The 119,046-nt window shown below is 34.8% G+C and overlaps 1 protein-coding gene across 1 annotated transcript; it reads left to right on the forward strand.

Annotated features, from left to right (window-relative positions):
* The first annotated feature begins 33,182 nt into the window (after positions 1-33,182).
* Positions 33,183-117,057, forward strand: Ypel (Yippee-like). The gene is made up of 6 exons (XM_068777003.1): positions 33,183-33,374; positions 105,747-105,860; positions 107,008-107,240; positions 109,728-109,771; positions 114,681-114,789; positions 116,019-117,057. The coding sequence occupies exons 3-6, from the start codon at positions 107,076-107,078 to the stop codon at positions 116,106-116,108; spliced, it is 408 nt and encodes a 135-aa protein (XP_068633104.1). The 5' UTR covers positions 33,183-33,374; positions 105,747-105,860; positions 107,008-107,075; the 3' UTR covers positions 116,109-117,057.
* Positions 117,058-119,046: the final 1,989 nt, after the last annotated feature.

The raw sequence follows: 119,046 nt of genomic DNA on the forward strand, positions 1-119,046 counted from the left end.
CTATGGTTTTCTTTGCGTGTCACTTTGCACTCATCTTTCTTATCTCAAATGGCGGAGTCCTGTGTCGCTGAGAGCAAAAATAGATCAACAGAATAAACAATGTAACAAAAACGTGAGCAAAAAAAACTTTGGAAAATATTAAAAGTGAATGTAATAACAAAGGAATGGACGCTAATGTCTGTGGAATATACAGCCATAAAAAAAATATCAAGATGGTTCTAAACCATAATAAGTTGATGAGTAATCAAATTTCACCCCGATACACGGAGATGTAATCAAAGTTTTTACTGGAAGTGGCCGCGTGCTTTCGAAATAGATAGCCGAGCAAAAACGGACATCGATCAACTCGGATGCCGTCTTGATTGATCTACACGCGTTACAACCTATTCGAGTTTTATTTTGATCACAAATATACGACATATCTAATATATAAAATTCTCGTGTCACGGTGTTCGAACTTGAACAGCTCTGAAACGGCTTGACTGATTTTTACCAAATTTAATATGCGTATTCAGTAGGTCTGAGAATCGGCTACTATCTATTTTCTATACCCCTGAGTGATAAATGTTGTTCACACTTAAAAAAAAAAAAAATTTTTTTTACGAAATTTTTTGTTTTTATTTTTTTATGATACAGCACACAAGAATACATACAACCATAAATTTTCACCCCTCTACGATCAACCCTTATTTTTTATTTGTAAATTAAAATATCAATTTTTTTTTGCAAAACAACGTTTGCGGGATCAGCTAGTATTATATATTATAAATTAAATGTAGCTAAAAATTAACTAAATATACGAGAAAAGATTAAAATAAATCGTAGAGTATAAAAAATATTTGACTCTACTCTGCAGATATTATAAAGTCGTAACCTGTCTTATATTGCCCGCATACAGAGAGTTTACTCGACCTTATGTCTTCGGTACACTTAGTTTTAGTTTTCTTTAAGGACCTCCTGTTCACCCACTATCTCAAAATAACAAGGACTCTGGTAATAATTATATCAAAATATATTCTATTGACACTCTTCTCTCATTCTTCGCAATTTATATATATCTCTATCTTCTTTCGTAATTGACTTTATCTTGCTTTATCTTTTCGTTCCTATAGCTTACTTCGATTTTTAAAATATAACCTCCTTAAATATTCAATGGAATCAGGCGTTACTTCGCGGAAGTCCATCCTAAGTAAGAAAAGGACCAATATTTAGCCACTTCCGCACATGCAGTGGTAGTCGTGCAATAAAATGCACCGCCCGCCAGCCCGCTGATAAATGCGTATGCGGCAAACAATGCGAATCACATAACCGCCACCGCCAAATTACTCAACACGTGTTTCACCTCTCCACGGGGCATATTCAGGAGTTATGTTACACCGATTAGTGCCAAACACAGAGACTACCACTGCATGTGCGGAAGTGGCTAAATATTGGTCCTTTTCTTACTTAATATAACCTCCCTTAAGTGTTTGTAACAATATTTCAAAAATACATAGCGGCATTCTATATCTACTTTGACGAAGGGGATGGTGAAATCAAAGTCGTCTCCACTCTTCTGTCCTACTCTAATTCATTCCGACCTTTCTTTTGCGAAAACGGGACAGCTAGTTATTGCGTGGACCATGAATAGGTCTACCGCAGGGTAACAGATGCAAGAGGGATTCCCCTTGAGTTTAATCCAATGCAGGAACTTGCAAGTCCTTCGTGTCCCATGAACATTTGGACCGGAAATGTGTCGAGCTCGATTTTCCAGCACCTCTTCCAGGATCCTGGATGGGAGCCTGCGTCCCATCATAGTCTTCTGCTTTTTTTTTTCTTTTACCTAAGCTTTAGGTGGAGCAATCATGGGAGTCATTATACAGGCCTTTCCCACACTCTTTCATCACCTTTACATCACGGAGATAGTTCGCACATTCATTGTACCCTGGAAAACAAGTCTTATACAACTCATACAATAAACAAGTTGTAAGATCAGAAAATTTATCTTATGTACAATATTCAAATTTAATACCTAATAAATAATATACGTTAATTTTAGCAAAGGACAGAAAAATAACGAATATAGATCAAATTTAACTATAAACTATCTATATGAGATAAAACATATATATAAAACAATCCCATTGAGAAATAAGGCATCGTACGCACTAGCGACTTGGAACGTTGGGCACGCTCGATGACCTCGGTGCGTCGACCCTCGTCGCCCTGACACGAATATAGAATAACACTCTTTTGTATCGACCACCAGCGCAGGCACGACAAAACATTACCGCTATTTGTTGGCCTAAGTATAATTCAATTGTGAGTAACCTCTTTCATGTATCAATAGCCTTATACTGAAAGCTGTCTGTATATATAAACCCTTAATCCTGTCACTTGTCAATTGAACGACAATTTTCTCAACAAACACCTCAGATATTAGGGGCTCCACTGAGATTGAGAAGACTGGAAGTATGCGTAGCTTAAGCTTCCCAAATGCATCAGAATCTAAGCAATATACACTAGTCCAGTAAATAAGGGGGATTTGTCTTTAGTAAGAAAAGGACCAATATATAGCTACACCAATGCAGCAGTAGTAGTCGTGCAATAAAGTGCTTTGCCCGCCAGACCGCTAATAAATGCGCGTGCGGCAAAAAATGCGAATTACACCACTACCACCGTTAAATCACTCGACGTGTTTCACCCCTCCTAGGGGCATCCTCAGGAGTAGTGTTACACCGATTAGTGCCAAACAAAGAGTCGTGTGCGACTGTCTTTGACACTAATTCTAGATTAGGAAAGAAAATGGTCAGACCTGAGCTAAGTAAGATTTGCGAAGATCTAATCCTGGTAGTCCAGACAGTCGTTCGACGAGGTGGTTGTCTGTTTTTACTCAGATACAAACCTACAGGTCGACACATAAGACACAGGACAAGCATCTTCATAACTCAAGTTATCCATTCCATGATTGATAGAAGAAATATTGTCAGAAGAAAAGTCTGCTGGAGTGTCCAGTGATAGAATATTGTGGAATTTTGTATTTCTTTCAAAACTCCTATAAAATATATATTTGATATTTCTCAGAGATATTTCAATGTTACTAACCGTTCCAAATATTCTTCTGTCCTTGTATAACAAGGGAGAAATATTAATTTTAAACTGGAGTACCTTATGATTATAATTCGCGAAGCTTTCCCGATGAAAGTCTAGAACGAAATGTTCTAAAAATAACTCGCAGTCGCTACGGAGTGGAACATCGCCTCAATTAGCGCAAAAAAAAAAGTCAATTGAACGAACCGCTGCCGTCTGCATCGACTAATTTTAATTTAACTCTTTCGCTTTCGAGTAAGGAATATAAACTATTATTATATTATTAGAACACGAACCTCTTGATCAGGTTTTTAATTAAAATCCTTTTTAATTAAGAAACTTTATTTTGCAACGAAGATACTAGAACTTAATTAATGGTATTTATTATTGTGAATGAACGCTCGGAAATAACAAATAAACTTAGAATTTTCTTCAACCCTGAAAACAACTCTTGCTTGGACTCTTATGATGGACAAGCATGAGAAACAGTATAAAATCCCTGAGCATTTGTTGGTGAAGACGTCTAGACTGAATATTTAATGGAATGGAAACACTAATCGGTGCAGCATAGCTCCTGAATATATGTACATTTCTTTTATAACTCTTATTTTATTCTTCATTTTGATTTTTGTTTCCGGTTGTATATCAGTTGTATGATGTTTGTTATGTAATGCTAATAAATATATATTGGTTTGGTTTTGGTTTCAACATGAGAATATTTAATGGAATCAGGCGTTACCTCGCGGAAGTCCATCCTAAGTAAGAAAAGGACCAATATTTAGCCACTTCCGCACATGCAGTGTGTTTCACTCTGTGTTTGGCACTAATCGGTGTAACATAACTCCTGAAGATGCCCCGTGGAGTGGTGAAACACGTGTTGAGTAATTTGGCGGTGGCGGTTGTGTGATTTGCATTGTTTGCCGCATACGCATTTATCAGCGGGCTGGCGGGCGGTGCACTTTGTTGCACGACTACCGTTGCATGTGCGAAAGTGGCTACATATTGGTCCTTTTCTTACTTAGTCGAGACTGAACTTAAACATATTTTCAAAAAATTTGAAACGTGTAGTGTTAATATATATTATTGTCCTTTAAGAAATAAAACTACCGATAGATCATACAACTAAGGTGAACAAGTACAGTACCCGGCTATAAATATTGCACATAGACCTTTAGAAAGAGACAATAAGTTAATTTCGGCTTCGTAGAGCACTATCTCTGTCCCACACTATGAACGTTTTGTCAGTCGTTGTATTTCGTGCGACAGAGATAACTCTATATTGCACATCGTATTTCGACTTCGTAGATTGTTATCTCTGTCGCCCGACTGACAAAACGTCACATAGGTAATGTGGGACAGAGATAATGCTCTACGAAGCCGAATTTAGCCGATTGTCACTTTCCAAAGGTTGATGTGCAATATTTATAGCCGGGTACTGTAATACGAGCTAGTGGAAATACAGCATATTAAGATATAGAGGAATAGGGACAAGGAAGTGGTGGTCGCACGAAACGTAGTCTTACTGGACATAGTTATGGCGTCGTTAAAATAGATAGAGACTTACTTTTTTACTTAACACGTTCACTGCGGCTTGAGGTCGATTCAGCCTCATGGTAAACTTTGCACTGGTGCGGCGCGTAAAACTCGTGTTTTCTCTCTAGTGCGGCGGCTGTTTACACTCAACCGTATGAGGTATGACAAAGACAAATATAGCTTTCTTTATGACTGCGAAGCATTGACTCAATATTGTAAAAAAATATTGATGAACATGAGGCAGAAAAGGCCTCAACCGCACTACTAGGAAGTTCAGCTTGAGGCTGATTCGACCTCAGCCGCACCAGCTGAAAGTTCTTCAAAATTGGGCCAGCAGTGAACGTGTTAAACACTAATATACAAAAAGGAAACAGAAAAATTTCGCAAATATTAAACGTAAATATAAAATAAAGGCATGGATGCTAATGTCTGTAGAACATAGAACTCTAATAATAATAAAGAGAGAAAAGAGGTAGAGACGAGAGGTGTAACAGCGAAATCTTTCCATACCTCCTTAACCCTTAACTCGGCAGATTTTTTTTTAAATATTACATTAATATTCATACCACTTGACTTTTAAGACCCAAGGATGCCAACAGAAAAGAACTGAACAAGCGTTCGAAAATTAAGAAATTACCTAAACATTCACATATGCTTACTTTGCGTTCAAAATTGATGTCACTATTTTCTTTTAATTCTGATGTATCTCTACAGATAAATTATCAAGAAAAGGGTTAAACATTTACGAATGGTTAGATCGAAGCTCATTTATTTCAGAATAAATTGATCACTTAACACTCTACTAAACCAACTACTCTAGTCGTCAGCTACATGCTCTCTACCTGGTCCCTTTCACTACAACGCAATGAATGAAGATCCATGGAATGCTAAGACATATGCTTCTAAACTTCTCTCTTTTGTTATAGAAATTGAATGGAAGATTTAGCTGTGCGATATGGACAAAACCATGACCATTATATATCAAGTATTTTGCATTGCTGTGTCATTGTCTATCAGGGTATAGACCTTTTCCGAACTTGTACTGCGGTCTTATTCAACGCGTTGATACTCTAGATATTAACTTAATTTAAGATACCACTAAACTAATACCTTTCTCAATACCTTCCACACTTTACCATCTTCTTTATCTGTCCCCTTTTCTCTTTCATCTACAGTCTCCGAAGCAGCAAAAAGACGTCAGCCTACAGTGTGCGATGTTGTACGTCTAAATCAGAGTTCCCCAAACTTTTTGTGTCGTAGACCCCTTGCCATGTTTTTCCGTGTTGGTTAGACCCCCTACTTACCTGATATTGATTGTCTATAAATTTCTAACTGTAGTGAAGTTTAGTGTTAAGAACTTAAAGTAAAATACATGTTAATTTATACATTTATTAATTGAATAAAAATCAAAACTACTCAAAATAAAATTTTGTGTCTGTTATGTAAAATATACGTAACATTAAATAAACATAAAATAAACTATAATTAAAATAAAATAAGCAATATTTTTTTTACTTCATAGGTACTTTTATAAATAATGTAAATGTTTTGATATTATAAGATATTATGATGTAAGTTAATAGGTACTATCAGTGTATGTGCTGAGATCCACTATCGTAGACCCCCATTTTCATTTCATGGACCCGCAAATTTTTTTTCGCTGACGTAGACCCCTCGCAGGTTGTCATCGACCCCTGGGGGTCGATATAGACAACTTTGGGAATCACTGAACTAGATATTAACTTAAATTAAGATACAACTAGACTGACACCTTTCTCAATACCTTTCACACTTTACCATCTCCTTTATCTGTCCTCTTTTCTCTTTCATCTATCATCTATGAAATAGCAAATGAATTTCAGCCCTCAGTGTGTGATGTTGTACGTCTAAATGATAAGCCAAGTGATCAAATATAATATTTATTCGTAAGTACAAGACGACTGTGGGTCGTGGGGGAAATGTAGCCTGTCTCTTTATGTTCCGGCGTGGTACTCCTACAATCCCAGGTCCAATATTGTGGTGGTACACTGATAAAGCCTGAAGATGGTTCTAAGAGAGTATGTGGTGCCAAGAGGCACGAAGAAGTAGATCCTGGAGGTTGTACTTTAGACTCCAATGCTGTTTTAGCAATGACACTAAAAATGTTGACGACAGCTACACTTATTAAAGATTGATCAGGAATTAAAAGTTTATAAGTATGTGATGATTGAACGGAAGGCAGCAAGTGGCACTAGTGTATCACGGAAAGGTTCTGGGCGGAATCTTCATTGACTGCGCGTGCGCATGCAAAATGCTCGCGTGTACCTCAGCTGTTTTCATAGTACAGTCAACGTCATATACACCTACTTTAACAATTTTTTTTTCGTTATTGTATTACATTATAAGTCGGACCAGTTTCTAAATGAATTTAATTATTTTGGTTAAGAATACATGCAGAAATATCTGGTGCAACTAAACCTGTTAAAAAATTTCATTTTAATTTAAACGTAATTGAAAATGTTGTCAATAAAAAAGTAGTAAGTGTTTTATATCTATTGAGACCTATACAAGCCTCTATTGAAAAGACAGTTGTAGTAACAGATCTTAGATTACATTAAAATTAAAACATTTGGAGAGTATATTTTTATCCATTGCTCGTTCCCATTCGTTGATGGTGTTTCTATGATTAAAAGTTAATGAGATTTTAATGGTAAATTTCATATCGTTGGTCGCTAGTGTGTTCCAGCCCTAAGGCGTTGAAAGTGAAATTGAATACTCGCCCTTCACTGCCACAGACAAAGGTCCCAGCGTGAGGCCGCGGCTGAAAACGATACGTTCTGTGATGTTCCGCCCTGTGACCTGTTATTCGATCTTTGAATTCTCATTATTTATTCCACTCTTTTGTCTATTATATTCTTTATGTAATTTTAGTATGTTTTATTACTAGTACAAGCCATTTACAGCTTAGGGCCACGAATATCCTTGTGAAAGCGGTTTAAACAGGTTCTTACAGTGGGTTCATAAAATATTTATTTTATTTAGATTATATCTTCTAAATTTACAATAATTATAATGATTTCAAAAATATTCGACGTCCATAGTGTATTTACAAGACACTGAGAAAATCAAGCTGTACCAAAGTATCTATTGCAAAAATATTAATGCATTTGTAATAAACGGAATCGAATTTTTAAATAAAATCTCGCAAAACTTTTTTGGACTATCATATGCAAAATACAAAAAGCGTAATAAAAGTACATTGACTAGAAAAGCGATGTCGCTTGATAATATTGATTTCGTTTAGGATATATTAGATATAGTGTATGTGTATCTGTGTTGTTAAACTTTATTAAAAGGTGTGTTGTTGTGGAGTTTCTTTCTGCTTTTTCTTCGCAATTATAACACCTTGCGAAGCATAGTAGAAAATAGATAAAAGAGATAAATAGATAATAAGTTTCGATCAATAAGTCCTGTTAAAAGTTTTAATGTTGAATAAATTAATTTTATATTTTATCCATTTATATTTCGTTGTTTATTGTATTGTGTGATGTGTCTTTTCAAAAAGTCGCTTAATACTATTTGTTAAGAACAATCTTACTATAGCATAGAAAAATTTTAATGATGAGAGAGAGGGAGAGAAGGTAAAATAGTAAGGTTTATATCCCTGTCCCAAAAATAAGATAGGATGACGAGTGTCTCCAATAACAGGGGCCGTAAAAATATCTAGAATTTCAAAGGTCCATCCGCCGAATTTTAAACTTGTTAGAAATGACACCATATTAGTCAGTACCAGATAGCTTTTAAGGTCCAGATCTTGAAATACAAATAAATGAATTTTACCCTCGTTCGGAATTATCACAGTGAGGACAGTTGAGTCACAGTAATCAAATTATTATCTTGCAACTCTGTTTCCTCCACCATTTAACGTGGATCGTTGAACTTGACTGAAATTGGATTATTCATACTTCATCTGGTAAAAACTGCATTCGCATCAGTTATAACGCGAGTAACTATTACAGTATATACTGGTTCAGCTATTCACGCTTCTAAGACAGGCCTCGATTCATCGTTTTTAATATATGTATGTATATTTGGTATGGACTCTGTTTTTGAGAATATCTCGTTCACACTTACATGTGGAATAGGGACTTGCTTTAAAGAGTATTAATATTTTTTAACATTTTCTTCTATATCTTTTTATATTGACAGAAGGTAATAGTTTACCTGATTAGCATTAACAAGGTGCTCAGGGCAAATCTACACTAATTCAAACCCAGTGCTTAAAGATAAAGGTACCAATGAATGTTATCTGAGATGGCTTTGGGAATAGAGATGGTCTCTCAATAGAGCCATGGAGAGCTATTGCGGATTGGCTAGTTTCTTTTTCATTTCAATGCACTTCTTTAAGGCTCGCTAATTCCCGCCATCCTAATGTTGGGACAACGAAAGTATTGCAAATCATTTTTCATCATTCTTTTTATACATATTTTTCTTAACTAGTCCTTCACAATGTCTATTACTTTATCAGTAAGAAAAGGACAAATATATAGCTACTTCTGCCATGCAGCAGTAGTCGTGCAATAAAGTGCACCGCCCGCCAGCCCGCTGATAAATGCGCATGCGAATTACACAACTACCACCGTTAAATCACTCAATACGTGTTTCACCCCTCCACGGGGCATCGTCAGGAGTAATGTTACACCGATTAATGCCGAACACAGAGTGACACATGTTGAGTGATAGTTGAGCGGATTGGCGAGCGGTGCACTTTATTGCACGAATACTGCTGCATGGCGGAAGTAGCTATATATTGGTCCTTTTCTTACTTAGGATGGATTTCCGCAAAATAACGCCTGAATATATTAGATACTACTTTATCATCTTTCAATCTCTACAATTTCTTACATTCTCTTTGTTTCATTCAGCCTTTATACACGTCGCTTCTCTTTCTTCAACACATTGACATCACTGTTGGTTACAATTTGTTTCTATATCTATTTCTATTTTTGCTCATTTTTGATTTTTTTTAATTTCATTTCTTAGCGTTTCGTTTTACGAAAATTATTATTAACTTATATTAGTCACCATCACAAGTTGAAGAGGCGATAGGCAGGCTACATAGCGCATAAGAGAGATAGCTGCTGGAGTCATAAGGTTTTGGAATGGAGACCATAACAGCTACAGCAAAACCTTTAAGGTTCGGGCCTTTCATACGATCTTTTTAGAAGGGTCTATGTCCAGTTATGGAACTCATGCTACAGTGACGTAAAACAGTGGACCCAATAGGTAGTCCCAGAGAGGCTGTTCGAAAGGAAATTTTATATCTATTTCTCCACTATTCTTTCGTCTAATAGTCATACAGTCTCAGTGAAATCTTGCACTTTGGTTGGACACCAAGTGTGTTCTAGACCTGGAGCGTTCTCTTCTGTATATCAGACAGTTTCGAAGTTTGAGTCAGTAGGAGGTCCCGCAGAGGGAGTTCAATGTCCTGCCGTGTTAATATTACCACCCCATGTCGAGACGTCTGGTATAGTGCACCCAGGAGCGGAAGTTCAATACCGCCGTGAGAACTGGACGCAGGGGGTGAATTTATATTTCACCCTCACCCCCTCGTCTAGTAATCAGACAGTCTCGAGGTGAATTCGAGTCTGCACCAGGCCAGACGTCTCGTACAGTGCACCCGGAGCGAGTGCGGCTCGCGGGTCGGATGCGGCAAGCGGCTGCAATCGATGCGCGGCTGAGGTGCAGCGTGCAGCGGCCAGTCTGCCGCCAGCCGCCGGCGCGGTCGCTCGGCTGCCTGCTCCTCCGCGGGTGTCGCTCCGCACGTGTGTTCGCGCGGAAGGTTCGTACTCATCTCACATCTCGCTGTTCTGTTACGTTCGAATTTCAAATTTTACTTTTATCTCTCTGACTATACTTTATTTATTGCCAGTATTTCAAATTGATCTTTCTTATAATGTTGTTTACATTAAAAATATAATCCAGCAATAAATTTCGGAACGGATAATATAATGATTCATAATGTATTTAAACGTGAAAGTTCTTACATATCTGAAACTACAGTCTTCATGTTTCGTTCGATTTTCAAATTTTACATTTCTAATTACACTTTATTTACTGCCAGTGTCTATAATGTTTTTTTTTAAATATTGTTAAAGTTAGAAATATATTCCCGCAATAAACTTCCGAACGGTTAAAGTAATTACGATTGTTCATGATGTATTTAAACGCGAAAGGTTCTTAGATATTTGAACTTTGCTGTCTCTTTTCGTTCGAATTTCGAATTATACTTTTACAAAGTTTTATTTTTTGTTGTTATAGTAAGTTTACAGCCAGTATTAGTATTCCAATTCAAGCTTATTATATCGTTTATGGTTAAAACAGATGTTGTTTAATTCGAAACTGTCATTCCAAAATCAAATTTACAAACGGTTAATGCAATCGAGGTGTCCATGCGTAAATACGTTACGCGATTTTCGAGCTTGCTGGCGGAAGTTAAGCTAATTTTGAAAAGTGATTTTAAAATAGTTCGCGGCTATGTCTAGGATATAGTGGAATATGTTGTTTATAACTACGTTAAGAATGAATAACAAATAAATTTCTTAGCATTATTCAATTTAAATATATAAATAAAATATTTACTTTAAACTTTTTTATCTGCTTTTTGTTAAAGTTCTGTATATCAAGCCTCCTCAATCTCATCAGACGTTACTGTTTAAAATCGTAAATGATAATATTCTTTCCAAATTTAAATAATGTTTCCATATTTATTACACAACCTCAAATAATTCCAACTTAAAACATGACAATTTATAAATGGCCAGTTGTTTTTATTTTGAATAATTAAAAATATAAAATAGTAAACAAGTTATTTTAAGCGGAATTTTTTACACAATTTTTTCGTGTTAGTGCTGTTAGCACTGAAGGCTTTTACGGCTTCATCGGAACACTATTCACGGAACGGAAGGGTCCGTGAACTATTTGGAATTTTTAGAGCTACATGGAAATATTTATATCCACTTCTATGACGTCACTAGCCAGGTATTTTCACTTGAATTAAAATTTAAATTCAAGTGAGATGTGTTAGAAATAGAATTCAGACGACTTGCAAGCTAGATTTACATATCATTATCATTTTAGCTATATGACTTCCACTACTGGACATACTTAGAGCAATGGTAGTCCAGCGGTAGAGGACTTGCAATCCTAATTCCCGGGTTTGATTTCCGGTATACAATCTCATATTATTCACACTTTGTAATTAATGTAATTATATGGGATTTCCACTGCTCATAAACTAATTTCTGGGCAGCAGCATCATGGTATACCCCCCATAGTCTACGAGGGACACCTATGCCTTGCAGGTGTCTGTGGCCTGGAACGACGATGACTGAACATATGCTTCCCGGAGAGATTTCCTATGGGACCTTCCGGAAACGACCTGGATCCATCGTCTTCCGGCGAATTTTAGACAATCTCGCGCTGCTTTTGCCTGTACGTGGTCTCCAATTTAGAGATTTAAAGACCCTGGTGTCATATATACTGCTATATGAACTGCCTACTGTACCAATCCGCTAATTAATTTTTTTTATTTTGTTTGCATCTTTCGCTGAGTCCTAGGAGTATAAGCATATATGTTAAGCGCAGTTTCAGGATTAGATGTCTCATTTATCTTTATTGACTGTCATCTATTCATCATTCATCAGCTGTCAAGCTAGAATGTTTGGTTGGACCCTATAGTTTTTCATTGTACTTTTTTCATAGTTAGCCGTGCCTCTTAGGAATAATATGGTGATGTATTTCATCATTCGTGATATACCAAACACCGGGTATGAGTGGGAGAACTTTATTCCGTTGTCTTTGGACAGCATTGACATTTGAATCACTTACGATTTCTTAAAGCATGTCACGTACATACAGATTGGTTTATGAACCACTTCGTATAGCATGAGTTTATTATGAAGAGTTTGAAGTGAAGGGGTGAATGGTGAACGTATAGTCACCTAATTTATCACAATCCTATCACACGGACGAGATTCAAGATGCGATCGCAGGGTTCATCAATGTGTCGAATAGGGCAACCGCCGCACAGATGGTGCAAAACCTGATGATGGCAATACGGAGTAAGGGTGAGGAAGTGGTCAAGGGAAACGTAGTTTTAACAAGAGCGTGTTAAAAAAAATAGTTTAAAAAGTAACTAAAATAATTTCGCTTTATAAACATTGACATGCAGAAATGTAAGCAAAAAATTTTTTTTCGTAAATATTAAAGGTAATTGTAAAAACGAAGGCACGAATGCTAATGTCTTTGGAATATAGAATCTGATAATAATAAAGTCACCCTATCCAAAAATCTATTTTTTTTTGTCAGAAATAATAACAATGATAATAATAAAATAGGAGAGAAAGCGTTTTCAGAATTCAAAATATTTATACGCATATGTCATATTACTAATGACAATTTCTTTCTTTATATACATGATATAATAATAAAGTACACGCATTATGTGGTGTTTGTTCGTTTATATCACCTGATATTGAGTGAACACCACAACCCAAAGTCATACACCGACGACTATTATAATAGGTCGACGATATTTGAACCCTTCATTGACCGCAACTAAACTTCTTTGTTTGACAGAACAATAGATGTAATTGAGTTGTTGTTATACCTAAAAAAATATTTTAATTTTAACCTTTGTAAAATATTATTAAAGTACGTAAAAGAGTACACGACGACATTATTACAGTACCCGGCAATAAATATTGCACATCGACCCTTGGAAAGATATAATCGGCTTCGTAGAGCGTTATCTCAATCGCACGAAATACGACTGACAAAACGTCACATATGTAGTGTGGGATAGAGATAGTGCTCTACGAAGCCGAAATTAGACGATTTTCTTTTTCCAAAGGTCGATGTGCAATATTTATCGCCGGGTACCATAGTAACTTATTGTTTTAAGTATATCTAACTTCAAGAAAGCTTGTATGTTTGTAAAACTTATCATAGAAAACAAATCCCTTCGAGTCTATGAACTCTATAGATCAAGACGCGTTTGGAACTCACGTAGCTTAAATTTAAGTTACTATAGTATAGAAGGTTGCTATAGAGGTTCTTATGACCACACAATGTAAATCGTATTAAGTTGAATAATACGAATAAATAAAAATAGATCATTAGTTGAATTCAGCAAACATTGTCCTGACAACTAATACCAAAATTTGTAGTCACCATTTTTAATACGCAGTTTAATATTTATTGCAATAGATAAAAAATACAAACAGAGAGTTTGTACAAATACATAGCAAAAGCTTTAAACTGGTGAATGTATAGTTCATTTGCTATCAACTAACGTATGGTACACGATATCCAAAAACCAATGGTTTCAGATATAAAAAATAACGTAATGATTATACCGCAGTATTCGAAGACTAAGGTCTTTGACCAACGTGTGTTGCCGGTGATGACATACGGATCCAAGATGTGGTCACTTACGACAACCCTTACAAGAAAGTTCAATATTTAATGGAATCAGGCGTTACCTCGCGGAAGTCCATCCTAAGTAAGAAAAGGACCAATATTTAGCCACTTCCGCACATGCAGTGGTAGTCGTGCAATGAAATGCACCGCCCGCCAGCCCGCTGATAAATGCGTATGCGGAAAACAATGCGAATCACACAACCGCCACCGCCAAATCGCTCAACACGTGTTTCACCCCTCCACGGGGCATCTTCAGGAGTTATGCTAGGAATTTCGCTGCGAGATCGAATTATAAATGAGGGTATCCGCAGAAGAACCAAGATCACCATAGCTCGAAGAATCCCACGTTTGAAGTGGCAGTGGACGAGGCAAATCGCTCGTGCAACCGATGGCCATTAGCAGAAAGGTTCTCGAGTGGCAACGACAAGTTGGTAGACGCGGCCCTTTATTGACGACATAGTTCACGAGATTTCGCTGGATGCGAGAATCCCAAGACCTGTCATAGTGGCAATCTTTGAGGGAGGCTTATATCTTGCAGTGACCATTTATCCGCTGAAAAGAAGAAGAATGATAGAGCAGTAAGAAAAAACGTTTCCAAAACTCCCTGCTAACTTTGTACTGTCAAAAGTTTTTGATCTTTCGCGTTCTAATAGAGTTTCAAAGTAATAACTTTATAAAGTGTGATTTTAAATATATATAACATTTTTAAATGTATAAATAAGTTCATGCACCTCGAATATAATTACAAAGACTTTTGAGGTTAAAAGGGGAATAACGAAAGTAATTTATTCATTTTGTAAAATGCATGAGCCACTCCATGCAGTTCGATGTTCAGGTGCATTCAACTTTGCATCGATTCAAGCAGGATACAGCTGTTAAGAAATGCGCTGTTAGAGCCGATTGCGCGCAGGGAACTTTTGTTATTGTAACCTCGCAAATGATTAACAACAAATTCTTTAACTTAGATAATTCTGTTTCGTCTGGTTTGACAGACTATGAGATCGTTTTTACCTTCTCCATGTTCTTATATTCATGTTATTATCCATATAAGATAATTCACAAATGACTACTCCTGTACATCATGAGAAGAATACCACAAGAGTTCAATTTGGTAAAAACTTCAATCAAATTAATATCTCTTTTTTCTCGTGGTAAATCCTGTATGGGGTATCCTTCCGTTGCGGTGGCAACGATAGGGTTACTGGACTCCTACCGGCAAAAACCCCAAGGTCTTCTTGAACGCCTTTTGTTAAAACAACGAGAATGCTTTCGCATACAACCGCAGTTTCAACGGCAGTGGTTTAATGCCTCAACTCCTACTTGCGGCAAATCACCCCGAATCCTTCGCCAAGGCTATGTTAAGTTTATTGGAGAAAGGCGCGGTATAACACCCTACGACGTCCAGGTCTCCGACTGCGGATGGGGACCATAGATGTTCTTTCTCTCTCTTTCTCTCTCTCTCTACAAAAATTAAACTCCTCTGCAACGACGACATAGTTCGCAGGAAGCCGCTGGATTCGGGCAGCGCAGGGCCAGACAACGTAGGTATCTTTGGGGAGGCCTACGCCTTGCAGTAGACTGTCAGCAGAAAAGAAGAGAAGATAATTATTATGTAAACAAAGACCCTGTCTCCCGATGATAAAGTTTGAACGAGAGGCACCAAGAACAAGGCCATAATAAATAGCAATATCCGTACTTAATTTGTTTAAATATGGACGTCTGGAAGTCTAAAGCCATCAACTATACATTCCACAAATCCTGTCAACTGCGCTTTATACGATAAGTTTTTACATAGTAATCTTTAACTTCATTCCGTCCATCGGAAAACTAGGCAAGTTCAAGTTCTAATCCTTCACGGTTTACTCTATAATAAGTATCAGGATTGAATGAACTTCTTTTAGCATAAGTGGAAAACACCACCGTAATTGCTTGAGCAACATTTTTCTCCAGCACCATATTTTTTTTTATGGTTCCCGCTGTTGGGGACCTCTCGTTCCCCTATCTCGTGTGGGACAGGGACATTTTTTAATTCTAGTAATTTATTCATTTTTTTTTTATTATTATCATTTTTCTCTTTCATATATCATCTTATCTGTCGTACTGTTTCTTTCATTCTACAATTTTCCCAGTCTTTCTCTTTCATTCCATACATTCATCCTCAACCACTACATTCTAGGTTTCCTTACTATTTTATTTTGCAACATTATTTATTGTTCAAATATTTAACACGTATTTTCTCTGTAATTATCACCACATTTACCAACCAATTAGTACCACATTTCTAAAACCCCCATCAGGGGTGGCTTAACCTATAATGAAGGGTGTGCAATGCACACGGGCGCTGCCGTCTCAGGTGGTGCGGCGCTCCCTGAGACAGCTAAGAGCATCGTCTTGGACCATCATGGTACAACAATGATATGACAGAACCTGCCAGCCAACGCGGTGACGGCAGCTATCAAACACGAGCGCCCTATGAGCGGCTTCGTTTTCGAACATCTTGTTTCAACTCGAAATAAACCTTATTTCATGTATTTAAAGTTTACAAGGTGCCAGTATGGTATACCTACTTATAAAATAGCTGGTCGGAATATGATAAAACTTTAAACTTACGACGGCAAAATTAATAGTTATAGCCGGAGGGGGGGGGTCAGGGCTATCGGGCGCCAAAGTTTCATTGCACACGGGCGCTACACGAGCTAAAGCCGCCCTTGATATCAACGTGTGTTGCAGCGCCTTTTACCATTAACAAGGCAATATGTTTTTTTTATCTGTACTATCAACTGTCAAAAGTGCTTGAGTTTTTTTTTTATTAATTTTTCTATTTTAGGCATAAATAACTGAGCATGTGTCATTTATTTTAAATCATTTTTTTTTAATTATAATACATTCTGATAGCTGAAAATAATGAGCTTGCGTTATACTCGTTCGTATGGTAAAAAAGGCGAAACTAGCAAAATAAAAATATATATTTAGAATAAGAAGGTAGCGGGTAGAAGGCCTGCTCTGATTTTCCACCGCAGATCTCCTGCTGGTGGTGGAAGGCAGCTGCAAGTTCAGGCGGCAGTAGGTCGGTACTAAGAGCGCCAGAAGTAGGCAGAATGTGTTCGTGTTAATACGAGACACGAAGAGATTCGACCTCAATGACCGAAGGCTATTTTGAATTATAAAATACGAGACGATAAAAACACTGTAGCATTTAATGATGTACTAATAGTTAAAGGATCAAAAGGAGAATATATAACGCAGACGAGAAACGATACATAGCTTGTGAACGCGACAACAAATGAATCTACTCCCGCGGCTAGCGCGCGGGTGCATAAAATCTAATATATAAAATTCTCGTGTCACGGTGTTCGAACTTGAACTCCTCCGAAACGGCTTGACCGATTTTTACCAAATTTTACATGCGTATTCAGTATGTCTGAGAATCGGCTACTATCTATTTTCCATACCCCTGAGTGATAAGGGTGGTCCACCCCTAAATTTTATTTTTAATTTTTTAGACAACTTTTTTGGTTTTTATTTTATTATGATACAGCATACAAAAATACATACAAACCTAAATTTTCACCCCTCTACGATCAACCCTTATCTTACATTTGTTAATTAAAAACTTTAATTTTTTTTTTGCAAAATAACGTTTGCGGGATCAGCTAGTGTCTTATAAACGTCAGCTAGGTCTATAGCTTCCACAAACTCACGCTATTTGAGATATGTAACTTATATAGTCAATTTTTAAAATATTTTCACTGTATTACAGATTTTTTTTTATTAATTCTAATTTGTATCGCTGGTGTTTTTTTTTACAGTATTTATCTTTCGCTTTAACTAAACGCAGACAGTTGGGAGAGGGTTGCCGCTATTTGATACGGATCTTTCTTCTCCCAGCTGCGAGGCACGACAGCGTTTTATAATTATTTTTTTTACAATTTTTTTTTTACACAATTTTCACTTACAGGTAAATATAGCTAAAATTTATACATATTAACAATACAATTTGGAATACACAATTATATATTAGTTGCTACATTATTTTAAGTCGCTGCCCAAACGCTACAGACCGTTGTATTACAGATTATATAATGTTTTTTTGCACTTATGGAACACACGTGCAAGTTTCAGCACCGTGAAACTATAAAATTGCGTATTATAAGGATTTCAAAGTAACCAACCACGTCGTAAATAAACTCGGCAAGTATTTCATCTTATTGAATAGAACCATTTCTGAGCAAATGCCATCCCGAGATTGGATTCCGGAAAATACTTTCGAATGTCGACCCGGATGGCCATTCCTTCTCTTAAATCTTAAAATATACCTTGCAGAGTTCGCCGATTTCAACTCTCCTGGAAATATATGTAAAATTTATACGACAAAAATTAACTTTGCAGTGAGATCGTTCATTTAAAAGCAGTATCTGTTTGTTAAAATAAAACTATTACTACTAAAATGTAACATAGATTTGAATTATATGATTTTAAGTCCGTTTATTGTATTTACACTTTTGTACGCAAGTAAAAGGGATTTACTTCTACTTCTTTTTAGCAGATAGACGCCTACTGGAAGGTATAATACCTCCCCAAAGTTGACAGGTTCTGCGCTGCCCATATCTAGTGACTTGTCGCAACCTTAACTTGTCGGTCTACCTTCTCACGGACCCTCCGCTCGTCATGTCTACCTACTCGTGGTCACCACTCGAAAGCCTTTCGGCTCCAACTGCCATCGATTGGACGAGCGAAGTGCTCCGCTCACTGCCAATTCAGACGAGTAATTCGAGCTATGTCATTGATCTTCAGTAAGAAAAGGACTAATATATAGCTACTTCCGCTATGTAGCAGTAGTCGTGCAATAAACACCGAGTGCACTAATCGGCGTTACAATAGTCCTGAGGATGCCCTGTGAAGAGGTGAAACACGGGTTGAGTGATTTAACGGTGGTAATTGTGTTTCGCATTGTTTGCCGCACGCGCATTTATCAGCGGGCTGGCGGGCGGTTCACTTTATTGCACGACTACTGCTACACAGCGGAAGTAGCTATATATTAGTCCTTTTCTTATTTAGGATGGACTTCTGCAAAGTAACGCCAGAATCCTTTAGATATTTTACTTTTCTGCGTATTCCTTTAATTTCCTACCCGACCTGTACTATTCTTACCTTTATTCCTATTAATAACGTCCTCGATTATTGAAACATTTGAGGAACGCGGGCCTGTCTTCGTCACAGTTTAACAGTGAGACGATGCTGTCCTGTGCTATGTTCTTTCCTGTAAGGAGTTCGGAATCGTATCGGAGTCTTCCAAATGCGGGACAGTTGGCCACCAGGTGCACAACCGTCTGATCTACCCCCAGGTCACAGAAGCAGGAGGGACTCTCTTTTAGTATAAACCTGTGAAGGCACTCTGAGAATCCGTGCCTCCTCAGCATCTGGATCAATACCGTGTCCAGCTCGATGCTACTTCCAAATGTATTCAACCATCGTTGATTACGAAACACATCAAGCTACAAATTAAACAGGAATCAATTCAAGAATACAATACATCTGGAATTAAATAGAGACTAAGCAAAAATATCAAGTTGTAAATAGATACAATAAACTTAAGAACAAGAGAATGTGCAAAACAGTAACATACATGTAGACATTATCTTAGCTGTTTATCATTTCTTTCTTTTCTCAAAATTAAAATATTCTTTATTCGAATAGGCTACATACAAGCACTTTCGAGTCAACATAAAATGTCGGCATTGTTGTCCCTTCAGGAAGCTATCAGCTCGGAAGGCAGTTCTAAAAGCCGATGAGAAACTCAACAGTTGCTCTTTACAAATATAGTTTTATAAAGATATCTAGTAGTACCCGGCATTAAGTAAGAGAAGAGAGAGAGTCAAGAACTCATGCGTGTGTACACGGACGAGACTCGAGATGCGATCGCTAGATTCATCGATGTGAATACGACAACCGCTGCACAGATACTGGCGCACAACCTGAGGATGCCAATATGGAATAGGCATGAGAAAGTGGTTGCACGAAACGTAATTTTAAAAACTGCACATTGTTAAGGTGACGTTAAATAAATTAAGAGACACTTAACACTGTAATATGCAAAAACGTGAGCAAATAACATAGAAAAAACAAAGGCACGGACGATAATGTTTGTCTAATACAGTTCTGTGTTGATATAAGATTTTTAAATACACCAATACCTCGCTTTGCGTCGTTTCGTTTTGCGTTGTTTTCGAAGTTGCGTCGCTGCTTAATTAGTACTAATTTTCACTGTGCGTCGTTAGATTTTGGAAGTTGCGTAGTTTTGGGTTCGAGTCGAATTTTTTTTGGAAATTTTCCTTTTTTCCACAAAGATGGTAACACTCGTGTCTAATTGCGCCATGCCATCAAAACTCGGGGATTTACTTTCTAACTAAAAATCAACGCAATTTTAATACAGTTTTATTTTCACTTTGTTTTGCTAATTTTTTGAGTTCAGTTTTAATTACGTAGTGTGTTGTGCTTTTTAAAAGAGAATAACAAATTTATATTAGTTTTTACGTGTTGTTTCTGGTTACAAAAAAGTTAAATATTATTCCAAATTTATTTTTTGGCAGAATTATATTATTTTTTTTTTTTAAATTTTTACTTTGTTCAATTTTTTTTTTTTAAAGTAGTATTTTCGTAACGGCACCTATCTTCGATCTTTACATTGTTTACTATAGAAAAATTTATTGGAACGTAACCACGACGCAAAGTGAGGTATTGGTGTATAATCATACTTAAAAAATCTTATATCAACACAGAGCTCTTCAGAATATGTTCAATTGGTGCCATAAGCCAGCTGTGCAGTGTAGATAAAGAATACTTGAATGTAATCGCATGCGATATCTGATCACTTGACAATACTGCACTCAATGGGCCGGCATGCCTGTGACAACGCAGGCGGCGTTAAGCCTTTAAATGTAAATACAGACGGACAATCTTTTCATATCGATACTTTAAATCGATTCATATCTCGATATACCTTCGAAATAGATGAAAAGATTTCTAAATCTACGTTTATAAATCAGTTTTAAATAGATTAAAAAAAAACATTATTTAATGGAATCAGGCGTTACCTCGCGGAAGTCCACGCTAAGTAAGAAAAGGACCAATATTTAGCCACTTCCGCACATGCAGTGGTAGTCGTGCAATAAAGTGCACCGCCCGCCAGCCCGCTGATAAATGCGTATGCGGCAAACAATGCGAATTACACAACTGCCACCGTCAAATTACTCAACACGTGTTTCACCCCTCCACGGGGCATCTTCAGGAGTTATGTTACAACGATTAGTGCATGAAAAAAAAACATTGTTCGAATCTGAACGAAATATGGGACATTTCAGACTAGAAAAGAAATCTACATACTTGGAAACGTATAGGAAATGATCAGTGGTAGCTCAGTGGTAGAGGACTGGATATTTCGATCATAGGTTACGGGTTTGACTCCCAAGATACAACCTTGTGTAATTCACACATTATGCTACAATTACATATTTTTTGACCCCTGTTTTTGGAGAGTTCGTGTTCTCTCATCTCATCTCATAAATATAATATTATATTAAAAGGTAAATAAATTATATATTCTTCCTACTGCTAATCGTATAGTTTATAATAAAAATATACTTTTTAATACAATATAATCCTCGTCATATAAGTAATAATTATTAATTATTAAATAAAATAATAAACAATTTATATAAAATATAGTTAAACCTGTAGAAAAATAACGTTAAAAAACATACAAAATTTTTATTGTTACTTTAACACTTTCAAACTATTATTTGTGGTCCAGTAAGGTTAGGATCAGAGATACCACCAGGGATTGTGTGGAGGCAGGGATCCGTTGGCGGCTCAACCTTCTAGACCACTGTTTACCAACTTGAACTTTTTTTTCGAAATGTATTCAGAAATCATGTGGAGTTTCTTCCTGCTTTTTCTTTACAGCTGTAACACCTTGAGTCAAAAATAAAATAGATTAAAAATATACATCAATAAGTTGAAGAACTACATGCATTGTGTTAAAGTTCCAATGTTAGATAAACTAATTTTATTTTTTATCTTATGTGGGTTTTTAACAATATTATCAGGTGTGTCCAACCGAAAACATTGGAACTGGTATGTGTATATATGTATATATATATAATTATGCATGTGCGTTAAATCATACGTGTTTGTATTGCAGGTACAGTCAGCAGACGCGTAGTGCGCAAGCGCAAGACCACCGCTCACCGTTGTGACCACCGGACGAGGTAAACGACCACCGCGGACCTCAATTATACAAGATTTTTAGATTTTTTTTCCTACCCTACACCTGTAAAATCTGCGACATAAACTGCACAAACTCAAGACATCTTTACATCTCACACAACTGCAAAGCAGGCACGGGTACTGCAAGCAATACCTGCACCGTTTTATAATAATTGACTACAATACTTGCTCATGTGACGGCTCCAGAGTACAAACTTTTCAATACTTACTCAGACACTGCTCCCGATTCGAATCCAAAAGACGTAACCACGTGACCTTATGTGAAAACCTTAATATACCTCCGTTCAACTTACCGGACCTCAAGAAAAAAATCTACAGCAGAATCTTTTGATGAGTTGACCCGTCACATTGTCTTAGACCTCAAGGCATTTAACGGTCTGTAGCGTTTGGTTTGCAACTTGGAATATAAAAAATATCATTGTTTATATAAAAAAATTTTAGCTATATTTACCTATGAGAAAAATTGTAAATAATAAAACGCTGTCATGATTCGTGGAAAGGAAAGATTCGTATCAAATAGCGGCAAACTTCTCCCAACTTTCTGTGCTCAGTAAACGTTGAAAAAAAATATTGTAAACAAAACACCAGTGCGACGGAAATTAAAATAAATAAAAGAACTCGACACTTGTCAAATGTACCATGTATAGTCATTGAGTCAATGCAAAAGTAGATTTATAAAATATCATGTTATCATCATCCTTTAAGCAGTATGTCCACAGCTGAAGGTGGGCCTTTTTTAATAAATTTTCAGGTAGTTGTATATCTTAGTAGCCATCTGTCAACTATTGTCTCCACTACAAAATCTTAAAGTGCCTGCAGCAATCTGTTATTGAGTCTATGACTGTATTATTTCGTTCCTTGTGTTACAGTAAATTGTATAATACACCTATCCCCCGATTTACATGGTACTCGTTTTACACGTTTTCGCTTTTACACGATTTTCGAAATGAGTGTTTTGTGTATATCTAAATCAGTGTCTTCCAACGTGGGGCCATATCCCACAAGTGGACAATTTGATTGTTAATGAGCACTATTCGAATGTGGACTTTACCCGAGTTTAATCCTATCGCTTTATTAAAAATATTTGTTAAATAGGGGGGGCGCAAAATTTTAGAAAGACTAAGGAAGGGCATGACATATAAAAGGTTGAAAAACATTGGTCTGTACGGTGTTGTAAAAGTAACAAATGTAAACTGATTAGTGAAAGTTAAACTAACGAAATAGTTCTCTTATTTTTACTGCGAATATAATTTGAAATATACACGGTGATTGACTATTGCTGTCAAAGCTCTAAAATGACGAAAGCATAACTCATTTGCTGTCATTATAAATCTAATAAACTATATAAAATTCTCGTGTCACGGTATTCGAACTTGAACTCCTCCGAAACGGCTTGACCGATTTTTACCAAATTTTACATGCGTATTCAGTATGTCTGAGAATCGGCTACTATCTATTTTCCATACCCCTAAGTGATAAAGGTCCATCCCTAAATTTTATTTTTAATTTTTTAGACAATTTTTTTGGTTTTTATTTTATTATGATACAGCATACAAAAATACATACAACCCTAAATTTCCACCCCTCTACGATCAACCCTTATCTTACAATTGGTAATTAAAAACTTTAATTTTTTTTGCAAAACAACGTTTGCGGGATCAGCTAGTAAAATATATTTCGGTATAAACCAATTGTATATACTTTTATAAATTATCCTGTAATGCTTCGACGAAATTTAGTTCGATGTTGGTTTTGCTATCGGTTTTTAGGAAGTTGGGTGGTGTTCGAAAGATTCCAAGTACAAAGCCCACGTGTTTGAATGTTTACAACGTGAAACTATATCGTGCCAGTGAAGAAATTAAATTCTCGGAATCGTACTGTGTGGTTGAGGTTTTTTTTTATAGAAAGGTCATTTACTAAGTAATTGGCCATTTTGTAAACGCAATGTCATATTAAAGACCGTTATAAGAATGCTCCAGGTCAGGAATTTGAAATGAGGAGATTCGCAAATGAACTAAGATCAATGACATTGCTAGCAGATTTGTTCGTGCGAAGTGGCAATGGGTGAGCCACATTGTTCGTGCAACCGATGGTCGTTGGGGCCGAATGGTTCTCAAGTGACGACCACGAGACGGTAGACGAGTTGGTATGCCTTTCCCGAGGTAGACCAACGACATAGATATTTAATGTAATCAGGCGTTACTTCGCGGAAGTCCATCCTAAGTAAAAAAAAGGACCAATATTTAGCCACTTGCGAGCACATGCGAGCAGAGTCAGACTGTGTTTGGCACTAATCGGTGTAACATAACTCCTGAAGATGCCCCGTGGAGGGGTGAAACACGTGTTGAGTGATTTGGTGGTGGCGGTTGTGTGATTCGCATTGTTTGCCGCATACGCATTTATCAGCGGGCTGGCGGGCGGTGCATTTCATTGCACGACTACCACTGCATGTGCGGAAGTGGCTAAATATTGGTCCTTTTCTTACAACGACAGAGTCGCTGGATACGGACAGCATAAGGCAGGTAGTCGTGGCGATCTTTCAGGGAGACATATATCATTCAATCGTCGTCTATCGACTGTAAAAGAAGAAGAATTACGTGTCGCTGTATTCGTTTTCTCTTTCAGTCCAGAACGATACATATTATTTCAGGCTATATTTAAGGACCTCTGAGCTTTGTTAGTTCGCTTGGGTGAAAGCTTCGCAGTGACCTGGCTGTGCCCACATTCAGCGACTTCCCACGATCTTAACCATGTCGGTCCACTTGTGGGGGTTCTACCCACGCCGGATCTACCTGTTTGTGGCCGCTACTCAACTACCATTCGCCCACTACTAAAAATTACCAATCCGCTAGTCACTATTGTACCAAAAAAGGACACTCGATTCTGAGTAACGTATAAGGATAAATATAATAAGTCAATAACGAGGTCAAGCAGGTCATTGGCACTTAAAGCCATTATGGCTCACTCCACGGTTGGTTATCGAATATAAAGGAATCGAGAAAAACTACCTGTAGTGAATGTATTGTCGGTTTTTTATTTGCATTTGTAAACAAGGAAACCGGGCCAAGAAAACATGTAAGGCTACAACTAATAATAATAATAGAGCTTTATTTGATTCCATACAAATGACTTTAAAATTTAGTATTTTTAAATAATAGTTTGATGATTTTGTATAGAGTGGGCCAAAAATTTTTGCAAATAGCAACACTTGATTTCTCCAAAACCGTGAGAGTAAGGGGCCAACGGAGCACATCTCGACGATGTGATTTTTAAAAAATAAATTTTAATAAATGATAATTACGGTAAATAAATCATAAACGAAATAGCATTTGTACTTTTATTTCTACACATGTTTCAAAAGTGCAAAAATTTATGGCCCACCCTATATTAAATTTATATGGACCCCCTCAGTTCAAAAGCCTCGTTCAAAGCTTTCCATTTTACTCTATCTTTGGCAACTTGGTACCACCCATCTGGCATTAAGTCTGCCTCTTGCTCTGGTACCTCGTGATCCTGACAAAAAACCCTTTGTGTCCACCTGTTATCAGCGAACCTCGCCACTTGACACTGCCTAGCTTCACTTTCTTTAGTGAGAATAGATAAGTGCATCTGTTATACACGTTTTTAAACGGTTTTATTTAGTTCGACCCGTACGGAATTTATTTGGATCAAAATTAGAAATTTAAATTTAAGCACCTTCCCGTCGTCAGATTGATCTGAAATTTAGTACACACATTTAATTTAGATGACAATACAATATAATAAAATCAATAACATTATAAATCTAAGATGGCCGCCGATACAAAATGGCGGATTACGTATTTTTCCTTAACCCCTCAATATGGGTATCAAATGAAAGGGCTACACTAGTAAAACACGATGATTATGTCAAAATTTAAAATTCAAGATGGACGCCGTTCCAATATGGCGGACTAGGTACATATTTTTCCACAACCACCACAATATGGGTATCAAAAAACCGTTTAATTTAAAAGTTTTTTAAATGTATTTATTTTGTGTATGGCTGTGTTCCTGATTTTGTCTTTTAATTTGATATCCAAGTGGCTTCTCTCCATTCTTCTCTGATTGGTCTGAGTGGTAGAGTTTAATTCTAAAATCTATACATAGTCATACTATTTACGTTTCAAAAGCATATACAGGATGATTGAATATAAGCATTAAAGGAGTGAATGCTACAGCTCATTTACTGTCAATTACACTTTATAAATAAATCAATAACGTGATGGTAATATAATAACAAAAATCGTTTTGATAATCCTCGTTACTAAAAATTAAATCAAAGTTTCTCAACGTGGGGTCCACGCCCCACTGTGGGGCGATTCGAAAGTGAATTTGACACGAGTTTAAACCTTTCGCTTTAATATACAAAATTAATGTTAAATGGCGGAACGTAAGGATTTTAGAAAGGCTTATGTGGACACATAAAATGTTCTAAAATGCAGAACTAAATTAATTATTATTTATTTGTCCCAGCAGACTTTGTTGTAATAGAGTTTCGAGTGATGAGTGATGGGTATAGCTATACATTCACTTTAAATCTTTTACAACTATAATCGAACATCCTGTATTTTATTCTAATATAAAGTTTATTTATATCATAATTGGAGGCGTTGTTGGAAAAAAAAATCAGAATACGCCATTATTAAAACAAACATCGATTATGGAATGTCATATCGATAATTATACTATTTTTAATCCGTAATTAAATCGTGGAGGTTTACGAATTTAAATCTTCTCTCCTTAATATATGGTAGATTATCGCTTGTTTGTAATACTTCGACAAAACATATGACGTACATAAAGTTTCTTAAATAATTGAAGATTCAGGCGATGATAAGCTTCGATAATTTACTGATAAGGATAGTTATTAACAGTATTGTCGTATATGTCTGTTAAAATATTTACCAAAAGTTCAATTGAAAAAAAAAACATGGCGACCACGTGACAAATTGCGTGTAAATTAAAATACTTATTTTTTTAAGATGCCATCAGTTTTAATTTATAATAAAGTTTTGTAATAAAATATATTTATCGAATAAATAGCCCCATCGTCATTCCAATCCTAGGATGTCCACTTCTGGACATACTTCTTCATATATTTCCAATAATACCTTTTGAAAGCGGCTTAAACCTTTTCCTTTGACTACCACTGCATGTGCGGAAGTGGCTAAATATTGGTCCTTCTCTTATTCAGGAACTCTTTCACTAAGTTTTGTATAGATCTATATATTTCTCTTATATCGTCCATCACAATATTTAGCATTCTATCTTCTTCCTTTCTTCACATTTTCTTTCATTCTTATTGCTTTTATTTACATACCTTCTATATGTCGCCTTCCATTCTTCGCCATATTATATTTCAGATCCATCTTTACATTTTCTTTACAATTCTTATTTGATTCGTCCTTTATATTATTTTGATGGTTTTTAGAGAACCTTCTGAACAAACAGATGCACAAATCACAGATTATTGTAAATAAAATGTATCTCATAGCGTTCAAAATTACATTGAAACCAACTATTTAACAAAATACACTAGGCATTTCCAATCTCGTTGAAATAACATTTTGGAATGGCGTTCAACGTAAAGACAGAACTGAAAGATAAAACGGGAGAATGAATCATTGCAGTTACCACATCTAAAGCTTTTTTAAAAAGCTTTTTTAAAATATTTGTGAGATGAGCTAAGAAATGTGAGCATGCCTAGGTTGTAGCGAAGCAAAAATGTAAGCCATTAATTATAAAAGTAATAAGTACCTGTAGATATAATAGTTGAGGAACGAGGTGATAGAAGTGAGGCGCATGAAAGGAAAATTAGTTTGGTGTGGAATGCTAGAAAAGTTGTAGAACGTAAGACGAAGAAAGATGACCAAAGAAGGAAAAGATTATGTGAAAGAATTGATAAGATTGTAATGTGTTCTCTTTCTACCCCCTAATCGTATTTATGGTGTAGAAAGAGAGGTCCCAATAGCAACGGCAATTAAAAAAAATGCTTAGGAGACTGTCTCTAGGAGTTAAAAGTGAAAGTAAGAATCGAGTACAGAGAATAGAGAATATTATGTGCCGAAACACTGTCGAGAAAATTAAAAAAAAACTGTTTATTTTTTTTTATTTAGGAATTTTAAAGTTGCTCATTAGATCGACTATATGCCAGTATAAGTCCCGTCAAAATCGGTTCAGCCATTGCAAAAATTTACCGGAACAAAGAGACAAACGAAATTTTTAAATAATGTAACTATGGTATTTGTTACGTATATACACCATATATACACCAATACCTTGCTTTGCGTCGTTTCGTTTTGCGTTTTTCCGAAGTTGCGTCGCTGCTTAATTAGTACTTATTTTCACTGTGCGTCGTAAGATTTTCGAGGTTGCGTTGTTTTGGGTTCGGGTCTTAATTTTTTTTTTTGAAATTTTCTTTTTTTTTCTAAAAGATAGCAACACTTTTGTTTCTAATTGCGCCATGACATCAAAACTCGGGGATTCCCTTTCTAACTAAAAACAACGCAATTTGAATTTTCACTTTGCGGCGTATCAATTTGCGTCGTGTTTTTTTGGAACGTAACAACGACGCAAAGAGAAGTATTGGTGTATGTATTCATATGCATGTAGTAAAATACGGTTGTTTTAATATTACAAATAGATATGCTAATTTTATTTATTTGTATGGATTTCGTAAAAAAAACCACTAAAAAAACGTGTCTGTACTTGTTGTTGGCCTATCTCAGATTAAGTCGCGTTTGGAACTTTCTTGTTTTATGTTAAACGATATTGGTTCTTCTTCCATTCTTCCCATGACGTCCACAAGGTGTGATCCCTCGTATGATCCTATGATAAGAATCAAACTCAACATAACTATGGTAAGTAAATTAGTGTCATCGGCTGATATTGATAAATAATTGTTTATACATATGCCTTATCTATTTTTAATTACACGTTTCGTAGCTCGTTGTTAATTTCAAATTAAGAATGTTATTTACCATTTTTAAAAATAACATGTTTATATACATTACTCAAACTTGACTTTACATATAAATACAAATGAATATATACATTTTGTCATACACGCGGTTTTCGAGTGGAGATTTATAATTGATATCAAGTTTTTTGATCTCATCTACGTTGATGTCGCTTGATGTAATGCTTTGTTCGACATAAAACGCCGAACCGCGCCACGCTGTCCGCCGTTACAAACAGATAAGATTTAGATAAGGTTATGATAACACCGGCTTCATAACTTATTGTTCGCAAACACGTTCCATACTTCCTTATTATCGCAATAAAACCTTTTCAGCGGATTTTGAAGTGCCATAATGACTGTCATCATTATTCCAGCAGCAGAATGTCCAATGATAGACATAGGTCTCTCTATCCAGAGCAGAGTTCCCCAAACTTTTTTGTGTCGTAGACCCCTTGCCATGTTTTTCCGTGTTGGGTAGACCCACTACTTACCTGATATTGATTTCCTGTAAATTTCTGTGTCAAGTTTAGTGATAAAAAATTAAAGTAACAACACATGTTAATTTATACATTTATTAATTGAATTTAAATTAAAACTACTCAAAATAAAATTTTGTATCTGTTATGTAAAATATACGTAACATTAAATAAACATAAAATAAACTAGAAATAAAATAACATAAACAATAGCTCAATATTTTTAGTGAGAAGGATGAACCTGATGCTTTAATAATAAATTATCAACATTTGGCTTCAATAAGACAAAAGTCAATGGCGACATTTATAATAATTTTTTTACTTCATAGGTACTTTTATAAATAATGTAAATGTTTTGATATTATAAGATTTCCCCCTACTTACCTGATATTGATTTCCCGTAAATTTCTAACTGTGTAGTGAAGTTTAGTGTTAAAAACTTAAAGTAAAAACACATGTTAATTTATACATTTATTAATTGAATAAAATATCAAATTTAATATAAATTAAAACTACTCAAAAAAAATTATCTACTATACCAACTAAACCAATCTATTATACCAACATCCTACAGCTTATACAATTTTATAAACATATATAATATTTTTTTTACTTTATAGGTACTTTTATAAATAATGTAAATGTTTTGATATTATAAGATAGTATGATGTAAGTAAATAGGTACTATCAGTGTATGTGTTGAGATCCACTATCTTGGACCCCATTTTCATTTCATGGACCCCCAAATTTTTTTTCGATGACGTAGATCCCTTGCAGGTTGACATAGACCTCTAGGGGTCGATATAGACCACTTTGGGAATCACTGATCCAGTGTCTTCTGACTAGGCCATCTCTCCACAGTGTTTTAAAATAATAATACGTGAACATACTAGGTAAATACATAAGTACAACGTAGATATAAATCAACGTATACGGCATACTCTAAGACGCCATTATTAACGCACGAGCCTTCCATTGCTGCGCATGAGTCGATTACACATGCCTCATCCAACTAGTATGTTCACGGTTTCATGTATAGTACTGAAAAACACAAGTGTGTGTGATGGTCGCGTGTGTTAGTTGTGCATATCTCGATCTTGACACACCGCATCCAACCTACACTTCACATTGGTGTGTGTGCGCCGTAGATCTTGAAATGACGTATCCAACTTTTTTGTCTACATTATTGGATCAATGTACTGCGCGTCTTCTATACGCACATTAACACACGCATGTCGTATATAAGATGTAGTTAAGACGCATCCAATTTTTATGTTTATATTCATGAATCCATGTAATGTTCATTTTGTACGTGCTCTTTTACATGGCTATTGGCTCAACAAGCTGTATCCACCATTTACATTAAGTCACATCTAACTTTTTCATCAACCTTCGTGGATTCAAATACAGAGCTCTTCGTTCGTGTACATCGACACAGATGTGTCTAAAACTTGCACATTGACAAAGATGTGTAAAATGTGCACATTGACATAGATTTGCATAGATCGTGGATAAGTCGATCAAGCAAAGCCGCATCCAACTTTTGCGTCAACCTTCGTGGATTCACGCACAGCGCTCTTTGTTCGTGCACATTGACACAGATGTGTGTAAAACGTGCACATTGACAAAGATATGTAAAATCTGCACATTGACATACATTTGCATAGATCGTGTATAAGTCGATCAAGTAAAGCCGCATCCAACTTTTGCGTCAACCTTCGTGGATTCACGCACAGCGCTCTTTGTTCGTGCACATTGACACAGATGTGTGTAAAACGTGCACATTGACAAAGATATGTAAAATCTGCACATTGACATACATTTGCATAGATCGTGTATAAGTCGATCAAGTAAAGCCGCATCCAACTTTTGCGTCAACCTTCGTGGATTCACGCACAGCGCTCTTTGTTCGTGCACATTGACACAGATGTGTGTAAAACGTGCACATTGACAAAGATATGTAAAATCTGCACATTGACATACATTTGCATAGATCGTGTATAAGTCGATCAAGTAAAACCGCATCCAACTTTTACGTCAACCTTCGTGTATTCACGTACAGCGTTCTTTGTTCGTGCACATTGACACGGATGTGTGTAGAACGCGCACAAGTCTATCAAAATAAGCCACATCCAACTTTTCCATCAATCTTCGTGATTCCATGTACTGCGCTCTTTGTTCGTGCATTGACACAGATGTGTGTAAAACGTGCACATTGACACAGATTTGCATAGATCGTGCATAAGTCGATTATTTAATGGAATCAGGCGTTACCTCGCGGAAATCCATCCTAAGTAAAAAAAGGACCAATATTTAGCCCCTTCCGCACATGCAGTGGTAGTCGTGCAATGAAATGCACCGCCAGCCAGCCCGCTGATAAATGCGTATGCGGCAAACAATGCGAATCACACAACCGCCACCACCAAATTACTCAACACGTGTTTCACCCCTCCACGGGGCATCTTCAGGAGTTATGTTACACCGATTAGTGTTTTGGTAGTGCATAATTCAATCTAGCGGACGCATCCGATTTTTGTTTGTGTCAACATTCCTGAATCCATTTACTGCGAGTTTTGTACGTACACATTAGCATGTATGTGTGTGCGTCGTGTATAAGTCGGTTTTGACAAACCACGTACAAACCGTACATTCGTCTATCCACGTATTCCGCATTTTGTACATACAAATTGACATTGTGTGTGTGTCGTGTATAAGTCGTTTTTTACAAACCACATATAACATTTACATACGAGAATCCATATATTTCAGCCAAAATAACTTAGGACTCAAGACAATGGTCAATTGATTTCTTCACTGCTTGTAGCATCGTAAACATTGTTATCGCTTAACATCAGGCGAAACAGAGGTTAAATGCTACGCCTATAAAGAATAAATAAATTACGTTTTATACCTGCACATTGAATGTCGTATATGTTTTGTGAATGCACTCTGTTTCATAAGTACACCTTGACGCTTATATAGGGTGGGCCAAAAATTTTTGCAAATAGCAACACTTGATTTCTCCATAGTCGATTACAGTAGTGCCAACGGCGAGACGGAGCACATCTCGACGATGTAATTTTTAAAAAATAAATGATAATTACGGTAAATAAATCATAAACAAAATAGCGTTTGTAGTTTTATTTCTACACATTTTACAAAAGTGCATAAATTTATAACCCATTATCCGTAAGTCGATTAAGCCATGCCGCATCCAAACTGCGTTTATATTCGTGCATCCGCGTACTGCTTGTAGTTTACGTGCCCATTGGCGCGAGCGTGTGCGTGCGGCGCGCGTGTGTGGGTGCTGCGCTCTCTTTGTTTGTTGACAAGCCGAGAGCTCGCGGGCGTGTTTTTGTTAGTCAGCGGCCGGACGCGGTGCGATACGGACGTATATATACGTAGCTATCGTGATTACCGTGTAAACTTTTACAAATTCAGTGCATTCGATCGTCGTAAACATTGTTTTTCTTTTGCAACTAACTGCGCAATAAAGCTAGTGCTGTTACAAACGGATAGCTGTGGAGTTGTACAAGTCTAAAATTACTTCTCATTTCTGGCAGAGGGTAAGCATTATACGTATATATAAAGATGTATTTGTTTTTTTTTTGTGTTAATAGATCGATTTAAAATATATTCGAGTTTGTTGTTTGGTGAAAGTTTATGGTGGATTAGTAATTGACATCTCTAAGTTTGTTTTAAGTTGAGCGACGAGGTCGCAGAACATACAGTTAGCATTCGGGCGGTCACCGTACAAGGCGCCTTACGGTACCGTTCGTTGAGACGGTAACTAACGGTATGAGTGCACCACGGATGGTGATTTGTATCATTACAGTCTTAACCCAGTTCTCGCAGTTACTGTTTACCAGTATAATACAATATAATATACAAACGTAGTAAAAGAAAACTTTCAAATGTATTTAGGCTTCAGACGTCATACACAAATGTTTATTTTGAAGGAAAAATCAGGCTTAATGTATCTATCGTACACGGTAGAAGATAGATTGTTCGACACTAATATAAAGCACTTATTTTCAAGTGAAATCAATATCTGAAATAAGGACTAAAAAATTTCAAATATGATTAATGATTATTTGAAGTGATAATGCAATTAATATTAGTATAGTGACCACAAAAAACACATCTGTGTTTGTCGTACCTTTTCAAGGCCCATTTGAAACCCACATATATATTGAACGATGTCATTATAGTGTATTTCAATCTGAACCTATTGTCTAATTAAAATGTCATCAACTTACAAATGCCATATCAAATTTTAATCGACGGTTTCATAGATCGATGTTAATTTATATTAAGAATGTGAATTATTTTTGAAAACGGCGAAACAGTTTTTATTTATTACATTCACCTAAGTCCTTCATATACAAGTATGAATATGTTTATAAAAGAATGTGAAAAATTTTATAAATGTAACTATTATTTATACTATTAAAACATATCTTTTACAAATGAAACAATAAATTAATAAAACTGTAATAATAAATAAAAATAAATAAAATATGAAAACCACACTTTTGCAATGTTTACACATTTTTATTGTTTATAAATCATAGTATTTCGTATACTACAAGTAAATATGTACATAGCTGTGTATATATATATATACTTCGATAGTACGTAGTATATATATATATATATATATATATATATATATATACATACAGTATAATATGTAGTTACTTTCATGGTAAATATATTATAATTATTCTTTATGTTTATACATATGTACATCGAATTTCCAACCCTTCTCTATCTTAGAATAAGTAATAAGAATTAAAAATTAACATTTTATTGCTTAATGAATAAGAATGTATATTTGGAATCCATGAGAGAAGACGATGTATATATAGAGAAGAATGAAATAGATCCCTGCACATTGCAGATGGCCTCAAAAACTCTTCTATGGTTAAATAAATATTTTGCATTATTAATGAAGTTTATAAAATGGTTGTATGAAATTATAGATAGTACTATCTATTGCCTATTTCTAATAATTTTCTTTGTTGATAAATAATAATAACAAGTCCAACCATAAGATAGAAAGACGGAAGATCGGAACACACTGGACTCTCTCTTCCAACTTATTGTAAATATTGTATATATATATACATATAAATATATATATATATATCTGTGAACATGCTGAAATAAAGATAATGAAATAAATAATAATCGAATAACTTTATGAATATTTAGTGTTTCATCTGTTCACCCCGTTCGTATAAGACGGCTCAATATATATCGTAACAGAGGTGCGTGACCTTATTGTTTGTTTTGTTCGGTGCAAGAACGCAATACCACTGACACGTTTAATGAACCGCAGATAACTTATCTGTATATATATATACATATAATATACACTAATAGAACACGAAAGATACTAAGATATATACTATTCTTTGTGGGAACACAAGGTACCGTAGTCTAAATGACTTGTTTCTTTCATTGTAATTGAAGTATATATAATCTGTGGGCAACTGGCCTCTTTGGTTTTTTGACATGACATTTGTTAAGTCAGTTGGTTTTATTTGTCAAAGCAAATTTATGTTTTATAATAATTTTTTTTTTCTTAAATATAAAAATAGATTCCTAATATCTGTATTACAATAAGGAATCCACAAATGGTTCAAAAACTAATTGTCACACTTAAATGCGCCGCTTCGAAGCCAATGTGATTAAGTATGTTTTTTGATTTTTGGAAATTTTGATGAAATAAATAATAATCTTCTTTGTTATTAAAGGATTTATTCGTTGGTTACTTTTCTCTAGGTTAGACAGCCCTTTTTACTTAATAGTTTCTGAATATATTGTATAATTTTTAATCAATATTTTTTACATGAATTTCTTATCTTATTCAGTTGCCTAAAGGTATAAGTACTAAAATTTTTAAATTGCTGTCATTATTTCAATAAATACTTACGTTTTATTTACACATCCTGTACATATCTTGTTTATTTGCAGAGTTTACAACTCCAAAAAAGACTTTATACACTTTTATAAATAAATTGATAAACCAAGAATTTAAAAAAACTAATGTATGAAAAAATATAAATTTTCTCATTTTTTGTGTTTTTGATTCAACTGCATTGACTTCTGAGCGGTTTAAATAAAAAAAATATTGAGTTTGTTGTACGTACAGATGAAGTAAAAATGACCTGAATGAAAGTTTTAAAATATATAAATCTTATTATTTCTTACAATAAAACAGGTTTAACTATGTACCTCATAAGGGAACCGGAAAGTAATGTCGTTTCTGTCGATATATTTCACAGAAAAAAATCGATTGATTTTTACCACTCCGTCATTGATTTATATACTAGTTGGAAAAAGGTTGTTGATAACGAAAGCGAATATATTGTTGATTAGAAATAAAAACTTGTTAGAAATGTACTCGCGTGAATTTAACTTAAGAAAGCGACATTACTTTATAATACTCCTAATATAATAATGTTAAATTTTATTACAAACTATATGAAATGTAAACAAGTAGAATTAACCCAGTGGTAGAGTATTGATACTTGCTATATGATCTCTTTCGATAATCGAGATACAATTTTATATAATTCACACTTTATATATTAATTATACAAGATTGCCTCTGCTCAGAAATAAGTTTTCAGAATATACAGCAGCGTCTTCTGTTTTTCATAATACACTTGCCAACCTGCCTTCAAAGCGTGGCAATTGTGGTATATATACATATTTATCTTTGAGGACTATGCCCTACTATATCTATAGTTGAAACATCGACCATCTGTCATTTACTTTTATTTAAAAATGTCTAATTTGTATGTATATACACCCTAACCTGCTCTCTCCTTCATGTCTCTCATCTCCATCCAAAGGTTGTCTGGTAGAGATCGCCTCGAGCGATAAGACCACCTGAAATTGTTTCATTTCTTTGTTATTTTGTTACATTTCCTTTTAGATATGTAACGTTAGTGTGTAAATAAATCTAATATATAAAATTCTCGTGTCACGGTGTTCGAACTTGAACTCCTCCGAAACGGCTTGACCGATTTTTACCAAATTTTATATGCGTATTTAGTAGGTCTGAGAATCGGCTACTATCTATTTTTCATACCCCTAAGTGATAAGGGTGGTCCACCCCTAAATTTTATAGACAATATTTTGGTTTTTATTTTATTATGATACCACAACATACATACATACATACAACCCTAAATTTTCACACCTCTACGATCAACCCTTATTTTTAAATTGAAAATTAAAAATATTTTTTTTGCAAAACAACGTTTGCGGGATCAGCTAGTAATAAATAAATTTGTTATTTCTACTCTTATGTCTTGCTTCCAAGATATGAGTTTTTTATATATCAGTCAAAACAGTCTTCCGAATTTATTATACGCATTTTGTCACAGGGCAAGAATTTGATGACAAAAAAAAATAGATAAAGAACCCAGACGGAGCCACGTGCGCAGTTTAGTTAATGCAATATAACGGCTGACCTAGTTTTCATATCAACTCGCGACCTGACGTTAGAAGCATAATTAAATACATTACGATAATTCGGTTTATATTCGTTTATTGGACAGTGTTTTTGTTTTTAATTGCGCAGTTTGTTTTTGTACGCCTTTTTAGCTTTGTTTCTGTAATATTTCTTTCATCTTTCATTCGAAAGTGAAAAAAGTATACTACTTTATTGGTTATATATCGCAAATACATTAACCTTCTTTTTGTGTTAAAATTACAATTTGATGCAGTTTAAACTTTGAAACTCACAGTAAGGAAAAGAGAGACAAAGAAAAAATGTCATAGAAGATATTCTATAAATATCAAATCACATATATCTTTGTCAAAATTCTTTATTTAAAATAATTTATCTTTCTTGCATGTCAAATATACAGAAAGTTTTGACACTAGTGGCTCCATGGACTTGCGATCCTTTGTCTGTTTAAAAAAAATGCTTCTGGCACCTGATAAACAATTAGTGTTATAAAAAAAAGTAACGAAGGCGTTCGTTTGAAAAAAGAACGATATCTTAAAGCGCATTGGTTCATTTGGTGCGGGCGACTTTTGTTGTGCAGTCTTCTGCGAAACTCCTTTGTTCTTTAGATTGTGTTCTTTGAGTCTTTGTGCGATGGTTTCAACTATCTATTTTAGAACGTTCACTTAAATATATGAACGTAGAATATACAGAATGATTGGTTATTATAAAGACTTTTTTTAGTGAATAAATAGTTCTTTTATAAGATTATCTTATGATATTAAAATGTATAGCATAATGATATAACAATAATTATAATATAGTAAGAAACATCTTTTTATAATTATGATTACTACATATTAAAATTAATTATTGTTTGCTATATGTCCCTGAAGGCTTTATACTGCAAGTGTAAGGCATAGCATGTGTTTGTCATATGTCAATGATTTTAATATTAATATCTCGCGCATATAGCGCTGTTTCATTCGCACATTTGTAAACAAGTGAAACGGACTATGATTGTAGCTGACAAGAGCGTAAAGATGCGTTCATATGAATATTTTTTTTATAAAAAATCCTTGTTACTGCCTGAGCCGATATTCCCGAAGCAAACTTTGATCTTAATTATTAAATAGAAAGTTTTGGAGGTTTACAAACCGCTCTACGAAATGGTGAAAATACGAAGTTTTTTTTTATTTTTTCTTTGGGTTACCAGTGGTATTTAAAAACCATGTATTTAGGTAAATAAAAACTCTTTTATATGTTATTACGTATCCAAATATTTCAGATTCTATTTTTATTAGTTCGACAAAGACGATATGATGTATAAAAGGGACCGTATCCCCGGCAACGGAGGTAACTACGCCACATCGCGAGCGTTTTAAAGGATTATTTTCATTCCTCCTTATATGTATTTGAGTAATACGGATTAAAATTGCACGCAAGTGGTTTTCGAGCGTGCTGTAATTTGTCTAATCCATCGCGCTGGCTCGCTCACCTCGTCCCCCGCTACCCTCTCACCCCCCCGAGTGAAAGTCGATCGGTTATGCAACGTGAAATGGAACGTGTTGCTAAGCGACTTCTTAACCAAGATGGCGACTGGTCTAATGGCGGGAATTTGATGTGTTTGATTTTGTTTTTGTTTTGATGTCACTACACTGTTCACTTAATATTGAGTGATTTGTCGTCATTACTTGACCAATTACCCCCTTCATTGCCTTTACAATTTAATATTATATATAGGTCTATGTTTATAAATCTAAAAGTTTAATTGAGGTGAAAATAATTGATCTGCTGTCAATAAATTTATGGTACTTCGTATCTCAAAATCGATGGTTTCAGTAGTAATAATACAGAAAAAAAATCCTTTTCAAAATTCGAATTGCTACATAATAAATTTAATTATTGTTTACTATCTGTGCCTATAGACTGTACTGCCAGATGTTATAGTCTGTGGCGATCGAATAAAAAAAAACATTTAATACAATATTAATGTAGTTTTATACGATGATTGGAATAGATAAAATCATTAAAGCTTTCACATCTATATCCTAATCATCCTGTATCGGTTACCTTTTTTATATACCGATTTTTATAAATACAATAGATCACGTTGATAGTAGAATTATATTGTTGAAATGTTGTTAATAATTTAAAAATTGAAATATTTTTTTTAGGGTTACTGTATCTATTTTTTTTAATTTTGCATGAAGACTGCCTCGAGTTGGCAACACTGAAAATCTTAAAACAACGCTTGATTTCGTCCCGTATACATTCGTATCCCTAGCGGTATGAATTTTTTATTTACTTTTTAGATACATACACCTTGCTAAGAGAACGATAAAATTCTCGGAGATTTTTCAATTTCTAAATCCTTATAATGGTGTATTCTATTTATATGTAATAGAATATATTTAAGTTTAAAATAAAACTAAATCGTATTAAAATTATTGCTAGTCGGGCACAAATATATATATATATATATATATATATATATATATATATATATATATATTATAAGTAGGAAGATTGAGATATAAAAACAATATATAATACACTTTCTCACCCTTGGAAACCACCTTTGGAAAGAGACAATTGGCTAATTTCGGCTTCGTAGAGCACAATTTCTGTCTCACATTACCTACGTGACTCTACGAAGCCGAAGTTAGCCGAATCTCTTTCTAATGATCGATGTGCAACAATTATCGCCGGGTACTGTATCTGTTAGATATTTATTTAAATACTCCTTGACAATGTTGTCGCTTAATTATTTTGTTTTTATTTAGGCTATGTCAAACAGAAAATGTATGTACGTAAATCAAATATTGTTGTAATTTTTTTTAAAGATTTGTTCCGGATTTTCTTACTGTATTCTTCACAACTATGACACGTGCTTTAGAGGGGGGAATGTATAATATATCTAACGTAATGATAACGTAGAAAAAGCGTTTTTTAAATTAATTATTGTGCTTGCAGACATTGAACTGCTAAAAAAATATAGCCCGTCGCAAACCTATAGAAAAAAATACTTATTTTAATGTGATCTATTGATATACAAGATGATCGGAAATAGATGTAAAATCCTTAAAGATATATACTCGTAACCAATCAACCTGTATATTTGTTTGAACGTCAACATATTAAGTATATTCAAACGTCATCGGATACCGTCATGAATATACGTTCCAATTCCATCGTACCCAAAGTGTTGCACCATACCAACGTAACGGTACCGGTTTATGTACCCGTTACAGTGCCGTACCGGATCTTTGTATTTTGCCCGAATTGTATTTAAAGACATCGGCTTGGCTTGTATCCAAATAGCAGGCCGCGGAAGCCCTTTGTCCGGATTCTCTGCCTACCCTACACAGAGCAACGAAATTTAATTACATCGACTCATTGTCGCTCATACGGATATGTTTCAATTATATTTTTATATTGACTCGGATGTTATATACACTCGGTGTTTGGTACTAATCAGTGTAACATTACTCCTGGGGATGCCCCGTGGAGGGGTGAAACACGTCGAGTGATTTAACGGCGGTAGTTGTGTTTCGCATTGTTTACCGCACGCGCATTTATCAGCGGTCTGGCGGCGTACTTCATTGCACGACTCCTGCTGCTATATATTAGTCCTGGACTTCCGCAATGTAACGCCTGAATCTATTAGACATTTTATATTCTTATATAGTTTATTTATAAGAATTGTAAATATATTTGAAACTCATTCCAAAGTAAACGAGTAACATTTTTTGAACGCGATTATAATTACCGATGGATTACTTTTAAATTATTTTATGATTATTATTTCAACTGTGTTATGTCCACTGGATTGTTGAAGGCTGCGTTAAGGCTGCTATGTGACTTACCCATTGTCTCTTCCACTCGCCCAACCGGTGGTTTATGTCAGTTCCTTTTATTCGACTACGGATCTCTTATTTCTGAAATTCTACATACGACAAACATTTAAATAGACAATAAGAAAAAATGTGATAAAATGTAACTCAAAATGTGATATAAAATGTGATAAAAATGAGGGAGGAATGAAAGGTCACAGAGTAAAAGGGAAAGATAGCAGAAATGTGGCATGAAAGAATAGATTGAAAGAATATGTGAAGAACGAAAGGAGAGAATGGAAATAATAAATAACTATGTGAAAAAATAAATTGCCCGTAAAGTCTCTGTACGACCAAAGATAGGGGTACGAGAGGCCCCCAATAGCGGGGGGCATTAAAATAAAAAAAAGAATTAAATTAAAAAAATTACATACGACAGACATTCTAAGACGTGGAAAGACGCCGAAATGATCGCTACTAACCGGTGTTATTTTTTTTATGACCCTCCTTTTTGGGGGCCCCTTTATTCACCGCTATTGTGTGAGGGAGAGTCTTTTACAGTCTTTAATACCTTTTTATCCTTACAATCTTTTTTCTCCTTCCCTTCGCTTTCTAAAAAAACCGGTCTTATTGAAAATCTATGGTAGAGAATTATCTCAGTAGTGGAAGTCAAGATTAATTGACTGGAATCTTATCATTCCTTTTGGCTGTGTATTTATTATTCAAGAATTTCATGCTTCAGAAGGTAGTTCAGTCGCTGAAGATAATTTAGCCGCGACAATAAATCCCCCTGCAGACGGTCGTCTAGACGTGCGTGCAACGAATGTCATACTGCACCTTTTTACCGTCTTCGATCGGACTTTTACTGGGGATTCTCCTTCAAGACTCGAATATTTCAGAATAAATTTTATTCATACTACCCACGTTATGGTGAATCAAGTAAATCTAAACTTGACAGTAACCTGTATCAAATTAAGTTCCATTATAATAATAACTTAACCGCTAAGTAATTCTTGCAAGAAGGCTCCAAAACTTTGGAACATATTTTGACTTGATATAAAATAAAATACAGACAGACAAATATAAATCAATTTAATTGATTCTTGACGTACGATTTTCTATTATGACAGTTTACGCAGTAATGTGGTAATACTAAATTAAAATATTGTTTGCCGCATACGCATTTATCAGCGGGCTGGCGGGCGGTGCTTTTCATTGCACGACTACCACTGCATGTGCGGAAGTGGCTAAATATTGGTCCTTTTCTTACTTAATATGGTAATGCACGGAGTAATTGTTCTACGTAATGAGACGAATAGACCACACAATGAGAATTTGTTGGATATTCGAATGAAAAAAGTATAACTTATTGTATAGGAACACAAGAATGAAAAAAAATTCACACATTAGCATCTGACGTTAACTTGTCAAGAGTCCATTATTATGAATACTCGTAGAGAAATAACATTAGACTCCGTTCTATGTAAACAGACGTTAAAGGAATTTATCAACACGTTGATTTAGATGTACTTGTCGACTGCATACGTATTTAATTACGTCTTATTACTTTAATAAAAAGTAAATTGAATCTGTTTATGTAATGCAGATTCTTTATTTATTCATCTAAATATATTTGCGTTCAAAGTAATCCCGTCTGATATAACAAACTTTTGCCAACGCCTTTTCCAGTCATCGAAACAGTCGGAATAGTTTTATTCTGGTATAAACTCCCCGACCTCCTTCAGTTCAGCTTTTATAGATTTACTGAATAGCCATAAGTCGCACGGATCTAAATCAGGTAAATACGATACTTGTAGAATGATATCAGTCGAGATTTTGACAAAAAAACGTCGCAAAGAACCAATGCAGTATGACATCGATCAATCGATACTTGACGCGTTTAAGACACAAAACATCTTTCAAAATGGACTGAGACATATGACATTACAACTTTTGACAAACATACGCTTGGCAAATGTTTTAGACAGTTCTACCAACCTAAAAAAATATACCTGCCTTCCTAATACTCGGGAGTTTAAAATGACAATTTCACCTTGATTTTTTAACCCTTAATAGCCTGATTTACGAAAGTGATTTTTTTTAATATTACTATATTTGCTTGAGGGTCTAGATGAAGGGAAAAATAGATTTTTTTTTAATTTTGTTGGAAAGAATATTATACAACAGTAAAATTCGTACAGCCAACCTATAAAAAAATCTAATAGTAATGTGAACATTCAGTTTAAAAGATTGGTATCAAAAATTGAAACTCTAGGCTATTAAGGGTTAACATGAAAATATATATAATTGTTACGCATACATTTATAAGTTAGTAAATGGATATATACATGTTATAATAATACACAGTAAGTAATGTTATAGCTGCAGGTGAGCCCCTTGGGATATCCCTCGGGTTCGGATTCAGTAAAGTGCTTTAGTTTCAGCGCTCCACACGGTCGGTTATCTCAAATTCAGTGAATCTATTAAAGTTTGTTAATATATTACACTGGCAAACAATTTTCAATCCATTTTAACTGTAAATGTAAAGAGTCTAGCATTAAAATAAATCTTGACAATCTGTGTTTGGCACTAATCGGTGTAACATAACTCCTGAAGATGCCCCTTGGAGGGGTGATACACATGTTGAGTAATTTGGCGGTGGCGGTTGTGTGATTCGCATTGTTTGCCGCATACGCATTAATCAGTGGGCTGGCGGGCGGTGCATTTTATTGCACGACTACCACTGCATGTGCGGAAGTGGCTAAATATTGGTCCTTTTAACACTTAGGATGGATTTCCGCGAAGTAACGCCTGATTCCATAAAATATTTTAATAAATGTTTATTCTATTAGATATAAATGTACAAAATACGAGGAATAGAATTCGTTGTTAGATCACACAAGACAAAAGTTTAGAAGTGATGGATACGGTAAAGCAAACTTTAGCTAAGGTTTAACAGGAAAAAGAAAAGCATTATTAGGAATACCTTTTAGTTGAGTAACAATGAGAAAGGTAGAGTCTCAGAATAAGATTCCTATACTTTTGTGAATCTCCCGTAAAACCGATTGCGCCTTATCACCAACCATCGAGAAGAATTAGAAGAAGAAAAAATAATATTTGACGATGATATCGACCTATTCGATTGTAGTGATGTTTAGCAAAGAACTATAGCGCGTTTATGTTAATATATTAGTGACTCCTGGTAATCACTCGGCTAACACTTGGATTAGAACTATTTACTAGATCAGAGTGCTCCAAACTTTTTTGTGTCGTAGACCCCATGCCATGTTCTTCCGTGTTGGGTAGACCCCCTACTTACCTGATATTGATTTCCTGTAAATTTCTAACTGTAGTGAAGTTTAGTGTTAAAAACTTAAAGTAAAAACACATGTTAATTTATACATTTATTAATTGAATTTAATTTAAAACCACTTAAAATAAAATTTTGTATCTGTTAAGTAAATAGGTACTATCAGAGTATGTGTTGAGATCCACTATCGTAGGCCCCCATTTTAATTTCATGGACCCCCAAAAATTTTTTTTCGCTGACGTAGACCCCTAGCAGGTTGTCATAGACCCCAAGGGGTCGATATAAACCACTTTGGGAATCACTGTACTAGACCTATGATTATTTATCTGTTTATTCATTTCTTTTTCTTCTCCTGTTTGTTTATTCTTTCTAAGGCAAGTGCTATCCAATTCAGTTTGATGGTTTAAGTATCATTGTATTATATTTATAATACGTATTATACCTCATTTATTATAAATATATATGTTACATACATTTGTATGTATGTTTATATACATTATTACTACATTATACTATTATTTATACTTCTTCATTTTCCATACTATGGTTGTCTCTAAGGCATTGCCTTGTGTGATAAGACCGCCTATACTCCGCTCCTGCTCTTATGTATATTATTGTGAAACAATTTAAATGTATCCTTGCGTGTACAATAAATAATATTAAATAAATTAATTAGAAAAGGAAGGAACATTAAAAATACTTTTCTTACTCACTCTTACACCCATCAAGAAGGTAACAGGTATATGTAAGTGAATTGGTTACTTGTTGTAATGGGCAGACCGTATATAGCAGAAGACAGCCACTAGGACATTTGGATTCGGTAGTGTTAGAAAGAGTCGATGCAAGACGTTTCTAAACGTGTCTAATCACTTGATGCAATTCGTTCGAAAATTACGAAATCATTCTATTCCAATTTTAAAAATAGTCAATATTTTTAAACCGAATAACCTATGGATGTCATTGGTATCTTCTTGTTACTGCTATCCTGGTTTTTTTATGACTACCCACAATTTTTACCTTATCCAACATATTAATAATCCGTCTACCCGCAAACAAAGGAACGTACTGACTAAGACGCGAAGTCATATAGCGTACATATGTCTTTGTTTAATACAATTTAGTTTAACTTCCTGTTGACAGCCGCTTATATTACTTACCCACCATATTTGCAAACAAACGCAATAGATTATTATAATAATAATTGCATATTTTTATTTAAATATGGTTACGTGAAGCATAATATTAATATAGTGTATCGATATAGACTTGAGATTTATGTGGGAGTGTAAGAAGCTGCGTAACTTCTTATTCAACCATTCCCGTTTCTTTATAGCACGAGTGAGAAGTGAATCCACTACCAACCTTTATAATAAGCAGTTTATTTAATAGAATCAGGCTACCTTGCGAAAGTCAATCCTAAGTTCCTAAGAAACATCCTAAGATTCAGGAGTCCTGAAGATGCCATTAAAGTTTGTTAATAGATTACACTGGCAAACAATCTTGAATCCATTTAAACTGTAAATGTAAAGAGTCTAGCATTTAAAGAAATGTTTATTCTATTAGATATAAATGTACAACTCTGAGACTCTGTGTTTGGCACTAATCGGTGTAACATAACTCCTGAAGATGCCCCGTGGAGGGGTGAAACACGTGTTGAGTGATTTGACGGTGGCAGTTGTGTAATTCGCATTGTTTGCCGCATGCGTATTTATCAGCGAGCAGGCAGGCGGTGCACTTTGTTGCACGACTACCGCTGCATGTGCGGAAGTGGCTAAATATTGGTCCTTTTCTTACTTAATAAGCTGTTTCCTTGGAGGCGTTCCAAGAGTTTCGACTTGATGCTTTTGACCCTCACAATCTGAGTATAGAACGCTCTGCTTTCTTATTTCCCGAGAGTTATAGTCCAGGTCTCTTCAGGGTCAGAGTGAAGGTACCTTCTGAATATCAGTGCTTCATCTTTGACCACATTATCGCTTTCCATCAGGAGAATTTTCTGTTAAACACAGACAAGAAAGCCTTTCTAAAAATGTCATTTGGTGGTCTTTTGCTACCTTCTGGGGCACCGAAGACATACAGACCGTCTCTCAAACGTTAAGTTTTTTAAATTGCAAATTTTCATTGTTCTCTACCTGAGATGACCACATAAATTGTCCATAAAACGAAAAAAAATTCCGTATGAACTTTTGTCTCGGTAGAAAACCCACGCGAATGTATATACATAGGTGTATAAGTGTGTTTGTGGAAAGATACCTTTGTTTTTGCGCTTTTAATGGCCACGGAAATTATTCACAAAGCCTACTTGCTTCTGGATTGATGTGTCATGTGTTAACGATCTCTTGTGAATGCGTGTGCGTGCTTGTATATATGAGCCGTCGATTTTGAAAGTGACATAAATCATTTTTTTTTTAATTTTCAATCAATAGCAACACTGAATACGATTGAACGGTATATTTTAATTTTTTTTAAAAAATATTTCGACTTAAAAACAAAGTAACTTATGTCATTTTCAAAATAAACCGCTTATATTTGTGTGTGCATATTTTTTTGTTTTCATGCTAGAAATGGACAGTGTCTTTTGAAAGTGGCATAAGACATTTTTTTTTAAATATCCAATTAATGGCAACACTGAATACGATTGAACGGTATCTTTTCGTTTTTCAAAAAAATATTTTGACTTAAAAACAGAGTAACTTATGTCATTTTCAAAATAAACTGCTTATATATGTGTGTGGGTATTCCTTTGTTTTCATGCTAGAAATGGACAGTGTCTTTTGAAAGTGGGATAAATCATTTTTTTTTAATATCCAAATAATGGCAGCACTGAATACGATTGAACGCTTTCTATTCATTTAAAAAAATATTTCGATTTAAAAACAAAGTACCTAATGTCATTTTCAAAATAAACCGCTTATATATGTGTGTGGGTATTCCCTTGTTTTCATGCTAGAAATGGACAGTGTCTTTTGAAAGTGACTTAAGACACTTTTTTAAAAAAATATCCAATTAATGGCAACACTGAATACGATTGAACGGTATCTTTTCATTTTTAAAAAATATTTCGACTTAAAAACAGAGTAACTTGTGTCATTTTCAAAATAAACCTCTTATATATGTGTGTGGGTATTCCTTTGTTTTCATGCTAGAAATGGACAGTGTCTTTTGAAAGTGGCATAAGTCAATTTTTTTAAAAAATATCCAATTAATGGCAACACTGAATACGATTGAACTTGAAATTGGTATCTATTCATTTTAAAAAAAAGTATTTCGATTTAAAAACAAATCATTTATGTCATTTTCAAAATAAACCGCTTATATATGTGTGTGGATATTTCTTTGTTTTAATGCTAGAAATGGACAGTGTCTCTTGGGTCGGCATAGAACCTTTGTGAACATATGTCAGTTATATATTTGTGTGTGTTGTAGTTTCATTCTTTTGATACTTGAAACGACCACAGAAGTTATCTGTAAAGCCTCAAGAATGAGAAAACCTTAAAAATATACGTGTGTGGCTTTGCATGTATGTGTTAATACGTGTTGAATGTACGTGCAATTTTGTTTGTGTGCGTATTTGTTTTTTTTTTCATTCTAGAAATGTCCACAGAAGTGTAGTGAAAAGTCTAATATTGCATATGTATGTAGGGTATTCCTATGTGTGTTAGTTTCATTCTTTTCAAGCTTGAAATGGCTTCATAAATTACCCATAAAGCCTTAATAATGGCGTCTGGACACAACAGTGTCGGTAGAGAATCGTTGCGTGGGTGGGTTTAAACTTGTGTGACATTGAATATATGTATTAATACGTACATTTTTGTTAGTGTACGTGTGAACTTTTGTTTTCGTGCCCACTATTGGGAAGTGTTCATAAAGCGTTAAGAATCACGTGTGGATTGACGCGTCAGCAGCGGCGTCGGGTGCAACAACCCCGTAAAGTTACGTGAACGATCGCTTTACGAGACAGAGGGGGGGTTTAAGACCCCCCTTAACCCACCGAACCTGTTTACACCTAAACTTTGTTAGACTTTGAGTCAATTACCCGAGTGCATTTCACAGGAGTAATAACTGAATTTCAATACATTGTTATTAGATGTTAAAAATTTAACCTGGTGAATTCATAGCACATTTGAATTAAAAAAATGGTTTCAGAAATAATAAATTACGTAATGATAATAAAGTAAGAAATAGTTTTTTTTTTTCAAAATTCGTATTTCAACATATATAAATTAATTATATGTTTTCTATCCGTACCTGTAAACGTTGTACTGCTAAAGGTAACAGGCCAGTCGCATTAAAATAGAAAAAAAAATAATATAACATATATCAAAGTGATCACTTAATACAGGGTGTTTAGCCAATCATCAATATATAAAGGATGTAATAATCAATGAAAAACAGAGTAACTGCCAATGACTCGGAGAACGAACCGCGCCAATAAACCATCCGAGCAGGCAATTGAACTATACATTGACTCCTTTTAACACACCCCAATATATTACAAGTAGTAAGTGCGCAATGTATACAGACGTTTTAATGACTGTAATAAAAACGTTTAGAAACTACATACATTGTTACGGGCTATGAAAATCATATGGAATACGATCTTTTCATCAAAAATTACAATCCCTTTGATATAGACAAACCGCTTGTATTGAAATATAAAATGTAAACTTTAGTCTTTTGACGTCGCTTGACGAATATTATTAGAAAGCCGTGGTCACAGTGACGAATTAAAGACGTTCGTAAAGTTTGAACACTTTTATGACCTGCACCACCCGACCATGGATCTGGCTTGCTTAGCTCCCGAGGAATATAACCCGGGTCTCTCCAGGGTCAGAGTAAATAGGTACCCAATTAGTCTTCATGCTTTATTTCGGACCACATCGTCGCTTTCTATCAGAGGAGTTGGTGGTCAAATATAGAGAAGCAAGTGTTTAAAAAAAACCTTATATGTGGACTCCAGAACTTCCGTAATATAAATAAAAGGTAGAAAAGAAGACCATGGGGCGTTAGTAAGAGGCAATAGAAGAGTGTAGTTCTTGCAAGAGATGTACTAGAAGTTGAATAAAGAATAAACTTCAAGCGCAGACAGTTTAAATTTCTAAGAGTCAGTGATCAGATGAACTCCAACGCGATGGGTCATCGTCCGAGACTCGGCGTGTGTGGGTCAACGGTTCCAAACGCAACTGACTTAATCTAGATGCGTCAGGCGAAATAATTTAGGACCTGACCCGTTGAATAACCGAAAGGATTTTGTCTCGACCGGATTTTGATGGCATGCGAATAAATTCTTTGAATCGATGATTTAAAACGTTACGTTATTTATTTATTTATTTATTTATTTAAAATACTTATACATTTTATATATAATAATGAACTTAATGCCGAAGTCATACTCTACCAGATTATCGTTAGGCGGTGCAAATATAGATTAATGAAGGTGAAAGGTGTAACAAGTTAATATCATAAAAACAACTTATATAAATCTAATATATAAAATTCTCGTGTCACGGTGTTCGAACTTGAACTCCTCTGAAACGGCTTGACTGATTTTTACCAAATTTTATATGCGTATTTAGTAGGTCTGAGAATCGGCTACTATCTATTTTCCATACCCCTAAGTGATAAATGTTGTTCACACTTCAAAAAATTTTTTTATATTTTTAACGAAATTTTTTGTTTTTATTTTTTTATGATACAGCATACAAGAATACATACAACCATAAATTTTCACCCCTCTACGATCAACACTTATTTTTTATTTGTAAATTAAAATATCAATTTTTTGCAAAACAACGTTTGCGGGATCAGCTAGTATACCATAATATGTGTATTTAAATATTTACATACATTACCCGGCGATAAATATTGCACATCGACTTATAGAAAGAGACAATCGGATAATTTCGGCTTCGTAGAGCGATATCTCTGTCGTACGAAATACAAATTGACAAAACGTCACATAGGTAGTGTGGACAGAGATAGTGTACTCTAAATTATCGGATTATATATAGCATACAGAACAGATGGTTGCCGATTGTCTCTTTCCAAAGGTATATTAAATAATAAAATTCAACTATCATTATGGTTCCGTCAGCTAGTCAAGCAACAGCTTTTGAACCTGATCATCCTGATATTGAGGAGGAGCGCGTTCCATATAAGAATAGATTTTTTTATATGGCCCCCACTATCGGGGATCTCTCGTTCCACCCCCTATTTTGTTGGGATCAGGGCTTTACTTCCTTTTCACTTCCTTTTCATTATTTTCATACATTTCTTCCATTCCTCACAATCTCTATCATTCTGTTCTTCATTCCATAATTCAGTCAATTTTTCTCTTCTGCTCTAATATCCTTTCGTCCATTCTCAATTACTGCAGTTTAGTTTATTTATACAATTTATATATATCACGGCTTTTTTTAGTTAATTTTCCATCTTTTATATCACAGTACTCTGGTGTGTCTTATTTTTAATATTAGTATTTACATATTTAATTTATTTCTTTTATAATTAGTTTAGTGAGGCTGAATAAAGTATTATGGGAGGATATCTAAGTAGACGATTGCTAAAGGAGCAGTGTTTAGATGTGTACTGGCTAATTTGAATTGAGATATTAAGTAAGCAAGTGAAATGGGAGAATAGTAAAGAGAAAAGTGTAGTTGGCGCACGCAAAGAACGGCGCTGTTGGATAGGCAGCCATTTTATATATAAACGGTAAGAAGATACATCCAATTTATTATATGAACAATTAAATTCAACTTTGTTGATCCTTTATGTAACCTGCGTATCGATGTGAAAGATATATAAACAATTTTACACTGTTGAGACTAACTTATTCTCTGTTGATGTAAGTTCTGTTACCCCGAAGGCTTTTTCAGATTCATCTGTGCTGAGTTCGGAGCGGAGAGGTCCGTGAACTTAAGTGTTGAGAACAGCTAAGTTACAACTTTAGGTTTAACAGAATGATATGTTGAAACTTTGTGCGCGCTACGATCGATATATTTCTAAAGCTCTGTACAATATAAGTGATATAGTCCTTGAAGTTGCGATCAATAATCTTTATTATGAAACGAACTACAACCACGACGGTTGTGGCTTTAAATAGAGACCGTTTTTAGTTTATATAGCTTTAACCCTTACGTCCAGAATGGTACATATGTGTACCACAAATGTGTGAAAACCCCTGGAACATAAAATGATCGCTCGTTTTCAGTAGAAATTGTACCAGGCCGTTGTTTATGCGTTTGGCTTTGAGGTTATGTAGAAAAATCGCACGCCGTCTGAATGACTCTAGCTAGTCTAGCGCTAATTTCCATTGCACGTGGTTTTGGTGTATAAATTTTTTGATAAATTTTATGTTTTATTATTCTGGGACGAAAGGGTTAAATATGTATCAAGTAATAGTTTTGTATTATTTTATTCTGATAAGAAATCGTATCAAGAATGAGGAGAAGGGAGCGGACTAGCTGATAGAAGTGACAGCTAGTGGCCACATTTTGCACGGAACAGATGTCCAGTGTCTAATGAGTCTACAACGTGGATATAAGACCTCGTTAACGTACTTCGAAGTCCAGCTGTGGGCTTTCAATTACTGAAATGACATTTCTATATATTCCTATGGCATATGCCACCACTAAAGATATATATGAGGAGATGTATGATTCTCTCCACGTTTGGTTGGTTCGCGATCGCAGTACGGTATTATAGAACGCTGCTAGCAGACTAGAATCATGTTTGTGAACAGTGGTAATCCTATATAATTAATGCACAAAGTGAGAATTATATAAGATTATATCAAGGTATCGAACCTGAGATCCATGATCACAATTCGCAATCGTCTTTCACTGGGCTAGTACTAATCATTTATTGCTAAATACACATTTTTATTTAAAAAATTCTTTTAATAATGACCAATTACTCAAGCTATAACTTTCTCTTTCTCTCGAAAATCCTTCGGCGCTATTGGAAAATCTTTCTTCCAATCGAAATAATTCAGAACACTTCGCATGTATCACATATGAATCCTAATTTAAATTTATATTCAAATTAATCCCTATTTCACTCGGTGACGCCATGACTTGAAAGACTATGGATTTCACTATACACGAAACTATAAGCCTGTTTTATAAACTGTTTCTGTTAGAAACTTTATGCTTTCGTTGCAATAAACTGCACTAAAGTTCGTTTTTAAACCGCCAAGCTCTATGGTCCTAAACTGTCGGCCATATTGGCGACCTTATTGTAATCAAAACGGTCGTATAATAGTGCGTTTGTAAATCGAAGTGTGAAAATATTACACAACTTATTTCAAGTTGCGGCCTAAACTAGCTCACAGCTGCGTACACATTACACTTTGCCAGCATTATAGCTAGACGGCACATGTAAAAGATTTAATTAAAAAATATAAATCGCAATAAAGAAACAAAAGTGACATTTTGTAACCGGACAGTATACTCGTCCCTTGGTCACAGATCACTCGCGCCTTGTCATCGGGAATGACAGCGCAACGAAATCCGGCGGGAAAACGTCTGACAGATGACAGATATAAAAAACAAAGCCAATAACTTCGGAAAGGATTGACGTAAAAAGGTCTTATATGTTTATTGTAAATACACAATATATTATTATTAACACTTTTTTTTTATTGTAAAATATTGTAGTTATGGTAGAGTACAAAGTCACATTAAACGGATTTGTTTTTCAATCGTCCGACGAAAATCCTCATAGACTATAAATAATAAATATACATAAATTATTAACAAATAGATTTGTATGAGGCGCTTTAATAATTATAATTTTAAAAAATGATTTCACATTGTTGAAAAAAATTAGTACCCAAAAATTATATACGAAAAAGGAAGGCTGAAAAAAATAAAAAAAAAATATATCTACATATATATGTACAAACATTACATGTATTCTTTGATATTATGGTTTAACAATATAGTATATAGCTAATGAACTAAATATGTTTTTAGAAGAATCTAAAAAGAGCGTATTTATATTTTTTATTCTCTATCTGTGGCAACATTAGCATAATTTAATGCAATAATGTGATTAATAAACAGCAATATTATTAATAATCTGTAAACATGAGAACGTCAGCCGTCGATTGCCAGGCCTTGAAATTTAATTGTGCGATTATATTCATCGATCGCAGATAATTTGCATGCTCTGGCAACAGTAAAAAGACACTGGCCGCTTACAATGACTTCGTTCTATAATGGCGGGAAGTTGACATTTGGGCGCATCTTGTTTCCCCGCCAAAATGAGTTTTTGGAATTTTATTTTGTAAACCGGTAAATATTTTAATGCTCATTAATAAATAATTTATAAATAAATGCTTAAATTATGTTTTTCTATTAATATACAGGCTGTGATATATCATTGGGTTAAAAATAGAACCATTATATTACAGAGTTCTTCGATCTCTAAAATGTGGACAAAAAATTATCATATAATTTTAAATTCGTTGCTCAATTGGTGTATGTAATAGTTTTCAATGCGTTTTTTTTGTGTATCGCTTTTTGTTAAGTATTTGAAATTGAATTTATTTGGACGCGTTCATTAAAATTAGTTTATTAAACTTGGTATTCATAAAGTAAATGATCATGTAATTCAAACGTAAGCGGAAATATGGAATGAAAGTAAACATGCTTAAGACGATTATAATTTAAAAAAAAAACATTCATAGCTGCAATTTATGACATTTGTCGCACCAAAATCTTATCTTTAAATTAACAAAAATTACTGTGTTTTTTAATTTAGTGAAACAAAATATGCAGAGAAAAAATATATTATAACTGAATTGTTTAACTTTTTTCTTTGATTGCTATTATAAAATGTCGTTAACTGTTTTTTATCTGTACTTAGACATGTAGTACAATTCATTTTGGTTTCATTTAGTGGTACTTTCTATCCAGAGGATGGGCAGGAGCATTTTGTGTACCATAATACCACACTGCGATCGCCAACCCGCCTGCCAAGCGTGGCGATTATAGGATACCCGCCATAGATACCTGTGGGGGAGGCATATGAGTTGCATTAAGTATCTGTCCAAAATTCATCTTTTTTAGAAATAAAAACTAACGTATTGAAACATAGTAAGAAAAGGAATTTTAAAAAAATGTCGTTTATTGCGTATTAAAATTAATATGTCCCTTTAGATAGAAGTAATATTTTTATGGCTTTCGTTATTGGGGATCTCTGCTTCCACCCTTACCTAGTTTGGGACAAGATTGTTAGGCAAAAGTAATTGGCCTATCGCATTCGAAAAGATAAAATAATGTGACATATTTCAAAGAGATCACATCATACGGGAATGATCGCACATAAAAAAAAGCTAGGCATCCTTTTAAATCTTTCAGTTTTTAAATTACGTAAGTGGTTTTTATTTATAAATTCGCAGATATACAAAAAAAGCTATGTTGTACTAGTTGTATGACTATTAAAGTTACTGTGTGTATATGATATCGGGAATTCGATGTAAATAAACATCCTGTATGTCGAAGGAATATAAATTCGCGTGCATATATCCTCAGCTGTCGTTCAAGCTTGTCATACGACAGTTCGAAACGGACGCGGCTGAAAAGTCAGCTGTCGCTCGCGGTGATGACTCAACGTAAAGACCGTCACTAACTACGCAGCGAAATTACTTTGTAATGTTATTGTTTATGTCTGTTACTTCGTTCGAACACGATTTTCTTTACGTTCAATTCACGTGAAAAGTAAACGTACATTGTTACAATTATTAACCTCAATTGATAAGCATATTTAACTATGTTCCAAGTATATCTTAGCTTGCTATTTAATGGTATCAGGCGTTACCTCGCAGAAGTCCATCCTAAGCAAGAAAAGGACGAATATTTAGCCACTTCCGCACATGCAGTGGTAGTCATGCAATAAAATGCACCGCCCGCCAGAACGCTAAAAAATGCGCATGCGGCAAACAATGCGAATCACACAACCGCCACCGCCAAATCACTCAACACGTGTTTCACCCCTCCACGGGGCATCTTCAAGAGTTATGTTACACCGATTAGTGCCAAAGAGTCCACTCTCAGAGTCACTCTGATCTGAGATACCTACCACTGCATGTGCGGAAGTGGCTAAATATTGGTCTTTTTCTTAGCTTGCTTACTCGGCCTTTTACATCGAAGTAATCAATAAATCGAATTAGAAATAAGGAGATCAGGAAAAGAACAAAGATCACCGACGTAGCTCGATGGATTGCGCGTCTAGAGTGGCAGTGGGCGTGGCATATAGTTCGTTGAACCGACATATGATCTTCACTAAATGTACCAATGAAATGGCTAAGGAAATAAAGAAGAAAAATCAATAGATACCATTAAGTCCTTCAACTTTAAGCCAAAGAGACTTGAAGTAAGTACTACTAAAAGTATGTACAATTGAAGGCATTTGATTTGGCACATACACAGAAGGATAAGAATAACTGAAATTATCGGTAGAGTTCGGTTATGTAGAGCGTTGTCTTTATCACACAGCGCTCCGACACCTTTATATGTTGTATGGCGGTTGTGTGATTCGCATTGTTTGCCGCATACGCATTTATCAGCGGGCTGGCGGGCAGTGCATTTTATTGCACGACTACCACTGCATGTGCGGAAGTTGCTAAATATTGGTCTTTTTCTTACTTAAATGTACAAAATACGAGGAATAGATTCTTTGTTAAATAACACAAGACAAAAGGTTTGAAGTGATGGATACGGTAAAGCAACCTTTAGCCAAGGTTTAAATTAAAAGGAAAAAGAAAAGCATTATTAGGAATACCTCTTTATTGAGCAACGATGAGAAAGGTAGAGTCTCAGAATAAAATTCCTGTTCTTTTGTGAATCTCCCATAAAACGGATTGCCTTATCACTAACCATCGAGAAGAATTAGAAGAATAATAAAGAATATTTGACGATGATATCGATCTATTGGATTGTACTGATGTTGAGCAAAGAACTATAGCGCGTTTATGTTAATATATTAGTGACTCCTGGTAATCACTCTAGCCGACACTTGAATTAGAACTATTTACTAGACCAGAGTTAGTTCCCCAAACTTTTTTGTGTCGTAGACCCCTTGCCATGTTTTTTCGTGTTGGGTAGACCCCCTACTTACCTGATATTGATTTCCTATAAATTTCTAATTGTAGTGAAGTTTAGTGTTAAAAACTTAAAGTAAAAACACACGTTAATTTATACACTTAATAATTGAATTTAAATTAAAACTAATCAAAATAAAATTTTGTATCTGTTAAGTAAATAGGTACTATCAGTGTATGTGTCAACACTATCGTGGGCCCCCATTTTCATTTCATGGACCCCCAAATTTTTTTCGCAGACGTAGACCCCTAGCAGGTTGTCATAGGGGTCGATACAAACCACTTTGGGAATCACTGTACTAGACCTATGATTATTTATCTGTTTATTCATTTTTTTTCTTCTCCTGTTTGTTTATTCTTTCTGAGGCAAGTGCTATCGAAATTAGTTTAACGTTTTTATGTATCATTGTATTATATTTATAATATGTATTATACCTTATTTATTATAAATATATATGTTATATATTAATTTGTATGTATGTTTATGTACACATCAACTACCTATTATTTATACTTCTATATTTTCCGTACTATGGTTGTCGCTCGTGCTATTTTGTATATTATTGTGAAACTATTTAAATGTATCCTATCGTGTAAAATAAATAATATTAAATAAATTAATTAGAAAAGGAAGGAACGTTAAAAATAATTTTCTTACTCACTCTTACCCCCATCAAGAAGGTAACAGGTATATGTAAGTGAATTGGTTACTTGTTGTAATGGGCAGACCGTATATAACGCAGAAGATATAGCCACTAGGACATTTGGATTCAGTAGTGGTAGAAAGAGTCGATGCAAAACGTTTCTAAACGTGTCTAATCACTTGATGCAATTCGTTCGAAAATTATGAAATAATTCTATTCCAATTTTAAAAATGAGTTAATATTTTTAAACCAAATAACCTATTGATATCATTTGTATCTTCTTGTTACTGCTATCCTAGTTTTTTATGACTACCCACAATTTTTACCTTCACTAACGTATTAATAATCCGTCTACCCGCAAACAAAGAAACTAACTGACTAAGACGCGCAGTCATATAGCGTACATATGTCTTTGTTTAATACAATTTAGTTTAACTTCCTGTTGACAGCCGCTTATATTACTTACCCACCATATTTGCAAACAAACGCAACATATTATTATAATAATAATTGCATATTTTTATTTAAATATGGTTACGTGAAGCATTACATTAATATAGTGTATCGATATAGACTTGAGATTTATGTGGGAGTGTAAGAAGCTGCGTAACTACTTGTTCAACCATTCCCGTTTCTTTATAGCATGAGTGGGAAGTCGATTCAATACCAACCTTTATAATAAGCAGTTTATTTAATGGAATCAGGCGTTACCTTGCGAAAATCCATCCTAAGTTCCTAAGAAGCATCCTAAGATTCAGGAGTCCTGAAGATGCCATTAAAGTTTGTTAATAGATTACACTGGCAAACAATCTTGAATCCATTTAAACTGTAAATGTAAAGAGTCTAGCATTTAAAGAAATGTTTATTCTATTAGATATAAATGTACAACTCTGAGACTCTGTGTTTGGCACTAATCGGTGTAACATAACTCCTGAAGATGCCCCGTGGAGGGGTGAAACACGTGTTGAGTGATTTGACGGTGGTAGTTGTGTAATTCGCATTGTTTGCCGCATGCGCATTTATCAGCGAGCAGGCAGGCGGTGTGCTTTGTTGCACGACTACCGCTGCATGTGCGGAAGTGGCTAAATATTGGTCCTTTTCTTACTTAATAAGGTGTGTCCTTGGAGGCGTTCCAAGAGTTTCGACTTAATGTTTCTGACCCTCACAATCTGAGTATAGAACGCTCTGCTTCCTTATTTCCCGAGAATTATAGTCCAGGTCTCTTCAGGGTCAGAGTGAAGGTACCTTCTGAATATCAGTGCTTCATCTTTGACCACATCATTGCTTTCCATCTGAAGAATTTTTTGTTAAACACAGACAAGAAAGCCTTTATTAAAAATGTCATTTGGTGGTTGTCTTTTGCTCCCTTCTGGGGCACCGAAGACATATATACCGTCTCTCAAACGCTAAGTTTTTTAAATTGCAAATTTTCTATGTTCCCGTACCTGAGATGACCACATAAATTGTTTATGGAACGAAAAAAATTCCGTATGAACTTTTGTCTCGGTAGAAAACCCACGCGAATGTATATACATAGGTGTATAAGTGTGTTTGTGGAAAGATACCTTTGTTTTTGCGCTTTTAATGGCCACGGAAATTATTCACAAAGCCTACTTGCTTCTGGATTGATGTGTCATGTGTTAACGATCTCTTGTGAGTGCGTGTGCGTGATTGTATAAATGAGTGACATTTTCAAAGTGACATAAGTTAATTTTTAAAAAAAATATCCAATTAATGGCAACACTGAATACCATTGAACACTATCTTTTCGTTCTTAAAAAAATATTTCGATTTAAAAACAAAGTAACTTATGGTCATTTTCAAAATAAACCGCTTATATATGTGTGTGGGTATTTCTTTGTTTCCATGCTAGAAATGGACAGTGTCTTTTGAAAGTGACATAAGACACTTTTTTTTAAAATATCCAATTAATGGCAACACTGAATACGATTGAACGCTATCTTTCCATTTTTAAAAAAAATGTTTCGACTTAAATACAAAGTTACTTATGTCATTTTCAAAATAAGCTGCTTTTATATGTGTGTAGATATTTCTTTGTTTTCATGCTAGAAATGGACAGTGTCTTTTGACAGTGACATAAGACACTTTTTTAAAATATCCAATTAATGGCAACACTGAATACAATTGAACGGTATATTTTAATTTTTTTTAAAAAATATTTCGACTTATAAACAAAGTAACTAATGTTATTCAAAATAAACCGCTTATTTATGTGTGTGGGTATTTCTTTGTTTTCATGCTAGAAATGGACAGTGTCTTTTGAAAGTGGCATAAGTCAATTTTTTAAAAAAATATCCAATTTAAAGAAGCACTGAATACAATTGAACGCTATCTTTCCATTTTTAAAAAAAATCGATTTAAAAACAAAGTAACTTATGTAATTTTCAAAATAAACCGCTTATATATGTGTGTGGGTATTCCTTTGTTTTCATGCTAGAAATGGACAGTGTCTTTTGAAAGTGACATAAGACACTTTTTTTAAAATATCCAATTAATGGCAACACTGAATACAATTGAACGGTATCTATTCATTTAAAAAAATTATTTCGATTTAAAAACAAAGTAACTTATGTCATTTTCAAAATAAACCGCTTATATATGTGTGTGGATATTTTTTTGTTTTAATGCTAGAAATGGACAGTGTCTTTTGGTTTGGTAGAGAAACCTTTGTGAACGTATGTCAGTTATATAATTGTGTGTGTTGTAGTTTCATTCTTTTGATACTTGAAATGACCACAGAAGTTATCTGTAAAGTTTCAAGAATGAGAAAACCTTAAAAATATACGTGTGTGGCTTTGCATGTATGTTTTATACGTGTTGAATGTACGTGCAATTTTGTTTGTGTGCGTGCTTGTTTTTTTTTATTCTAGAAATGTCCACAGTCGGGAAGTGTACAGAAAACTCTAATATTGCATATGTATGTAGGGTATTCCTATGTGTGTGTTGGTTTCATTCTTTTCAAGCTTGAAATGGCTTCATAAATTACCCATAAAGCCTTAATAATGGCGTCTGGACACAACAGTGTCGGTAGAGAATCGTGCGTGGGTGTAAATGTGTGTGTGACATTGCATGTATGTATTAATACGTACAGTTATGTTAGTGTGCGTGTGAACTTTTATTTTCGTGCCCACTATTGGGAAGTGTTCATAAAGCGTCGCCCGGGGCAGCGGCGTCGGGTGCAACAACCCCGTAAAGTTACGTGAACGATCGCTTTACGAGACAGAGGGGGGGTTTAAGACCCCCCTTAACCCACCGAACCTGTTTACACCTAAACTTTGTTAGACTTTGAGTCAATTACCCGAGTGCATTTCACAGGAGTAATAACTGAATGTCAATACATTGTTATTAGATGTTAAAATTTAACCTGGTGAATTCATAGCACATTTGAATTAAAAAGAAATGATAATTAAAAAGATTCAGAAATAATAAATTACGTAATGATAATATATTAGGAAATTGCTTTTTCAAAATTCCTATTTCAACATACATAAATTAACTAGCTGATCCCGCAAACGTTGTTTTGCAAAAAAAAAAAAAGTTTTTAATTAACAAATAAAAAATAAGTGATATATATAATAAGTGATAATCGTAGAGGGGTGAAAATTTAGGGTTGTATGCATTTTTGTATGCTGTATCATAATAAAAGAAAAAAAACTACAAAAAATTGTCTAAAAAATAAAAAAAAAATTAGGGGTGGACCACCCTTACCACTTAGGGGTATGGAAAATAGATAGTAGCCGATTCTCAGACTTACTGAATACGCATATAAAATTTGGTAAAAATCGGTCAAGCCGTTTCGGAGGAGTTCAAGTTCGAACACCGTGACACGAGAATTTTATATATTAGATTATATGTTTTCCATCCGTACCTGTAGACGTTGTACAGCCAAAAGTTACAGGCCAGTCACATTAAAAAAAAAATAATGTAACATGAATCAAAGTGATCACTTAATACAGTGTGTTTAGCTAATCATCCTGTATATATAAAGGATATAATAATCAATGAAAAACAGAGTAACTGCCAATGACTCGGAGAACGAACCGCGCCAATAAAATATGCGAGCAGGCAATTGAACTATACATTGACTCCTTTTAACATACCCCAATATATTACAAGTAGTAAGTGCGCAATGTATACAGACGTTTTAATGACTGTAATAAAAACGTTTAGAAACTATATACATTGTTACGGGCTATAAAAATCATATGTAATACAATCTTTTCATCAAAAATTACAATCCCTTTGATATACACAAACCGCCCGAATTGAAATATAAAATATAAACTTTAATAATTTAGTCTTTTGACGTCACTTGACCAATTTTATTAGAAAGCCGTGGTCACAGTGACGAATTAAAGGTTTTCTGCCCTGCACCACCCGACCACGGTACGTTCTGGCTTGCTTAGTTCCCGAGGATTATAACCAGGGTCTCTCCAGGGTGAGAGTAAATAGGTACCCAATAAGTCTGCATGCTTTATTTTGGACCACATCGTCGCTTTCCTTCAGAGGAGTTGGTGGTCAAATGTGGAGAAGGAAGTGTTTAAAAAAAACCTTATATATGGACTCCAGAACTTCCGTAATATAAATAAAAGGTATAAAAGAAGACCGTGGGGTGTTAGTAAGAGGCAATAGAAGAGTGTTGTTCTTACAAGAGATATAATAGAAGTTGACATAATAATAAATTCAAGCGCAGACAGTTTGAATTGCTAAGAGTCAGTGATCAGATGAACTCCAACGCGATGGGTCATCGCCCGAGACTCGGCGTGTGTGGGTCAACGGATCCAAACGCAACTGACTTAATCTAGATGCGTCAGGCGAAATAATTTAGGACCTGACCCGTTGAATAACCGAAAGGATTTTGTCTCGACCGGATTTTGATGGCATGCGAATAAATTCTTTGAATCGATGATTTAAAACGTTACGTTTTTTATTTATTTATTTAAAATACTTAAACATTTTATGTATAATAATGAACTTAATGCCGAAGTCATACTCTACCAGATAACAGTTAGGCGGTGAAAAGATAACTTAATGAAGGTAAAGGTATAACAAGTTAATATCATAAAAACAACTTATATAAATATACTATCTAATATATAAAATTCTCGTGGCACGGTGTTCGAACTTGAACTCCTCTGAAACGGCTTGACTGATTTTTACCAAATTTAATATGCGTATTCAGTAGGTCTGAGAATCGGCTACTATCTATTTTCTATACCCCTAAATGATAAAGGTTGTTCACACTTAAAAAAAAATATTTTTTTAACGAAATTTTTTGTTTTTATTTTTTTATGATACAGCATACAAGAATACATACAACCATAAATTTTCACCCCTCTACGATCAACACTTATTTTTTATTTGTAAATTAAAATATCAATTTTTTTTTTGCAAAACAACGTTTGCGGGATCAGCTAGTATACTATAATATGTATATTTAAATATTTACATACATTACCCGGCGATAAATATTGCACATCGACTTACAGAAAGAGACAACTGGCTAATTTCGGCTTCGTAGAGCGATATCTCTGTCGTACGAAATACAAATTGACAAAACGTCACATAGGTAGTGTGGGACAGAGATAGTGTACTGTAAATTATTGGATTACATATAGCATACAGAACAGATGGTTGCCGATTGTCTCTTTCCAAAGGTATAATAAACAATGAAATTCAACTATCATTATGATTCCGTCAGATAGTTAAACAACAGCTTTTGAACCTTCGCTTTGAATGCGCAACGATACCTGATCATCCTGATATCGAGGGGGCGCGTTCCAGATAAGAATAGATTTTTTTATATGGCCCCAACTATTTGGGATCTCTCGTTCCACCCCCTATTTTGTTGGGATCAGGGCTTTAGTTTCTTTATTAAATTTTTCACTTCCTTTTTATTATTTTTATACACTTCTTCCATTCCTCACAATCTCTATCATTCTGTTCTTCATTTCATAATTCAGTCAATTTTTCTCTTCTGCTCTAATATCCTTTCATCCATCCTAAATTACAGCAGTTTAGTTTATTTATGCAATTTATATATATCACGGCTTTTTCAGTTAATTTTATATCTTATATATATCACAGTTCTCTTGTTTGTCTTATTTTTAATATTAGTAATTACACATTTAATTTATTTCTTTTATAACTGGTTCAGTGAGAGTGAAAAAGTCAGTACTATGGGGGTACATCTAAGTAGACGATTGCTAAAGGAGTAGTGTTTAGATGTGTACTAGCTAACTTAAATTAAGATATTAAGTAAGCAAAAGAAGTGGGAGAATATTAAATAGAAAAGTGTACTTAGTGCACGCAAGAAACGGCGCTGTTGGATAGGCAGCCATTTTATATATAAACGGTAGGAAGATATATCCAATTTATTATATGAACAATTAAATTCAGGTTTGATGATCCTTTTTGTAACCTGCGTATCGACTTGAAAGATATATACAACATTTTACACTGTTGAGACATACTTATTCTCTGTTGATGTAAGTTCTGTTACCCCGAAGGCTTTTACAGATTCATCTGTGCTGAGTTCGGAGAGGAGAGGTCCGTGAACTTAAAAGTGTTGAGAACAGCTAAGTTACAACTTTAGGTTTAACAAAATATGTTGAAACTTTATGTAGCGCGCTACGATCGATTTATTTCTAAAGCTATGTACAATATAAGTGATATAGTCCTTGAAGTTGCGATCAATAATCTTTATTATGAAACGAACTACAACCACGACGGTTGTGGCTTTAAATAGAGACCGTTTTATTTTTGTTTATATAGCTTTAACCCTTTCGTCCCGGATGGTACATGTGTACCACAAATATGTGAAAACCCCTGGAATCTAAAATGATCGCTCGTTTTCAGTAAAAATTGTACCAGGCCGTTGTTTATGCGTTTGGCTTTGAGGGTATGTACAAACATGACTCTAGCTAGTCTAGCGCTAATTTCCATGCAGACAGCACGTGGTTTAAGTGAATAATTTTTTTGATAAATTTTATAAATAAGATAGGACCAATATCTAGCCACCTCCGCCCATGCAGTGGTTGTCGTGCATGAAAGTGCTAAACACCGAGTAGTAGCACTAATCTGTGTAACAACTCCTGAAGATGCCCCGTGGAGGGGTGAAACACGTGTTGAGTGAATTTACGGTGGCGGTTGTGTAGTTGTCTGTCGCATGCGCATTTACGAGCGGGTTGACGGGCGGTGCACTTTCATGCACGACAACCACTGCATGTGCGGAGGTGGCTAGATATTGGTCCTTTCTTATTTAGGATGGACTTCCGCAATGTAACGCCTGAATCCATTAAATGATAAATTTTATGTTTTAGTATTCTAGGACGAAAGGGTTAAATATGTATCAAGTAATAGTTTTGTATTATTTTATTCTTATACAAAATCATATCAAGAATGAGGAGAAGGGAGCGGACTAGCTGGTTGAAGTGACAGCGTAGTGGCCACATTTTGCACGGAACAGATTTCCAGTGTCGAATGAGTCTACAACGTGGATATAAGACCTCGTTAAGATACTTCGAAGTTCAACTGTGGGCTTTCAATTACTGAAATGACATTTCTATATATTCCTATGGCATATGCCTTCACTAAAGATATATATGAGGAGATGTACGATTCTCTCCACGTTTGGTTGGTTCGCGATCGCAGTACGGTATTATGGAACTCTGCTAGCAGACTAGAATCTTGTTTGTGAACAGTGGTAATCCTATATAATTAATGCACAGAGTGAGAATTATATAAGATTATATCAAGGTATCGAACCTGAGATCCATGATCACAAGTCTCAGTCGTCTTCCACTGGGCTAGTACTCATCATTTATTGCTAAATACACATTTTTATTTGAATTTTTTTTTAATAATGACTAATTACTCAAGCTATAACTTTCTCTTTCTCTAGCACATCCTTCGGCGCTATTGGGAAAACTCTCTTCCAATCGAAATAATTCAGAACACTTCGCACGTATCACATATGATTCCTAATTTAAATATGTTCTTTTTGTTTTTAATCCATATCTGTTATATTCAAATTTATCCCTATTTCCCTTGGTGACGCTGTGTCTTGGACGACTTTATGGATTTCACTGTACACGAAACTATAAGCCTGTTTTATAAACTGTTTCTGTCAGAAACTTTTGGCTTTCGTTGCATTAAACTGCACTAAAGTCCGTTTTTAAACCACCAAGCTCTTTGGTCTTAGACTGTCGGCCATATTGGCGACCTTATTGTAATCAAAACGGTCGTATAATGCGTTTGTAAACCGAGGTGTGAAAATATTACACAACTTATTTCAAGCTGCGGCCTAAACTAGCTCACACCTGCGTACACATTACACTTTGCCAGCATTATAGCTAGACGGCACATGTAAAAGATTTAATTAAAAAATATAAATCGCAATAAAGAAACAAAAATGACATTTTGTAACCGGACAGTGTACTCGTCCCTTGGTCACAGATCACTCGCGCCTTGTCATCGGGAATGACAGCGCAACGAAATCCGGCGGGAAAGACGTCTGACAGATATAAAAAACAAAGCCAATAACTTCGGAAAGGATTGACGTAAAAAGGTCTTATATGTTTATTGTAAATACACAATATATTTTTAGTAACTTTTTTTTTTAAATTGTAAAATATTGTAGTTATGGTACAATACAAAGTCACATTGAACGGATTTGTTTTTCAATCGTCCCCGACGAAACTCCTCACAGACAGTAAATAATAAATATACATAAATTATTAACAAATAGATTTATATGAGGCGCTTATATAATTATAATTTTTAAAAATGATAGTGAGATCACATTGTTGAAAAAAAATTAGTAGTCAAAAATTATATACGAAAAAGGAAGGCTGAAAAAATTTAATAAAATACATATAGTGCCCTGTATGCTTTGTACAAATATTACATGTATTATTTGGTATTATGGTTCGATAATATATAGCTATAATATATAGCTAATAAACTAAATATGTTTTTAGAAGAATCTAAAAAAAGCGTATTTATATTTATTATTCTCTATCTCTGGCAACATTGACATAATTTAATGCAATAAAGTGATTAATAAACAGCAATATTATTAATAATCTGTAAACATGAGAACGTCAGCCGTCGATTGCCAGGCCTTGAAATTTAATTGTGCGATTATATTCATCGATCGCAGATAATTTGCATGCGCTGGCAACAGTAAAAAGACACTGGCCGCTTACAATGACTTCGTTCTATAATGGCGGGAAGTTGACATTTGGGCGCATCTTGTTTCCCCGCCAAAATGAGTTTTTGGAATTTTATTTTGTAAACCGGTAAATATTTTAATGCTCATTAATAAATAATTTATAAATAAATACTTAAATTATGTTTTTCTATTAATATACAGGCTGTGATATATCATTGGGTTAAAAATAGAACCATTATATTACAGAGTTCTTCGATCTCTAAAATGTGAACAAAAAATTATCAAATAATTTAAAATTCGTTGTTCAATTGTTGTATGTAATAGTTTTTAATGCGTTTTTTGTGTATCGCTTTTTGTTAAGTATTTGAAATTGAATTTATTTGGACGCGTTCATTAAAATTAGTTTAAAAAACTTGGTATTCATAAAATGAATGATCATGTAATTTAAACGTAAACGGAAATATGGAATGAAAGTAAACATGCTTAAGACGATTATAATTAAAAAAAAAAACATTCATAGCTGCAATTTATGACATTTGTCGCACCATAATCTTATCTTTAAATTAACAAAAATTACTATGTTTTTTTTTTAAATCAGTGTAACAAAATATTCAGAGAAAAAATATATTATAACTGAATTGTTTAACTTTTTTCTTTGATTGCTGTTATAAAATGTCGTTAACTGTTTTTTATCTGTACATAGATATGTAGTATAGTTCATTTTGGTTTCATTTAGTGGTACTCTCTATCCAGATGATGGACAGTAGCGTTCTCCGAGTACCATAATACCACACTGCGATCGCCAACCCGCCTGCCAAGCGTGGCGATTATAGAATACCCACCATAGATACCTGTGGGGGAGGCATATGGCTTGCAATAAACATCTGTCCAAAATTCATCTGTTTTGGAAATATAAACTGACGTTATAAAACATAGTAAATTTGCGTATTAAAATTCTATATGTCCCTTTAGATAGAAGTAATTTTTTTATGGCTATCGTTATTGGGGACCTCTGCTTCCACCCTTACCTGGTTTAGTACAGGATTGTTAGGCAGAAGTAATTGGCCTGTTCCATTCGAAAAGATAAAATAATGTGACATATTTCAAAGAGATCACTTCATTCTTCAAGCTAAGCATCCTTTTAAATCTTTTAGTTTTTAAATTACGTAAGTATTTTTATTTATAAATTCGCAGATATACATAAAAAAAGCTATGTTGTACTAGTTGTATGACTATTAAAGTTACTGTGTATATATGATATCGGGAATTCGATGTAAATAAACATCCTGTATGTCGAAGGAATATAAATTCGCGTGCATATATCCTCAGCTGTCGTTCAAGCTTGTCATACGACAGTTCGAAACGGACGCGGCTGAAAAGTCAGCTGTCGCTCGCGGTGATGACTCAACGTACAGACCGTCTAACTACGCAGCGAAATTACTTTGTAATGTTATTGTTTATGTCTGTTACTTCGCTCGAACACGATTTTCTTTACGTTCACTTCACGTGAAAAGTAAATGTAAATTACAATTATTAACCTCAATTGATAAGCATATTTAACTATGTTCCAAGTATATCTTAGCTTGCTATTTAATGAAATCAGGCGTTACCTCGCGGAAGTCCATCCTAAGCAAGAAGAGGACCAATATTTAGCCACTTCCGCACATGCAGTGGTAGTCATGCAATAAAATGCACCGCCCGCCAGAACGCTGATAAATGCGTATGCGGCAAACAATGCGAATCACAACTGCCACTGTCAAATCACTCAACACGTGTTTTACCCCTCCACGGGACATCTTCAGGAGTTATGTTACACCGATTAGTGCCAAACAGACAGAGTCCACTCTCAGAGTCACTCTGATCTGAGATACCTACCACTGCATGTGCGGAAGTGGCTAAATATTGGTCTTTTTCTTAGCTTGCTTACTCGGCCTTTTACATCGAAGTAATCAATAAATCGAATTAGAAATAAGGAGATCAGGAAAAGAACAAAGATCACCGACGTAGCTCGATGGATTGCGCGTCTAGAGTGGCAGTGGGCGTGGCATATAGTTCGTTGAACCGACATATGATCTTCACTAAATGTACCAATGAAATGGCTAAGGAAATAAAGAAGAAAAATCAATAGATACCATTAAGTCCTTCAACTTTAAGCCAAAGAGACTTGAAGTAAGTACTACTAAAAGTATGTACAATTGAAGGCATTTGATTTGGCACATACACAGAAGGATAAGAATAACTGAAATTATCGGTAGAGTTCGGTTATGTAGAGCGTTGTCTTTATCACACAGCGCTCCGACACCTTTATATGTTGTATGGCGGTTGTGTGATTCGCATTGTTTGCCGCATACGCATTTATCAGCGGGCTGGCGGGCAGTGCATTTTATTGCACGACTACCACTGCATGTGCGGAAGTTGCTAAATATTGGTCTTTTTCTTACTTAAATGTACAAAATACGAGGAATAGATTCTTTGTTAAATAACACAAGACAAAAGGTTTGAAGTGATGGATACGGTAAAGCAACCTTTAGCCAAGGTTTAAATTAAAAGGAAAAAGAAAAGCATTATTAGGAATACCTCTTTATTGAGCAACGATGAGAAAGGTAGAGTCTCAGAATAAAATTCCTGTTCTTTTGTGAATCTCCCATAAAACGGATTGCCTTATCACTAACCATCGAGAAGAATTAGAAGAATAATAAAGAATATTTGACGATGATATCGATCTATTGGATTGTACTGATGTTGAGCAAAGAACTATAGCGCGTTTATGTTAATATATTAGTGACTCCTGGTAATCACTCTAGCCGACACTTGAATTAGAACTATTTACTAGACCAGAGTTAGTTCCCCAAACTTTTTTGTGTCGTAGACCCCTTGCCATGTTTTTTCGTGTTGGGTAGACCCCCTACTTACCTGATATTGATTTCCTATAAATTTCTAATTGTAGTGAAGTTTAGTGTTAAAAACTTAAAGTAAAAACACACGTTAATTTATACACTTAATAATTGAATTTAAATTAAAACTAATCAAAATAAAATTTTGTATCTGTTAAGTAAATAGGTACTATCAGTGTATGTGTCAACACTATCGTGGGCCCCCATTTTCATTTCATGGACCCCCAAATTTTTTTCGCAGACGTAGACCCCTAGCAGGTTGTCATAGGGGTCGATACAAACCACTTTGGGAATCACTGTACTAGACCTATGATTATTTATCTGTTTATTCATTTTTTTTCTTCTCCTGTTTGTTTATTCTTTCTGAGGCAAGTGCTATCGAAATTAGTTTAACGTTTTTATGTATCATTGTATTATATTTATAATATGTATTATACCTTATTTATTATAAATATATATGTTATATATTAATTTGTATGTATGTTTATGTACACATCAACTACCTATTATTTATACTTCTATATTTTCCGTACTATGGTTGTCGCTCGTGCTATTTTGTATATTATTGTGAAACTATTTAAATGTATCCTATCGTGTAAAATAAATAATATTAAATAAATTAATTAGAAAAGGAAGGAACGTTAAAAATAATTTTCTTACTCACTCTTACCCCCATCAAGAAGGTAACAGGTATATGTAAGTGAATTGGTTACTTGTTGTAATGGGCAGACCGTATATAACGCAGAAGATATAGCCACTAGGACATTTGGATTCAGTAGTGGTAGAAAGAGTCGATGCAAAACGTTTCTAAACGTGTCTAATCACTTGATGCAATTCGTTCGAAAATTATGAAATAATTCTATTCCAATTTTAAAAATGAGTTAATATTTTTAAACCAAATAACCTATTGATATCATTTGTATCTTCTTGTTACTGCTATCCTAGTTTTTTATGACTACCCACAATTTTTACCTTCACTAACGTATTAATAATCCGTCTACCCGCAAACAAAGAAACTAACTGACTAAGACGCGCAGTCATATAGCGTACATATGTCTTTGTTTAATACAATTTAGTTTAACTTCCTGTTGACAGCCGCTTATATTACTTACCCACCATATTTGCAAACAAACGCAACATATTATTATAATAATAATTGCATATTTTTATTTAAATATGGTTACGTGAAGCATTACATTAATATAGTGTATCGATATAGACTTGAGATTTATGTGGGAGTGTAAGAAGCTGCGTAACTACTTGTTCAACCATTCCCGTTTCTTTATAGCATGAGTGGGAAGTCGATTCAATACCAACCTTTATAATAAGCAGTTTATTTAATGGAATCAGGCGTTACCTTGCGAAAATCCATCCTAAGTTCCTAAGAAGCATCCTAAGATTCAGGAGTCCTGAAGATGCCATTAAAGTTTGTTAATAGATTACACTGGCAAACAATCTTGAATCCATTTAAACTGTAAATGTAAAGAGTCTAGCATTTAAAGAAATGTTTATTCTATTAGATATAAATGTACAACTCTGAGACTCTGTGTTTGGCACTAATCGGTGTAACATAACTCCTGAAGATGCCCCGTGGAGGGGTGAAACACGTGTTGAGTGATTTGACGGTGGTAGTTGTGTAATTCGCATTGTTTGCCGCATGCGCATTTATCAGCGAGCAGGCAGGCGGTGTGCTTTGTTGCACGACTACCGCTGCATGTGCGGAAGTGGCTAAATATTGGTCCTTTTCTTACTTAATAAGGTGTGTCCTTGGAGGCGTTCCAAGAGTTTCGACTTAATGTTTCTGACCCTCACAATCTGAGTATAGAACGCTCTGCTTCCTTATTTCCCGAGAATTATAGTCCAGGTCTCTTCAGGGTCAGAGTGAAGGTACCTTCTGAATATCAGTGCTTCATCTTTGACCACATCATTGCTTTCCATCTGAAGAATTTTTTGTTAAACACAGACAAGAAAGCCTTTATTAAAAATGTCATTTGGTGGTTGTCTTTTGCTCCCTTCTGGGGCACCGAAGACATATATACCGTCTCTCAAACGCTAAGTTTTTTAAATTGCAAATTTTCTATGTTCCCGTACCTGAGATGACCACATAAATTGTTTATGGAACGAAAAAAATTCCGTATGAACTTTTGTCTCGGTAGAAAACCCACGCGAATGTATATACATAGGTGTATAAGTGTGTTTGTGGAAAGATACCTTTGTTTTTGCGCTTTTAATGGCCACGGAAATTATTCACAAAGCCTACTTGCTTCTGGATTGATGTGTCATGTGTTAACGATCTCTTGTGAGTGCGTGTGCGTGATTGTATAAATGAGTGACATTTTCAAAGTGACATAAGTTAATTTTTAAAAAAAATATCCAATTAATGGCAACACTGAATACCATTGAACACTATCTTTTCGTTCTTAAAAAAATATTTCGATTTAAAAACAAAGTAACTTATGGTCATTTTCAAAATAAACCGCTTATATATGTGTGTGGGTATTTCTTTGTTTCCATGCTAGAAATGGACAGTGTCTTTTGAAAGTGACATAAGACACTTTTTTTTAAAATATCCAATTAATGGCAACACTGAATACGATTGAACGCTATCTTTCCATTTTTAAAAAAAATGTTTCGACTTAAATACAAAGTTACTTATGTCATTTTCAAAATAAGCTGCTTTTATATGTGTGTAGATATTTCTTTGTTTTCATGCTAGAAATGGACAGTGTCTTTTGACAGTGACATAAGACACTTTTTTAAAATATCCAATTAATGGCAACACTGAATACAATTGAACGGTATATTTTAATTTTTTTTAAAAAATATTTCGACTTATAAACAAAGTAACTAATGTTATTCAAAATAAACCGCTTATTTATGTGTGTGGGTATTTCTTTGTTTTCATGCTAGAAATGGACAGTGTCTTTTGAAAGTGGCATAAGTCAATTTTTTAAAAAAATATCCAATTTAAAGAAGCACTGAATACAATTGAACGCTATCTTTCCATTTTTAAAAAAAATCGATTTAAAAACAAAGTAACTTATGTAATTTTCAAAATAAACCGCTTATATATGTGTGTGGGTATTCCTTTGTTTTCATGCTAGAAATGGACAGTGTCTTTTGAAAGTGACATAAGACACTTTTTTTAAAATATCCAATTAATGGCAACACTGAATACAATTGAACGGTATCTATTCATTTAAAAAAATTATTTCGATTTAAAAACAAAGTAACTTATGTCATTTTCAAAATAAACCGCTTATATATGTGTGTGGATATTTTTTTGTTTTAATGCTAGAAATGGACAGTGTCTTTTGGTTTGGTAGAGAAACCTTTGTGAACGTATGTCAGTTATATAATTGTGTGTGTTGTAGTTTCATTCTTTTGATACTTGAAATGACCACAGAAGTTATCTGTAAAGTTTCAAGAATGAGAAAACCTTAAAAATATACGTGTGTGGCTTTGCATGTATGTTTTATACGTGTTGAATGTACGTGCAATTTTGTTTGTGTGCGTGCTTGTTTTTTTTTATTCTAGAAATGTCCACAGTCGGGAAGTGTACAGAAAACTCTAATATTGCATATGTATGTAGGGTATTCCTATGTGTGTGTTGGTTTCATTCTTTTCAAGCTTGAAATGGCTTCATAAATTACCCATAAAGCCTTAATAATGGCGTCTGGACACAACAGTGTCGGTAGAGAATCGTGCGTGGGTGTAAATGTGTGTGTGACATTGCATGTATGTATTAATACGTACAGTTATGTTAGTGTGCGTGTGAACTTTTATTTTCGTGCCCACTATTGGGAAGTGTTCATAAAGCGTCGCCCGGGGCAGCGGCGTCGGGTGCAACAACCCCGTAAAGTTACGTGAACGATCGCTTTACGAGACAGAGGGGGGGTTTAAGACCCCCCTTAACCCACCGAACCTGTTTACACCTAAACTTTGTTAGACTTTGAGTCAATTACCCGAGTGCATTTCACAGGAGTAATAACTGAATGTCAATACATTGTTATTAGATGTTAAAATTTAACCTGGTGAATTCATAGCACATTTGAATTAAAAAGAAATGATAATTAAAAAGATTCAGAAATAATAAATTACGTAATGATAATATATTAGGAAATTGCTTTTTCAAAATTCCTATTTCAACATACATAAATTAACTAGCTGATCCCGCAAACGTTGTTTTGCAAAAAAAAAAAAAGTTTTTAATTAACAAATAAAAAATAAGTGATATATATAATAAGTGATAATCGTAGAGGGGTGAAAATTTAGGGTTGTATGCATTTTTGTATGCTGTATCATAATAAAAGAAAAAAAACTACAAAAAATTGTCTAAAAAATAAAAAATAAATTAGGGGTGGACCACCCTTACCACTTAGGGGTATGGAAAATAGATAGTAGCCGATTCTCAGACTTACTGAATACGCATATAAAATTTGGTAAAAATCGGTCAAGCCGTTTCGGAGGAGTTCAAGTTCGAACACCGTGACACGAGAATTTTATATATTAGATTATATGTTTTCCATCCGTACCTGTAGACGTTGTACAGCCAAAAGTTACAGGCCAGTCACATTAAAAAAAAAATAATGTAACATGAATCAAAGTGATCACTTAATACAGTGTGTTTAGCTAATCATCCTGTATATATAAAGGATATAATAATCAATGAAAAACAGAGTAACTGCCAATGACTCGGAGAACGAACCGCGCCAATAAAATATGCGAGCAGGCAATTGAACTATACATTGACTCCTTTTAACATACCCCAATATATTACAAGTAGTAAGTGCGCAATGTATACAGACGTTTTAATGACTGTAATAAAAACGTTTAGAAACTATATACATTGTTACGGGCTATAAAAATCATATGTAATACAATCTTTTCATCAAAAATTACAATCCCTTTGATATACACAAACCGCCCGAATTGAAATATAAAATATAAACTTTAATAATTTAGTCTTTTGACGTCACTTGACCAATTTTATTAGAAAGCCGTGGTCACAGTGACGAATTAAAGGTTTTCTGCCCTGCACCACCCGACCACGGTACGTTCTGGCTTGCTTAGTTCCCGAGGATTATAACCAGGGTCTCTCCAGGGTGAGAGTAAATAGGTACCCAATAAGTCTGCATGCTTTATTTTGGACCACATCGTCGCTTTCCTTCAGAGGAGTTGGTGGTCAAATGTGGAGAAGGAAGTGTTTAAAAAAAACCTTATATATGGACTCCAGAACTTCCGTAATATAAATAAAAGGTATAAAAGAAGACCGTGGGGTGTTAGTAAGAGGCAATAGAAGAGTGTTGTTCTTACAAGAGATATAATAGAAGTTGACATAATAATAAATTCAAGCGCAGACAGTTTGAATTGCTAAGAGTCAGTGATCAGATGAACTCCAACGCGATGGGTCATCGCCCGAGACTCGGCGTGTGTGGGTCAACGGATCCAAACGCAACTGACTTAATCTAGATGCGTCAGGCGAAATAATTTAGGACCTGACCCGTTGAATAACCGAAAGGATTTTGTCTCGACCGGATTTTGATGGCATGCGAATAAATTCTTTGAATCGATGATTTAAAACGTTACGTTTTTTATTTATTTATTTAAAATACTTAAACATTTTATGTATAATAATGAACTTAATGCCGAAGTCATACTCTACCAGATAACAGTTAGGCGGTGAAAAGATAACTTAATGAAGGTAAAGGTATAACAAGTTAATATCATAAAAACAACTTATATAAATATACTATCTAATATATAAAATTCTCGTGGCACGGTGTTCGAACTTGAACTCCTCTGAAACGGCTTGACTGATTTTTACCAAATTTAATATGCGTATTCAGTAGGTCTGAGAATCGGCTACTATCTATTTTCTATACCCCTAAATGATAAAGGTTGTTCACACTTAAAAAAAAATATTTTTTTAACGAAATTTTTTGTTTTTATTTTTTTATGATACAGCATACAAGAATACATACAACCATAAATTTTCACCCCTCTACGATCAACACTTATTTTTTATTTGTAAATTAAAATATCAATTTTTTTTTTGCAAAACAACGTTTGCGGGATCAGCTAGTATACTATAATATGTATATTTAAATATTTACATACATTACCCGGCGATAAATATTGCACATCGACTTACAGAAAGAGACAACTGGCTAATTTCGGCTTCGTAGAGCGATATCTCTGTCGTACGAAATACAAATTGACAAAACGTCACATAGGTAGTGTGGGACAGAGATAGTGTACTGTAAATTATTGGATTACATATAGCATACAGAACAGATGGTTGCCGATTGTCTCTTTCCAAAGGTATAATAAACAATGAAATTCAACTATCATTATGATTCCGTCAGATAGTTAAACAACAGCTTTTGAACCTTCGCTTTGAATGCGCAACGATACCTGATCATCCTGATATCGAGGGGGCGCGTTCCAGATAAGAATAGATTTTTTTATATGGCCCCAACTATTTGGGATCTCTCGTTCCACCCCCTATTTTGTTGGGATCAGGGCTTTAGTTTCTTTATTAAATTTTTCACTTCCTTTTTATTATTTTTATACACTTCTTCCATTCCTCACAATCTCTATCATTCTGTTCTTCATTTCATAATTCAGTCAATTTTTCTCTTCTGCTCTAATATCCTTTCATCCATCCTAAATTACAGCAGTTTAGTTTATTTATGCAATTTATATATATCACGGCTTTTTCAGTTAATTTTATATCTTATATATATCACAGTTCTCTTGTTTGTCTTATTTTTAATATTAGTAATTACACATTTAATTTATTTCTTTTATAACTGGTTCAGTGAGAGTGAAAAAGTCAGTACTATGGGGGTACATCTAAGTAGACGATTGCTAAAGGAGTAGTGTTTAGATGTGTACTAGCTAACTTAAATTAAGATATTAAGTAAGCAAAAGAAGTGGGAGAATATTAAATAGAAAAGTGTACTTAGTGCACGCAAGAAACGGCGCTGTTGGATAGGCAGCCATTTTATATATAAACGGTAGGAAGATATATCCAATTTATTATATGAACAATTAAATTCAGGTTTGATGATCCTTTTTGTAACCTGCGTATCGACTTGAAAGATATATACAACATTTTACACTGTTGAGACATACTTATTCTCTGTTGATGTAAGTTCTGTTACCCCGAAGGCTTTTACAGATTCATCTGTGCTGAGTTCGGAGAGGAGAGGTCCGTGAACTTAAAAGTGTTGAGAACAGCTAAGTTACAACTTTAGGTTTAACAAAATATGTTGAAACTTTATGTAGCGCGCTACGATCGATTTATTTCTAAAGCTATGTACAATATAAGTGATATAGTCCTTGAAGTTGCGATCAATAATCTTTATTATGAAACGAACTACAACCACGACGGTTGTGGCTTTAAATAGAGACCGTTTTATTTTTGTTTATATAGCTTTAACCCTTTCGTCCCGGATGGTACATGTGTACCACAAATATGTGAAAACCCCTGGAATCTAAAATGATCGCTCGTTTTCAGTAAAAATTGTACCAGGCCGTTGTTTATGCGTTTGGCTTTGAGGGTATGTACAAACATGACTCTAGCTAGTCTAGCGCTAATTTCCATGCAGACAGCACGTGGTTTAAGTGAATAATTTTTTTGATAAATTTTATAAATAAGATAGGACCAATATCTAGCCACCTCCGCCCATGCAGTGGTTGTCGTGCATGAAAGTGCTAAACACCGAGTAGTAGCACTAATCTGTGTAACAACTCCTGAAGATGCCCCGTGGAGGGGTGAAACACGTGTTGAGTGAATTTACGGTGGCGGTTGTGTAGTTGTCTGTCGCATGCGCATTTACGAGCGGGTTGACGGGCGGTGCACTTTCATGCACGACAACCACTGCATGTGCGGAGGTGGCTAGATATTGGTCCTTTCTTATTTAGGATGGACTTCCGCAATGTAACGCCTGAATCCATTAAATGATAAATTTTATGTTTTAGTATTCTAGGACGAAAGGGTTAAATATGTATCAAGTAATAGTTTTGTATTATTTTATTCTTATACAAAATCATATCAAGAATGAGGAGAAGGGAGCGGACTAGCTGGTTGAAGTGACAGCGTAGTGGCCACATTTTGCACGGAACAGATTTCCAGTGTCGAATGAGTCTACAACGTGGATATAAGACCTCGTTAAGATACTTCGAAGTTCAACTGTGGGCTTTCAATTACTGAAATGACATTTCTATATATTCCTATGGCATATGCCTTCACTAAAGATATATATGAGGAGATGTACGATTCTCTCCACGTTTGGTTGGTTCGCGATCGCAGTACGGTATTATGGAACTCTGCTAGCAGACTAGAATCTTGTTTGTGAACAGTGGTAATCCTATATAATTAATGCACAGAGTGAGAATTATATAAGATTATATCAAGGTATCGAACCTGAGATCCATGATCACAAGTCTCAGTCGTCTTCCACTGGGCTAGTACTCATCATTTATTGCTAAATACACATTTTTATTTGAATTTTTTTTTAATAATGACTAATTACTCAAGCTATAACTTTCTCTTTCTCTAGCACATCCTTCGGCGCTATTGGGAAAACTCTCTTCCAATCGAAATAATTCAGAACACTTCGCACGTATCACATATGATTCCTAATTTAAATATGTTCTTTTTGTTTTTAATCCATATCTGTTATATTCAAATTTATCCCTATTTCCCTTGGTGACGCTGTGTCTTGGACGACTTTATGGATTTCACTGTACACGAAACTATAAGCCTGTTTTATAAACTGTTTCTGTCAGAAACTTTTGGCTTTCGTTGCATTAAACTGCACTAAAGTCCGTTTTTAAACCACCAAGCTCTTTGGTCTTAGACTGTCGGCCATATTGGCGACCTTATTGTAATCAAAACGGTCGTATAATGCGTTTGTAAACCGAGGTGTGAAAATATTACACAACTTATTTCAAGCTGCGGCCTAAACTAGCTCACACCTGCGTACACATTACACTTTGCCAGCATTATAGCTAGACGGCACATGTAAAAGATTTAATTAAAAAATATAAATCGCAATAAAGAAACAAAAATGACATTTTGTAACCGGACAGTGTACTCGTCCCTTGGTCACAGATCACTCGCGCCTTGTCATCGGGAATGACAGCGCAACGAAATCCGGCGGGAAAGACGTCTGACAGATATAAAAAACAAAGCCAATAACTTCGGAAAGGATTGACGTAAAAAGGTCTTATATGTTTATTGTAAATACACAATATATTTTTAGTAACTTTTTTTTTTAAATTGTAAAATATTGTAGTTATGGTACAATACAAAGTCACATTGAACGGATTTGTTTTTCAATCGTCCCCGACGAAACTCCTCACAGACAGTAAATAATAAATATACATAAATTATTAACAAATAGATTTGTATGAGGCGCTTTAATAATTATAATTTTAAAAAATGATTTCACATTGTTGAAAAAAATTAGTACCCAAAAATTATATACGAAAAAGGAAGGCTGAAAAAAATAAAAAAAAAATATATCTACATATATATGTACAAACATTACATGTATTCTTTGATATTATGGTTTAACAATATAGTATATAGCTAATGAACTAAATATGTTTTTAGAAGAATCTAAAAAGAGCGTATTTATATTTTTTATTCTCTATCTGTGGCAACATTAGCATAATTTAATGCAATAATGTGATTAATAAACAGCAATATTATTAATAATCTGTAAACATGAGAACGTCAGCCGTCGATTGCCAGGCCTTGAAATTTAATTGTGCGATTATATTCATCGATCGCAGATAATTTGCATGCTCTGGCAACAGTAAAAAGACACTGGCCGCTTACAATGACTTCGTTCTATAATGGCGGGAAGTTGACATTTGGGCGCATCTTGTTTCCCCGCCAAAATGAGTTTTTGGAATTTTATTTTGTAAACCGGTAAATATTTTAATGCTCATTAATAAATAATTTATAAATAAATGCTTAAATTATGTTTTTCTATTAATATACAGGCTGTGATATATCATTGGGTTAAAAATAGAACCATTATATTACAGAGTTCTTCGATCTCTAAAATGTGGACAAAAAATTATCATATAATTTTAAATTCGTTGCTCAATTGGTGTATGTAATAGTTTTCAATGCGTTTTTTTTGTGTATCGCTTTTTGTTAAGTATTTGAAATTGAATTTATTTGGACGCGTTCATTAAAATTAGTTTATTAAACTTGGTATTCATAAAGTAAATGATCATGTAATTCAAACGTAAGCGGAAATATGGAATGAAAGTAAACATGCTTAAGACGATTATAATTTAAAAAAAAAACATTCATAGCTGCAATTTATGACATTTGTCGCACCAAAATCTTATCTTTAAATTAACAAAAATTACTGTGTTTTTTAATTTAGTGAAACAAAATATGCAGAGAAAAAATATATTATAACTGAATTGTTTAACTTTTTTCTTTGATTGCTATTATAAAATGTCGTTAACTGTTTTTTATCTGTACTTAGACATGTAGTACAATTCATTTTGGTTTCATTTAGTGGTACTTTCTATCCAGAGGATGGGCAGGAGCATTTTGTGTACCATAATACCACACTGCGATCGCCAACCCGCCTGCCAAGCGTGGCGATTATAGGATACCCGCCATAGATACCTGTGGGGGAGGCATATGAGTTGCATTAAGTATCTGTCCAAAATTCATCTTTTTTAGAAATAAAAACTAACGTATTGAAACATAGTAAGAAAAGGAATTTTAAAAAAATGTCGTTTATTGCGTATTAAAATTAATATGTCCCTTTAGATAGAAGTAATATTTTTATGGCTTTCGTTATTGGGGATCTCTGCTTCCACCCTTACCTAGTTTGGGACAAGATTGTTAGGCAAAAGTAATTGGCCTATCGCATTCGAAAAGATAAAATAATGTGACATATTTCAAAGAGATCACATCATACGGGAATGATCGCACATAAAAAAAAGCTAGGCATCCTTTTAAATCTTTCAGTTTTTAAATTACGTAAGTGGTTTTTATTTATAAATTCGCAGATATACAAAAAAAGCTATGTTGTACTAGTTGTATGACTATTAAAGTTACTGTGTGTATATGATATCGGGAATTCGATGTAAATAAACATCCTGTATGTCGAAGGAATATAAATTCGCGTGCATATATCCTCAGCTGTCGTTCAAGCTTGTCATACGACAGTTCGAAACGGACGCGGCTGAAAAGTCAGCTGTCGCTCGCGGTGATGACTCAACGTAAAGACCGTCACTAACTACGCAGCGAAATTACTTTGTAATGTTATTGTTTATGTCTGTTACTTCGTTCGAACACGATTTTCTTTACGTTCAATTCACGTGAAAAGTAAACGTACATTGTTACAATTATTAACCTCAATTGATAAGCATATTTAACTATGTTCCAAGTATATCTTAGCTTGCTATTTAATGGAATCAGGCGTTACCTCGCGGAAGTCCATCCTAAGCAAGAAAAGGACCAATATTTAACCACTTCCGCACATGCAGTGGTAGTCATGCAACAAAGTGCACCGCCCGCCAGCCCGCTGACCAACGCTTTGAAGATTATCGCTTACCAAATCATTATGAATGAACCTCTTGGCTCGTATTTAGTGGAATCAGGCGTTAACTTGCGGAAGTCCATCCTAAGTAAGAAAAGGACCAATATTTAGCCACTTCCGCACATGCAGTGGTAGTCATGCAATAAAATGCACCGCCCGCCAGAACGCTGATAAATGCGTGTGCGGCAAACAATGCGAATCACAACTGCCACCGCCAAATCACTCAACACGTGTTTCACACCTCCACGGGGCATCTTCAGGAGTTATGTTACACCGATTAGTGCCAAACACAGAGTCCACTCTCAGAGTCAATCTGATCTGAGATACCTACCACTGCATGTGCGGAAGTGGCTAAATATTGGTCCTCTTCTTAGCTTGCTTACTTGACCTTTTACATCAAAGTGATCAATAAATCGAATTAGAAATAAGGAGATCAGGAAAAGAACAAAGATCACCGACGTAGCTCGATGGATTACTTGTCTAAAGTGGCAGTGGGCGTGGCATATAGTTCGTTGAACCGACATATGATCCTCACTAAATGTACCAATGACATGGCTAAGGAAATAAAGAAGAAAAATCCATCATCATCCAGATACCATTGAGTCCTTCAACTATAAGCCAAAGAGACTTAAAGTAAGTACTACTAAAAATAAGTACAATTGAAGGCATTTGATTTGGCACATACACAGAAGGATAAGAATAACTGAAACTACCGGTAGAGTTCGGTTATATAGAGCGTTGTCTCTATCACACAGTGCTACGACACCTTTATATGTTATATATCCGACGACAAATATTTACGACGCGCGAAATCATGTCATGAATTATAAACACGGTTCTTTACAAAATTTAGTATCTTTATCCTACCAACAGATGGCGTTACCCGTCTCGTTACGATATACAATACAATGAATTTAAAAATTTAAAAAACAATCTACGCGATACTTTATTGCATACTTACTATTGCATGCATCGCACACGTCATTAAAACAATAGCGTAGAGCTTCAGTTGCCGGCGGTCTACTACGCTATTTATAACACTGCTATATATATAGCAGAGCTATAAAGCTAGTGATCGATGCATATAGAACCAGAATAGGTTAAGTGGATTTAAGAGTGTAGAAAAAAGAACTCTAAATGTCGAACTACCTTCACAATTCATTGTATCATATTCATAGACTGGGAAATCCCAAATTGTTGCATTTATGCAATAAATCGATTGTTACGGAATACTCGTATATTATTAAAAGTCTATTTCTCTAAACGTTCTTTATTAAGTAATTAAAATTATTTGCTGAAAAGTGAAAGAAGTAGAAGTATCAATAGGAGAAATAAAATGTGATGTCACCTGTATCCTCGAAACAGCAAAAGGAGTAAGATTAGGCAGAGTAGAAGATGGGAGAATGACATTAGGAAAATGGGTATAGGTAAAACTAAATGGAAAACTTCAGATGAGGCTTTTGGAAAACTAGTCGAAACAAACTAATGACCTAATGTTAATGACGATAAAGGCTATATTAATTTATATATTTTTAATATTATTCGCCTGATTGCATTTACAGTCCACCTGTTTTAATGTGACAGAAACTTGAAGTCACTGTGCCTAAATATTGTTTCTAATAACACGGGGGTTCCCACGAGAATGTCATAGGATATTTAATCAGATTAGAAAATATCAAACAATTAGTTGGGTAGATGTTCCATTAATTGGTACAAAAGCTTCGAATGGCTCTCGGCGTGGACTCTTAACACACGTTAAGAATTTCTTGTCGAGTTAAACCTGGAATTGATTACTGTCATGCCATCAGTCAGTCGTTTGGATGGTGACATTGGGCAGGGTTTCCTGGTGGTGACCAGGAGCCGGTAGACACAACGTATTCCCACCACTAGGTGAACTACAGTGGTCAAGGTTGCGAGAAGTCAATTCTGGCGGCAACAGGAGGCCTATCTTGCAGTGGACCTCCATATTTTTTATCTCAACTCCCAACTAGATCTTTTACTACATTTAAAATGCATTCGAATAATTCGACGTTCCATATTTAAACCTAACTGAAAGTAGTGCCTCATTTTTTTTAATAAGTTTATAACTGGACAGTTCCATTCACTGTTTCAACTTAACAGTTTTTATATTTACAGTTATGAGCGGTTTATAATGTGAATCATAATGTAATTACGCTGCCGAATCGTTTCAAAACAATTGAATGGAGTCGCTATTTTTTTTTACATCGTTCCGTATGTCGGTCAGAGAATGTGCGGTGTTTGACTTTATAATTAAACTTTTTGCTTAAGATTCTTTAACTTATTTAAGGATTCTCTTGATGAAATTAGATTGATATACTCACCTGTTTTAGTGCGATAGTTAAAAACCGTATTAAAATTGTCTCACGTATGGTACCCGGCGATAAATATTGCACATCGAACTTTGGAAAGAGACAATCGGCTAATTTCGGCTTTATAGAACACTATCTCTGTCCCACACTACCTATGTGTCGTTTTGTCAGTCGTTGTATTTCGTGCGACAGAGATAACGCTCTACGAATTTCTAGGATTTGTAAAATATATAGTATTCTTTCTTTATTCAAGGTGGCATTTACATGCGCTTTTGTATCGTCGATTATTTTAACATTATAAGCAGCCAGCTACCATAGGTTACGCTGATCTGTTATGAGCAAACCAGAAATTCAACAGTTGCTCTTTAAAAATTTAACAATTTTTTCATTTCTAGATTATAAAATCAACCATGAAATTGGGTCAACATGTATACTATCTTGCGTATTGATATATCCTCTAGAGGTTTTTGATATTACTATGTTCAAATTTAGAAAGAGAATTCGTAATGGAGATACTTGTTCGAAAGAAATACGAGAAAAAGGATAGGTTCAGTGGATATCTCCTTTCAGGCCCTCTTGAATTATCTACATTTTTTGTTTTAAAATCGAATATATAAAATTCTCGTGTCACGGTGTTCGAACTCGAACTCCTCTGAAACGGCTTGACCGATTTTTACCAAATTTTATATGCGTAGTCAGTATGTCTGAGAATCGGCTACTATCTATTTTCCATACTCCTAAGTGATAATGATGGTCCACCCCTAATTTTTTTTTAAACAAATTTTTTGGTTTTTATTTGATTATGATACAGCATACCAAAATACATACAACCCTAAATTTTCACCCCTCTACGATTAACCCTTATTTTTTATTTGTTAATTAAAAACTTTAATTTTTTTTGCAAAACAACGTTTGCGGGATCAGCTAGTTATATATATAATTGACTAGAGCGACACTTAAATGCACTATTGTTGACAAAGCCTTAAAAAATCTTTCCATTCTTTTATTACTTCGCAATAATTAATTTGAAACTAGTTATCTAATTAAAATTGCTATGATTCAATTATAGGTAATTAATCATGGCCGCCTGCTATTCTGGGACGTTTTAATTTGGTCGTGTTACACCTGCCAACCGTTTTCGCGTTCCGATCATTTGTTGCGTGGCCGTCATGTTTGTTTATTGTTTCTCTACCAAATAATTGTCTATTAGTCGATTAAAAAGTTTTACGTTGCATTTAAAAAGTACAGCAACCGGCGATATATATTGCAAATCGATCTTTGGAAAGAGACAATCGGCTAATTTGTACTTCGTAGAGCACTATCTCTGTCCCACACTACCAATGTGACGTTTTGTCAGTCGTTGTATTACGTGCGACAGAGATAACGCTCTACGAAGCCGAAATTAGCCGATTGTCTCTTTTCATAGATCGATGTGCAATATCTATCGCCGGGTACTGTGTTGGTGGGGAAAAGTGAAATATATGTCACATTCACGAATCACGTATGTGTTTAATTCACACGTAATTAATATTTTTCGTATTGTTTAGATAATACATACAAATAAAATTGTCGATCTATCAATATTCATAAACATATTTTATTATAATAAAAAATATCTCTGGGTCTAGACAAAATTAGTAAGAGTCATAGATGAATATAATTTTTCTTTAAATCTCTATGAAATTTATAATTAAATCAGGTAATTTCGTTTTTTAAGTATTACAATGTAATAAAGTCATAATTATAACATATAATGTACATGTGTATGTGATATTAATTCGACGACATATTGCAGAGATTCAAATAAAAAAAAAATAAATGCAAATATAGTGAACCGTTACAACAATAATTTAAAAATACGGTAGCATTAAAAACTTATATTTCCTGTTCCTATTTGGCGGGAAAGTTTTTTTTTTAATTCTCTAGGCAAACGAAATCGAAAACGTTTAAGGCGGAAATTTCGCGTTTACTTTCAAAAGCTGGTTTAACCTGTATCCTTTATCGAGCATAGTTGCCTTATACGCGCAAACGAGTTTATTTTAGTCGGAAATAAAATAGTAAATTTTATTTTTAAAAATTTACATATAACCTCTTTTCTAGTTTTGACAGATATAATTACAAAATTTCTTTTGACTTTCATTTTGTGAATAGATTACATTAATATTTTATAATCATTTTTATTAATAATTGCAATGTTCTATATATATTTGATTGAATAAAAGTTATCCTATATTTTTGATTAACGAAAATTTTTGTCGTATGTTACATTGATTATCTGTATTCTATTTTTAAATAATAAAGGGGGTATTTAAGTAGCTATAACAATATTACACATACATAAAATATCAAAGCCTGCCACATATTTCAAATAAGACAGATTGGAAGCGCCCATTCAATAATATACGAAAATGTAATTATCTTTTACAATTTTCTAAGAAAAGAACATAACTCTCGTCAACGTGGCAGGACGGTTACACCATATCCATTGTTAATGTTTCCGAATAAAAATGAACATTGTTGTCTATGGCGCAAGGGCAAAAACCTCTTCCACGCCGCCATGTTCGTGAGCGAGATGTGTGTCGCTTGCCAGGAATAATACAATACTTGTACACATAAACTACACGATAAATCTTAGTTTGTGATACGAGCACATTTTAATATATTTATTATTTTTTACACAACTTTCGTAAACGATTCGAAAGGCATAACGCTCTTCGGACAGCTGTCATATAAATTAAAAAAAAAGGTTACGTTTGACATTTGTGCAGAAAAAAATATAGTGTATATTTGGAGTTGTTAAAAAATACTGTTATTTAAAAAAAGAACTCGGCGCTCTATGTCAACGGAATAACGTATTTTTTATACGTTTGCACGTGGAATAAATTTGTTTGAGTTACATCTCGTACATTTGAAGGCCCTGGAATAAATCGTATTCATTTAAAAGCACAGAGCAATGATTTACGCTTCAACCTTAGTCTGTAGTTGTTTATTTATTTTATTATTTAGAAACACCATAGTATACGCCAGACAAAGCCGAAGTTTTGCCATGATTGCCAGTTAGTATCAACAAAAAATAAATCTCGTTTTTTTAGGTCTCACAGTGTGTAGAAACATAAACTCCACAACAACACATCTTTTAATAAAGTTTAACAATACAGATTTATACATATACACTTTGACAGATATAACCTAAATGAAATCATAATAAAAGGCGCCATTATTTCCAAAGATTGCATTGTCATTTAAAAATTCGTTTGATTAGGTAAGGATGCGTTTACATTGTTTGCAAAAAAAGTTCTACATCTATTGTGGAAGAAACTACAAATGTGTAGTCTCGCTTGGCTTGGTTTTGGTTGAAGTTGATGCTGTTAGCACGAGGGCTTTTACAGTTTCGTCGGAACTGAGTTCACGTAGCGGAAGGGTCCGTGAACTTGAAAATAAAACAGAAGCTGTACAGACGCATTACAGTTGTACGATGACGTTCGCACGTAGTAAACTGCTCTACCCGAGTAGAGCTGTGTAGTGTTGATGTTATGTATGCGGCTTGGGTCGACAGCGTGGACCACAGGCAAGCCTAGGATGGATCCGGATCCAACATCGGTTGGCCCACGCTGTTCGTGGTCAGAGAGCTGGCGGCCGCCGTTTTAGAACGGGTGTTGTAAATGTGTAGTGTCAAAATAAATTGAGCTATGGTAGTCCATCGGTAGAGTACCGAAACTTTCGATCATAGGACGCGGGTTCGATAAATAAAAAAAGATGGCGGCCTCCAAGATATGAATGTCGAAGCGTCTTCGTTATCAGCAATTTTAAATAAGAAAAGGACCAATATTTAGCCACTTCCGCACATGCAGTGGTAGTCGTGTAACAAAGTGCACCGCCCGCCAGCCCGCTGATAAATGCGTATGCGACAAACCATGCGAATCACACAACTGCCACCGTCAAATAACTCAACACGTGTTTCACCCCTCCACGGGGCATCTTCAGGAGCTATATTACACCGATTAGTGTCACTGCTACTCTACTTAGGATGGACTTTTTCAAGGTAACGCCTGATTCCATAAAATATATAGGAATTTTGAAAACAAACAGAGCCGAAAAGATTCTAAATTTAAAATGTAAGTTGTTTATACTGGGTCACTCTGAAATCCTGCGCAGTTGATATATTTTATCAGTCGGCGTCACGATTCGGAATATGTGTTTTGATATATCGTATTGCGACTTAACAATGGATACATACATGTTTGTTTACATGTATCATTTACATATGTATTTATATATGAACAAAGATAAGTTGTGATACATTGAGAGCTGATCAAATATTATGGTGCATATGTAAACCGAGCTGTGTGATCTCCAACTTTATAATCACGTGTATATATACGTCATTCGTTTTATGCTAATGTAAACCTTATTACAATGTAATAAGGTGCAAGGGTGAGGATACACGTGTGTAGGTCGGAAGTCTTACGTGCTGTTTCACGTTATCCGGTGAATACTTACTGGAGGTTGTAAATGAAGCTCTAACATTAAGATATAAGGTTTGTTTTCAATCGCATAGCACCTTGTTAGATTAAGTAAACGTTCACAGCTGTGGTCTCGACGTATGCAGGAATGTGTTGAGTTATTTTTAACTCTATGGCTATAGTGGTAGAGTACATAATTGCTTGTAGTTTATAAATGCGACACAGCTGTTATCGTTGCATAAGGGACCAGGGGTATTGTCGTTATCAATCAGTTGTTGTGGTTTGTTTTTCTGACGCAACCAACGTATGCCCGTGATGCTACGATCATTTTAAAGTTAGAAATCTATATGTACTTGAATTAATACTGTAAGAAATAAGAAGATTCGTAGAGGAAAGTCACAAGAATAGCCTTAAGGATTAGCACGTTAAAATGCCAGGCTATGTCGCCGCTAGATCCTTAAAGAGTAGACCAACAACCGCAGCGCAATATGTCCATCAAGTGGACAGACAAACTTGTTAACACTTAGTATGCAAGCCATGTATATTTACCTACTTTTCAGTCTGTCCTTGAAGCGTGTTTTTTTTTAAAATAATCATACAGAATATAAATAAGTGTAACATAAAGTGTCGTTCGTAAAAACGAAGTAGTTTTCGTATTTACTGTGATATTTCTAAATATGAAAACGCGCGGAGCTTTATACGAATGGTATCAAGGGAGAGAAATCTTCCGAATGTTCAAGATATCCTCCCTCTGGGGAGAGACTAGGGTTATATGGGATTTCTAACCACTGACACGCCTCCGATGTTTCGATGCTTCAGAAAAAATCCGCAGATAAATCAAGATTACAGAAGAAGAATTGCGTTGATGTCAAGGTCGTTGAATGCAGGCAATGCAGAACTGGTCATGGTAGAAATCTTTCGGGTAGATCTATACCTTGCAGTGGGCTTCTATCAGCTGAAATGATGAAGAAATATAAGTGGTTTTCAGGCTAACATTACCGTCTTTTTAAACGGTTTTATTCAGTTCGACCCGTAAGGAATTTATTTGGGTCAAAATTAGAAATTGAAATTTAATCACCTTCCCGTTGTCAGATTGGTCCGAAATTTGGTATTTAATTTAGATGACAATACAATATAATAAAATCAATAACATTATAAATCTAAGATGGCCGCTGATATAAAATGGCGTATTACATATTTTTCCTTAACCCCCTCAATATGAGTATCAAATGAAAGGGCTACACTAGTAAAACACGATGATTATGTCAAAATTTAAAATTCAAGATGGACGCCGTTCCAATATGGCGGATTACATATTTTTCCACAACCACCACAATATGGGTATCAAAAAACCGTTTAATTTAAAAGTTTTTTAAATGTATTTATGTATAATATATTTGTATTATTTTAATGTCTTATATGAAATGTCTCGGTGCATATAAAGTCTACAATCTTTATCAACTTATCGAACTGTGTAGTTAATCCGAAACCGGTAACAGGCCACCCGTGTCGAAAGCATGGCTGCCAGCTGTTTTCTATGCAAGTGGGTAGAGTCAACTCATTTGTGCGCGTGGATCATTGTGTGCATGCAATAATTCAACACGGAACTTTGTATGAACAACTACTATCTAAACTGGTACCCAATAGTTTAATAAACACTCTTCTTCTTCTTTGTTCCCTTTTCTCTTTATTTGGGGTCGGGTCTCCTTATCAATTTGCGCCAGGCCACTCTATCCTGGGTACCCAATAGTTTAATAAACACTAGTGAACATATAAGCCGGTAGACGCGTGGGAAAGTCCTCCACTAAGTGGACCAACGACATTGTGAAGGTTCGGGGAGCCCTATATCTTGCAGTGAGCGTCCATCAGCTGAAGAGAAAAAAAAAGAACTAGTGGTGGTGGTGGTGGTGAATATAATATTTCCCAAATCAATTAAAAAGAGTTCCAATCGTGATCTTATCCCAGAAGAACCCACGACAAATGCAGCTGGAGTTTTTTTTTACGTGACCTTATTTCCAAATATTCGTTATACAGTAAATCGAACAATTACTATTAAATAAATGTGTAAATAAAGATAAAATAAATGTAAGATAAAATTAAAGAATAAAAATAAATAAAATGTACCTAGCCACCATAGAGTAAGAAGATGATGGAAGAAAGGCGAGGAAAGAAAGAAGGTATAAAAGAGCAAAACGAAAGATATTGTGAAGGACAAAAGTAAAGAATGAAAGATATCGTGACGCGTGAGAGTGATAAATAAAGAAAAGACTGAAAAAAAATTATTGAACAATAAAGTCCCTAATCCCAAAAAGTTAGGGGTACGAGGGGCCCCCAATAGCAGGGGCCAATTAAAAAAAAAACAGATATTTTTGAAAAGTTATATTTATCACTAAAACCTTTTAAAAACGATTCTATTTAAGCTTGAATATAGTCTTATTAAATCATTAATTATTTACAAGTTATCTACTGAAATACATTAATCCAGACATTAGGGCATTATTTTGACATTATGGCCAATGTATTCCCTGTATGTTGCATATGTTGACTTACTAAAAGGGACCTTTAGTTCACGGGGGTTGAGAAGAGACCAAAGTGGTTTTACATTGCAATCGTCTAATGAGGATACTTGTTTTAATGTATTCTAGGATATTGCTGTACAGGTCTTCGTTATCGATGATCTGGATTGGTGATAGCAAGAGAAGTCAGAACAGAAATAGAAGGTATACCTAAAGTGGATTTACCCATAGAACTTGCATATTCCTTAACATAAGAGCACCAATAAAAAGTTTAGATTAAGAGAACTAGGTATGTCCGGCTTCAGAATCGAGGATTAGGATGTGCCTAAAGACAGCTAACTCCAGCTAGAGAAGTTATAAGAAGAGGATAACATAATTGCCAGACACGTACTCGAGCAAAGTAGATTTTGTAATGTTGACCCCATCCTAGGTCATGTTTGATGTCGTAGTAATAGTTCTGTCTCCATAAAGCATCATCACAAGTACAGAAAACTTCTTAGTTAAACCAAAGAAAGTTATTTTAGTCATTCCAGAATCGAGAGATTTAAGCACAGGTTGTATATATAAAGTCTAAAACAAGAGAGAAATAACACAGGTAAGGGATATAGTTTGTTTTGAAGCAAGAATCGATCTTTTTCTCATTGCTATGGCTTCTGTAAAATGGAACGCGGTAATCCTAACACATTAGTACATACTTCCGACACCAATGACATTTTATTATGGGATGGCATTGCATGCATCGATACAAGAACGCTTCTGCGTCTAAAATAGATTAACAAGTCCATTAATAACAACCTGTAGAGTTTAAAACTTATCGAGTACTTTATAAAGCCTTCTAGAAAAATCTACACTAATGTAATATATGTTTGCAGATAGAATCCTAAAACTATAGATAGTAACTTGGAATCTGATCATTGTGGGAATCATCGAATCAGAGATCATTGAATGAAGGTCAAATTTCAATGCAAGGGTACTTGAGAAAACTGAACTTTAGCACGATTAAATTCAAATATTCTTTATTTAAACTACGAGGTGTGTTCAAAAAGTACAGTGGTTTTTCTACTATTACTGAATCATTGAGATAGTCTGTAGAAAATTTAAACAAGATGCCACTTGTCTATCAGTAAACACAGCTGGAAGAGTAAGGTCTTATTCACTATATCATGCCCACCGTGGATTTTGAACAACGCGTTAACATAACATTTTGTTTAAAATTGCAAAAATTGCTAAAGAAGGTGATGAAATGTTAAAATTAGTCTACTTTGATACTGTAGTAACTGAAGATATTTTACAAATGGTATGAGATATTCAAAAGCGCAAATGAATCGGCCGTGGTTGAACAAGGGTAGAGCGTTCTTCGATGTCAAAAACTGACGAAAACGTGCAAAGAGTAACAAAAATGGTTGGATCAAACATACAATTGACGATTTGGGAGTAACATAACATAACATTAAGAATATAGGTTCAGTAAATAAGAAAATATAACAAAATTGTAGTCAAAACTGTGATAATATAGCGAAATGTGGTCTAGAAACCAAGATGATGTATGGGAGACAATTTGAATGTGAAGAAAGATAGAAATTGTGAAGAATGGAAGGAGAAAGTGAAATAAAAGAATGAAACCAATGAAAGGAGAAAGTGAAATAAAAAATGAAAAGAATGAACTTTACCCGTGTTGTAACGTTCTTGCCCCACACATGGAAGGGGAGAACCAGAGGTCTCCAAAAAGGAAGGACGAAGGAAGGACGGCCATCAAAAAAATGGTGTCGTCGTATTTAAGTTTATCAGGAGAAAATATAAGTATATATTCTCATTGGACTTTATACGTTTCCTTATATAAATAAATAAACTAATATATACTTATGATAGTTGTATAAATATGATAGATTGTGAGTGTTGTCGCGCGCACAAATGAGTTGATCGTCATTACGTTCAGCTCGAACGCCAACGCGGTCTCTATTTACGTCGTCCTATAATTAGGCAGGCGATCCACCAACCTTGCGGCTAATTTGGGAATTTCAAGATCAATGCTGACCATCCTTTATACCGGCTTTCGACTTGTTTGTTTACGATTTGCGAAAAGATGAAAAAACACCTAAGTTCCAACTGTGTACACTTTTACAATGTTCAAAGAAACTCAAGCGAGGCTTTTATCAAATAAGAGGGTAGACGGAAAATGGCAACATCGCCTTACTAATAAAACAAAGAGTGTTGCCATATCTTTTTGAGGTGTTGCTAAAAAATTATGGAGGAGGTAATATATAAAAATTAAACATAAGTCGGGTAAGAATAAACACAAGATAAATTGTTAATAAACATAAATAATATAACAAAAGTATAAGAGGTCTGAAATAAAACTTGAACTTCCAATTTTAGGCAATAATAATAATTCACTGTCAGGTTTGTTGCATTACGGTAATTCAAAACAATAACTGTACAATGCCAGGCGATAAATATTACACATCGATCTTTGGAAAGAGACAATCGGCTAATTGCGTTATCTCTGTCACACGAAATACAACGACTGACAAAACGTCACATGGGTAGTGTGGGACAGAGATAGTGCTCTACAAAGCCGAAATTAGTCGTTTGTCTCTTTCCAAATGTCTATGTGAAATATATATATGATATATGAGTTAAAAAAAAAACTGTACGTAACTCGAATGTAAACAAGAGAGAAGCTAATACGATTATGAAACGCCACTCTGACGCACTTTGTATATCTTATATATTTAATATCGTTGAAATATAGACTCAAATACGAAGTAATACGTCTTGTTTTCGTACATAGCTGCCTTCGTTGCATCGTTGGGTAGGAATTTAGCAAAACAAGCCAATAAATTCAATCGTTTCATTTTACCTTAAAAACAACTTTCAATATGATAGTATATGAATTTGGAGTCGCATACATATATATACACCTAGTCCATAGAGAATAATAGAGAAAAATACATTTAATATATAAATTTAATAACATACATATATATTTGCAAAATTAAATTCGTAACGCGTAAATTTAGATATGAAAAATTTAATAAAACCTTCATGGATTTAAGTGTATGCATATATAAGAATGTTCCACGAGATATATTATGCGTTATTTTTCTATGAAATAAATCGTATTATAGCATTCAAGAGTTTTAGTTGATCTAAAAGCGTGAAACTTGAGTAGAAATTTATATATATATATATATATATATATATATATATATATATGTATATATATAGTAATCCGAATTTTGATACCGCTTTGTTACTACATATATTATTTTACGTTTTTTCAGAAAAACTGTTTTTGAAATACATATATGAATATATATATATATATATATATATATATATATATATATAAACGTAAAATAATATATGTAGTAACAAAGCGGTATCAAAATTCGGATTACTAGTTAATTAAGTTAATAAGGTTTTTACTGATTCAGCCTGTATAAATATACAATTACATATTTTCAGTTTCTTTTTGAACACACAAATGTGCTCTTTCATTCCATTCGCCCATTCGCATTTTAGGCTTTTTTTAGTACAAACTTGCTTGTTGTTTTAGGCCATATCTTCAACTTTGTTATTATAGCCTATTTATTTCAATAATGAATGATGTATTAAACAAGTATATCAATCATGTAATTGATTATTACATAATATGTGTATGCTTTAAAAATAAAATATTACTATTAATAATCATTAAATTTCAATTTCAATATAAATAAATTCAATGTATATAAATTTTAAATTATAAATTAATTAAAAAGATTTAGAATCAAAATTCATTTTTATTAGTCATAAATCATTATGAACCCCTCTATAACTGAGGGTGTCCTCCATTTTGGTCTACATCTGTTATTTTTGGTGATACAGTCTTCACCAGCTTTTTTTTATTTCATCAATCCAGTTTTCCTTCTACCTACTTAATTTTTCATTTGTTGGTTCTTACCAGGTTACCCTTGGTGTCCATTTTCCCTTGTCTATGCGTGCAATATGATCCGCCCTATTCCATTATTGTTTTTGAGAATATTCTAGAACTTTTCTAGAAAATTCTACAGCTTTATGATTAATGGAATCAGGCGTTACCTCGCGGAAGTCCATCCTAAGCAAGAAAAGGACCAATATCTAGCCACTTCCGCACATGCAATAGTAGTCATGCAATAAAATGCACCGCCTGCCAGCCCACTGATAAATGCGTATGCGGCAAACTAGTGCCAAACACAGAGTCTGTGTTTGGCACTAATCGGTGTAATATAACTCCTGAAGATGCCCCGTAGAGGGGTGAAACACGTGTTGAGTGATTTGGCGGTGGCGGTTGTGTGATTCGCATTTTTTGCCGCATACGCATTTATCAGCGGGCTGGCGGGCGGTGCATTTTATTGCATGACTACCACTGCATGTGCGGAAGTGGCTAAATATTGGTCCTTTTCTTGCTTCTACAGCTTTATGTAATATTCCATGAAAATATTTCATCTCTGGTGCCGTTCGCGTTATTATCCGTCTCACACGCTCATCACGTTGCCGTATTTCAGACAGGCAACACTTCACGTAAATATGGTTTCGTAAACCAAATTTCTTTTCTTGATCTGTGGATCTGAATCCGTGAGTTTAATTATAATTGTTTTATCGGTCGAGAAAGTTTGTGAATAATAATTATTGACAGATAATAAACATTACTTTATCAAAATTGAACGGTGTCAGTGACCTTTGTAACCTAATTAGGAGCAGACAAGGCGCGGATATGTTTGTTTACAACCCGATACGCTATCGCGGCATTATCGCAACGTCAACGCTTAGCTTGTTGTGTAGCAGTGTCTTAATCTATATTACATGTTTTTTTATTCATTTATCGAGTTTAATTTGGCATAACTGTAAGCGCTAATAATAGAGGGTAGTTTTCTAGTAGGGTGACCAAAAACACAATCAAGATGGGACACCGCAGGATGCAGGAAGCTCGTGTTAAACAAGTCATAAAAATAATAAACGTAAGATTGTAGGCAAAGAAGGCGAAGGAAGTAAGAGAGACGATGTTTAAAAGGAGAGTATGAAAAGGAAATAAATGCGTATGTGGCAAACAATGCAAATTACACAACTTCCACCGTCAAACCACTCAACACGTGTTTCACCCCTCCACGGGGCATCTTCAGGTGCACTTTGTTGCACGACTACCACTGCATGTCCGGAACTGACTAAATATTGGTCCTTTTGTTACTTAAGAGTAATAGAGATTGTATGAACTGAATAGGAGAGTATAAGAAAAAAATGAAAAAAATATGATAAGAGTTACGAAATCCTTGGCATCCACTGTGATATACAAGCAGACCTTGTTGGAGGTTTTAGCCGTCTAGCTTTGCTACTTATAAAAGAGGCCTAGATTAGTTTTAGGCTTAAAAGCTGTCCACGCCCTAAATCTCCAAAGTTCAGACACTAAAATACAATTACATTTCTTTTATTTTATACATTACAATAATTACTTTAATTGTTTTTGATATCTCCATTATTAAATGTAAACGATATATCCAATTGAGACTTTGGAATGCTTACCTACAATTAGATGACATATGTCACAAGATAATTTAATGTACCCGTAAAGGTTCTACCGGCTAATTAATAACAAACACAATTAACCCCCCCCCCCTCCCTAGTACACCTTCCCTGATTAATAGCCTTCTACATCTCGCAATAGCTCACCGCCTCATGACAGCTGACAGCTCAGGTGACAAGGCGATAATAATTGTCACGTTGACAGGTCCGCTGATGAGCGATGGCGCAGATTAATGTCTGTATGAGCCCTTATATTAGTATATAAAATGTAACGATGTTATTTAACTTGTCTATGGTCGGTGGCTTTATGACAGCGATATGTTTGCCTTTCTAAAAATATTTTAAAAAAATTATTAATATTTAATATACGTATTCAGTAGGTCTGAGAGTCGGCTACTATCTATTTTCTATACCCCTAAGTGATAAACGTTGTTCACACTTAAAAAAAATTTTTATTTTTTTAACGAAATTTTTATTATGATACAGCATACAAGAATACATACAACCATAAATTTTCACCCCTCTACGATCAACCCTTATTTTTTATTTGTAAATTAAAATATCATTTTTTTTTGCAAAACAACGTTTGCGGGATCAGCTAGTAATGCATAATACTTATTCATTTTCGTTATTATATCAGCTGATAAACGCTCACTGCAAGGCATAGATAGGCCTCTCAAAAAGATTGTCACAATGACCATTCATGCCAAGTCTTCGGGTTCGTGGTCACCACACGAGAACATTTCGGCTTCAACTGCCGTCGGCTGGTCAATTGTATCACGGAAATCACAAGTCTCAGTCGTTGACACTGGTCTACTGCGACGAAATGATTGTCAAGAAAAAAATTTACGATATCATACGATTTTGTATTTATTGGCGAATTTAATATAACTCATTTCCTTTTCCTGTATTGATAGAAATGAAAACATAAATAATTAATATAATTAACATTAAATAACAATTAATTGTTACAGTAAAATGCGTAATAAGGGCATACGAATTGACTTTAGGTGATCTAGAAACATCGATATCGGTCGATGGCGCACGTGTGAATGTCGATGTTGCAATAAATATAGCACCATACGGTTAGTAACGCGGGGACAGTCCTGTATTTATTTAAAAATAGTAGGAAAACACTTTGACAACACTAGCGATATATAAATTAATATCAGGTATTGACAACATTTAAGTTATGCTACGAAAGATAGTAAAGATTCATGACCACACAACCTTTGATTTGGCCACTCGGTGTTTGGCACTAAAACACGTGTTGAGTGATTTAACGGTGGTAGTTGTGTAATTCGCATTGTTTACCGCACGCGTATTTATCAGCGGGCTGGCGGGCGGTGCACTTTATTGCACGACTACTGTTACATAGCGGAAGTAGCGATATATTAGTCCTTTTCTTAAATACACAAGGTGCTTGCAATTTTTCTATAATGCGCCTTTTTTGTACCATGCCGCACCTTAGCCTTACTTAAATTCTTACGCCCCCCTATGTAACACATACATATATATACTAGCTGATCCCGCAAACGTTGTTTTGCAAAAAAAATTGATATTTTAATTTACAAATAAAAAATAAGGGTTGATCGTAGAGGGGTGAAAATTTATGGTTGTATGTATTTTGGTATGCTGTATCATGATAAAATAAAAACCAAAAAATTTGATTAAAAAAAAATTAGGGGTGTACCACCCTTATCACTTAGGAGTATGGAAAATAGATAGTAGCCGATTCTCATACCTACTGAATACGCATATAAAATTTGGTAAAAATCGGTCGAGCCGTTTCAGAGGAGTTCAAATTCGAACACCGTGACACGAGAATTTTATATGTTAGATATATATATACATAGTCGCTTTCAAAATGCCCCAACAATCAAATTACCTTACTGCAGGACATGGGCCCCACTTTGAGTAACACTGCGCCTGCCGATGAGTTTTGAAGTGATGCCAGAGGTTCAGTTATTGTCCAATCCTTAATTTTTGTAGTTATTCTCCCCATTTAAAATTTTTGTATTGGCGGGCTTAACGCCTTTAGGCTTTCTCTACCAGTCAACCTAGAAGTGCGGAGATAATTGATGGATATTTGTCCAAATGTTCCGGGGGAGGAACAGCTTCCTCACGGTGTCTTGGCACAATGCTGAAGCAGGTGCTAGTTCTGTAAGAGATCCAGCGGCTCCTTCAAAAGATAGGAATACCACATAACCTTGTCCTTCACCCAGAGACCAGTGTATCTTATGTCCATTCTTAAGATTTACTCCCCCCCTACCAAAAAAAGGTATCCAAATGTATATAAAAGTTATTTAGGTATAAGAATATATGCTATATATATCCTAATTTCTTCAATTCAACGAATCCTTCATGGGTATAGGTGTACGCATAAATAATAGTTCCACGAAACATCTTTGACCTTCCGCTCCTTACTTTTAAATCTAAAATTAAAAGTATATTAAATTAATCTTATTATATCATTCAATAGTTTCTAGTTGATTAAAACGAGTTATTTGGCTTGTTAAATCATTTAAATGGTTGACATTATAATGTACACATCAAAAAATGTTAAATTTCATTTAAAAAGAGCAACTGTTCAGTTTCTGGCTGGTTCCTCTGAACAGATCAGTGTTCTGTGCGGGTGGTATCTTACTGCTTATAATTAAAATTGCCTGTAAGATCGCCGTTGTAACCTAGAGACGCTCATTGCAAGACTAAGACCTCCATCCAAGATATGGGGGATATACCATAATCCCAACGCTGGTATTATGGTACGCAGAGGACGCTGATGTTCAATTCTCTGGAAACTTATATGTGAGCAGTGGCAATCCTATATAGATCGGCCGGATTGCATGTTTACAAATAATATAATCGGTATCGTGGGCATATAAATATCCCAATTGTGGGAATATTGAATATACAACACGCCGTTTCATCGCAGCCCAATCGCACTGAATAAATTGCAAACTAAATATTAATGCGTCAGCACCATCGTCGGGGTCGATGAACCGGGAAAAATGAACACGAATAGACTTGTTTTTGTCCCAATTCTTTTTAATTTTTTTTTCTCTATTTGCACCGGCCGTATAAACACAGGCGTATCAAAACATCGGATATTTGTATATCTATTTTTATATTTCACGTCTGGTTTCTGGTGTTCAGGCTGGTGAAACAGGTCAATTTTAGGTTAAATTACGTGTTTTAAATTAGAAAAATTGATTGATCTATTACAAATAGTAATTTACATTGATTTTGAAATAATAAATTGAAGTTAATTATCAGGCAATCGACTTATATTATTAATTGGATATAGTTTATCTTCTAAGAGGTTGATAATAAATTTAATATTGCAGAGAATTTTTCTAAATATTTCTCTTTTACAGTACGACCATTTAGCTTCTTAGGACCTAAATAGTGTCATCTGTCCACCTCCCACCTCGATCTCCACTTCAGAACCTCAAAACCCCAGAAGGTACCTGAAGGTATCTCTTTAGTTTTGCTGGTCCATGTTGAAAGCCATGTCCATTTCGCTTAAAAATAATAATTCGCGATAAACCCCTTTGCTGATTCAGACAAAATAACATTACTTGGGATACCGTTCACCACATCTTAAAATAATATATTAAAAATCCTTAAAATAATCTTAATTAGTATGACAATTAAGATTATTTTAACGATCTATTAATTAATATCGCAATTAAATAACAATAAAATAAGTTTTATTTTATCAGTATTTATAAACGATATAATGGTCACCCTATTTATAAAATGAATGATTTAATTCTTATTACGTTGCGAAAACAAAACATTGCAAATGGCGGTTGATTGTTTTAAAATGATTATTTTAAAATTCATTAATGTGATACTGATAAAACACTTTTGCCAATGCTTTTTTCAGTTTTCGAAACAATCGGAATATTCCTCTTCTGCTACAGCCTTCAAGGCCTTTGATTCGGTTTTTATATCCTCAATCGTGTCGAAACTGCGCCCTCTGTATTGGCATTTTTAATTTGCTGAATAGCCAGAATTTTACTGAATACAGAACCCGGCAATAAATATTGCACATCGACTTTTGGAAAGAAACTCTCTGTCGCACGAAATACGACTGACAAAACGTCACATAGGTAGTGTGAGACAGAGATAGTGCTCTACAAAGCCGAAATTAGCCGATTGTCTCTTTCCAAATGTCGATGTTCAATATTTATCGCCGGGTACTATACCTTACTTATCTTTTTACAATAATCCAAGAAAAATTTGCTCCTTTCTTCTTCCTTTAACAGCTTGGCAAAGTAATAATACTAGATATATAAATACCAGTACTGCGAAGTGTTTTGGTAATGTATGGCGTACATTTTTAAAACGTATGACAATAAAGATGTAATCTATTTGAACATTTAAATGAAAATGTTTATCATCCGCTCGCGGGCCCATACAATACGGTCTGTGTATACGTAACAATACTTAGAATGATAATATTTTTGTAATATATAGATATAAATATAACTTATTGTATAAAGACGGGCGAATTGTACAGTACAGAGTACAGTACAGAGACGAGGTTGTCAGCGTGGTGGCGGGCGGTGCACTTTGTTGCACGACTACCACTGCATGCGCAGAAGTGGCTAAATATTGGTCCTTTTCTTACTTAGGATGGACTTCCGTAAGGTAACGCCTGATTCCATTAAATACGAGCCAAGAGGTTCATTGATAATGATTTGGTAAGGACTATTCCGAATGTTTCTAGAACTGGAAAAAAAGTTGGCGAAATTCTGTTTTATCTGATGGGGTTCACTTTAAAGGTGGCTAAATTGATTTGAAAAAATAAATAATTTACGTTTTATTAACAAACTTACTATACACATTACCATATACATTTTATTAACAAACTTACCATACACTTTTATGACGGTATTATATTGTTTACAAATTAATCGTGCGATAAATCTGAATAAAACATAGTTATAAATCATCTTTTACAGTTTAAAGACTTTTATAGTAATAATACAGTACTCGTATATTTATACAGCGTTTTTATCGGTCGGGGATCACTTTGAAGGAGATGAAATTAATTTGGAAGAATAAATAAATAATTTATTTATATCTCATAAACAAATTCACTTTTTTTATTTCTTACGTCTCTTAACTTTTGACCATTGATTTACGAATTAAAAAGTTATTAGTTACAAGTTTCTAAGAGTGACATATAAATTTTTTAATTTCTTAACTAGAAAGGCAAAGGAATAAGCAGTACAGCCAAAAAAAAATCTATTTTTTTTTGTTATAAATGCGTCGATACTTTAGGCTAAATTACGAGAATTATTCAGAACACAATGTTACCAGTTAATGATGTTATCGTGCTGGTTAGTTTAAAAATAAACAAAGCTGGTTGTGCATTCGGCACGCGATGCTAGATAAGATCTGTCCGTCCGTCATCACGTGTGTACGTTTTAATTTGTCCTCCGACTGCCGGACTGTTCCAATTGAAGGCCAACTCGGTGTTCTTTTTTTTTTTCATCGTATTTATCTGCCGTCTCAGAATATTATCTGTCTCTTTTCCTCTATCGCGTTTAAGATGCTTCATCTTTCACTATATATCACTAAGTCCTAGTATATCCTGGCATTTCAGCAGTTTAGCGTAGACGACGGTTGGTAATGCGTTGAAGGTAGCTGTAGTATATATTTACTATCTGCTTCATCTAAATGGCCCACGTTTTTTTGCGATCTCTCATACTCCACTCATCTTGGGTACAAAGGGACTATTTTTCCAAAAAGAAAAAAAAATACGTTGTCTTCTCTTTTTCTTTACAATGTTATTTATTCATTCATCTTTTCATTCATCACCTCACTTTCTTCACCTTTCCGCTAGAATACTACAGGCTTACATTGTGTACATTTAAATTTCTTTATAATTTAATTTTTACTTTTCTGTTATCTTTACATTTATCACAAATTTAAGTATTTATCTTGAATAGTCTTATACACATGTTTTCTTGTCTACTTGTTCCTTTTAATTTTCCCTCGTATGAACCTTCTGCAATAATCTAGAAAGCTCCCGCTACTCTCCTTGCTGTCCATAAATGATGCGATGTTCTTTTCTTGGACCCATTGCTGCAGCTGATACTAGCAATTCTGTTTTTATGTTCAGCGCTTTATGGACTATACATATTTCATATCATAAAAAGTGTTGACATATTTCTATAATAAAATAAAAGCAGCAGCGTCTATGTCCGTGACTGGCAGCCTTAGGCATCAAAATATATTAAATAATATATACTGTCATAGTTACATCATCAAAGAAAAGTAATATATAGTTATATCTGTGGTATCTCCTAATTTAAACAAACATACAAAACATTTATACACAGACACATAATATATATATTTATGTACATATGTAGTGTGTGTGTGCGTGCGCGCACGCGTGTCCGTGTGTGCATAAGAACACTATATATATCATATTCCGCTATTTGTCCGTCTGTTTCCGTACTTTGGTTGTATTATATATGCGAATTAGTATTATACTTTTTATGTTATAATAATTATTGTTGTTTTAGCCCATAGATATCCACTGTGAGGTATAGGCTTCAAAGATACCTATGGTTAGATATACCAGAGTAGACACGCTTTAGCAGGCGAATTGACGATCGCAGTGTGGTATTGTGGTACGCAAGAGAACGCTACCGGTAATTCGAATTGTGAATTATATCCTGCGATTCAAACTCTACCACTCTCTCTACCCCTAGGATACCGCTGTTAAATTACATTTATTAATATATAAATAAATTAAAAACATATTTTTGCATAAAAATTACGTACACAAATTATTAAAAAAAAAAAAAACTTTTTCAAAATTATTCCAAAGTAAACAAAATAATTAACACTGCTATATTAGCTTATAAATAATGCTAAATAGCATTGCTATAATAGTTATTATGTAACTATTGCATGTTTTTTTTTTAAATAGTCGCATTTCTCTAGAGCGATGACATCGATCCAGTCTAATTCCCGCCATTTCTGTCCGAGGTCAATGAACCGCGTGCGATCGGCACGTATCATTCGGGCGCTGTGTTTATTTGAATAATTATCCTCGTCAATATTTACTTTGGTACGAAAATGCTTCACGATAAGGACAATTCAAAGTAATTGATATACGCCGGTACGTACAGATGTACGCAACATTTTATTTCACACTATGGTCATAGTAAGATATCGATTTTAAGTTGACATTACGGTCATAGATCACAACGCATCGATTTTAAGTAAACATTTTTCTAAATATTCGAGTATGACATCTCAGTTACAGATCTAAAATTCCTTCCATATATTCACAACACTTATCACTATTTGATAGGATTTATTTATTCTTATTATTATATTTTGTTTCGTTGAAACCATCAGTATTGGAATCTAGAATAGAACAGTCTCTTAGTGAATTACTTTTTGTAAATGTGATAAAAAATATGTGCCACAGATTAAAATATCTAACTTTTAGTAAGACAGATATGAATAAAAAATAGGTTTTTTTTTAGAAATTATTTAGTACAAAAAAGATAGGAGTAACTTATTAAATAAAATATGATAAGATTAAAAAATTATAAAATTAAAAAGTGACTACAATCTACAGTACCCGACGATAAATATTGCACATCGATCTTTGGAGAGAGACAATCGGCTAATTTCGGCTTAATAGAGCGTAATCTCTGTCGCACGAAATAAAACGACTGACAAAACGTCACATAGGTAGTGTGGGACAGAGTCGATTGTCTCTTTCCAAAGGTCGATGTGCAATATTTATCGCCCGGTACTGTATGATATGATTTTTTATCTTCTGCTTGAACCCTTCTTCAGGTGAAGGCTTCATCCAAGGATGCCCAATCTTCTCTAGGTTTGGCTTTTTGGAACCAATCTGTGTAGGCGACTTTAATTACGTCGTCTTCCCATCTCGAGCAAGATCTTCCTCTCTTTCTTAAGCCAAGTGTGCCTTTACACGCTGTAACTCTTTTGGTCCATCTCTGATCCTGCACACGTGCTACGTGATCGGGACATACATACGAAAAATAATTCAAACTTAAAAATTAAAATTGGAACGCCGATTATTTTTTATCTACACTGCGCTAGATTTAATCAAGAGTCAGTAACACCGGCCATCGAAAGGCCGATACACGGAAACGATAAAAAAAAACAAAAAAGGTTTTTCGTTCGAAAACCTTCTAGGGGTCATTACCGTCGCGGTCACTGCGATATAGCGATAGCGTTCAATAATAGCTCTCGCAACGAATTTTTAAACGCGGATGTTACGATTTCACACCCCCGCCGTGAAATCGAGCTATTTTTATGCTATTTATGATTAGCTTTAATTTCCTTGTTTTGAAGGAATAAGTTTAATGATATAAACCTTTGTACAGTAACTTGTAATACGAAATGCGCCTTATAAGAAGGTTCAAGGTTGACCAGGTAGCAATGTAGAGAGCTTTGCTGCGTGATATAATCAACGCATAAAAACCAAGGTCACGGATATAATTCGAAGAATCACTTGTCTTAAGTGGCAGCAGAAGGGGGACATGGGTTGACTCCTCCACTAGGAAACCGACGACATAAACAAGGAAGCTCCTGGATGTGGACAGTACAAGTCTGGTCATAGTGACAATCTTTGGGAGAGACTGTTGACTTAAAAAATGTATCCAAATTAGAAAAAGTTTTATTTAAAGTTCACAGGCAAAGCATTTGACCTCTGTCTCAGATGTTAAGCGATGAAGAGTTTATTAAATGTCTTGATTATTAAATGTCAGCAATCTTTGACAGAAAAAAGTGACTTTTCTTTTATAAAATTACTAGCTGATCCCGCAAACGTTGTTTTGCAAAAAAAATATTTTAAATTTTCAATTTAAAAATAAGGGTTGATCATAGAGGGTTGTATGTATTTTTGTATGTTGTATCATAAAAAATTAAAAACAAAAAATTTCGTCAAAAAAAAAAAAAAAAATTTTAAGGGTGAACAACCCTTATCACTTAGGGGTATGAAAAATAGATAGTAGCCGATTCTCAGACCTGCTAAATACGCATATAAAATTTGGTAAAAATCGGTCAAGCCGTTTCAGAGGAGTTTAAGTTCGAACACTGTGACACGAAAATTTTATATATTAGATTAATATGCGCCACAATTATTACATGTTTTATATAGTAGTTTACGTAAAATATATCGAACGTATACAGGGTGTTTGGTAATAATTATAAAAACATTAATTTGGTGAATGTATAGCTCAGTTACTCACAGTAACTGTTTATCTACACTGTTAATTAATTTTTAGTACGTGTATCCAGAATTCAATGGTTTTGTCTGCACATAAAAAATAATTATTATTTACTAATTGTCCGTACAGATTACTTCTAGAAGTTATATATTAGGATAAATACAATAAATATATAAGGTATAAATAAGTTTTTCGTATTTTAAAGATTTATTTAATGGAATCAGGCGTTACCTCGCGGAAGTCCATCCTAAGTAAGAAAAGGACCAATATTTAGCCACTTCCGCACATGCAGTGGTAGTCGTGCAATAAAATGCACCGCCCGCCAGCCCGCTTAAAAAATGCGTAAGCGGCAAAAAATGCGAATCACACAACCACCACCGCCAAATTACTCAACACGTGTTTCACCCCTCCACGGGGCATCTTCGGGAGTTATGTTACACTGATTAGTACCAAACACAGACTCTGTGCGGCTGGCGGGCGGTGCATTTTATTGCACGACTACCACTGCATGTGCGGAAGTGGCTAAATATTGGTCCTTTTCTTACTTAAACATTTATTTCTTCTTCTATACGTCGCATGATTATTCATTCTCTCTTTTTTTTCATTCATTTCTAATTCATTCACTCTTTTATTTTTAGACATTCTGTAGATTTCTTTATATTACTTCTTTTATAACTATAATTTACTCTTTATTTTAAGTTTTGTTTCCGGTTGTATATCAGTTGAATGATTTTAGTTATGTAATGCTAATAAATATATATTGGTTTGGTTTTGGTTTCAACATGAGATTGTTTGTTACAGAGGGTGGCGGGCGCGGGCGCAGGGCGTGGCGCGCGGGGCGACAGCGCGCGCGGCAGCTGACCGGCGGCGCGCGGCTCATGTGGGCGGCCGGCGCGTGCTGCGCGCGCGCGCCAGGTGAGCACGACACGCTGGTCAGGGGTCACAGGTCAAGTGTCCACGGGGTCATGAGGTCAAGAAGTCACAGGCCAAGATTGGGAGCAAAGTCCATATCACCTGGGATAAAAAGTAAATCACGGCTCGTGGCATCAGAGGATGTCTGGACTTTTTATCTATTGTATACTTTATGCTATTCGAAAGTTCAGATCCCAAGTCCAGGTTAACCTTCGTTGATGAGTGACCATGTCGAGTAGACAGGTAGATGTGACTTACGGAAGTCAGGGGGGTTGCACCCTGCTCGCACGGGTTACGGGATAGCGAATCAAGACAGTGATTCAAGTCCAGATCACCTATGATGCAAAGTTAAATGTACACGGGTCGTGGGGTCACTAGATCACGTTACGGGACTATTTACTATATATATTTTAATGAACACGGGGTCACGAAACATAGGGATTCAGATACTGTGATATATAGATAGTTGACCTTCGATGATGTGTAACTTCGTCTAAGGCAAATATAAGTAACACTAAGTATTTGGCCTTATTTTATTTAATAATTTCACTAGGATTAAGACCCCACATTGATGATGCAGGTCCTTAAATAATCACCAAGTGATCACATGATGCCATTCTTCTCGGACTGTATTTGCCAGTAAATAAATCTTGGGTCCCGTCCAATTAGTCGTGGGCTTGAATACCCCTGATAGCTAGTTATCAGAGGTATTCAATCTGAGAGTTGAAAGACAGGAATTCGTGATGTGATTTTTTTTCTTATAAAAATAATTTAATATATCACGTTAGTGTTTATTGGTAGTGACGCGTGTGTGATATTTGAAGTGTGTGTATTAAAATCGCATGAGTCCTGTTAGTGGAATGTCCGGCGTGCACCGCGCGAATGTTTGCACATGTCAGCGTCGTAGATAAAAAATAACAAAATATATTTATAGAACGTGTAAAAAATGGAACAAACTACATACGATTTCATAATAATGGCACTCAACTTTAAAATCCTTTGCATGTATTTAAGAAAATACGATTTATATATCTTTTTTTGCAAAGACAATATTGAGAGCGAATCCAAGCGCTAGCGCTACTAACGCCCTCTACGTTACAAGCGGAGCGTACGTGTGTAACGTGTTTGTAAGGCGTGTTCGCGGGCGTAGGGTAGGAGGGGCGGTGCCGCCGGAGCCCCAACCTGACGGGGCTGTGTGTTGGTAGGCAGCAGGCACTCATGCGTGAGGCGCTCACTAAACGTGGCGGGGTGGCAGGCGAAGGCGCCGCGGCCGCGCGCCCCGCCGTCAAGACCTTCCAGGCGTACCTGCCGCCGGCGCACCGCACCTACAGCTGCATCCACTGCCGCGCGCACCTGGCCAGCCACGACGAGCTCATCTCCAAGGTCAGTGCCCGGACTCACTCAACGTCATTTTACTTCAGCTATATCTTCAGCTCTTGGATGTAACTAATCACCGCAATAATGCTAATGATGTCGATAAAGCTAACATCAATCTTGACACGTTATAAATAACACTATGGAAGCTATTTCTTCGACCTTATCATTTCTTCATCATCAGTTCAATCTTAGAACATACTGCTGTACATAGATTTGTCACAAAGTTTTTCAATATGACTGCTTAGAATCGGCCTATATCCAGCGTCTTCTCTCGACCTTAAGGTTGTTTGTCTACTTTTTGGTTACACATCCTACGCTCCATGTCTCAGTTCGTAGTCACCACTGCAAAACCGTCTGCCTTCAACTTGATAATCTGCTGGACTATTTTAGTTACTTTCATTTGTCTACGGATCTTCTCAGTCCTGATTCGATCCCATATATTCACTAATATAGCCCTCTCCATCGTTGAGCTCCTGTGAAATTGAAACTTTACCATTCGTCATCATTACCAGCCACATATTGCATTTGATTGACTCTCAAACACCATAGATGGTATGACGGGGCTAATACTGCCACCAGCTGTAATATTGATAGAATTTGTGAGTGGAGCGAGGCTTACATATTGTCATTCAATCCATCTAAAAGGCAGGCCATTGTTGCCCGTAGAATGTTATCCCAATTAAACTAGATGTAACTGGCATAGGCGGTTTGTAACGGTTCCTTCATTGCAGTGACACAGATAAAAATATTGGCATTCACATAGATTATTAGCTTTCGTTGCGTCCACAGTTACGAAAAAATAACTGTAAACTATTTATTTGCATTATATATATTTTCTATACTATATTTTCGCCATCTACTAAAATTTGTCTATATCTTTTGTAATATAGGAATTTCTCCATATCTTTTGTAATACAAGATTTTATATGGGTGCCTCTCTGAATACCATAAATATATACACGTAACATGTAACACAATAACGGCAGCCATCTTGTCGCTAGCCGTTTTTAATCTGCTTTCATCAGCTCAACGGTCCGACTAAATAGAGTGATCACACGATATTTTATTATCAATGATCACTTTATTAATAATAATAGCTTTATTTTTATTTTATAATTAATTTAGGAATAACTTAATAAAGAATAATAGTGACAGATCGTAAATCAATTTGTTATATATATTAATTTAACGCCGTCGTAAATTGATAGATGATAATCCGCGTGTTCTCATTTCATATGAATTTAACAACTAAATCCATTTTCGGTGAGACGATAATGGAGGATTGTGAAAGCGGAGCAATTGTCATTTCAATAATGGCGAGAACGGTTTTTAGCAGTGCTATATTTAATGTTATTTTTATCGCGGTTAACGAAATGTTGATGTTACTGATCGCATAAATTATGTCTGTTGAACAAAATAAAATCAATTTATTTAGACTATTTTTTTGTATTTAATTAAAAATGGCGAAACCTTTGTCACACATTTGTACGTAAAATTTTCATACTCTTTTTAACCTTCCCTATTCCATAAATCTTTTCCTGTCAGTCCATCAAAGTAATATTCATAAACCTAAATTATTTTAGTTATTTTCATTTAATCACCTTTCTTTTTTTAATATTTTCTCATCTATATTGACTTTGGCTGTATCAATAGTTATTACCGGTTGAAATAGGAAGTAATAAACACCCAGGATATTTGCGCTAGACGAGTTGGGTACCGGTTTACCGGTTGGGGCGCGTGCCGACTTCACTAGCGGCTATAGACAAGATAATTTATTGTCTGTCAACTCTACGTCCATAGATAAGACATTTTTTTTATCTGTATTGACACGTTTTTATTATTTATATATTAGTTTTGATGATAGTTTGAAATTGTTAATCAAACTATCGAACACACTTTACTAATAATGATGAAATTTATATCCTCCATATAAAAGATTCTTAATATGAAAGTACAATAACTTTCCTCAACACTTTTATTGATTGTAATAATATTAGCTGTTTCAACCGACTTAGTACTGGCAGAAGTCATTTCTCTGTACCATACAATGGAAAAAAAATTAATGTATGTAACTTCATTTTTTTAACACTTCGAAGTGTTAGCTGTATTTATTAATTAAATTTAAAATCAATTTCTTAATTTTGTTATCGATAAATTTTACTAAACACTTTTAAACCACAATATAAATTTGCAGCGCTTGAACTGTCAAACGCACGATGTTCAGAGCGAACTGTCAAATCTTTTTTTTGTAAATATCTTCTCCAAAGTATCAGGAAACTCTATAAAAAACGTGAATGAAATCAGTAGTCGTTTTCAAGTTATGACGTAAACAAGAAAGAAGGTTACATAGGTAATTATTATACAAATATCTATTTATATTTTATTTGTATAAATAAAAAGTTGATGGTATTGTTTTCAGAAGTGTGATATAGGTAGACCACTACACTGTTCATGTGTCTGTCGCAGTATTTTAACTATATTGTTTTGTTACAGTCGTTCCAAGGCAGTCAGGGGCGCGCATATCTCTTCAATTCAGTGTGAGTGAAATTTCAAGCTACTACGACTAAACCAAAAGATAACTGTCAAAATGAACTGTCAGTTTTTTATCAATGTTGCCATAATGCTATATTGGCACTTATTTTAAAATGGTAGTAACATTGGTTAATAATTATTCATTTTTTATTTAAAACTAGTAAATCTTTGCCATATGTTCTTGTTTTAAACTGTACAGCTGTCTGTGTTTTTCTCCTTTAATAGCGAAATAATTAAATGATACATTCAAATGTAATTTATACAAAAAAAATAAACAGTTACAAATTGTGTCACCATATACGCAACTAATATATATTTTATTTAATTTATTAATGTGTTTGTGTATTATATGTTGAATATGTATTAAATACGAAAAATACATCTCTCATCACCTGAGTCCAGATATGAGGAACTCAATTATTTAAGCAGCTCCCAGAAGAACAACCCCTCCTATTATAAAATGTATAATCTGTGTTAGATGCAATTGGGAGATTAATTTCATAACCTAGCTATACCATGTTATTTTAGATTAGTGTGAAAGTGCTTTAATACTAGAGTCTACAAACAATGTGTTTTTGTTTTTTTGGGCGCCATTTTTTGAGACTCACTTTCTCCCAAAGCAGGGATTAACAGTACAATTAATAATTTTCAACTGAATATTATTACTGTTATGCTTCTCTGTCATTATTTTTAATGTCTTCCATTTTCCTTTCTTACCTTTACTGCCTTACGTCGTCTCACTTCCATTTTCTTTTCAGCAGGATCTTACATTTACCTTTTCTCCTGTTAGATCCGGTCTTATTGGAAATATATATATTTTTTAAGGCCCCCGCTATTGGGAGCCTTTCGTACCCCCTATCTAGTTTGGGGCAGGGACTTTATTTATACATAATTTTTTCAGAGTTTTATCACTATTCGACACTCACTTTCATACTTCTCAATTTCTTTTATTCTTTCCTTTTATCCTTCACAATATCTTGCAATTTTTGTTCTTTGATTCCTTCTTGCTTTCGTCGCCTTCCTTACCTCATCTTTTTTACTCTTAGGTGGCTAGGTACATTTTTATTTTCCAACCTTTATCTTTATTTTTTTTGTAAATTTTGGAAATATATTGGGAGATGTCTTATAGCTGAACTGGAGATAATGACATCTTGTACGTCGTATGCTCTGTCTGTTCTGCTCTGTTTCTTGGGACAAGCTTTTTCACAAGCTCCTATGATCTCAAGAGTGAGTCCATGAGGGCAATCTTTTGATATATCTATCGCAAAAAATTTCGACCTTTGAGTCTGTAGCTACTAATTAGTACTTCTCTGCAAGATACAAATATTACATTTATTTTTGCTTCATTATATTTGACCAATGTATGCCAGTCTGATCCCCATCCGCAAGCTCTCTTTCATCGAGCTATGGAATGCTATGTTCGGGATTTCTTTACAAAATTGAATCAGAGACGAGTACACCTTTAGAGGATCGAATGTGACAGATGAAGTCCAGCGAATTGGCAATTTGAAGTTGCAGTGGGCAGAACACATAACAGATCGCAGCTCGAACCTTAAGGTTCTCGAATTCGAGTGCCGTTCTGGCGTAAAAATCAGGGAGGAAACCATAGCCTCCCTGATATGCGACGAAAAAACTAAAAAAGAGTTCATTCACCTCTGTAAAAAAAATTATAGGAAAAGCAATAGATAAATATAAAGACTAAAAAAGTAAAAAATTGTAAACAAATAACACAAAGATAAAATAAAAACAAAATAAAGTAATGTGATATAGAATAAAAATAGAATATAAGTAAAAAATGTGATATAGAATATAAGAAAATGTAAAAGTAATGAGGAATGAATGAAAAGCGATACAGAGAGAAAGAGAAAGATAGTAGAATTGTGGAAAGAAAAAAATGAAGGACAGATAATATGAAGTATGAAAGAAGAGAAAGAAAATAAAACTAAAGTATGTGAAAAAATAAAATAAATTTGGAAGTTCATGAAATGAAAATGGGGGTCCACGATAGTGGATCTCAACACATACACTGATAGTATCTATTTACTTACATCATACTATCTTATAATATCAAAACATTTACATTATTTATAAAAGTACCTATGAAGTAAAAAAAATATTATAAATGTTTATAAAATTGTGTAAGTTGTAGGATGTTGGTATAGTAGATACAAAATTTTATTTTGAGTAGTTTTAATTTAAATTCAATTAATAAATGTATAAATTAACATGTGTTTTTACTTTAAGTTTTTAACACTAAACTTCACTACAGTTAGAAATTTACAGGAAATCAATATCAGGTAGGGGTCTACCCAACACGGAAAAACATGGCAAAGGGTCTACGACACAAAAAAGTTTGGGGAACTCTGGTCTAGATCTGTTACAGTAATACGGACTAGATATATCTAACCCATTTAAATTCATGTCAGCTGTAGGTTTTTCACCACTGAAAGATAGATTTCACAGATTTCCAATAAGACCGGCTTGAAGTTCATACAGAGTTTGGACGACTAGACCACAGTTAGATTCAAGGATTTGCGATTTCAAAAATTAGCAGATATTTAAAATTAGTATATTTATAAAAATTTGCAATCGGACAAAAATAGATTTTTAAACTTAATAAAAACCGGCACAGCGTAAAAAAACAGAGTGCGAAAGAAAAATGGCGTAAAGTTAACCTATAATAGCCTGATTAACGAAAGTGATTTTTTTTTTAATATTACTGTGTTTCCTTGAGGATCTAGATGAAGGGAAAAATTGATTTTTTTTTAATTTCGTTGGAAAGAATATTATATAACAGTATAATACGTACAGCCAACCTATAAAAAAACTAATAGTAATGTGAACATTCGATTTAAGAGATTGGTATCAAAATTGAAACTCTAGGCTATTAAGGGTTAAGAGAAGATATATTGTAAAATAATAAGGTAGACCTTAAAAGAGGGCCAGTCTAGGAAAATAAATAGAATAAGTAAAACGTAATTAAAGCAAATTTAAAAAAAAATGTTATAAAAATTCTCTGACATTTAACGGTAGAGGTATATGAAGGCGTGAAAGAAATCAAAAAGCGATTTTTTTAGCAAAAATCTATGCTACGATTACCTGCCAGTTTTCATCACTTTAGAACTAGGCCCAATGTAACGTGTGTTCTGCCATTTCAAACTTGCCAATCCACAGGGCTTGTATCAGTCTTTATGGTTCATTATTGTTCGTATATTCTCGTCTTTAGACATGATAAAATGTTTAAATTTGTTTTTTCATGGTTTATGATATAATTTCTATTTACATCTAATTAGAATACGAAAACCTAATGGAAATCTGGGAGAAAATAGTTATATATATGTTCAAATGATATATAATTCTTTTTCCTTTGTCTTAATGCACAATAGTTTACGTTATTAACACTATAGCGTGCTTGATATATGCAAGACGCGAAATATAGCAGGTGATGTAACGGTTCGTTGAATAATTTAGCTTATACGCGAGAAATAGCAATCGCTATCGTTAAATAGCGCGTATTGCAATCAAGGATGACGTCGCGGTCGGTGCAGCCTGTGTGTGTTGCAGTTGAATTAATTAATAAGTTATTGGGTGAAAGGTCGAAGTTTGTTGGATCGATAGCATTAATTGTACTGATATCCATACGATTCTTAACCCTTTGGTTTCATTGGTGTTACTTAAAAATTATATTAGATGTGGCGTGGGTAGTCCAACAATAGCAGCGTAAGTGATCGTGGCGATATTTAGTAGAATTAGAATATACTTTGGATAGTGCTGGAAGCCTTTTTTCGAACTGATTGAGCCATCTCCATTCCTTTATCGGACTACTAGGCGCAGGCAAAAGTTTCATCCATACGTTGTTGACATAGCCAAAAGTCAAACTAAACGATTTGGCGGTGGCAGTTGTGTGAATCGCATTGTTTGCCGCATACGCATTTATCAGCGGGCTGACGGGCGGTGCATTTTATTGCACGACTACCACCGCATGTGCTGAAGTGGTTTGTTTTTGTCAGCACGATTTGTCAGCACGCTTTTGGTGAGAGTCGCCAAGATTTGGAACTACCCTCCTGGGTTTATTTTTCCTGATGAGTTGAACTCTCGAGTCTTTAAGAGTAGAGTGAACAGGTTTCTTTTGGATGGGCGTGTACCACCTTCGTCTTCATCTACACTTTCCATCAGGTGAGATGGGAGACAAATGCCTATTCCATTACAACTATATATAAAAAACTGAAGTCACTTTCAGCCCAGCTAATGTCGCAAACTTTATTATCTGCGCTTCGAACGGTGTTTTTTTTTACCCTTTCACACTTCAACCGCCACTTGGCAGAGACTTTATATAATACAGTGTTAATAATTTTTAAAGTGAGATATTATATTCTTACCTATTCCATTTGTTATTTTTCTAATCAGACCGGTTTTTGTATCTACTCTATTTCCTTTACATCATTGCTCGATCTTTTCTAGTCGTGTTATTTCTTATTAATATGTATCAAGTCCACCTATCTCTATTTTTACATCATTCTTCTCTTTGCCTGCTTTCCATATTATTGTGAAAAGCCAACGACGAATATTTATACAATATTTAATAATTGTCAGCTGACATGATAATGGTTAAATGAATGATAATAAGTTAAAACAACTCGTATAAACATTATTATAATAAATTGTCTATACAATATGTACTTTTTGGAGATTGTCGCCATGTTATCGTGCGATATGTTGAAGGACTCGAAGATCCTGCGTACGCGAAAACTTGAGAGCCTTCGTCAGTTTTTAAAGTAAAGATATGTTAGTTCATTCGATAGCATAATGGTTTCCGCTAGCACCAAATATATAAAGCGTCGATAGATTTGTGATCTGCAGCGATGAGGGTACCTCACCCTGAAGGTGTGCTGATGATGGAATGTGTCTGTGCAGGGTGAACGTTGGCTGCGGACCGGCGGAGGAGCGCGTGCTATTGACGGGGCTGCACGCCGTCGCCGACATCTACTGCGAATGCTGCAAGACCATGCTCGGCTGGAAATATGTAAGTTGTACAGTCTTTCTTTTGTTATAAGTCTGTTATTCCTTTTATTTGTAAGTCTGCCACTTCTTTTGTTACAAGGCTACAACTTCTTTAAGTCTTCCACTTCTTTTGTTACAAGGCTACAACTTCTTTAAGTCCGCCACTTCTTTTGTTACAAGTCTACAACTTCTTTAAGTCTGCCACTTCTTTTGTTACAAGTCTGCCATATATTTTGTATCGAGTCTGCCACTTCTTTTGTTACAAGTCTGCCATATATTTTGTAACGAGTCTGTCACTTCTTTTGTTACAAGTCTACCACTTCTTTTGTTATAAGTCTGCCACTTCTTTTGTTATAAGTCTGCCGCTTCTTTTGTTACAAGTCTACCACTTCTTTTGTTATAAGCCTACCACTTTCATTATTAGTCTACTTCTTTTGTTATAACTCTGCCACATTTTTGTTACGAGTCTACCTCATCTCTTATTATCAGCCCGTGACTTATTTTTATACAAACCTGTCACTTTATTTATTATCAATCTAAGAATTCTTTTGGTATATCTGGCACTTCTTTTTTTTATTAGTTCGACACTTTTATTATCAAACTGACAATTCTTTAGTTGTCAGGCTGGCCACTTTTTTTGATTATATGTCTAATACTTTGTGTTAACAAGTCTGTTACTTCTTTGGCTATCATTCTGCCAAATGTTTTCTCGTCAGCCTGTCATTTGTTTTTTACCTGACTGCGACTTCTTTTCTTTTCAGTATACGACTTTTGCTACTAGTTTTTCTATTTCTAATAATAAAATAAACGGTAAAAATTGGCTTGGTACACGTGTGTAGTTTTAAAATTAATTTGGGAGCAGACATCATAATGGAGTCTCAAAATTTAGTTTAAATTTGTTTAGCTCTCAATGTATAATGAGTAAGAAAAGGTCCAATATTTAGCCACTTCCGCACATGCAGTGGTACACAGACTCTATGTTTGGCACTAATACGGTGTAACATAACTCCTGAAGATGCCCCGTGGAGGGGTGAAACACGTGTTGAGTAATTTGGTGGTGGCGGTTGTGTGATTCGCATTGTTTGCCGCATACGCATTTATCAGCGGGCTGGCGGGCGGTGCACTTTGTTGCACGACTACCACTGCATGTGCGGAAGTGGCTAAATATTGGTCCTTTTCTTACTTAGGATGGACTTCCGCGAGGTAACGCCTGATTCCATTGAATGTATAATGAACCACTTTGTTTTCTAGGAGCACGCGTTCGAGTCCAGCCAGAAATACAAGGAGGGCAAGTTCATCATAGAACTGGCCCACATGGTGAAGGAGAACGGGTGGGACTAGGCGCTCGCGGCGCCGCTAGATGGCGCTGATCGTCACGGACTTTGTGCGTCACTGCCATCGATTAGTGGACTTGTGGATGTTAGGGGCGTGATGTGGCCCGGGGGGTGATGGTAGGCTGACGCGGCGCAGGGGGCGACCGCCGTACGCGCTCACCGCGTATATTTTTGTCACACTAATTCTTAATAGGAGTTTGGGGGCGTACGGCGGGCGCCACAGATCGCGCCGCGGGCCGAAGTCGCGGCGTACGCATAAGCAACCGATCTCAGCCGCCCCCCGTACGGGCGGGACGTTGGGCTTACGATGATTACGACTAATTTTTAGTTCTAACAGACGGTTCGTCTTAAGTTGTATTAGTTTATATGTAACCCGTCGTGCTGTACGGAGGGAACGCTAATACTTTCTCTTGTCCCCTTTTACCTGTGATAAGTACGTTAGTATAGAATTTTTTTTTTTTTGGATTTTCTAGAACGATTTTGTTTTTTGTTTAAGAATTGCTCAGGAATGTCAGAAGCATGTTCCTAATCGTGTCAGCTGTACAATTTCGCTTTTATTTTAAAACTAGTCGCGCGAAGGTGAAGTCGTTTTTTTTTTTAGTTTCCAAATTTGTGATCGGTAGTTTTTAGTTGTCATTTATCGAATTACCCACATTTGTCATTTTATGTTCACCTTCGATGAGTTTTTATTATTCCTTTGTTTGACGTGATCCTCTGGGCAATTGCGTCTACGTCATGTGCAGCGGTGGGCTTGAGGTTTAATTATTCATTTATTGTTTCTAATGTATCTTAATAATTAGTAGTTACATTTAACCCCGTATATTTTATAATCTGCATGGTACATCATTTACGTGTAGTCTGTGTTTTGTCTGTGGGGGGATTTCAATTAATATGAGCTTTCGAATATATATTATCGCCAGGATTGGAAACAGCTGATAGAAGCCTTGCGACATAGAGATGACACCGTCTTGAAGCCATTGTTGTATTCGCATCAATTCCGTTCATAGATCGGAATTACGATTGTCTCTATTGTGTAGGGTTTTGTATTCGAATTTATAACAAGTTGCGTATACATAAGTTAGCAACGGTATGCTCTTATACAGGGTGCTCGAATAAGAGGTTACTTTGTTTGATTTAAACGACGAAGGCATAGGCCGCCCTAAAAGATCCAATGAAAGGTTACCATCCGTATCCATCGAGTTTCCACGACTTCAATTATTGGAGAGCTAATGGAGGGTTTGCCCGAAGCTGTTAGCCAACACCTTACAGTAATTCAGCTTGAGGACAAGAGATTCTCGACTTGGCTGATGTCCTGTCGTGGACTTGACGGTAGACGCAATTTCAGGCAAGATCCTCGACTGGATACCTTTATCCAGTTGCGGATTAAAAGCGGTGGGCCTCTCCCATACCTTTACCCTGGACTGACTGAAAGCAATGTATTCAACTGGTGAAGAACGTGGTCATCATTCCGTAACCTGAAGCTATGCTGAGTTTAAAACAAACTTTGGTTCTACGGCAGTGATAGTTGTTCCACAAAAATTTACGAAAACAGTTCATGATCTTTGTTCATATTCACGTCTATTGTAGACGCATCTTTATTGAAACTATTCAATTTTTTTTTCGAGCAATATGTAAGAATTTTATTATATTCTAAACAGAGTTTTCATCTAAATTCTGCATAATTTCAAAATTTTTTATACTTTTGAAATATATAAAAAGTGACCTCTTTTTCGAACATCCTTTACATTAATGTGGATACAATAGAAATATGTAAATAACTATGTATATTCAATCCGACTGCGTAAGCGTAAATGCTATGCAATTAGTTTGTAATGAGCACATTTGCGTGTCGACAAGAAACCGCCTGTATTCATTAAAAAAAAAAGTATATATCGGCCATGTTGTTTAAATGTCAAAATTGGCGCGCATTTTACGGAAGTATGCTCAGAGGCAATGTTTATTGTTTTAATAATTATAGAGGAAGATTATTATAGCAATAATCGATGTTTTGATATCGATGTGTAGTGTCGGAGTATCGTGTCTGGTGTGGAAAGGGCAGTGAAATGTTTGCCACATTGTTTCGCACGCCTCGAGATGACGCAAGGACAGCATATACTGCCACTAGAGATATACGTTTGTAATATATATATAAATATAATGATAATACAAAATCAACTAAGTGACGTTCGTTGGGTATTTGAAGAAAAAAAAATGTTTATTTTTACAGCGGCGAATGAAATATAGATTTGGCTGCGTATATCTTACACGCATGTTATGATTTATTCAAGAAACGATTTGAGATCGTTTTTATTTCAACACTCTGCACTTCGACTTTGAGAAGCACTGTTGATGGAAATTTTCGATGTGTTTTTCTTATAAAATCGATTTCAAATCGATTATTTTGACACCGATTTCATAGTTTAATGTGCGAATGGTCTTTAATTAAGCGAATGGCCTAAATTTAAACTTGGCATCACACAGCTCGATGAAAACTTTACGAGATTCGTAGTAGTACAGTACCCGGCGATGAATATTGCACATCGACTTTTGGAAAGAGACAATCGGCTAATTTCGACTTCGTAGAGCACTATCTCTGTCCTACACTACCTATGTGACGTTTTGTCAGTTGTGCGACAGAGATAATGCTTAACGAATCCGAAATTACCCGATTGTCTCTTTCCAAAAGTCGATGTGTAATATTTATTTCCGGGTGTTGAACATCATGTGTCCATCTGTGTGGTTCTGTATGAGGACGCTTGGAGAACTGTTCAATCTTATTTTTACGTCACTTTATAACGGGTAGAAAATTAATTGGCATTATATATGTAGAAATCGATTTAATAAACATACATAGTTAACAAAATGTCTTTTGATAATAGGCTGATTTGAAAACATATAGTGTTTACTCCCTTGTAGGCGTAGATTCTTATAAGGCCAAATAATTT

This window comes from Battus philenor, unplaced genomic scaffold, assembly GCF_028537555.1.
Source record: "Battus philenor isolate CCGP_79_NKW_IND1 unplaced genomic scaffold, ilBatPhil1.0.hap1 SCAF_13, whole genome shotgun sequence".
Taxonomy (NCBI): domain Eukaryota; kingdom Metazoa; phylum Arthropoda; class Insecta; order Lepidoptera; family Papilionidae; genus Battus; species Battus philenor.

What these genes read in the sequence shown, in the direction of transcription:
- Ypel (XM_068777003.1), top strand. Translation starts at nt 107,076, where the DNA reads ATGCGTGAGGCGCTCACTAAACGTGGCGGGGTGGCAGGCGAAGGCGCC. An exon ending in GCATATCTCTTCAATTCAGT is followed by an intron (nt 109,772 to 114,680) that starts GTGAGTGAAATT and finishes GTGTCTGTGCAG; the next exon opens with GGTGAACGTTGGCTGCGGAC. An exon ending in CCATGCTCGGCTGGAAATAT is followed by an intron (nt 114,790 to 116,018) that starts GTAAGTTGTACA and finishes TTTGTTTTCTAG; the next exon opens with GAGCACGCGTTCGAGTCCAG.